Source organism: Perca fluviatilis, chromosome 17, assembly GCF_010015445.1.
Source record: "Perca fluviatilis chromosome 17, GENO_Pfluv_1.0, whole genome shotgun sequence".
In the NCBI taxonomy this organism is placed as follows: domain Eukaryota; kingdom Metazoa; phylum Chordata; class Actinopteri; order Perciformes; family Percidae; genus Perca; species Perca fluviatilis.
In genome coordinates, this window is record NC_053128.1 from 13,625,407 (window position 1) to 13,769,585 (window position 144,179).

At 39.9% G+C, this 144,179-nt stretch overlaps 1 protein-coding gene across 4 annotated transcripts; it reads right to left on the reverse strand.

Annotated features, from left to right (window-relative positions):
• Window positions 1-6,694: 6,694 nt before the first annotated feature.
• On the reverse strand, window positions 6,695-81,522 carry LOC120545595 (ephrin type-A receptor 5). 4 transcript variants are annotated; one of them, XM_039780095.1, is made up of 19 exons: window positions 81,231-81,518; window positions 74,731-74,795; window positions 64,265-64,985; window positions 45,237-45,392; window positions 44,708-45,046; window positions 36,317-36,441; window positions 34,500-34,589; window positions 33,675-33,744; window positions 33,431-33,533; window positions 30,236-30,303; window positions 28,739-28,864; window positions 27,465-27,650; window positions 26,842-26,903; window positions 22,380-22,447; window positions 22,142-22,283; window positions 20,732-20,881; window positions 15,476-15,669; window positions 12,502-12,666; window positions 6,695-12,089 (listed from the first exon to the last, which is right to left on the reverse strand). In XM_039780095.1, the coding sequence occupies exons 1-19, from the start codon at window positions 81,328-81,330 to the stop codon at window positions 11,978-11,980; spliced, it is 3,042 nt and encodes a 1,013-aa protein (XP_039636029.1). In that variant the 5' UTR covers window positions 81,331-81,518; the 3' UTR covers window positions 6,695-11,977. The 4 variants fall into 4 exon arrangements, with proteins under 4 accessions (XP_039636029.1, XP_039636030.1, XP_039636032.1 ...); XM_039780096.1 differs by lacking the exons at window positions 6,695-12,089; window positions 12,502-12,666; window positions 15,476-15,669; ... (8 more) ...; window positions 33,675-33,744; window positions 34,500-34,589 and adding an exon at window positions 34,832-34,930 and having other exon boundaries at window positions 81,231-81,521; XM_039780098.1 differs by lacking the exons at window positions 6,695-12,089; window positions 12,502-12,666; window positions 15,476-15,669; ... (11 more) ...; window positions 44,708-45,046; window positions 45,237-45,392 and adding an exon at window positions 46,257-46,463 and having other exon boundaries at window positions 81,231-81,522.
• Between the last annotated feature and the right edge of the window lie 62,657 nt (window positions 81,523-144,179).

The following is a 144,179-nucleotide window of genomic DNA, read 5'->3' on the forward strand; positions in this document are numbered from 1 at the left end:
AAAAATAAACCAGTAATCTCAAGATGAAAAAAAGATACATTATGACATATATAACTATTAGCTCATTTCCATCTGCAGACACTGATGTCACCTGAGTCAACATCAGCTGGGGCTAAGGACTACGAGTATGAAATTGGAAAGTGTGGAGTTAGAAAGCAGTGAGCTTACCGGACCAGCATAACACACCTGACTCTTCAACCAAATTGTCAGCGATTGTCATTCCTAAACTGTCCATAGTGAGTGAGTGACAATGTTATCAGAGCGCAATGCTAAGTGGATGGAATACTCAAAAGGGTAAATTCAGCCATACACATAATTTAGTTTTTATTTGCCCATGTTTTAAAATATTTTTCTTTGACAATTCTGCTGCCATCCCAAAAGAATGGAGATGAATTAATTTTCCTTTGTGCTGCTCAAAGCAATGCAAAAATTACATTTGAAAAACTCACCAGAGACAGTGTGCCCATCTCACAGGATAAGCCACATATTTTAATAGACCTATTTCTTCCCTAGAGAGTAATTGCTTACTTTTTCCTGTGCTACACGAGTGTCACACTACTCTTGGCAATTCATGTGCATTGGCTAGTGAACGTACCTCACAATTCAAATAAATTACATAGAGTTCCAAGGAGACAGCGTTGGATTGAGAGTTACTTCATTACACATATATGATGCATTACACATATGTGATACTGAGCAGGATACTCGCAAATGTGCAACAGACATACACGGAGGCCGACGAGAAAGAGAACACTCACACGCTCTAATATGCACGCGCGCGCACGCACACACACACACACACACACGCCGCACGCACACACACACACACACACACACACACACACACACACACACACACACACACACACACACACACACACACACACACACACCCTTTTTATTGAAATACAATATCCAGGTGATGCATTGCAGTCATTAGTTTGTCTATGCAGAGTACAGTGAATATTAAGATAAATGGGGTGTTTCTCTCAGACACCAAGACATTCTCGCAGCTATTAACTCCACTTTATACACATCTGAGGAAAACCACACATTTTCACGTTCATGTACTATAGAAAGTGTTGATCCTGCTTTTCGTAACATTACTTTATTGTAAAAGTTACAGAAATACTGCCTCACATTTTTGTGCTCTGCTGTAAGTCAAGACACTTTTAAAATGTGAGCCTTGTCGTCTTCCGTACCAACACTTTCTGGGATCAAAGGATTTGTTATTGACTGACGGAACCGATTGGATTTTAATGAGCGCAAATTAACATTCCACTGCATTGAACTCAACTGATCTAAACTAGAATGAATTGAACATATTTATGCAGATTTGAATCTCCCAAAATGCTAAAGATCAATTGATTTACTACGAAAAAAAGGGAAAAGTGAAAAATTAAAAATTTTAAAGTCACAAACCAAAAATGTGGTGACATGTTCAAACTGTGAGAAACATCTGGGAGTGCTCTCCCTCAGGGGGCTGTCACAGAGGGGTGCTGCTGCTTTGCATTACTGTATGCAACATCCTAAACCCAGCCAGAATAATGAGTAGGTGCACTGTGCAAGCACCACTGGGAGGGATAGCACAAGGTTAATAAACAAAGTTATGGGGCTCTGCATGTGAAAAGCAGGGGTGATGTAGTGAATCTGATGTAAAGAAGAGCCAATACATCTCGATTGAAGCCTCCGGCCCAGAAAAAAGCAGCATATTTGTAGGTGCTGAGTTTCAAACTTTGATCAGTAACTGCTACATGATTGAATTGAATCAGGCACCTTTATAACTGTCGGTACGCGATCTGTGCTGCCTGCACGATCCGATATGCGCATAGTGTTTCCCTACACTATTTGTATCACGCACGCGTTGAAACACCATTTGATGTTATTTACTATGCTGTCACGGCGGGTCCATTAGATAAAGATATTTAAATTAAGTACTTATCGTCACTGATCCAAAACCGCATATCGACGTCTGTGTACTACGCCTTGGCGACATTGTTATTTTTGTATGCATTGTGGGGATGTTGTAATTTTTATAAATGTAGTTTATGCTATGCATTACGAGGTGTTTATGTGGTTGCCAATGCAAAAAAATAAAGGAGTTGTTACATTGCACTGAATGCTTGCTCTTGGGGGAATTACTGGAATTGTTGGGTCTTTGCAAATTATAGAGTGTGGTCTAGACCTACTCTATCTGTAAAGTGTTTTGAGATAACTCTTGTTATGAGCTGATACTACAAATAAAATTGAATTGAAAAATTGAATTGAATTGAATTACATGTTACATGAACATACACCATTTTGGTTACATGTGGAATGAAGTCTGAGTCTTTCTGTCACTGCAAACGTTCAGTTTCCTCCACACTCCCCTTTGCGATTCATTGCTATATGGAACAGATTGTGCAGTGTCGTAAATCGTCATAAAACAGGATTATCATCTGCGCATGCGCGAACATCTTGCACATGCGCATGTCGGATCGTGCAGGCAGCACAGATCGCGTACCCACAATAACAACAAAACGTAAAGTGATGGTCTATTTGTAACATGCTATTCCCAACACTGCCCCACATACACACACCTTTTGGACTCGCGCACAGTGCAAAAGTACCCATGCATCGTCAGGCTGATCTTGGAGAATGTATGGCAAGCAGACGCTGTGGAGGATAATTTCCTTCCAGCTCTCAGTGGGTAATGTCAAAATAATTATCAGACGAGACAGCTCAGTGGGCAGGCAGCACCTCTTCATTATGGAGCAAGGTTGAGGGGGCTGGCAACCTCCAAATGTGGAAGTGCACACCATACATGCAAGGTTTTACAAAGACAATTTCAAATCCTTTTTACCTTCTTTCCTTAGTTTTTTTTTTTTTTTTTTTTTACCACTTTAGGATCAAGAAATAGAAAAATATGGTCTGACTACAAGATGACCAGAGTGTATTCATTTATTTAGACATATCTGCAATAATTATGACATATTCTTCTTCGCATCACAGCACATTCATTTTAATAACGTTATTGCGGATTATTTCATCACTTAACATGGAAATGAGTTTGTAAGCAGTCAAGAGAATTGTGAATGAAATCGTGTCAGACAAAGATGCTCGATTTCATGGAGAAAATAAGAACAAAGAGTGTGTGCCCGGCCAAGTCAGTTAAAACCTGTGTGTATGTGTATGTGCCAGAGTGACAGACCTCATTAGACCAGAGAAATAGCAACTGTATGTGTGTGTGCACACTGTGTGCAAGGTATTGCAGTTGTTATAAATGTATTACCCCCCCCGTGTCTCAGGTCAAATGCACTTTCATCTCACCTTGACGGACCTTCCAAACACACATGCATGGATGCACATACACAAACTTAAACACACACACAGAGCCATTGCGCCAAAGGGACTTCACATTAGGGACATTTCTGCTCATATGATTGACTGCATGAATAAAGGACCTTGGAAAAACATCTGGGCAAGTGACAAATACGTCCCTCTGGCTGCCATTGTATGAAGGAGACCGATACTGTGGAGAGAGAGAAAGAGAGAGAGAGAAAGAGAGAGAGAGAGAGAGAGACAGAGAGAGAGAGACAGAGAGAGAGAGAGAGAGAGAGAGAACACAAGACAGAGATCCAATGTGTGTGTCGAGTTATCTCCAGTGCTACACAAAGACCTGCCAGACTGCTAGTCCTGTCAAGGTTTTTTGTGTGAGTGCAGCATGTTTGTGTGTGTGTGTGTGTGTGTGTGTGTGTGTGTGTAAATGTGTGTCCTTGCCAGCCAATTGACATCACACAGCCCTCTCATGGCAGGCTTCTCGGATCAGTAGCAGAATGGATAAGGCTATTTACCAGCAGCTTATATGGTCTGGGTCAGACCTCCACTAACAGTTTAATGGGTGTTGAGGGTGGCTGCTACATGGAGGCGAGCAGCTTTATCTGGCCATGTGCACCTTGAGCTCGCATCTGCATCAGAAGTGATTTTAAACATTACATTTTGACAGCTAGGAGGCCAGGACCTGGACGTAAGAAAAACATGATTCTAGGAGAATACGAGGAACATGTTTTCTTATTCAATTTTATGAGTGGAAATTCAAATTTCTATCAATGACAATATCGACTCCTAAAACCTGCCCATACTAGAACTCCTCATAATGCTGACAGATGGCAAGTGGACTGTTACACACCTTATATGTATTTATAAGAAGATTTAAAAAAAAAAACAACAACATTGCACTTCACAGATATGTATAGCAAATGAGATTTTAATGCAAGGAACTTGCTCTAATGGGCCTTTTCACAGTAATCTACACAATAGGCAAGCATGCTCATACTAAAAGATGCACACACAGGCAGGTATTTCAACTCAGACGATCATTCCTTCCTGGAAAAAAAACAATATAAAGTGACCGTAACCCCACAAAGCTTCCCCTGCAAGTTTCAGCATTTTTTTTAAAAGCTAGGTCAAGTCTGCTTCAAAGCAGCACTGCCATTTCAAAATCTGCACCCACACCAGCTTTTGACTGCTAAGTACTTCCTTCACCCCTTTCCTGCAGGACTAATATGGTCATCTTTTTCTTTAGACAAAGAATTAGCATAAAATGTCACATTCCTTCCACCCAAATAAAACCTCCGATGCAGAAACAGGCACAAATGTAGATGCACATGAGTACAAACGTAAAGAAATGCAAATGCATGCGTATACCCATAGACATGCCTACGTTCTGATATACTTACACAAAAATCCATAGAGTCACAGACAGCCACACTATCACGCCTAAACTGACAGCTAAGGTTCTGCTGAAAGTCATTCATAATGATTAAAGAGACATATCTGCAATGATTTTCAAATGACCCTCGGGACGTCTCGACCACTGACACCTCTTCAATAGAAAATTACTTTATCGTGCCCTGGGATACTGACACAGTGACAATGTAATAGACAGCGAGACCGTAAAGACAGCAGCAGACTGAGGCAGAGATGTAAAGGTAAGCAGAAAGCCAGACAGGAAAACCTAATAGAGTCACAAACTGAATGTCATGCAGATAGAAAGATGTACAGGCATGTAGCAGTCGGGCAGACGGAGCCGGTGAAAACAGAGAGAGGCAGAGTAGCAGGCGGGTGGGTATGTGAAGACAAGCAAACATACAGTGAGAGGGACAGCCGGGCTGGCCCAAAGCGATACACCCTTCAATCCATCCAGGAACGATCCCAGTCAGCACCAGTGGGAATATGGCCCCATTGCAATCCCAACATACAGACACACACACACATACACACACACACACACACGCACACACACCCTGCAGCTCTTTTCTTCAAGCCACTGATACAAAGGTTTTGGTAATAGCCACGCTGATGGTGTGATGGTTAATTTCACCTTCATACACTTTATGGGTGTGTGAGTGTAATAATCACCTTGAGCCAGTGGATTCCTCCAGAGAATAGCTAGGCATGATTTGACATCTCTCACACACACACACACACACACACACACACACACACACAGCTGATATTTACATACAAACTACTGTAGCGCTCTAAGAACTGAGCGTCACCTTCACATGATTCAAGGTTAAGGGAAAAATCATGAAAGGACGTGTAAATTTGAGATTTTTTTTTTATGTATTCCAAAGGCGATTAAGCAAATCATTTTCTACTGTAAAACATGTCATACGGATTTAAATAAGAAATGCTCCATAATGACAATTCACCATATTCTGTGTATGATTTTGTATGTAAAATCAGATAGTCTTGTACAGCACGCTAATTTGTAGCTAGGCTTTCACCCTGGAGCGAACGCACAGAAACATGAGTTGCTGACATCAGCAGCTAATGCATCTGACAGACACATCATTGCCTTGCCTTGCATCATCAGGTTTTAAAACATCATACATTTTGCAGAAGCTCACAGCTCATAATCACTATAACCCGGTGATGAACTGTATTCTACTGGATTCTTTTGTCAGCCACGATGCACCATCGGCAATTACTGAATAGCTCAGCACAACACTTTCTTTACTGGGGCAATATTTGATTTGCTTTGTGGATCAAAAACTCTCTCTGTGTTCATTTATCCATCTGTCTCCATCAATCCCTCCCTCCCTTCTTCCTCCCCTCCCAGTCTCAATCTAGACAAAGAGAAAAACGGCTAACTAGCTCCCTTGTTTCCCTGACAATTTGGAATCTCAACCAATAAACCATGTCTAATTGCATTGCTGGGAAACATCTTTCAGCAATTAGATTGTTTGGCTAAAATAGCTCATTACATAGAAACCAACAAGGGATATAAACACAAAAACAGATCACAAATCCAAGCAAAGTACATTACAAAGTTTAAAGCCTGTAATTTGATATATTAATTGATGAAAATGAACAGCAATAATTGCAATTCACACAGTTGCATCCATAAAAAATGTAATTACTAATTAAAATCTGATATATAAATCGATCAGAATCCCTGCTAAAATTGGCAAGATGAATATATGTATTTATGACATTTTAAATTTAAGTGTCGGTCACAGTTCTTTGCATGTCAGTGAATTGGTTTGTTCACCTGGTATTAGTAGAACATGACTACACATTTTGACTGTTGGTCATTCTAAGCCCTGGTAGTACTGGTGCAATACACATACAGTAAAGCAATAAGTTATGAACCCCCTATGCATGTGTGTCATGCATTGGCATCAGACAATGACAGCTAACTCAGGAGTTGATTTTTAAATTTTATTACAAAAATATAGAATTTGATATCACACTACAAAAAACATCAACACAAACATAATACACGACAGTCTCAAAGACAAACCAATAGCACATCAATAGTATCTCTACTGTGCTTTCAAAAGAATCACAAAACAGTTATTCAGTTGTTTAAAACCTTATCTATGAGTTACTGATAACATGGTCGTTGTCTTTGACCTGATGGGAAAAACCTAATAACCGCACACCTGCTTTTGTATGTTAATACTTTGAGTGAAAGCTGCACATTTTTCCCAAAGACCACATGTCCATGACCCAATACCTATTTTCCACTTCCTGAGAAGTTAACTATACAGTTGTGAAGTGGGCTGGGCCATTGATAAAAGAAGTATTTTTCCCACGGCAAATTTGCATTTGAAGGTTTTACTTTTTGCACAACTCTCAATCTTACTTGACACACAAACAGCAGTGATTTCGATTTCATTATATCGGTTGTAAAGGTTTCAACTCACAACAGTTTTTTTCCCACAATGTGGTTTGTCAATGGCTTTAAGACACAAACACTATGCTTTTCATCATTTTAAGTGTCTTAAAACCAGTCAGATGTCAGTGCAACCGATTATGGTTGCTATATACCCACGCATTTGTGTATGCAAATATGATTTTTTGCTATTAATATCAGGTATTGCTTTTGTACATTTGCTAGAATTCAGTCAATCCTCCTTTCTAATGGTTTATGTAGCGATTTTTATTATGGAGCCAATTACATCAAACTCCAATATGTACAAATGCAAGAACTTGTTATGGAAATTAATGTGTATATTGATGTGAACAAATTACCCTGTTCTGAAAGTCAATTTCAAACAACAAAGTTGTTTATTCAAATGTTACATCAAACGTGTTACGTAACGTAATTTGACACAAAAAACTGGCTCCTGCATAACACTTCACTGCATGGTTGATGAAGCTCCAGCTGACAGTCATTGGAGAGTAACAACACATCAATAAATCTTTACAAGTCTCTGCTGGTTTGCTGTGCTTTGTTTCTTCCTACTTAATGAAAATTGTTTAACAAGAGCTGACCAGAATAAAATCATGCCATTGCAAAAGTGCTGATAATAAATCATTTGAATGAATAAAGACATTTTGCGCAGCAACACTATCAACTAAACTTTATATGTATTGTTATTTGCAATGACAACAAATCAATACATGTTTTCACACTTTTGTACTTTGCAGTGGTAATGCTAAAATGCCACAAACACTCAGACTAAATGTCTGGCTGAAGTTTGTTGACATCAAAGGCTAGTGCTATTGACGTTTGTACAAAGTCATATCATCTGCTCACTGTCCTTAAAGATTTCTGTCCCACCCTGTGCCTACGTTCTGAAGGTGTATCGTTGTGCCGTACACAAGAAAATGGTGCTCTACATCAATGATGCTTTCCATATATATAGCTTTGATTTGTTTTTAAAAATATTACCAATGCTTTGTGCTTAACTGTCAAATTTTACACTATGGGAAGCATTGAGAATATGGAGTGATATAATCAACACAGTCATTATAGTAATCTTATAGTAAATCATTAAGAAAAACTTTGACACTAAAAAGTCAGTTACCTATAAACATTTTTAGTCAAACAAAAAGGTCAACAGATTTCTCATAAAGTGCAAATTAAATTAGTTCCAACATACACATTGTCTGACATTCTTCTCATTGCCTGTAGATATTGTTGGCAAAAAGTAAATACATAGAAAGTTGGGGCACAATTGGGGCATAGCATTTTGGCGCGGGAGGAAATAATGGTGCTCGAAAGATGAGAGGCACTTATAAGGGTGTACTATTCACCAATTGTTCATGCCCCAGGCATATGTTTTAGGTTGAAAATTAAGTTGAAAAGTGTTGTTGTAAAGAGCCAATATCATGAAATTTGGGTGGGTTTAAAATGCTGGGACAATTTCATCAAAACGCCTGTGGTATTCATATGACTGAGGAGACCACCCAGCACAATTACTTTCACTGTACATGCCTTATATTGTCCAACATAAAATCTGCACCATATTATTGATGCATTCCCCCGCTACATTAAAGATCTGCATAGCCACAATAATCTACATTGGTTGCATTTTTGAAGACAAGAATAAGACCTGCTTGAATAAAAAAAGTACACTGTGGTTAAAAACCCCCACAAAAACCACATAACCGCAGATCAAATGTTGCTAAACCGCCCTTGTTCGCCACCATAATAACTACAATATATTAATACACAAGCTGGAGCCAAACCTCCAAAGTGATACATGGAGACCAAAGGGACTATGCAGATGTTTAACTTTCAAGCTAACTTTCACTCTGGTAGAACATTTCGACTTTTAAAAACACATAACCATGGAGAATGACAATTGTGACCATTGCCTACTCACATTCTTTTATGAAAAAGTCAAGACGTAGGATCTTGATCAGCAGATGGAAAAGCTAAACGTCCAAGTGTGGTGGCTTTCTTCTGCGAATGAGGCCTTTTACTTTGACTCCTCTTAAAATCAGAGGGAGGTTTGAGTGTTTAAAAGGGAAACATATCCTTTAAAAAAGTGAAATACCCCTTTAAAACCATACATTCTTCTTGTGTGCTTTTCTATGCCTTTCATACAGTCAAGTAATACCACTTCTTATAAAACTAGCTTTACAATCTAATTTTGTTTCCACTTTCCAGCACTAGCAGTACACTGTGTATAACCAAGAAAAATATGAGCATGTCATCTGCAAAGAAGATATATATTACTGTCAGAACTCAGTTCCTGCTTAGATGAACACAACGGTGAAAAGGGTCAATGTTTTAATAATAAAGTACTGAGTAGCAATGTATTACATACCATACCAAAGAGAACTAAAGCAAGGGCTTGATCATTGACATCATTGTATACCTTTAAACCATACCAGAAGAAGAACCAATCCCTGTGCACACTTTGGCTCTGGCTTTTAGAGACAACAGAGTATTTATTCCTGTCTCATTTATGGCCACTAAAAATATCTCTAAGTCTTGCTCCAAAATTTAAAATGAAACACAACAACAACATAACATAAATATTTGATAGTTCTGCATACCCTTTTGGGCACCCTTATATGGGGACAGATGTGCTGGTTGCTCCCACCTTACAGTGGCCCAGGTCTATGTAGCAGGAATGCTGATTTAGAATATCTGTCACTATTTACTAACGTGTACTACTCTGAGATGCTTGACCAATACCAACTTCAACGTCCACATGATGGAAGAATAAAGAACAATGCTCCCTGCTTTAAATTTATAATACATTATATACATGAAAGACATGTAGGCAGAGCTGCTCAGTAGTCAAAGAGAGAGTAATATGATGAGTCAAACCGTCTACGTAATTATCGCTCTTTTTTTTGAACATGTATAAATAAATAAATGATTATCAAGTTGATCAAAATTGCCTCCTTATTTTCTGCAGTCCTGTAAGAGTGAGGTTTATTGTGGTGTGGTAGAGATGTGGTGGAGAGAGACTCTACGGCATGGTGAACTGAACAGATTGTTGAAGGTTTTCTGCGGTACCTGAAGGTTGTTGGGTTCTAAGTGAAGGCTCCATGAAAATCGGAGTGCATTCTTGAGTGAAGGCTGCATTGGAATCCTAGTAGAGATTCCATTAGAATCTAAGAGAAGGTTCCATTGGAATATCATTTAACAGTCCCACTATAATCTGGGTGATCCTTTCCATCAAAATCTGACTGGCAGTTCCATTATTACATGATCAAATGTTCCATCAGTATTGACTGAACTTTCCATGAATTCCCATAAACAAAATGTTCCATTTGAATGTACGACGTAGACCCTGCATGAAGGTTCATCAGAATCTGAGTGAAGGATCCATTAGTGTCCGAGCAAAAGTTCCAGTAGAATATCAGTACCAGTTCTTCTAGACTCTGAGTGAAGCGGATTTGAAAGTGTGATGTTGCAAGAACTTTAACGAAGATTCCCCTGCATCGGAGTGAACGTTCCACTAAAACATGCATGGAGTGTCCAGTTACATGATGCAATTTTAATTCAGAATCTGCATGGTTCAGGAGTTGATAGCTGAATTAGCTCTATAGGAACCCATCAAGATCTTAGTGGAGATTCCTACTGATTTTCAAAGCAAAGACGATGGAAAGCCAGCTGAATATCATATACATCTGCAGATTCATTCAGAAGCTGGTTTTAGGGACCAGAATGGCCACATTCTATTTGACAGCATGTCCATATATAAACAAAACAGGTTGATGCTGCAACTGAGTGTTGGGTTTTGAGTAGTGCTATACATTCAGCCAGAAGAACAGTTATAGAATATCCCAATGCCTACAGCCTTGTATCTTTTCATATTTTTCTTTTGTAGTTCAACAAGATGGTTTCCCTTGTCACAGACTTTGTTGTATTTTAATAGTCAGCCTATTTAAACAATGTAGGTCGCATTAGGTACTCTTGTCTTGCATCACTTTGGAAGATAATGACGTGTATGATGCTGAATATGAGTCTGGGCCATCCATGAGTTGCACAGCTGGGTTACAACTGCAGTCCGGTCGCATGAAGACCTGCCTGAGACAGGTAAACTAAATCCAAAGCACATCAGCATGCCAAAGCTGAGACTGAAACTAATGAACATCATGCTCTTGGTCCATTATTACTTTTTTCCCCCGCCTGAGAATGATGTTCAATTCAATGACTCGTGATGGAACTGTACTTCCAGAGAAAATTGCCAGAGAGACTGTTCAGATCCATTGTGAGCGACCTGAGACAGGCTGAAAAAGTTTGAGCCTGCTGCATGAAACTCCCGTATTTGTGATACAGCCAAAAAGTGCTGGTTGCTCTCAGAGCCAGATCTGCGGTCTATGTTTCACGTTTGATCTGAGAGACTCCAAACAGTGCACAGAGATATCAGAATCTGCAAGATTCACACAAATGGAATAATTAGAATGAAAAATCTTCTGTTCAGTTTAGCTCGCCATCATCTTCCCTTCGTGTAGCACCACCCAGTTCAGTTCGGTTTGGTTTTAGTGCTGCAATGTCAAATATTCCCAATGACACCACAAGCAAACACCACACACACGAACCACAAAAATGTGGATCCTTCAGTCTAGATCCATAAAGACTGGGTGTCTTGTCCGTAAAAAGTGCTAAGCCGCTCTAGGTCCAACAGCAAATCGGAGTCTTTTTGTCACATACTAGGTCCATATATTGTGTATGTTTTCATATGTGTGTATTTGCGTGTGTGTGTGCGTGTGTGTGTGCGTGCCTGTACACGTTTCAGATATTTACAGTAGAGTTGGTGTTGTTCATATGCACTCTCATCTCTTGAATACTAGTGATTATCTTTTTTTGATGTCCGGCCAGGTTCACTCCGACTCTTCGCAAATCCCTGAAAAAGAGCACAGAAACAACAGGCCCTTATTTATCAAGTAGTCTGCTAACAAATAAAAATAAATATATGCAAGTGATAAAATGAAAAAAATTTGATAATAAAAGATGTGTTCAGTGTGCTGCATTGCACATTTGATTGGTGTCATTTTAATCTGGATCATGTAGTTATCTGGAGTCTGGATCATGTAGTCCACCCAAAGTTTTTCGTAAGGACCACATTCTAACACTAAGACATAGTCCCTATAGAAACTGAGAACTATGAGGTTTAGTAACTATTTTCAACTTAATTCATTTTAAATGTAATTTTGCAGAAAACTTCCACATATCTAAAAGCCTGAATAGTTAAACCCAAACTATCTGCACGTCTAGATTGTCCTTGTACTTGTATGTTTGTATGTGTGTGGCCTTACTCTGATGTCATCTGAGCCACTGTCTCCAGCGAAGAGTAACCTCCTTCCATGAAGAGCTCAGTGTAACGACCCATCTTGATGGAGTCGAGCCATTCCCCTATGGTCTGGCTCCGAGTGCTGCAGCTCCCTTCTACACTGGCATGCTCCACTAACAGGTTGGACACCCTGGTACATATGAAATGAAGATACAGTGTAAAAAAAAAAAAAAATAAATAAAAAGATTAAGAAAGTAATCAAATTAAAACACAAGTTCATGCATTTATTATTTCAGCCAGTACCCATTATCAGGATATAGTAGAAGTAGATTTAAGGACTATTTGCACCAGCCCTGTTTCACATCATTATAATGCATTTAAAAAGGTATAGTAAGCGATGTTACTCCACTTTTTATCTAATTCATTGAATATCTCCTACTCCTGGCGCTCTATTTTCTGTGTGCGCTGAAAAACAAATACAGTGTTAAATGGAAAACAAATAAAAAGGAGTGCACAAGCCACAAAAGACCGTTCCAGCCAATCTGCAACAGGCGGCGTCAGTATATGGTTGGGGGGGGGAGGGGGGTTGTATTTGTTTGGCAGTTGAGTTCAATTATCAACAATCTTTGCGCAGCATCACTTACTGCACCTTTAAGGAGTGGGATTCCCTGTCACAATCAACTACATTTTGAAGCCCAGTGCTGAGCTCAAAAGTCCTGACAGTGCGAGGCTTTGTTATGCTAGTTATGCACCATCACGCAAAGCTGGAAATGCCGTCCCCTCTAAACGCTTTGTCATTCAGCTCACTCTCCATGCTAACAGTGCTCTGCATGCTGTCAAACAGACATGTCCATGCAAGCTAACAATATTCTCCACGCTGGCGCTAGAACAGGAGTGGCATGTCACGAACGAGGACTGGCGTCCCTTAAATCTGGCTGTCATATGTTATTGCATGGGCGGTTAGATATGGCATTGATTTATTAACTGTGTTCCTGTGTGTTTTTGTAAATGTGTGTGTTAAGTGGAAAAGGAAAGATTTCATAACATTGAATTTTCTCTGCAAAGAAAACAAGGCAATGAGAGTGTCCAACTAAATGTCAGCTTCAGAGCACTTAAAAGCTGTTTCATTCCATTATACACTAATGCAGTGCTGATAATCAAAAGATACCCCACAAAATACAATTCCCACTAATGCGTAGTTTTAAGAAAATAGAGCCACTTTCATTTCTTTCTCTGTCCAAACAGTGACAAGTCTTTTAGATTGCAGAGATGTGTTTAAGCTGGTCAATTAAAACACTGCATTTTCCAAAGTAAAAAGTCTGTAAAAACCAACATATATCTCTCTTCTTGAAAAAATCAACACAAAATTATATTTAGTAGTCTTTTACTAGAAGTAGGTGTGATCATTAATTCTTACATCAAATACATTCAAATAAAAAAAAAAAAAATAAAAAAATATATATATATATATATATATATATATATATATATATATATATATATATCTCATTCATATATCCGTGTAATGATTGGTGTTTGGCTTTTTAAGCCCCCAACGTCGTCTTCCAGGCAGCGCTGCCTGGAAGGCACTAGAATTAGGCAATGGTTAGGGACTGTTCGTTATTTATTTAAGGGGCCACCGGAGGAGTTTTGGGACCTTTAGACAAAATAGACATGACCCTCCCCTTGCCAGTAATAATTTTTCTATGACCCTCCAAAATGATTTGAAAAAAAAGGCATGACCCTCCCCCAACAATTTATCGATACCTTCTGCACTGGTTTGCGCTTGGCAAAGATATAGAGTTTCCCATTGTTTTTTTACAGCAACGACATACATGACTAAACCTCTGCTTTCTCATCCGACGCATCCCACTCCTCTGTTATGGTGTGGTGGCCAGTTCAGTAAATTTACTCACTAACGTTGTTGTGGAAACACAATAAGCATGGAAACTAAATGCACACTTCCTGCATTACTGCATTACTTCAAATACTAAGTTACTCCTCTAGTAAACTAGTATTCACATGAAATAAAACAATAAAACATTGAGACCATTCAGCATAGGACACTGGCTAACATTCAACACACAAACTGGTTGCTATGGACTCGTCACTAGGCTTCCTCCACTTCGCCGTTTAAACAAAGTGGAATAAACGTAAGTCCAAATCTACACAAAACCCACAATCAATCAGTAAGCTGACATCAAATGTGGCATTTAGAAAACCTTTATTGCAACCTTGGCACGGTAAGATGTCCAGACTAATGCAACATTCATTTTCGTTTTTTACGTCCTGCTGCTCCCATCGTCAGCCAGATAATATGTTTTTTACTAAAGCAGTATATGAAATCTGATGTATTACCTACCACCATTTAGTTGTTTTGTGTTATTTAGCTAAGATATTTATAAAATATCTGGTCATGCCAGACGTAATCATTCCACTCATTTTTTAAACAACGCAATTATCTGTTTCAGCCACCAGGGGGGCAGTGCTCCCCCTGCCCCACAGCAAAATCATGGGTCAGACCCATCTGGTAGCGAAGGAGGGCAGAGACTGAGGGCTACATGGAAAAATATGCACCAAACAAACCACTTTGAAATTTGGCTGTTTCTATGAATACAAAAGTTCGGTAACCCCGGACTAAAAAATGTTGGATGACCCTCCCCTCAACAAAGAATAAAAAGACATGACCCTCCCCTATTTTCCTCCGGTGGTCCATTCCATAAATACCGAACGGTCCCTTAGGGTTAGGGTTAGGGTTAAGGTTAGGTGCCTTGAGTCGACGGTCGCAGTGCTGCCTTGAAGTCGACGCTGGGGGCTTAAAACACCATTGAGCGTAATGATTGGCAATCTACTGCTTAAATCCAAAAATATCAATTTTTGTGTTGGGCTTCAAAATTAAAATCAGTAAATTCTCAACATAGATTTTCTTTTAAATGAAACACTTAACATAACTTTGTGATGTTTTTGATTCGTTGTTGTTTTGCGGGGTGAATTCATACCTGTGTGAAGAGTTGATCAATTTTTTTAATGAGCTGGGATTGCGAATTAGTTTGTCTAGTAGACAGACAATCTCATCAAACTTGGGGCGGTTGCTGCGTTCTCGCTGCCAACAGTCCATCATTAGGTGGTACAGAGCCTCAGGGCAGTCCATAGGACCCGGCAACCTGTAGCTCTCCTCTACTGCTTTTATGACCTGCAGACAGACAGGGGGATGGACAAAGACAAACAGAAGTTAGGATTTTTAAAAAGTGGTACAATACATCAGGGCATTACACAGGATATGCAAACAAATGATTTTCCTTTCATTTAGACGTTGAGAGAAAAAGAGTGAGATGGAGTGAGAGAGTAACGCCCAGTTTACATGGCAGTACATAAGGTTTAGGGTTAGCAGATTGGAGACCAGCCAGAGCAGTGAAATCTCCTATGTTCAGTCTCAATCCTCCCCTACGAAAAGATGACTAGGTGTCAAATGTGTCTCACAGTCAGGTAAAACACACACTTAAAACATAAAACAAGATAAAATACATAAAACTTATACAAATACATGCAATAAGGAAAAATGCACAATAATAAGTCCATCATGTAAATGTGCCAGATGGAGTCAACATTGGCATTATGCCTTCTTTAATTGTTCTGTTGTTCTGTTGTACTCACTCACATTTAAATAGTCTCAAATTATTCCATAAATCTCATAATGTTTGCGTTTGAACGGGAAAGTCCAATATTGCAACATTCTAAAGAGCAGTTTTGGTACAGTTAGTTTTCACACGGCAAACTGTACATGAGTACACATGTACACTCCAGAGACCACCTTTTCAAGTGGACCCGGGGCACGCTGGTCAGTACACTGTGTTCACACTAATCACACAAACGATGTGGTTGTCGATGGTTAAAATAACATCATCATCATACAGAACTGTATTTTATGGAACACTGATCATCAATGGACTCATCCTGAGCATTGAATAGTTTGATGACATGAGAGGCAAAATCATTTCTCACCCTGTTAGACCTGTTAATCTGAAGTCGAGCAGTTACTGAATGTTGATTCATGTTTAAAATATCAGGATCAGTTTTTAAGTTTGTTCAAAAGAAAGGACGTCAAAGAAGAGGTGACAAAATTTGGTCCGCACAGCGAACAACACTGATCTTCTGTCTGTGCGTACTTAGCAATAAGAGAATATGATGATGCAACATGCACCACAAGATTGGGAATCTGTTCTATCACCTTTATAAGCTTAAAAGAGATAGACAGAACAACAGAAGAAGAGAAGAAAGAAAGAGGGATGGCAAATGTGAGAAATCCACTGCATACAGTAGACCAGAAGTCTAAAAAAATTACGCATTTCCAGGGATAGAGAGGACACAACTTGTTTGACGCCTGAACATGTAATAACTCTTTCACAGCAGGACCCCGACAAACTTCAGCTAAAGTTACTTCCAATTTGAAGTCTCTCAAGCAAAAAATCCTGAATCCTGATACTTTCTCCAGGCATGCTCCTGCTCTCTATCTGACCCTGCACTCAAACCTCCATGAAGTTAGCAAGCACAAACTAACCTGCTGCAAGGATCAACAAAGCAACACACCATAAGAGCATTATTTGTGTATTGGATACGCAGCACAGACCAGTTAATTATTTCCGCAAGTAACAAGATGCAGCACTGAATCTGAAATTTTTTTTGGGGGTGGGGGGATGAATAATAAATAAACCCCAGTTGTCTCCGTTAGACCCTGCAGTGGAAAGCAGAATGGAGTTCTCAGCCTAGTTCTGCCAGTGCAAGACACTGGAGGGAATTGATTTGTTGAGTTCATGACAGCCTTTGCTTGTGTCAGATTCACACAAAAGACAGACGTGACAGCACTCCAACTTCAACTTTCAACTTTATTTCAAACTATATATTTTTTTTTTTTTTGGGGGTACCAGTGGGCTAGAAGATCAACAATAGTCACTGGTGGCGGACTTTGACATTTCCAGGAGTACAAAGCACAGCATCAGTAACATCTAAAAAAAAAAAACGGCAGAATGAGGACGGAGCTAGAAATACCCACAATGAAGTGCAAAGTGACCAGACATGTTGAATACATGATCAACATCTCTTCCATCTTAACACAAATTGTACCCATCAGCAGCATAGACTTCATCATTATTATCATTATCATCATTATCATCATCACCATAATCACCACCATCATCACCGTCCACACCAACCACATCATATCGCTAAATAAACTACACACTTTGCCAAGTGAATTGGGGGGTTATTACCTCCTCCCACGGACCCTGCTTACAAGTGAAATGGCTGTGGGGATGAAGGACTGCTTGTACCAGTTACTCTTAATCACAGGGAATCTGAACCTAGAGCCAGAAGGCAGTAAAGGAGGAGATTGCTGTCAGACAGAATGGCTTCAGCCTTCCTCCCTACTTGTCTGTTGAACAAATCAGTTAGCATACTCTGCTGTCCCCACCCCCCAAGATCTTGCTGCTCACTTTCACTATCCTGGATAGTGCGTTTTTTGGCCTTGATGCTAAGGTTACCGTACCAACAGATTAAAGAAAAGGTTAAAACGGACTCAATTTAACATCTGTAAAATAGGATCATGAGGGTCTTGTCAACATGAAACTGAGATAACTTCCGGAGGCAGAACAAACGTTGCTGGCCCTTTTGTTTTTTTTTTGTTTTTTTTACATAGCATCTCAGTGCAACACACATGCATGCATGAAAGCGCTCGTACGCTCGCACCAAAGCGTACGAGAGAAGCGCGGCATTAAATCACTGCTGCGTGCTGAGGGAGAAGAACTACCGACTGGCAGGGAGGGAGGAAAGATCAGAGGAGGGAAAAATGAGAGACCGAAGTGGGCGAAAGAAAGAGAAGACGGACGAGAAAGGTAGGAAGAATACAGACAGAGGCCGCATTTTCGGGATACAAAAGGATAGGAACGGGAGAAAGGAGGAAAGGGGAAGAAACGGCAAACAGAAGGAGAGAGCTTAGAGAAAGAGAGTGTGAGAGAGCCTGTACTTTCTGGGGCAGATCAGAGAAAATCCAGCATAACGCTCTCAATTAAACATCAAACGCCTCTCCTCTCCTCTCCTCTCATCCTCCTCTTCTCTCTCCCCCTTCTCTGAGACAGACAGCCTAATAACCAAGAGGAGGAGGAAGAGGTCTGAAGCAGGGGGATGAAGAGGTTACTGGAGGGCTGCGCGTGTCCATGTTGCCCGTGTGTCTTTGGGCGGGAAGCAAAAGTCTGAAGCAAAAGCTACATTCTCACTCATCGGCATACGGCATTATGGCAGTTCTCCTCATTAAAATGCCCTCCGAGCTGCACTATAACGTAGGTGCGATATCCTGTCCTCTTTTCCATCACGCTCTCCTTCTGTTCGTCGCCGCTCTGATGAACAGACACAGTTGTCACAGATCGCCATAAAGTCTGAGACATACGGAGAACCCCTTTTTTCTTCTTCGGTCCCAGAATCTCCAAAGAAATTGTAAATTTTAATGTAAATTAAATGTAAAGCCCCGTCTAGTTGGAACACCTTGCCCGGCTCACTTAGATCGATTACATCATTTGGTTTCTTTAAGGCATCGGTCTTTAATTATCTACAATCAACCTGCTCTTTCTTCTAATTGGATAGGACACATGATTTTCTTTTTCTTTTCTTTTTCTTAGTTTCTTACTTTTCTCCTTAATGTGTTGGCATCTGTTTGTGCATATACTGTGAACAGCAGCGCAATTGGGATGTATGCAAACTTACTGTGTGTTTATTTGTATAGGTATTTGCTATTATTATTATTTTTTGCAGTTTTCATGGGGGGAGTCCGTTGGTGTTGGAGTAGTTAGGCTTGGGAGTGCTGTATATTTGTCCTAAGGACCCCCTCGAAAATGAGACGATACATCTCAAGGGGTTAATCCTTCTAATAAATACCCAAATAAAACATGCAGCTCATTTGGGTTGTTTTAAGCCAAATATTTCTAAAACTGCTGCATTATGTTTACAAGTGATCTAAAAAAAAAACAACCTTAAGCACTAATGTGAGATTATATAGACAGCCTAAGTGAGTGTACAGCCTGCTATTTTCCCTGCCATGTTTTTCTGCTTAGCTCTGCACCTCCATGCGTATTCACCTGTTTCACGCTTTTTGCTTACGCACACCTTTCTCTACGCCCCCGCAATGTCTCTCTGTGTGTTTCCATTAAATTCATTCATTTTCATTGTCCACACTTTGCAGTGATGGATTTATAATAATAGGTTACCCACAATGCACTCCCTATTTCAACCTTCATTCAGCCTGCTGACAGAAAACATGTATATTTCACCTACTTCTCCCTCGACGTCTGCATCGCTGTCTTTATTATACACCCAAGACAGAATTGTTTTACTTATTGGTAAATGTGAAACAAACACCAATATACCTGTAATTCAAAATATATCATGACTTGTGTTAACATATGAAGCCACCCCGGGGCTGAGAAACACTGAGGTTCAAAATTCATTCTCAACCTTGAAAACTGCAGCTGAGCGGCTGAAGACGGCAGTTTTTCTCAACTGCTGTTTCCGAGGTCTTTCAAGCAGAAGTTTGACAACTTCGGACGTATGCTTATTTGCTTTCTGGCAGAGAGTTAGATGAGAAGATCAATAGCAGTCTGTGAAATATAAAGCTATAGGAGACCGGGGGAAACCGCTAGCTTGGCTCTGTCAAATGGTAACAAATCGTCCCACCAACACCTCTAAAAGTCACTGATTAACATGGTATACCTCATTTGTTAAATGCCACTATTTCTTGGCTCTGGGCAGTTGCCAGGCAACCAGACTCCTGGATGTTTAATGGTTGCGGCCAATAAATAGTCTGGCACATAACTCCCCTACCCCTGTAAAACAGCACATTGTTGTTTAATTCCTACGGATTAAACGAATAAGATATATCGTGTTAATTAGTGAGAACTAAAAGAAAAGCTGGACATCCACAGTTTCATGATAACTGGGCAAACTCCACCTCCAGATGAAGATAATGTGATAGGATTGAAAGCTCCATAACAGTGTTTATATATGGGCCTTGTGGTGAGATTGTTTTCTCAGGTTGTCCTGGCTATTTAATGGCCGTTGTACAATCCGCCTTTCTTTCTTTGCATGCACAAATTAAAGGGTGAAAACATATTTCCACTCGGTGGTGGAAATGTGGAGTGATCGTTCAGTTCAAATTTAAACTGACAAACCACATACAGCATGCACACAAACGATCATCACATCAAACTCACGTCTTGATTGGACATCTCCCAGTATGGCCTCTCTCCGTATGACATCACTTCCCACATGACAATCCCGTAACTCCACACGTCGCTGGCTGAGGTGAACTTCCTGTATGCGATCGCCTCTGGAGCCGTCCAGCGGATAGGAATCTTCCCGCCCTGTGACAACATGCAAGAACATTCACCAGATAACGCAACCACCTTTGTTGGGTTCAAAGAAAACTAGGCCTCAAACATGTAACCTCAACCTTCCGTACGGCTGCAGTCATTCCAAGTTTTTACATTTTGTTACACGAAGACGGAAACTGAAGAACAGACCTTAATTGAGACACTTCTTCCCCATGTGGTCCAACCCACAATTACACTAATGAGTGCCAATTAAGGAGCACATTCATGATACCAAGTTTCACTTTCTTTAACATATTCCCAGTACTGACGGGGGGGCGACATTCCCACCGCCTGTTTTTCTCATCTTCATTATGGCGCTTTCATTGCAAAGATAGAAAAGTTCACAGGGTGACTGCTGAGTTCCAGAGGAAAATGTGTTTTTAGCTGATGAGTAGTCAAATTAGTTTGCTGCAGTATTGATGAACAACGGGATATCTTAGGGTCTGCCTGTTTGAAGAGTGTGAATGATGTTATTCTCACTGCTCTCTCATGGAGAGAGAGTATAAAAGCAAAAGCGAGAGAGAGCGAGAGAGAGAAAGATGTAGCCTGGCAGTGAGAGGTGAATGACAGCATATTTGGCGCTAAGGCAGCAAGACTCAGTGCTAATTGAGTGTTGCGGAGACCGAGCTGGGTACTAATTGGCCCTCCTCCTGCAGGAAGCAGCCAGTCTCTGGCTGACAGGATGCCACTCAGCCTGGGACACACAGCTCAATTTAAAACCTGCTGCTGCCTTCTCTGTGTGAGTGTGAGTGTGTGTGTGTGCGGTGTGTGTGTGTGTGTGTGTGTGTATTCAGTCTAAGCGAGACTCTGTCTAGGAGTTTTCAACTTAATCCAAAATTTGATATATCACAGTACACTGCGCACACACAGAAATACACACCGGATTAAATATAAATGTCCTAAAAGATACAACAGTGTGCCCTCTGATTTACCTCTTTCTCTCCCACACTAGGACGAAAACAATTAGATGATTAATCAATCAGCAGACAACTGACAACAATTGATTCATTAAGTTGTTTATTAAGCAAAACGACCAAACATTTGCTGTAAATGTGAGGATTTGCTACTTGTATCCGTTTTCGTATCATTGTAAATTGCCAAAAAAATACCTTTTTGGTTCTGGACTGTTGATCAGACATAACAAGCGTTTTGAAGATGTCACCGTGAGCACTGGGACATTGATTAACTGAAATGAATAATTGGTTGCAGCCCTATTACATTACATACATACACAAACAATCACAGTCTTACCCGAGTGGTGTACGCAGCCTCCGGGTCATCTTCCAGGACTCGGGACAGGCCGAAATCAGACACTTTACACACAAGGTTACCGTTGACCAGGATGTTACGAGCTGCCAGATCCCGGTGGACGTAGCCCATGTCGGACAGGTATCTGCATTTATCAGCACCAAGGAGAGGGGTAAACCTTACAACACTGTGCCCTGATGATGTGCTCAGTTACACATTGTGCCTTTGTGTTTATGCGTACCTCATGCCAGACGCAATGCCACGCAGCATACCAACCAGCTGGATGACCGTAAACTGACCATCGTTTTTCTGAAGAAAAGAAGAGAGAAACAGGACAAAAATAAATTGGGTATCCGATATCTTTAGTGAAACCACATACAGTCTATGAGAACAGTGGACAGATAGCATTCAGGGCAGAGCAGAAGACATCATATTACATGTCTATAATCCACATTATAGCAAATCCACTGAAAGGAAATCATTAATTAATTGCCCACCAGGAGCCCCCACTATGAATGTTGTTCACTTTCAATTATGTAGCATATGGTCGATGCCGTGCTTCTCCATAGTGTCTGCATTATTTTTGCACTAGTTCTGCAATGATAATGGAGTTCCTACATTTTTGACAATAGAAATTGTCTGGAAAATGTGCAGTGAAATAATGTTTTCCTGTAGTTTTTTCTGTGTGTAGCCTGCAAAACTGTGTCCAAATATAATACAGAAAGGCAAAAGTAAGAGGACATCTCTGCATTAAAAAATTATAGCTAAGCATTCTGTTAGAGGCCACTCATAGGGTTGCCTTCCAGCATGAAAGCCACACAGCCATTAACGCCACATAGCCAATTACTATAAGTTATAGTATAGTAACACACCTCTGCACATACAACTTTAACTCCCAGTTTGATGCCAGTGGAGGCTTTTGAGGGTAACCACTTTAACACTTAATCTCATTTACACTTCTCATTCCCGGAAATATAAATTACAAATTATCTGTCTCTAATGATTACAATTACATCTCATGGTAATGATGTAAGTGTTGGGCAAGTTACTTCCAAAATGTAATACATTATAGATTACTAGTTACTGTCATTTGAGAGTAATTGGTTATATTACAATATAACTGTCTCTGAATTGTAATGCTTTACACTACTTTTGCATTACTTTTGAGTTACTTTCCCCAAAATAACAGCGGAAGTTTGACTTGGCAGGTAGCTAGTTAATTTCACCACTGGATCAATAAAGTCTCCTCTTTATTCACTTGAATACATCATAGATTATTCATAATATTTTGTATAATTAATATGAATATGCAAAGTAACTAAAGCTATAAAAATAGAGAAGTAAATAGGCAAGTAGGAGAAAATAAAAATACTCAGTTAAAAGTACTGTGATATTACGTGTAGCAAGCCTAAACATTAATTCCCGACATGTTTCTATCTGTCAGCAGTTCGGTCACAATGCTGTCCGCGCTGACGTACCATTACCTGTTGGGACACAGATGTTGTCCCGTACCGTCTTTGGTTCTGGCTCTGACCCTGGGAACAGTGACGGGACAGCTGACTTCAACGCAGCGTAATAACTTCTGAAAATAATGTCCATCTCGCAAATGTATCCGTCTCTGCAGTCACTTCAACCACCCAATACAGCAACAGGAAATAATACTCACGGCTTTTCCTGTAAAGAAATGCTTCGCGTTGTTGGTGAATTCTTAAAAAAAACGAAACACTACTAAATTAATGATGCGTTGTAACTCGCGTTACTGAGATTGTAATGGGTATAATATTAGCTAAATTTAATTAGTAACGTGTTATATTACTGCGTTACAGCAAAAAGGAATACATTACTTTTAATTGCGTTACTCCCAACACTAGTAATGATTGCTCTCATTCTGCCCAGAGCTGGTTGCTGCCCTGCTGTCCAGAGCCACACCATGTGGTGTGAAATCGCTGCCTCTGGTACAGACACCAGCTGACCCGTGTCTCCCTCCTGCAGGTCACAGCCACTCTCTCGTTCCTCACTTCGAGCCCTGACTTGACTTTCTCTTGTGGGACCTTCAAATCTCCATACCCCAATGTTAATAATTAGGTCTTTTTTTTAATAACAAAAGGTAAAATGATGACGGGGAAAGAACGTTTTGCCAAGGACAGAATGTGCTTTCTCTCTACCACTGCATGCCGGTCAGGAGGTAGCTCCCTGAAAGAGCCGACAGACCTAAAAGACTACTCCACAGGTTTAACCTTGCACTCCTTTAGCTCCTTGTTGGAGTCACGATGGACCTTTTAGAAACATGATTAAAATCAATGCAGCAGAACCAGAGATATCTTCAATCTTTTTTTTTTTTATTTCACACATTATTCTTCCTTGTCAAAACCTGGCGCCTGCATTACCCACAATGCAACTCAGATCACACCGACAGTTTGCTTAGAGAGTCGGGTGTGAGATGCTAGTCGTGGCTAATGTAGCCTTGAGCCGCTAGCCTCAAACAGAGATCAGAAGTGGGCTTCAGAGGTCTTGTAAGCCCACTTCTTTATACTTCACACACCCAGATTTGTTTCATGAACAAACGTGTAGTACCCACCTCCAACCGATGCTGACTCAAGTGACAACAAGTTAACTTTTCCTGCTACAGATTTCCCACCGTGGTCAGAAAGCACAGGGGAGACACATTGCTTCTCTCACTATGCCTCTAGGGTCGCTACTCGCTCCGAAGCTAATCCAAGTCACTCGCCCACTCTCTCTACCACACACTTCACACACGTGCCGGTCCTGCTATTCTCTTAAAGAGTTCGACGCACTACCAACGCACAATTTTAAACATCAGGCCACTTACGTAGGCTACAGCAAAAGCTCGGCATGGAGCCTCCGCAGAACCATAAATCACGCTTTAGTTTTCACCCAATGACAGCTCTCTCTGACTGTTAGTTCAAGCATGCACTTCCTCCATTCCAAATGTAAAAGTTCTAACTTTCCCCTCATCAACAGCAGACTTGTGCCTCTCTTAGTCCTTCTCCGCTCTTGGATTTCAACAGTTTCCATCACTCCTACAACTACTTTCCCCATCCATTCGCAGCAGCAGAACATCCCACTTAAATGTGAAATAAGATGTTAAGCCAAAGATGTGAGTTATGAGCCTTGTACTGCATTGTCCATAGCTGTGACCCTTAATCCTGGAGCCAGTCCAGCCCCTGGTTTCTCTCATGGCTGTGTTACTTATACCGGCCTCAGTACAGCAGCCATCCATGTAATTACTTCACAGGGTTGTCTGTGCTGTTCCGCCTGCTGGTCTCCCAGCTCCTCTGCCTGCCTTTGCCATCCCGAATTACTCCCCAAGGCACACAGCGCAGCAGTTTGCACTGACCACAGCCCTGTAGCACATCATTACTCTGTCTTTTGTCTCACAGCACCATTCTATTCCACTATATGATATGACCGGTTGCTCCCTGTTCAGGGAATTCGCTTTGTTTTATGTAACGTTAGCACCGCTCCACATAGCGCTCTAGGATACTCCAGCAGTAGCTGTTGTTATAGCAACAAAAGACGCTCACGGTTGCTTTTCGAACCAAAATGCAAAGTGTAAACATAGCCTTAGGAGAACATCTTGTTCAGGTAAAGAGTATATTTCCAGTCTGCCTATCTAGCACACCTCCAAACACCACCACATTATTCTCATCATTCCCAAATTTCCATAATTGCGGTTCTGAAATATGCCTTTACCGTCATGCAATTGTACGACCTTATTTCTCTCACCTCTCCATTAGCCATCTGGTGCGGGAGTTTACTCCTTTTTTCATGCAGGATTTAGCCTTGTCCGCCAACTGAGCATCTTGCCATTGTAACCAGTGGGTAGACTTAAGTGCTCTGGAGAGGGATCACTTAATTCAGAGGTTTGCCAGCCTTCATTATAGTCCTCATTCTCCTCTCAGTCAAGTCCAAATTGTCTAGACAGTACAGACGTGATTCTAGCCCTGAGTGCTCAGATGTCTTTTTATTTATTTTTTCTGGCATAGTGATCTGTCTCACAGTCGGGGCAAGTAAACATTTCAAAAATTGTAGAGTAAGTTTTGAAATCTGCATCCTGTAGACTGTCTGGGCTCCTGTGATTATCCATCTTTACATTGTTCACATTCAGACATGTTGCACAACACCGGCAAGAATTGTTCACAAACAATTATAACTATCACATATTCTTCTTTAGTTCATTTCTGCTTGAATGCGTAGAATGATGAGGCATTAGATTGGAATAATGATAGCTTCGATGGACATATTCCCCCACAGTGGCGTATCTTCACCACAAATCGCTCTCATAAATGTATTTTCCTTTTTTAGAGGATTGAATGTTTTTCCACCCCTGTGGTAATTGTCCTCCCAATTTGGCCTATCAGCAAGGGGCTCTACAATCCTGCCCATTTGCCACTTACAGACCAACATTGATCTAAGTCTAAGAGCCAACCCCACTTCGTTTTCATACACCACAAACAATTCCTTTTGATTGATTCTTGAGAATTAATGGTGGTTTTCCTTACCCTCATCCTTTTCTTTCCCTACATTTTACTCTCCATCATCCTCTTTATCCACTGTCTACTACCTATAATTATCATCCTACTCTTTCGCATACTCTTCCTCCCCATCACCTTATAATCATTCACTTCCGTCTCCCTGTTTTCACCTCTGTTATGCATTCTTGTCCCCCTCTGTCCTCCTACCTTGAGGAACGTGTCCAGTGATCCATTCTCCATGTATTCAGTGATGATCATCACAGGCTTGCCTGAGAAGCACAATATGAGAACATACTTCACTACAAAAATAGTAATACATTTATGTGTATTTGTATTCTTTTCAGTGTATTTGTATTCTTTTCAGACTCTTCTGTAATTAATTATATTGGCTGAATAGCAGATTGGCAATATTGGAGCTTTCTGAAATATATTCAGTTTAATTTTGTTATCACTGTACGACTTGCTATAAGCCATAAACGGTATGTACGAGTCAGAAAAAGGTCAACTCAAAAGTGCAACTGAGCTTGATAAACCACAGTTGAAGCTGTCAAAACACATCTGAACCTGACTGATGAAGAACAGCTGAATCTGATGGATGCTGAAAAACCCTGTCAGCTTATAGACTGAAGAAACCAGAGCAGAGTCTGACAAGTTAAGCTTGAGATTCAGTCAACATCAACACAGTGCAACTGACATATGAGAAGTCCCAGTATTCGGCATTGTGACATATTTTTTTTTTTTTTTTTTTTTTAAACATGCAGGGTGAATCTTCCATGAAGCAAAACAAAGTGTGTAAAGTCTGACTAGAAACAGACGTGCTGATGACTCACTCTTGGTGACCACGCCCTCCAGACGGATGATGTTTGGGTGGTTAAACTGGCCCATGATCGACGCCTCCCACAGGAAGTCTCGTCTCTGCTGCTCCGTGTAGCCCGCTTTCAAGGTCTTTATGGCAACCTGGATCTCTCTTTTCCCAGGCAACCTCAACGGTCCGCTGCACACCTCGCCAAACTCCCCTGAGCCAAAGAGACAAAGCTTGGCCTCAACATTTCAGATCACCTTTATCACCACCTTTAAGTCTTTGATAGTGACATAGTAAATCAAATTATTCTCCTGACATTCCTTACAAATTTCAAGACACTACTACTACTACTTTTGGATGTAAAAGTATATAATAGTTGTGGAGAAAGAGAACACCTCTAAAGAAACGCCAAATTAGACGAATTTAGGAGTTCTTCACAGAACCCAAATAGAACAGCAAAAATAAAACCTACATAAGGAAACATTCAAAAACGGATTTTTCTTCTGTTATTTAACTCCTCTACCAATTGCAATGCATTTTCTTATGTTGTTTAGGATCAGTGTTGCAATGCAACCAAATGTTTGACCTATAAAAGCATCACTCAACTCACTTCACTATCACACCAGATAGGAACCTAAACAACCATGAGTGTTATACCTAAGGGCCTATTTCACTGTTGCACAGTTAGAAAGCCTGGGAAGCTCACAAATGTTACAAATCAACATGTTTGTCATCAGGACACAAACACCATTTATAGCAGCGAGAGCGTTTTTTTTTAGCATAGTGTTTGACTTAACTCACTGTGTGTAAACGTGCGTCTGTACAAGGATGTGCAATTATGAATGTGACCGGTTTATGCAGGTTGAAGAAAAAATGACGCCCTGTTGTAGAGGTAATGAGAAAATGGTTGAATTCTAAACATGACACAATTAGGCTAGACTCATTGCTGTTATTACTGTTCATTTAGTGTGTGTACCGGTATTGTTTGAAATTCAGCTGTTACAGGATGAGAGTATTTGTACCTGAGCATGCTTGACTGAACAGGTTCCCTTCAAAACAAACAATAATGTATTCTGTGATACATTATTCTGGAAAAATCAGCCCCAAACGGACGCTCAGAATATGAATCAGAGCATCTGTAAGACACACACACACACACACACACACACACACACACACACACACACACACACACACACACACACACACACACACACACACACACACACACACACACACACACACACACACACACACACACACACACACACACACACACACACACACACCGAGTTGACTCACCTGCTCCGATGATCCTCTCTATGGAGATGAACGAGACGTCGATCTCCTGAGCAAATTCATGCACCGCCTGGTTGGGATCTTCATAGGTGAGGGGGTCAATATAAGTGCGCACCCCAGGGAACTTTACTGCAGACACACATGCCATCATTACCATTTAGATGTAATTTACCATCATTAACATTTATTCAGGCTTGTATCCACTATACATACATGCATACATACATACATAGATACATAGATACATAGATAACAATGTAAATGTATTAGGCCGTTGCAGGAAATGTTGCAAATCCAGGAGCAGGAATTACTAGCAATTTTGATCAATGTCAAGTAGTGGCTTGATTTCAGTTTGTCATGTACATTTCCAGAAAATGTATTATATTATGACATGACTACATAAGATGTATAATGTTATAGTTTCTATTAAGGCTGGGCGATAGGGAGAATATCAGATATCACGATATTCTTGACCAAATACCTCGATATCGATATTGTGGTGATATTCTAGGGTTGACAATTGGTGCTTTAACAAAATATCTAATATATACTTAGATTTTAGATAAATAATCATCAGTAATGTGGACATAATGTCTAAGTGGGGAAAAGGCAAATAATAGAACAGCTACAACAGGTACATCACTTTACTGTAATGCATCCTTTAAAACCAGTAAAAGACAACACTTATGTCATATCACAATATTACGATATCCAAAATCTAAGACGATACCTAGTCTCATATCACAATATCGATATAATATCGATCTACTGCCCAGCCCTAGTTTCTATCCATATTTCATACCCTTTATCAATTTTATTTCTGCCTTTTTATATTGTTATGGTAGTGATTTAGAACATGCTCTGAACTCCTGAAGCCCTTATGCTTATTCTACCTTTTAAAAAAACATGACTTCAACTGAAGGTACAGTACTACCTACAAAACTGCATCTAGAGCAAAATAAAATGATTGATTCATTTAATTATCCCCAAAACAAGTCACTTTATGTGGGCATGATATGTAATTAACGTTCATTTTAAATATGAATCATATGACAGTGTACCACACATACTGGCACTGTGGGATTTTTTTCCTGATGTACGGTCATGGTCGGCTCTGAAGCCAGCAGATGGATGGCAGGATACAATGCCAGAAATGTTGCCAAATATATTAAGCTGTCACGGGCTATTAATCATAGCTTTTGTGTGTCCTGTGCCAACATGGCTGCCATAGATCTGGTCTGTTATTTAAAGAATAGCTCCTGGTACAAAACACTGTCAACTGCGCGCACACACACACACACACAGTGACGGACAAACTGATACAGACATGACCGCTGTTTGAACCCTCTACAGTACATGTAGTGGAACTGTACCACCCACACTCCACACACACACACACACACACACACACACACACACACACACACACACACACACACACACACACACACACACACACACACACACACACACAGAATTAGTTTGGATTTGTTAACTTACTGTGACCGTTGTGGAAGTGCATCTTCTCCTCTTCCGGGTCCTGCTTTGCTTTGCTGTAGCCACACCGCCTGAGGGAGGGGACACACAAACACATCGGAATAAATGCCATGTCACAGTATTGTTTTTGTGCACATGTAAAAGCATTGACTGGTGTTTTTTTTTTTTTTTTTTTTTTTCATGGCATCAGTGGCACATTTACAGGGGGGTAGACAAAACAATGGTAACACCTCATGGAAAAGGACTAATTATTTCAACTTACTCTGCTTAAAAAGGTCCGCAGTTCAGTTTCAGTCTTTTTTTTTTTAGCATCATGTAGCAATTACTGTATATAATTTTCTTACATACATTCCCAAATTCTAGTACAAGATAGCACAAAATACTGTACGCTCTTATGCATTTTATGTACTGTATATCTGAGCAAACCGTGTCATTACCACTCCGAGAGAACAAAGGGTAGCAAACAGAGATCCCAGTGAAGATATCACAAAATGGCCCAGCCACAGAGAAGCAAATCCTGGCCAACACACAGCATGACCACACTTGGATCTAAGTGCAACCTAAGCTTTTTATTTCCTCTGCTAAGTTACGATTCAAGGTTGCTGAACATGCTGAAAAATAGCAGCCTTTTAGACATTAGCAAAGGAGTGCAGTTTTCAAATACTATCATTTTCCAAGAAAGCCCTTGTCAACAGATCAACTCTGCCTTTTGGCAGAGGAGAGAGCAGTCTTGCGCTTTTTGTGTCTCGCCTGATGAATAGGCCAAAACCTGTATTTGTTTGTTTGATGTGTGTGTCTGTGTGCTCAAAGCTTCTGCATTTCAATATTTAGACAAGCAGCATCAGAGATAAACAGGAGGATTGCTTTTTAAACTTAATCCGACACGCAAACATACACACATGCAAACATATGACACTAACAGAACGGACACAGGGCGGCACTCAAAATGAGGTAAATGCATTGCTTTACTAGGCCTGTCGCAATATGCGATAAATCAATTAATCGCATGATAATAAAAATGAGCTGGATTATTTTTAAATGGAAATTATCGTGGCGGGAAAAATTTCCATTTTATTCATCGTTTTTGGTTGCGTTTGGTTTTTATTCCAGTGCATTTTTTTGTTAACAGAGACTGAGAGTCCATTTTATTTATTGTTTTTGGTTGTTTTGTTCATTTATTGTGGATATTTAAAATGTCTTCCAGTTCCAGTGTTAAATATTCTTTAGAAATAAAAGTTTATTGATCTTTGAAAAGGTGTACCTGCATTATTATGCCTTTATCATTATATTAGATGAAAATGGTCTCAGAACGACAATATTATCGTTTATCGCAATCATTTCTGGGACAATTTATCGTCCAGCAAAATTTGTTATCGTGACAGGCCTATGCTTTACGTTATTGCGTTTGTAAAAAACAAGAGTCAACCAAAATGTTTTAGATGCCACAGTTTTCCTTATTTTTCAGTTCTTGAAGACAAAAAGCCCAAGTGTACACACACACACACACACACACACACACACACACACACACACACACACACACACACACACACACACACACACACACACACACACACGGGTCATGTCCAAGTCTTTCCCATCAGGGCTCTCTTTAGCACAGCCAGGCTTGGCTGTAGGGGTTTGGTACGGGCAGCTGGATAGTGTGGGGGAGGGGATTCTGTGTTTATGTGTGTCTGTGTTTTGTCCATGTGTGTGTGCCTGAGGGTGTTGAGTTTGCCGGATCTGTTGAGTCAAGGGGTTTGAGCATGCCCGTGCCCCATTGGCTCTCCAACTTCCTACATGTGTGCGCCTGTGTGTGTGTGTGTGTGTGTGTGTGCGTGTGTGTTTACCCATGCGTACATGCACCCCCACATATGTGTGTGTGTCTACATACATGTGTGCTGTGTTCGGATGTCTATTCATGCGTGTAAAGTCTGGAGGGTCATGCAGGCGCAGGGGAAGGGGATGCAGTAGTTGGAGGGTGTTGTGGTGCTTGTGTTCCAAATCCATCTCTGGAAAATTTGGCATTCCTTCATCTCTCCTCCCCCACACAAAACCAGAGCGATCCTCATCCCTGATCGGCTAAACCAAAATCACCGCTGCTTCTTTCTGATTTGTTTTTTAATCCGTGAACCTTACCAGAGCCTCCGCTGATTCAAAAAAGTAGTAAGTAAATTACTAAATTATGGCCTTACAGTTAAAGGGACGGAGAGCTTAGTGAATGAATGAATGAACGAGCAGCAGAATGTGTGTATGGATGAAAAAAATGAATGAACAGATTCATAAGATCAATAATACAAAACGCATGTATGGAGAGATGGGCGGATGTACAGACCATCAGAACATGCATGTGAATCTGATTTCAGAGGCTGAGCTTTGTCAAACTGCCCTCAGCTTTGTTAATTATGGTTCAGGACAGGCATTTGGACATGCGTAGCTGGTAATTAACTTAATTAGATACATATCATAGAAAAATGTGGTTAAGAAAGTGCCAGAGTTCAATTGACTTTTGCAGATAAATAAAAGGGACTTTTAAGGACATGAGATCATGTGAGGATTCTCAACACGGTTTACTACTCTGGCCAGTGATTATGTGCTTTGCATGTGTTTGAAAGCTTCCATTGCTATATACAGAATTTGCATTCATGTATGTTGTCAGTGTGCATGTGTGAAAAAGATATCAGAAAATTGATTCTACCAATTCCAAGACAAGGTAGTATGAGAGCGGAGGCATGAAGATGCAACATTAATGCAGTGTGTCACGTATGGAGTGCTGAATGCGGATGTATAACAGGCAACAAAGTTGGGTCACCACCACACTTGAGGAGGCCTGTATGCATCAGCCCTAAAGCTATAACCTAAAAAGCAACCCCTTAATCCTGACCTATTACAAATCTCTAACCTCAAGCCATCTATCTAATCCCTTAATGCTGCTCTAACGCAGACGTATCTGGGTCACAAATGAGATTTGGTATTTGGTCATTTTTGTTAGTCAGCAATAGGTCAGAGGAGGACAAGAGGATGTCCTCTGACTAAGCTAACATACAGTATATCCACATATTCACACATGTACATTACTGCTGTGCTGTACAAAACATACAAACTGTGTTTAGAAAGTTTCACACTCTGACCAGCCTCTCTCATGTGTGTGGCCATTCAATATAAGTTAATGTGCTTCCACCTGCACACGCGTCTTACCGTCCGCTGAGCAGGAATCCAGCGACTACCGCCAGGAGGACCAGAGCCAACGTGATGGCCACCGCTACTATCGAAGCCTGAGCACGCTCGCTGGTCGCAGTTACTGCCAAAGAAAAAAGGTGGGATTAGACACAAATAGTACACACACAAAAGCACACCTGGCATCTGCTGTTGATGCAGCCTCCAAAAAGCAGGTGGGAGTCACGTACAACTTGTATGCTCACGCTCTCTCTCTTGTACTCACAGTAAGGGCTGGTCTGGAACTCAAAACGTCGGCTAAATGCGCCATAGCCTGCTGAGGTCCTGGCTCGCACCTGGAATGCAACATATCCAAATCTATCACATCTACAGTAAATATAACCACTGGTGGAATGTAACTAAGTACATTTACCCAAGTACTGTAAATAAGTACACATTTGAGGTACTTGTACTTTACTTGAGTCTTTTTCTTTTCATGCCGATTTCTACTTCTACTGCGTTACATTACACTTTACATTTTACTCCACTACATTCATCTGACAGCTTTATTTACTTTACAAATTAAGATTGTTGCACACAAAACACATGCAATTTATAAAGATACGAAGTTTTATTATAAATTTAACTACCCAACAATATATAGGCCTACAAGTGCAGCTGAATTGATTAGATGATTAAACACTTAGTTGATTGAAAGAACAGTTTGAATCGTTTCCAGTTTCTGAAATGTGAGGATTTCTCTGCATTGAGTACTTTTACTTTTAATACTTAAAGTACATTTGATGATACTTACATACTTCTACTTAAGTAACATTTTCAATGCAGGACTTTTACTTGTAACAGAGTATCTTTTACAGTGTGGTATTAATACTTGTACTCAAAAAAAAAAAAAAAAAAAAAAAAGATCTGAATATTTCTTCCACCACTGAATATACCACCATATTGTTTTTTATACATTCATTTGTGTTACATCTTTCTAATTGTTTATTCTCCTTTTTCTCATCTCAGACTACACTAAAGTGCTTTTTGTCGTCAAATTGTTTTATTATGACGGTCTTTAAATTATTTATTTTTTTGACCCATGTCTGACCTGGAAGATGTAGGCTGAAGAGGGCTTCAGTCCTTCCACCACCATCTCAGTCTCCTTGGACTTTATAATAGTGTAACTGGAGTCCTGCTCCTGTTGGAGAAAGGGGAAAGGGGATTATTGTAATTCATTCACTAGTCTTATATGTGTTTTTGTAGCTTTGATTATTTGCTGTTGCAGATTTTGCATTTGTGTCGTCTTGCCTGCTCATTTTTTTCCCAGCAACCTGTAGTGTGTGTGTGTGTGTGTGTGTGTGTGTTTAAGTGCGTGAGTTTAAGGATCAGTTTCTCAACTGTAACCACATCAGGTTTAAAACACAGCTAAATGCCCTCTCCATTAGCCAGAAGCCATTAGCTAACCACTGACCACAAACCCTGCTCTGCTCTCCTGTATACCTTTATTCTGACCTTCCCAGAAAAGACGACATCAGAGGACTAAAGAGAGAAAAGAGGAAGGGCACAGGAACAATGAGCTGAATAGAAGCATCAAATTGCTGTCTCTACCCAAGTCCAACTTAAAAAAAGGATGAAAGGCCACTTCAGTAAAAATAAAGCACAAGGCAAATCTCCATTGGAATTGGAAAAATTCTGAAATGCATGAAATATACATTTCATTTGGAAGTAAAATTTTAACCAGTAACCAACTTAATATACAACTAAGTATACCGATGTCATGTGGTACTGGCTTTAGCTCAACACATTGATGGTTGTATATAATTACATTCATTTGCATTTAGGTGAGCATAGCATTGACAAAATAAACACAAATTAAAAAGAGACTTGAGTCAATATGTGTTAAAGGACAATTCCGGCACAAAATGAGCCTAGGGGTTAGTAACATATGTGTACCGAGTCGAACTTTCTCTGGGATCTGTTTTCATGCTAGTCGAATGTGTCTCTAGCTTTAAACAAGCTCCGCAAACCGGTGGTTAGCTGCTAACGCTAGCTTTCGGGGCAGATGGTAAGTCGCTATTTTATACCACTAGGCTGAAAATAGCACCACACTTCAACGGTAGCATAATGAGGGTCCCTACATGTAAACCGAAGCATTGAGAACTTTGTACGTGTACAGACAGTTTATTAAAAAGATAGATTATAAAGACAGTAGCGTTCATGTTTACATGAGGGCGCCATCTTGGAAAACATGAGCAGTCGAATCACGAACGCTGTGTTTGAGCCATGTTATTTTTCTTTATAATCTATCTTTTTAATAAACTGTCTGTACACTTACAAAGTGCTCAATGCTTCAGTTTACATGTAGGGACTCTCATGCTACCGTTGAAGTGTGGTCCCAGAGAGCGTTCGACTCGGTACACATATGTTATTAACCCCTAGGTTCATTTTGCACCGGAATTGTCCTTTAACTTTAATGGATCTTATAATAAAATAATGAAACATTTTATAATGCAGCATTTGTTAAAAGCGATGTGGTAATTAACAGTAAAAGTAAATCAGTATTATTATAGCTAACCCTAACCCTAACATTATTTGTCAATATATGTGGTATACTTTACATAAAATAAACTTAAGCATAAGAGTGCATGCAAAATGCATTTCCCAGGGACAAGGAATGCAAATTAGCCTAAGGCTAGAAGTCCCATATACATTGCATCGGTTACACTTTAGATGTATCAATGCCAATATGTACTGTCCCTGACAAATAAACAGATAGAATAAAAATAAATAAATAAATCAATACCTCTGTGTAACATATGTACAATATGAGCTTTAAAAAGGTACTCAGAAACCACAGAGGCCAAAGGTCAGTGGACAGAGACACAGAGCTTTGTATAATAGAAGACAAACTTGGATTATTTTTACCTTTTCAAAATACTTGATCTCGTACTCCAGGATGATGCCGTTGGGACGATCAGGCTCTGCCCAAGAAAGGGCGATGTTGCTTTTGTCCGTATGGCCTTTTCTCACCACACTCACTGGGGACGGTGCTACACACACACACGCACACACACACACACACAATTTCATTTTTGCTTGACTAGTAAAATGCAGCAGTTTAATATGATCCAACACAGTGCATCGTTTTAATTCCAGTATTTAACATGACTGTCATAACATCCTAATAAACATGATGTTTAAACACAAGAGAAATTGTGCCAAAGTCATAAAATCGGTTGGTTAACATCCCTCTTTTGATGACACCTCATCCTTTGAGGTTTACATGCGCGGAGCTAATTGTATTGCTTGCTATAATTTGTTGTACATTATGAAATATTAAACTGAAGCTGAAACATCAAAGAACTTATTCACAAAAAAAAGACCACTTTAAACATGGTGGTGAAAAAAGGGAGTTTACTATATTAGAATTTACACTGTGACGTGATGTTACTTCTGTCATGCTGGGTGAAGAAAAACTAAATCTGCCATTTTTTACAACATATTTTCTCCAGAGTTTCTTCTTTGGAATTTAAGTTTGTTAGTTACCAATGTTCCTCTGAGGTTATTTGGCGCAGTCCATTGAGCTTTAACTCAACTACTGAGATTATTTCTGGTTCCAAAGCAGCTCTGCCTGCCTCTGCAATCTGGCAGCACCTGTGCCTAATTAAACTATCCCTTTATCTTGCTATTCAGTAGACACTGGCAGAGAAGCCCAAGAAGTCAACTATGACTCTACACATCTGGCACACGGCTTTTAGTCTACCAAGTGTGTCTGTCTGCAGATTTCAAAAGCAATATTTATCGCAGGAGAAACTTTCTTTAGCCTTTACAGTGTTTGTTTTTGGCTTTTGCAAAGTTTCCATTTCCATTATAAGATTTTGGGTAACTTATTCTGTAAGTTTTGAAGTCAAGTGAGCTCAGACGTGAGCGTTTGTCATCGAGCCATCCTGTTGTAACCTGAACTGTCTCTCAGAGGGACAGTTGGAGAGTCTCTGACACATAAAGAGCTTTTCACCAGGCAAAATGCTCCCTCAGGCAACATCCTGATTGTGTGTGTGTGTGTGTGTGTTAGCCTCCACTGCAAATGCTAAACAGTGTTTAGGTTTCAATAGCCTCAGCAGAACTCCACAGGGAATAAATCATCGCTACAAACACAGTAACTGTATCCTGAGTGAATGGTCGCACAGAAGTGTTATCTGCAACATCTTAAAAGCCTGAAACCAGAGACCGAATCTCTCTCTCTCTCTCACACACACACACACACACACACACACACACACACACACACACACACACACACACACACACACACACACACACACACACACACACACACACACACACACACACACACACACACACACACACACACACACACACACACACACGCTTAAATGGTATAAATGCTGGGATGCAATGATGAGAGAGAGGGCTTCTTTTCCCAGCAGCTTAACGGGTAACAATACACCAAAATCTAAGTTTAAATCCTCCAAAAATGGATGCAGTTAGCCATGCTATATTTAATCAAAATTTTGGAATAGAGGGTGTCATAGGGCCTACGGATTGTAAAGCCCTCTGGTATACAAATTTATGATTTGGGGTTATATAAATATACTTGATGTGACATTCCACATCTAAAATATGTATAACATTTAACTAGGGCCGCTGCAAATTATTATTTTTTACAATGAATTAACCTGTCAAATGCTATTCCCATTAAAATAGTGACAGAGCACCCAAACAAATTCTCGGAGCCTAAACTAATGTCTGATGCACAGTCTAAAACCCAAATGTGTTGAGTTTTTCTTTACATATAAAAGCAAACTAAATCAGCAAATCCTCATATTTGATAGCTAGAATATGGATTCAGAAATATGATTTGCAATTTAAACATAATTAATTTTATTAATTGTTGATTGTTTTTTTACAGACTACACACATCTAAATAAACACTTTTTAGACTTAGCTGACAACTCAACACCTAACTAAACAAACAAATTTTTAAATGAGGAAAAAAAAAAAAAATAAAAAAAAAAAAAAAAAAAAAAAAAAAAATAAAAAACTGAGAAATAAGAGAGAAAGGAAGGTGATGGAAGGTGGTGCTAAAGGAGGGGGAGGAGGAGGACGAGGAAGAAAAGCAAGAGGGTTGACAAAAATGGAAAGAAGTGAGAGATGAGACGTAGTGGTGAAGGTGTGTAGACAGGGTCCCAGCAACACTTTGAATTTAGCAACAGAGAAGACAGTGGAATCACACCTCCTAGTTTAAACACTTCCAGCGCGTGTTATATCTGCTAATGAGCACATACAGTACGCTAACGCAGAACACAAATTAACTCTAAACGTCCGTGAAGCCATTTTCTGTTTTGCCATCTATCTGAAGCTTCTATTTCATGCAGAGAAAAGTTAGAAAAGGCTGTGTTGAGCTATTCAGTGGATGAGTGCAGCCCTCCAGTGTGACAGCTCTGGCCTCAGATAAGAGCAAAGTTATCACAGTGCAGAACATAAGCCTCTCGGACCACTATCTGTCTCAAGCATCACCGAAATCAATACAGACCTTCAACTATCTGGTTTATTATCCTTTAACTACCCTCAGAGAATGACAGAAAGAGAGACCTAGAGACAGAATGAAAGAGAGATAGGAGACAGAGAGAGAGATATGGCTTTATTAGGCTTGTAAAGTACCAAGGCTGCTCTCATCTTTTTCTGTTTCCAACTTAACCACCTGCCTGCCTGCCTGCTCTATCTCATGCCTCTCTTATGTTTTTTTTATACATTTACAACAGTGTCATTTGGCAGCCCAGAACCGATCCGTCACGCAACACGTTGCATTCTTTTCAGTTGAAACTCACATTTTAGTCACTCGGGAATTCATTAAGCCGTAACAGGAAGAATTTCGGAAGTCCGGGGCGCCTTCTTTGCCGTGTCTTTAAGGCATTGACCATTAACTGTAATGTCTTTCCCCATCTCTCTACTGCCGTTGGACTAATAACGACATACAATGCATACACATATGTTTAAAATAATACTGAACAAATAAACTTAACCAGGTAGAAAGGCAATCTTATTATAAAGTAAAAGGTTACATTACTGTATGAAGTTGAATTTCATAAAAATCCATGGAACTACGTATGAACCACGTGCCCCCATGGACAGCTTCTTTCCTACTTTCTATCCCATATCTTCTCTGTTCTGATCTACCAAATGTCTCAACTGTCTTCTTAAACCTCTTCCAATGAAAATGACTTAACCCTTGTTTGGGAGAAAAAAAAACACCTAAAATGATATACCTATATTAAAGTGGCTGCAGCTCCTGAACCACACTGACTATATGCATACATCAGGTAAACTAGAAACCAGAAAAGAAACCTCCTACAGTTTCAGGTAAAAAGTACCAACACTTGAAGTTAGCACAAGATATAACAATTCTACAGACCTTCAAAAAGGACATTTGGACACTCCAAATATATACCGTTTTCTAAAGGTTATTCCTCTTCTATTCCAAGTTCAATTCATTTTAGTTTCAGTGCAAACACCCTGCAGTAGCTACCCCACTACTTTTATATATATGTCTAAAAACAAAAGTAAGACACATAGGCAAAGCACCAGGCTGTGCACTTATGTTTTACCACCCACACGGTAATGTATCACGATTCATTTGATTAATAGCCAACAACGGCAAAAAAACAATGTATGAGAGCATTTAGTGTGCAGTTACCACACTGTGCTCCCACACTGTGAACAACATGAAAAACAAATGGGCAGAAATAAAAGACATAATGGAGCTGCGCCACCACAGGAACTCATTTAATGCATATAGATAATCATCAAACTTATCGGCTAACAAAAGACTGCATTGTTTGGGAGTATTAACGATTAAACGGCCAATTAGATTAATTGTCACTCATTAAAAAGTCTCCTTTTGTAGAATGAACAGTTTATTCATTACTGCCACTCAAACCTTCGCAGATGTATTCACAAGACATGAAGAAATAGCTCAAAGATGCTTAGCAACGCCACTTGCAGCGACAGTTTTGTGGTCAGTTTGATCAATGCATTGCAAACTGTTACAGCCACTGCTTCGGCAACCAGGGCTTTGTGTTTTTTTTGTTTTTTTTTGTCCTTTTACATTTTTTGTTTCCCCCTCCTTTCATGTCCATGCGCACCTGGGATCATTCATCTCACCAGGCTCCTATTGAAAGTCCCCGTGCTTCCCACAGTCAGCGGCAGATTATTAACTGCCTTCACGGGGTAGAGAGTACCAGTCAGCCAGTTACACTCGTGCCTAACTATTAGTGCGTTTCTTCTTTGTGATGTCCTGAACCTACTGTGTTTTGTTTGTTTCATTCTTTTCAAGATCCCCGTGCTGCGAGTTTTTGTGCGGCCTGGAGTTTTTGATTTCTGGGACGGAGTTTCCCCTCAAGCCTGCCCGCCCCTGCTCTCAAGTCTGGCTACACCCTGCCGTGATCAGTCCACACCTCCTCTTGCCTTGAGTTTTGTGAACAAAAGTACAACCGAGCCTTGATTGCCTCGCCTGCTCTGTGTCCGCGCCTGGGTCCACATCATACAATAGGTAACAGCAAACTGTCAAGCTGCACCAGACCTCGGAGTGCTTTTTGAATGTTTGTACATGCAGTAAATGTCCACCCTCTTTTTGTTCCTTCTCCTCGTCACCCTGTCCCTCCTTTTATTTCCTTTTCTTCACTGCTTTTTGCAATCTCACCTTTTCGTTCCTGATCGCACCCTGCCCATCATTTCTCCTCCACTTCTACCTCCGTCCTGTTGTTCTGTCATTCCCCCCTGCCTTTCACCTCTCCTCCTCGCGAGTACCAACACTTTATTATTCAGCAGGGCTTCACAGGGACACTGTGAAATCACCTATTTCACGGATCCCTTATCGAGGGTGACACTTCCCACACATCAAATGGCAGATCCTCCGACTCTTTCTCTCTGTCTCTGTGTGTCTGTGTCGCCCCGGTCTCTCCTTTTTACCCTCACAAGTTGAAACACGGTCAAAGACAACACAGATGTTCACAATGCTGATTAAAGTCCTCATTGGGTAATTGCATCTGTGATACAGAGGCAAGGCAGGATGCTAAACTGTTTGTTACAATAGATGCTTCAGGCTTATTAACGTGATCGTTCTGACTACTTTGGGAAACCATTTTATACAAAGACCTCATGTGGTCCTAACCTAGCTGCAGCGATGTAGAAATGTGCTGACACCACGGTTGGTGAGGTTTAAGGTGCAGCAGAACTTCTGGCAACATCCGTCAATGAGATGAGATGAGATGAGATGAGATGAGAAAAGGACACATGGTCTTGATGTGGTATTAGGTGCACTGATGGGTCAGAGCATTGAACTGATAATAAATAGAAATAATGTGATTACATTAATTTAATATATAAAGTTTACAATCATATGTTAACTCTCTGTATCTTTTAGTGAGTAATACCACAGGAGGGAGATCTGCCGTCTTGCAGTTGTAATTCCTTAGCCTGGGTGACACCAGACCCTTCTCAGTTGTAACTGAGAGTGGGTCTGGGGAAGTTCCATTCACAGCTCATTTCCAAAGGGTCGTCACCAACGGACGCCGCTCAAATGCCTCTGGGAGCAATTGGATAGTCCTTCAACCAATCAGACCAACGATCCGGGTGACGTAGCAGCAACAGCGGAATCAACGAGTTGCTGCGCTTCGGTGGCCGTCAATTTGGAATGTAAACAAAAAGCTGCTTGCCGTCGCTGCGCTATCGTCAACGGTTGTGATTGGTGCCTCGATTTGGAAAAATTGGAAATGGGCTTGAATGGGCTCTTGGCCAGACTGACTTGCAGAGCAAATCTCAAATTTGCCGGAAGTTCGTCAGGGTTTTCCCAGGCTAGTAATTCCTATTTCTTACTGCATTTACTTGCCAAAATAGGATATGTAGAGTCAACTGTAAATGGTTAACCTCAACACTCTAAACATGTGCATGTGAGCACACGTGTTCACACGCTAAAAATTGCTATTGGTACATCTGTCAGTCAGCCAATGCTTCCAGTTTATCATCCTGTAAATGTTTCTCTATGTGTAGAAGCATTATTACCTCTACAAAGGAGGTTCGATTAGTTTGTTGGTTTGTTCGTCAGTCAGAAGATTTAAGGAAAACCTACAGGCCCGATTTTCATGAAACTTGGTGGAAGGGTGTAGCATGGGCCAAGGAGGAACCCCTTACATTTTTGCGCATTATTTTTCACTTTTGTTAACACTGCAATTAGGGCATGGCCATGCCAATATGAATCATACAATTTTTTATCAATTGCTAATATTTTCTCCAAAGAGAAATGTGTGTATGATTTTGAAATTAAGAATCCATTTCCCACTTTTTGTCAGCCCTTCGGAATCATCACACGGACAACGGCAGAGAGTTAAAATTAGTGAGGAAACTGTGAAGTTGTTTGCTGAGCATGCAGCTTGATAATTAATAATAATATAATATTGTCTGTCTTTATGAGTTGTTCTGAAATTCAGAAGAAATACCTTTGGGTTGGGGTTTTTGTGTGCACAGTCTGCAACTGTTTTATTTATTTATTTATATATATATATATATATATATATATATATATATATATATATATATATATATATATATATATATATATATATATATATATAAAAATGTGCTGCCTTATTGTTCTGATTAATGCACTAACCTGTATGAAAGGAGCTGCGTAAATGAAGTATCAGTTTACTGATTTGATTTATTGATCGCTGTACAAACTCAGAGCTGGTGACTTCTTTTAACATTTATTATATAAAAAAATTTAAGGGAGCATATTTATCTAATATACAAAATAAGAAATAAACGCCCTAGCGCAGCCTGTACCACATCCATGCCAAAGAGTAGCGCATTTTATCTGTCTGTGACTCTGCCAGCCACGTGTAATCTAATGTAATCCCTAATCTCCATTTGGTCCAGTGACTGGCTAACTTTAATCTAGCTACAACTCCAATAAACTGAATGTGTGTTCTGTAGTCTGGTGTAATCCACTCCGTCTGCTGACAGCCTCAATGACAACACAGCTAGAGGGCCGTCAGTACTCTTGACTGTCAGACAACCATCTGCCGCTCTCGCTCATTCTCTCCCTTACACACACACACACACACACACACACACACACACACACACACACACACATCCATCCTACCGTTACTACTACTTTCTATTATTACTGTACTTTACTGTCAATAAACCATTTGTTCAACAAACACACTCTTTGAAAAAAGGTTTTCCCTCTAGCCTTCCCTGATAGAAGCATTGGGAAGGAAAGCATTAATATCATATTTTTCTCATTTCATTATGCTGTGCGCTACCCATTTCATTACAAGCTAATAAAAAAAAACTACACAAGCATACCTCCCGTAAACATTAAAATGGGCTCCCAAAGCCCATATGAATTTTAATCTCCATTTAAAGGAAAGCCAGCAAAGCCTCCAATATTTACAGCTTTGGGGAGTAGTTGGACTCTTTTATTGTCTAATATTAGAGTGTTTTTTTTATGTTTGGCCACTGTTGGTTTAGTGCATGTCTCAAGCATACTTTATAGTCACAGAGATTTTCTAAGCTGCTCTGGCATCGCAGATAATAGAATATTCATAGCAGCTACAAGTGCAAAACATTATACCATCTAAGGTTTTCTTTCGCTCAGAGTTGACCAATAAGAGTACTTCCCAGCCTAAAAACAACATGTAAACTTGCCTTACATCCTCCTAATTCATCAAGTTTGATCGGCATGCAGAATAACACCTGCTTCCGCACAAAATCTACCCCACGCGCACACAGCCTTCAAATCAAGAGATTCATTAAGTCCCTGATTCCTGCAAATCCTGTTGATGAAATGTAGTGCCTAATTGAGGGATACCAAGCTGCTTTTTCAATGACAAATCTGGATGCAAATGCAAAAACATAAAGCTTTCCACTGTGCAATGTTCCCTCATTCACTGCAGGGATGGTGCATGAGAAAAAAAATGAATACAGCGACAGATTTGTTGGACAAATACTGTGATAATTTGATCATCTGGCGTCTTTGTTATCAAACCCAGATCCTCGCCAGGAATCCGACAAGCAGGTTGGTCTGTGCAAGTCTTAATAAGGACGTATAAAAATAAGCAGCTAATAAACCACAAAATGGTGATGATTTGTGTTGGAAAATTCAAAACAAGTTTGAATAGTAGGGGGAAAAACCAGGGCAGCTGTGGTGCTGATTGGCGAACTCATGGGGAGGCTGTGATTGGCAAAAAAGAAAGTATCGACTGTTGTGACAGATCTGGCGTGACATACCTGCCTGATTGGTTGTCACATTGAGTGACACATACTGCTTGGCGTGGTCCTTGGCCAGGTCTGACACCCCGTTGACAGCCTCCAGCAGGAAGCTGTAGTTGGTGTGCGACTGCAGGTCGGCCACCATGACCGAGGTGTTTGACAGTCCGACACGACGTGGCAAAAAACGTACGCTGGGGCCGCATTCTTCCAAGCCCCTTCCGTCTGGCAGGACCTGTCTGCACAGGATGTTGTAGCGCACGTCCTTCCTGCCACCCGTTTCCATGGGAACGGACCACTCCAGGAAGACGCTGGTCTCGTTGACATTGGAGATGGCGTTACGTGGAGCAGAAGGAGGGCCTGAACAAAAACAAATAGATCCAGTAATGTCATACAACAACATTAAAAAAAAAAAAAGTAAACCGTTGACTTTTAAAATGTGATCCATTTACAGCAACATGATATCCAAAAATACAAGTACAAACATTTTGAACATTAGAAGTATAATCAGAAGAAAGCATGTGCAAATATAAGTGTGTTCTATTCTCACGTGTGCAGGCCATATTGGGAGGGTCAGAGTCGATCTTATAGTATCCATCCTCACAACTGCAAGCAGTGGCTCCTGTCTGCCTGGCCACACTGTGGGGTGGACATTTACTGCAGGCCAAAGACTCCAGCAGCGAGCGGTAAAACCCCACTTTGCAGACTGAAAAGACAGGGAGGGGAGGGGGCGGAAGCCATGGGGTGTTTGGAGTTGGATAAAGAAGAGATGAGATGATAAGAGGAGACGTCCACATAGGAAAGGGAAAGGGGTCATGGGGAGAGAGGTTAAAAAAAAAAGTAGGAGAGAGGAAAAGCAGGACAGCATGGTTAGTTCCTTTGAGAAAAAAAAAAAAAAAAAAAAAGGAGGTCAGCATCAAAACGGTGGAACAATTTCCCTGGGTGGTTGCGGTTTGATTGGAGGTTCCTCATCAGAGATACGACTGTAGTTGCAGAGTTGAAATTAAAAAGAACACAGTTTTTGATGTCACATTTGTTTTTTTTCCCCTTTGTTCCTTTTAAGGTCTGATTTCTTCTTATTTCCCACGAGGGATTATTCAACCTGTGCAACTCTGCTCTCTTCTTCACGTTTTATTATCTTAACCAAAAAAAGATTTTTGATGATCAGTCTTCAATTTATTGACCATCTCAGAATTGCGTGCATCTGCCGCACAATATTGTACCCACCCAGCACCATATGGGGAAACATATACAAACAAATACAACAAGCACAGAAACAGACACACTCGCTCTTCTTCACACACAAACATACGCTCAGACAGTTGATCAAAGTGGGGCAGGTAGACAGCAGGGTGACACACTGAGAATGTTAACACCCAAGCATACATCATCAACCTCTGTTGCCGCGGCTGCGCCCCCAAGCCAACCAAACACTGACTTATCACTGCATCGTTTTCTTCCGGATTTTTGCTGTTCGTCCCAGACAGATACAAATAGACACATGCAATAGAGGATGAAATAATAATAAGATATTTGACTTTTGATAGTGAGAGTTCCATAGATCACGGTGTGTAGTCAATGACAAATTTCTGTTTTATTTATTGTTGAGGAGAGGAGAGCAGAGACAGAGACAGAGGAGTAAAAGGACAAAAGAGAGGAGATGTTTCCGTCCGACGATTTAAAGGTTAGGAGACGTTGTTTTCACACACCGTTTCTAAATGTGGTTGCTATAAAGACCATTCAGGCTGCAAGTGGGATTAACAACTACATAATTAAACTTCAGGTAAAAAGGACAGGAGGATAAAGAACAGGAGAGGAGAAAGTATGGAAAGGTAAAAAGGAAATAAGATGGCAAAAGGGAATGACGGGAATAGAGGAAAAGGAAGACGAAAGCCAAGTTTAAGAGGGGGAAAAAAAAAAAGAGGAGAGAGGATGAGACAAAGGAGGAGTTAAGGGCTGCGATTCCCCTTGAAGGAACCTTGGTCTATTGTCATGGAACATTAGGCCTGAAAAATTCCCCCTCTGCCCTGGATCGCTCTGTGTCTCACCTGTGACTCACCCACACACACATAACACACACAAACTTGTGCATGTGCCTGGCATGTAGCTCAAGATATTGCTTTTTAGGCATTCATGAAGCTGGCCTAGTTTTGAATGAGCAGATGACATAATTCATGCTCAACAGAGCACAGACAGTAATGTACGGTATGCCTTTAGGGGTTATTTCATTCAGATGTGAAAGGATGGTCTAAAGGCTTTAGTTTTGCTGCCATTACATGTGGGAATAAAAGGGATACATGCAGAAAAAAATGGATCCATACTTATTAAATATTATGTTTTGTATTGCAATTCCATTTACTTAATTTTACTCCATTTCATTATATGATAATGTATAACCTTATCACCTTCTACGTGTGTGTGTGTGTGTGTGTGTGTGAGAGAGGGAAAAGAGGGCTGCGGCATTCAGGGCAGTAGGACACACCTGATCCTTTGTCTGCTTTAGCCTGCAAACATTTATGGTTGCATACAGATTTATTGCCATAGTCTGGTGTCTAGCTCTCCTTGACTGTATCTGCCAAACCCCCCATGGCCAAATCAATAAAATATGGGTGGCAGCTCATTACACACACACACACACACACACACACACACACACACACACACACACACGTGTGAAAAGGAGAAGATAAAAAGCAGCATGATAAAAGTACTGACAAAATACCCCTTTGAACATATTAATAATTTCAGATAGTATGTTCAGATATTATGCCAGCTATTTTATGCATTTTTTGTGGTGCTTAGCTCTAGCCTCCTGGTGTGCCTGTGCTGCACTTCCCAAAAATCACCTGCCAATCAAACAGTGTGGGCAGTGGGGTACTATGGTGGCTACTTACTTGGATTTCCTGTTGATGAAGTTTTGAGTTGTTGTAGATCGTTTTGTCGGTTGCTGTGACAGAGTATAGTAAGTACTTAGTTTTTCTATTTATTCCACACATACCTGGAATATATATCAGACAATATTAACCATATCATCCTGGATTTGTCTTGAGAGACAAAGAGTTGCAAGACCCTTTGACTATGGAATTGAAGAAAAAATAAAACTGCCTTGGTTTGCTGAAAGATTTTACTGTAAAATAGATAAAAAGAGACAGCCAGCAGCAAGATAGATGTAGACATTTGCTGATAATGTAGTGTAATGTGGAGATTATATAATATGACATGTTTTGATTAAATTAAAATAATGGATTTATTTCCCCTGGAAGTTGCATATGATTATGAGAATGATATAAAAATTTGGAATTAAAATATGCAAATTAATGTGAAAAAAATACATGCCAATTAAAGTCAATTCCAGTTGACTAATACGCAACAACAGTTTAGATGTTAAGGTATTTATTATCATTAATTCTAGCTCATTTCCATTTAGGGTAAATAGATTATGCATGCTCTACAGGAACAGTGAACATTGAACATGGGTGGAAATTAACTTCTAGCTTGTGTTGCTAAACATGACATGATGGCATGACTGCAGATAGATATATAATGCTCCATTTTTGACTGTTTTCGCTTCATTATGTGTCTAAGGATTTATCACACGCAGCCGAAAGAGGGCATAAAGGTCAGGGCAGCCATCTGAAGGCTGAAACTGGGATAAAGTGATTAAAATGCCACAAAGGGAGAATAAGAACATGCATGTTCAGTGTGGAATGTGAGAGCAAACCACAGCTGAAGGGCAGCCTTAAAGTCCATGGTGTGGCTGTCAGGACAAGAGCGATCGACTAAATGCCACTTAAATGGCAACTGGATTACTGCATTGACTTAGCGATTGCAAAAGTACACAAAGTCTACTACCATGTTGAAATGAAGGCTGTTACTATCAATGACAGATCTACTGTATGTTCTCCAATGCACATACAGTCATTTGAAGAAATCATTTTTGACAGGAGATGTGTTACGCGTTATTTTATTTGATTTAACCTTTATTTATCCAGGTCAGTCGATTGAGAACAATTTCTCATTTGCAATGACGACCTGTCACAATAGCTGACACATTCACACAGTTACACATTCATACCTGGAAGCTACCCAGTACAACCACAGTCTGATCTGCTGTGCTCCATTGGAGCGGTTGGGGTTAATGACCTTGCTCAAGGGCACCTCAGTGGTGGTAATGATCACTTTCCCCAGCCTGATTTGATCCTACCTGTCTGTGGATTGACTGGTGACCTCCTGGTCCCAAGCTCGCTTCTTTAACCTTTAGACCACCAGTGCCCCTATTGATTTGGGTGATCCCATAACATTTCAACTATAGAGCCATCATCCTGTTTTAGGGCCCTATTTTAACGATCTAAGCGAACGGCGCGAAGCGCCTGGCGCAGGTGCGTTTAGGGCGTGTACGAATCCACTTTTGCTAGTTTAACAGCGGAAAAAAGGGGGGTTCAAAGGGGTTGTACTTAGTGTCTTAAATAATCATAGGTGTGTTTTGGGCATAACATACATTAAACCAATCAGATTGTCATCTCCCATTCCCTTTTAAAGCCAGGCGCTTTACTCTACCTTGGAGCATTGCTATTTTGATGGCGGATTTGCTAAGCAGGAAGGAGAGATTTTCAGGAGAAGAAACTGATCTGCTCGTGCGTGAGGTGAAAGCGCGCGAGCAGATCAAAATAATACTATTTCACATTGTAATTTTTATTTTTAATCTTTTGCATCTTTGTGTGCTGCTGCGTGCTCACGTGTAACAAGCATAGTGTGTGCACGCTGTGCACCAGTCTAGGCACATTTTACTAATGCGCTGTTAAAATAACAATGAAATGCTGCGTTATTGACTTTTAACCAGGTTTTTGTTGGTCAATGGCACGATCACTTTCAGCTGCTTCAAGATAGCAATATGCCAAGAATGCACGTGAACACACACGCGCACAGATGGGAGCAGGTGCATTTGCTATTTAAATGACTTGGGCGCTGGACGGTCTTAAACTAGCAAAGACACCGCGTCGGGCTTTGCCCTGCTCTGCGCCGGGTGCAGGATAGGGCCCTAAATGTTTTTGTCCCTGACCAATTACCTGCAAAGCTTATGCTTTTCCCATCAGCCTCAGCTGTAGTTTGTGCTTCATTATCAAATGTGTGTATGCTAACATGCTAAACCAAGACGTGAGCATGTTTAACATTACCTGCTAAAATCAGCATGCTAGGGTTTTCACTGTATGTTAGCATGGTTGTAGACTAGGTCACGTCCCCCCCCAAAAAAACAAAACATACTATATGGAGCAATTATGGTCAAGATGTCCAGAGTCTTAACCATACCACCGTAGGTCTACAATATAGCTTAATTTTCAAGCCCACACTTCATCAATCTTTCTTAATCAACTTTTCAGTGACTATTTTCTCCATTTAATTTAATCACCCCTTCATTATTCATCTTCGTTTGATGCCCAACAATAAAACGTCCCCAGATGCAAGGACAGGCAGGTGTTACATCTTTGGATCAGGTGCTTTACTTGTTAAAATGTCTTAAAGGGACACACCCACTCACACATACATCTTCATATCCGAGCACACACAGGCACGCACACACTGGCTGTGTTGAGATTAGTTATGGTCATGGCTGGCTGACTGAAATGGCTCATCCCTCATTGTTGATGCAATGTGAATAGACAGCGATGGTGGTATTAGTGTGTGTGTGTGTGTGTGTGTGTGTGTGTGTGTGTGTGTGTGTGTGTGTGTGTGTGTGTGTGTGTGTGTGTGTGTGTGTGTGTGTGTGTGTGTGTGTGTGTGTTGCCCTTGGGCAAGCTGTCTTTTTGATGCCACGCAGCTCTTAATGCAAAGCACAAAGGGTAATAGGTAATTAATATGCAACACACACTAATGTGCCTGTATGCATATGTGTGTGAGTGTGCGTTTGTGTGTGAGGTTAATACGTAATTAATATGCATCACACACTGGCATCCCAGGCAATTAAGGATCCAGTGGTGTCCGTTGATGCCTCTTAACGAGCGTCCTCTTTAATTGGAAACATTTCATTGTAAACATGTTGATTTATATGACTGGCTGTCGTTTGGTGGGATTAGAGGGAGTAAGCGATTAAGGCAGAGGGAGAGAGAGACATACTTGGGGGGGAGGGGGGGGGGGGTATAAACAGAAGTTAAAGTTAAGGGCCCCATACTGTGTATCAACAGAGCCATGGATTTAAATTCATTTATATGGGCGTAGACACAGCAAGGATTCAAATATGTATATAATGTATTAAAATACATTACTAAAACACAAATAATAAAAATCACAGGATCAAGGGTCAATATTTACAAACCTTTTGAAGACCTGAAGCGCCAGTTGGTTAGTTGGCCAAATTATGTGAAATGTGCTTTTAAGGTCCAATGTGTAGGAATTTCTCCCAGCGAGCGTTAGATCATATATCGCAATCAACTCTCTCGCCCCACGCAGTTCAAAGTGCGTATTAAAGCTACGGTAGCCTTCGCGCTTTTTTCAATATCCTTTTTCTTTTTCTGGGCGATGAAGAAGACTCCTGTTCCTGAAATTTGGAGTTTGAATACGTGTGGTCCTCCATGTTTCCTTTTTCAAACTTGCCGGGGCCAGGAAGCTACGATACCCATTAGCAGCATTGTATTAGCAGCACCTGTGAGTTTATCATGTGACAGCGAAAATGCGGAAAGGTGGAGCAGTATGTCCTGTATGTCCCTTACCAGCTAACGTATTTCAACATCTGCGTCTACAACAGTTCATGCAAAAGCAAATGTAAAATTTCAAGCCAATAAGAATACTTAGAATTGATGGTGGTGGTAATTATTCATGAAAAAGGACAAGTTTGTGAACGGGCAACACAGATTTTGATAATGAACAACTAAACACGTTACACACTGGACATTTAAGTCGTAGAAACTAAAAAAATGGTCTGCAGTGATGGTCAAGGAACCTTTCATATAGACAAAAGTAGCAAAACCAAGATGCATAAATACTGTTCAAACGCAAAATGCACTCAAAAGTACTCATTACGTATGCATTGTTATATAACAGTAGTGTATTATTAGTAAATTACTTACTGTATGCAAAATATGTAAGCAGCATTTTAATATTGAAGCTGGTTAAAGTGGAGCTAATTTTACTGTTAGGTAGTCCAATGCATCAGTCATATTATAAGCTTAGCATAGGTTGTGCTAGAAAAATCTGCAGAGTAAGTGCAGTTATACAGTAGTTGTCAAAAAAAATGGGAAGTAAAAAGTACAATATTCAGATTTGTTAGGGGATACTGTTCTTTATGAAAATGGAAAGGGAGGCAGTTACTATGTTTACCACTAATTTAATAACGTAAGGGAAAAAAAAAAAAGTATAAAGTAGCATAAAATGAATATGTGTATCGGCTGATTTATGTGTTAACATCATTACGGTGATTTGATGTAAAACTACCTGCTTCAAATGCAACCAATAACTGGACTCATTTCTAGTTTGAAATGTGTTAACCCCTGTTCCCCGCCCCCCTTAACACGCACTCCCAAAGTAAATGTAGGTGACAGGAGAAGAAGTTCTGGCTGGCTGGGAAATGTCAGCCAAATCGGCGGTAATAACATTTTATTAATCACATTGTATTCATTATATTTTTTTAAAGAGTTTATTTGCAAAACAACATCTAAAAAAAACACAGCAGTGTGTAAATTCTGCAATGTAATGCTAACCAACACAGATGGGACCACCTACATTTTTTATCTGCACTAAGTAAGGAAGCCTACAGAAAGGTTAGTGTAAGTGACGCTAGTGAAGCTAGCTAGCTAAAGTTATCAATCTGCCTCTGTACCAAAACGCTCCAGAAATCTCTTCACCCCTCACCCAAAGAGATTTAGCAAATATTAGCTATAGATATTAGCTAGTTGTGTATATAATGTAAGTTTCAGTGGTTTGGTCTGGTCTCGGTCTTGACTCAGTCTCACCCGGCCTTGGTCTTGGTCTTGTCGCGGTCTCAACCCCTCAAAGTCTTGGTCTTGTCTCGGTCTCGATACAGTCTGCTCTTGGTAGTGACTTGGTCTCGGTGTGGGTGGTCTTGACTACAACACTGTTAACTACACTACTATACTTAAACCACTGAATATCTAACAGAACTTTAAAGTCAGACCAAATGAGAACAAAAAGCCAAATGGCTCACATTATTTGCTGCACATAACATCCACTTATATTTCCATCTTTCCGGTCACTCTTCCAACTGTGCACACATTCAGCACGATTGACATGAAAGTAAACGTTGACAGCAGAAGCACAAAAAATGGTAAGGTTGAGTTTCAATACAAAGCCTACATTGTAAACAGATAGTATTGTGAACCAATAAACCAGGCAAGGAAACACAGTAAATATCCTCTTCCTGCATTTGTCCCACAGCGAGCTACTGGCCTCAAGGAACATAAACACAGCGTGTGTGTTCATGAATGATGCGGTCATACCTTCACGCATTATTGTTGAACTTCTGTGTTTGTGTGCCCGCCTCTGCATGTGTGCAATATGTGCATGGCCCGATGCATGCTCATATTTGTGTATAAATGTGTGTGAACACAAACAAAGCCAGATGATAATAACATAACAATATACAATCCAGTCAATGGGGTTTTCCTGTCTGCTGGGTGGCAGAGGAGGTCATTGTTCAGCACCTACTTATTCTCAGGCCACAAGCAAAAACCAAGAGGTCGAGCAGGTCACAACGGCTATCGAACATAAATCAATGTATTGCTCCAGTCAAAGTCTAGTGGGGGAGTTTAAACATTAGCAATACATCATAAGCTGAATCAAGTGTCAAGTTATGCTGAATAACAATGAAACCGGACTACATATTATTACCATTTCAGCATTTTCATTTACTTGATGAATGTACTCCACAGCAAAGGGCCAACAACTGCAAACACAAACTGCAAGCACTCGCAGATTAGGTGTACAAAGGTCACTACTCCTGAGACATGTGATGGAGGTGGGGGTCAGGTCAGACATATGCGAGAAATGCGTGTGCATGAAATTGGTTGTGAATGGAATGACATTTTTTTGTCGCGCTTAAATACAAGTACCTATGCAGAACATTTGTGTTTCGGGGTGCATATTTAATTTAATTAATTTTTAATGTTTATTGATCCCCAGTGTGGAAATTACAATTTACATGGTTTTCTTGGTTAGAAATCACTACACACAGGCCTGAAATACACACAGACATGCTCAGGACCTATTCATGCACAAATGGAGAGTGAGCCAGAGTGAGTGTGCTAGACCAGCACCCTGAGCGGTTGGGGGGGGTACGGTGCCTTGCTCAAGAGCACCTGGCAGTGCCCAGGAGGTGAACTGGCATCTCTCCAGCTACCAATCCACACTCTGTACTTTGGTCCGTACTGGGACTTGAACCAGCAACCCTCGGGTTCCCAACCCAAGTCCCTACGGACTGAGCTACTGCCACCCCTAATGTGGATATCTGCATATGTGGTGAGTGTATAAATCGTAGAAATGATCAGGTAATTTAGAGACATTTACAGACATTTTTGTATTATAATATTTTTTTTTTCTTTCCAGCATCTGAATTAGAAATGTACTGCCATGGATTCATGTTTGGATGTCTTTATGTTTCACAACATCAAAGTTGGAATTGGTAAATGTATAGGCGTTCACAAATTCGTACCGCTTTTTCCTAAAGTGAGGAGTGTGCCAGGGCTACAAAATGTATATACGATAAATGTATATATACGGGCAGTTTAGCTAAACTGCATATCTGCAGAATTAAATAAGTCATTCAAATACATAAAGTCTTCTGCATCTCAATCTAAGTGTGCATGTATTTCAACTTCACCATTATCTCTGCAAGGGAAACAAAGTCAACAATGTGTAACTGCTGTGAACTGTTTTGTAAACTATCATTTGGGAAACTCCTCGACTGACCTAAATGCATCAGGACTGTTCACAATTACCAGTCTAACCAGTCCAACAAGCCACCGCTGACTGGGACTCTAGAGACGACCAGGCTTTCATGGAAAGAAGCTGGCTGTGCTGAATGAAGCATTGTATTAATATTTCACGGACTGCAGGAATGTGTGTGTCTGGGTGTACACATATCTTTGCGAGGACATTGAGGCTGGCCCACATTTCTTCAAAGAGGTGTTTAAGGGACTTAGACTTGGTTTTAGGGGTATAGGGTTAACATTAGGTTTTGTTAAGGGCAAATGGAGTTAGTCACCTAGTTATGTTGGTTCTGGCTGGAGATAGGGGCTAGGCAATGTACTGTGGCAATTAGGGTCCTCACAAGTATATAAAAAAAACATGTGAATGTGTGTGCATGTTAGCAGGGGGAAGGGTAAAAGGGAGGAAGCACTTCTGGGAAAGTCAGTTTACCCAACAAGCACTCAGGAAGCACTTTAGTTGTCATGACAGCATCACCACGTTGAGATGATGGGGTGATGGAGAGGGGGCTGGAGAGGAAGATGGAGGAGAGAGAGAGAGAGCGATGCAGGAGGAGAGGACCGAGTGAGAGAGTGTTGTGAAAGAAGCCATGTAGCAGCTTCTAATTGAACAGGATCTAAAAACATGAATGGCGACTCTTTCTGCAATGAATCCAGTCAATTCATATTACAGGAGATGATGGAATCAAAAAAAAAAAAAAAAAAAAGACTTCCTGCCCCTTGTGGATGTATGTCATGTCATTCACCATGCTGTTCTGTTTCTTGAGCAACTCAGGGATGAGTAAGGCTTTCTGAATACTGATAACTCAGATGATAACATTTAAAAAAAAGGCACATGGCAAAAGAACCGGGAGCAAATACGTGACATGCGATTTCATTCAAGTTCAGATAGTTCTGATCAACAATTTGCATCTGCAAGTTTAGGCTGCACTCTTGCATCCATGGCAGTGGAGCTGACAAAAAAGAAACTGATTGGTTTTCTTTTGGGTTTGAATACATTTTACTGGAAGATGCCTTACTTTACGTACAACTGTGTCTTGTAAATCCTGTGTGAGATGGGCTAAATCTTTTGCATGATACGGAAATAAAAAATAATCAAATAAATTACTAACCAAATATTATGAATAAAGCAACCCGATGCATGGAGGTGTTGGAACTCAGATCCTTATCAGCACACATGGGTAATCATATTAAATGGCAGATGCCGCCGCGATCGTGTGTGTATCTCTGTGTTGTGCAAGCTACTGTAATACCCTTATCCCCATCAACCACAAGCCCACCAGCCGCTCGTTCGCTATCCCATAAGTCCCTCAAGGGAGAATGCAGAAAGCTTCCTCACATTACTACGCCAGTTTCTGATGGCAGCACCACCACCATGACCAGTTCGAGTTTGACATATGCTGCAGTGGAGTCTGACAGGCAGGCAAACACAGAGGAACATCAGAGGATCCCTGACACTGAAACAAAGTATTGTCGAGGGGAATCCAGCTCTTCCCTTGACACACTTACACGACACTCGCGGAACAAAATACTTTGTGGTTTTATGATTTCATCAGTGAGCGGCAGTTCATCATCCCGTACAGTGCTTTTAATTGATGATACTATCAGTCGTCCACATTTTCATTCGTATTCCTCGACTTCTGTCATCCTTTTCCTCTTCTCTGCCTACTCCTACCCTCCCCCAACTTCTCCTCCTCTCTCCCACCCCCCGACTTCGCTGCCCATCTCTTACCTCCAGGTCTTTTCTTCTGTCACTTGAATTCAGTGCAGCCTAAATCCAAACGTCACAAAGCTGTCAATCCCAGGACTCCTTTCAGCCTTTATTTCATCTTCCCAACATGACATTCAGCTCTCATTTCATCTTTCCAACATCCAATTTATATAATTTATTCCATTATTACAACATTGAATCCAGCCCTTATTCCATCATCCCAGTGTGTCACTTTGCTCTTTTACTATGATTACAACATTTCACTCAGCTCATATGCCATTATTCTTTCACTCAAGGAACCCTTATCTCAGCCAACACTCCCTTTAATCTGTCATTTGGAATTGTTTTATAATCTCTTATTTCATTACAGCAACATCCTTATTTACATCTGTATTCTACTGTACCATTGGTTTTAATGTTTTGTAGAGCTGCAAAGATTAATCATTTAATCGATTAGTTGTCAACTCTTAAATTCATCACCAACTATTTCGATGATCGATTAGTCGGTTTGAGTAATTTTTTAAGACAAAAGTCAAAATTATCTGATCCCAGCTTCGTAAATGTGAATATTTTCTAGTTTATTCTCTCCTCTGACAGTAAACTGAATATCTTTGAGTTGGGGACAGACGTGTATAAAGTACTAGAGACCCATACTTGAGTAAAAGTACAAGTGCTCTATCAAAAAAGTGACTTGAGTAGAAGTGCTCTTTAAGTAGCACTAAAGTATTCAACATTTTTGTACTTAAGTATTGCAAGTAGTTTATTTTAAAATGTACTACTCAAGTACTGAAAGTAAAAGTAAAAGTATTGTGTTATTTAGTTATTAAAGAAAGCAGTCAAAAGTTTGAATATCATATTGTTTATATTATGTCAAATGTTTAGCCAAGGCTGTAGCTAAAGGAATTAACAAATATTAAATATATTATATAAAAAATAACAAATATTAACAAATACTGAAATAAAATGTACAATTATCACACTGTGCAAGTAAAATGAACATCCTCTCCAGCACAGTAACAATTAAAGCTCCAAAAAACATATCCCACACACTAGCTAGTAACATGTGTGATGTAGCTACAGGAAAGTTAGCAAGCTAGCAAAATAAAGATAAACTAGCAGCTTCACATCACAGGGTCAAACAGTTAACATTCAGGACTCACTGCAGTCTGAAACAACTCAGGAATAGCTTAAACTGCAGCAACAATGGCTAAATATAAAGAGTACTAACTTACATTGTCTCTGACTTCTGAACGGGCAACTGTAATGAAAAGAAACACGATGCGATCTCGGGGATATCTTACGTAAATTACGTAATTAACTGTAACCTACACAGTCTCCGTAGCGTGAGGAATTCACACCAGTAACGAGTAACAATGCGGAACATAAAAAAAAAAGATCTATCGGAGTAAAAGTATTTCATTCATCGAAAATATGTACTCAAGTAAAAGTGGAAGTAGGAGAAAAAATGTATACTCCAGTAGAGTACAGAAACAGCCTTTTAGTACTTAAGTAGAGTAGTGAAGTAGATCTACTTCGTTACTATACAGCTCTGGTTGGGGACAAGACATTTGAGGACGTCATCTTGGGCTTTTGGGAAACACTGATCCACATTTTTCACCCTTTTCTGACATTTTATAGACCAAACAACTAATCGATTAATCGAGAAAAAAAAAATCAACAGATTAATCAACTATGAAAACAATCGTTAGTTGCAGCCCTAATGTTTTGTATATTTATGGTTTCAATGCAATTTCTTTGCACATCGCAACCATCATATCCTGGTTCTAGAAATCCAGAAATCTCTTACACTACTTCTGACCAACCTGACTTATATCGAGATGATTGATGAGAGTACCATGTAAACACCTTATCCAGGTTTCTGGTCAACGTGGGCCCTTGTGTTGGCACATCCTCAACTCAATTTGCCTAGTAGCTAAACAAATAATTATAAGAAATATGAATTAGTAAATGAAAAAAATACAATGATAAACTATAGATGCTGAAATTGCTAAAATAAATAATGAAATGTGTTTGTAGTATGGCATTGTTGTTCTCATCTTTCATTACTGATGATCAGATGGAGAAGCCAGACCCAGCAGAGGGTTTAGTGCAGCCTGGCAGCCAGACTACAAACTCAGTTCTTTCTTAACTGCTCAGAGAACCCAAAATGATAAAGAAATGACATACATTGGCTGAAAATAATGCACAGAATGTTATAGATAGCGAGGTTTCTTATGTTCCATGCAAAAGTCATATCCTGAATATGATCCAAACTATTCAGATCTTATTCCATGACCCCAACTTTCAATCCATACAGTACTCCAATGTTCCATTCAGCAATTATTCCCATACTTCTTCTAGTATTCATTCAGCCTAAAAATCACATCTGCGAGGCTGAACTCAATCTGTAATCCCCCCCCCCCTTCCTTCTCATCCATCTCCTGATCCATCTGCCCACTTCTATCCTCAGTTATCCTTCGTCTATTGCAATCACCACTGAAACAACACTCATCCATCTCTCTGTCTCTCTGCCCTCACACCCTGTGGTGACAAACCTTCCATTTATCTTGTGCCCCCTTGTTTTGCCATCACTTCTCCTCTCCGTAATCCTCCCATCCTCCATCTATCCATCCATCTACCCATGGATGCATTCCCCTCCTCCCCCATCCCCGCTCTTCACTCTCGCTGGGCTGACAGTGCTGCAGGCAATCACCAATTATCCCAGCTAAGTTGTGCCTACATCTTTACATCTCACGCAACCACATACAGTACAATATCTTTAGATGTCATCTGACACAATGTCATATATCTCCAGTATAACGAGATGGAATTTAAATATATTGACTTGCTATGCATCTTTCACTCTTGCTACACTGATATATACACAATATAAAAATGAAATACTATGGAAATATGTGATCATTTTAATCCTATGATGTCATATGAATAAAATAATAAACAAAGGCTGGACAATAGCAGCGCAAACAACACAAATCCAACAATGCATTCCTGTACAGATGTTACTGTACAGTGACAATGTTTTGTCCAGTGTTCTTCAGTATATCCGCACTGTGGAAACCCCTTTCTCTGTGCTGGTGTATTGTGGCTAGATTATGTCTATAAATACAGATGTACTTTTGAGAAAGATGTGTGTGTGTGTGTGTGTGTGTGTGTGTGTGTGTGTGTGTGTGTGTGTGTGTGTGTGTGTGTGTGTGTGTGTGTGTGTGTGTGTGTGTGTGTGAGAATCAGGGGGAGGGTAAACAAGACCGAATTGGATTGTTGATGGAGAAAGATGGACAGATCTTTAAAGGGGAGAAGGAGCGGGGAGCAAAATGAGAGGCACTGCCAAGAGTGTAAAAGACAGGAGAATGCTGATGTAGGTGGCAGCCATAAAGATGAAGAAAAAGGGAGGGAGGGAGGGAGGGAGGGAGGGAGGGACAGATAGGCACAGAAAGGTAAAGTGAGAGAAAGAAAGACAGAGGAAAATGGAATACAAAGTGAGAAAGATGGGGGGAAAGGAAAGTGAGGCATAGACAGAAAGCAAATGAGTGAGACAAAGAACTAGAGATGTGAGAATGAAAAAGAAAAGGAGCTGTCCGTAACGAGTTCTGTCCTACATTCACAAAGGCTGCGTTAAATCATGCTCGACTAGGCAGCGCACGCAGCTAATACAGCCGGATCCACACAGACTTACGCATTTTCTCTCCCATTGTACCTGCAACCCATTGATTCCCAGTCTACAGTAAGACAAACATGCTTAAAGCACTAACTGAAAAGGGGTATATAAAAAAATGTGCATGTCTTTTTAAAAGCACACTGACATTCACAGACAGGGCAAACTAGACTTAATAAACTGGAAACCAAACGCCCAGTGCAGGTTCTCAAATCCAGATCAGCATATGCACAGAACCCCCACATCTGAAAGGCAACCCAAAACCATCCCCCCCCAAAAATATAAAAACTGAATACATAACTCCTCACGACATGGGGTCCAGGCACTCTTCCAATGTCTCAAAAACAGAATTCAACACTTATTAATCCAGAGTGAGTAAAATGCACACAAAAAAGCGTTTGCTAGAGCAGTGAACACATATGATTACAAAGCTGAGAGAGAGGAAATCCTGCCATGTTTCTCTCTGTAGACACGTTCAAAGGCCGGCAGTCTCATCTGCATATGAAACTGTGAGAACAAAAAAAAAAAAATCATCTTGTAGCTTCATTAACTGCCAGGAGTGTGTTCTAATCTGACAGTTTACTGTTAAATTAAATTTACTGTACATATGGACCATGACACAAAATTATTCCTTTTTTTTATCAATTTCACTTTGAGCACCGCAGATGTTTTCATTCTTAAACATTTAAGCAATGGGAAAGAAATCTGCATATCACACAACTTCATCTTCATGGAATGCAAAACACTAATGAAAATGAAAATCAGTTAAACCTTCTGCAACTTTGTTCTGTTGCAACAGGACGGTGAAAACAGGCAATGCTGTCAGCTTCTTGCAATACATGGTGGCAGGGTCAGATTTGATCACAGTGTCATCAAAATAACACAACCCTTTGTGTATAGGGGTACAAAGGGAATGCCACCGTTTGGCTGTCTCTCTAAACCTCAGTCTACACCAGAAAAGACTTTCTTCGTTGCTGTCCACACTAGTCCCACAGACAAATCACTTCTCTGTTACATGTTTTTTTTTTTTTTTTTTTTTTTTTTTTATCTATGGAAAAGTTTCAAACTAAGTATACAGGTTTTTGGATCTAATCTAATAATATTATTAAGCAAAATCTGCCCTCTAGACAATTAAAAAGTGGAAGAATGGTTTCCTCCATGTTGCTTTTAATTGATGACATATATGGATATGCACAGTATGATACTGTCGATAATATATCCACATTTCTCAAGTGAAGACATACAAAATATATACTCTTGTAAACTATGCATTTCAATTTCTCTTTTCCTTCTGTAAACTAAGATTCTGTGCTTGATTTTCATAGTTTGTAGTGCTACTAAAACACATTTCTAAAACTGCAAACAGAGGTATTGCACATGCACCTGGAGCAATGCAGCTGATATACAATGAATAATGTATTGCCGTTGGCGCCATCAAAGTATGTTTCTTTTTACTTCAAAAGAATCCTAACAAGCCTAAGAGTCTCCAGCCATGCTTGCAGCTCTGTGAGGTTGTACATACAGACATGACTTAATGCTAATGTAGGCATGCTAAAGCTCACAATGGCAATAATACCATGCCAAAGTTTATCAGGTATAACGTTTGCCATGGTCTCCACTCTAGTTTAGCATATTAGCATGCTAATATTTGCTAATTAGGACTAAACCCAAAGTACAGATGAGGCTGATGGGATTGTCATATACTTTGCAGGTCATAAACTAAAGTATTGGACAAATATAATGATGGCACTTGATGAAATGTTAAAGTATCACCAAAGCTTTTACAATTCATCCTAAAGGGAGGCATGAATATCTGTATGCCAAAGTACATGATGTTCCATCCAGCAGTTATAGCTATAGAGACAGATATTTCAGGCTCTCCCCATGGTGGTGGTAGAGAAAAACTAGAGATCGACAACGCAATTGGGGAGTTTAATGTCTGTACAAAATCCATGCCAACCCATCTAAAAGTTGTTCAGATATTTCAGTCGGGACCAAGGCGGGGGGGTTGTTTCCGTCCAACCAATTGTGTGACAGTCAATCTGTCACTCGCCATCCCTAGAGCCAGGCTGCTAGCATGCTAAAGACGGGAGAAAACAAAACTGCAGTCTACAGTATTTTCTGTACCATAAGCATTAGCATGACAACAACTAAAGCAGATTGCCAATAATGCAGGAACATACAAGTCCAAGTGTCCAAAAAGTCACAAGATTGCATTATTTTTGGAATAAAACTACTGTACATGTTGTGTAATTCTGTTCACACAAATACATCACATTTGAGTACAGTATTCATGCCATGCACAATACATAACATCCTTAAAGATGTCCCTTCCCTAAACTGCACAAATTCAGTAGAGAGTTTATGAATACTCATGACTACAGCCGGTTGTTACGCAGCACTGATATACACAGTACTGAATGAGCTCTCATGTATTACTACTGAACGCCATAATGCTTTTTCTTTTTTTAGCCTCGTCAGCCACATAGAGTATCTGTAAAAGTCTGTGTGACTGTACAATTTGCGGCAGTGTGACTCCAGGCAGGCCAGTGGCACACTGACAGCCATTTCCTAATGATCTCCCCATAGAGACTCCATGTCTGACGAAGTTAAGCAAGAGACGGTGCACACTATATTACACAGCTGCTATCTTTTAACAATAGATTATAGTGAACTAAATGCCAAGAAGAGAGGTGCTGGTTCTAACAAGGCCACAATTTACTTCTGGAGGCATTGTGTGACGAATTCAATGGAAAATCGGATTTGTGAAGCACTACCTGAAACCACTGTTGCCATACACACCATTTTCTTACATTCAAACCGGTGTCGAATGTTGGGCTGGGCAATATATCGATATTATAATCGATATCGTGATATAACACCAGATATTGTCTTAGATTTCATCTTAGATTTTGGATACCGTTATATGGTAAGTGCTGTCTGCAAGGCTGCACTACAGTAAAGTGATGTAATTTTCTGAACTTACCAGACCTAGCTGTTGAATTATTTGCCGTTACCACTTAAGTCATTATATCCACATTATTTATCTTAAATCTAATTGTCAAATATTTAGTTAAATCACCAATTGCCAACCCTACAATATTGTCGCAATATTGACATTGAGGTATTTGGTCAATAACATTGTGATATCTGATTTCCTCCACATCGCACAGGCCAATGTATGCAATCATGAAGGCTCTGTACGGTACACATATACATTATTCCTGTGGTACAGTAACTGTACCACAGGAATAATGTATATGTGTATTAATACTGAGCCATGGCTAGTTGGACCAACATTTTTTTTTTTGTACCGCTGAAACTAAAGAGGACAAGGAATTGTTTTGTGCTATGGAGTAGGTTTATAGAATTCAGATTTATTACAGTGCACGTACAAACTCACTCACACACTTTCAAATTACAAAAGCAAAACATAAAGTGAACCTCTGCATGTACGGTTTAAGAGTGTGCCATTTGTAGTTGAGTATTTGAGACCAATCTTTTAGTTCATCGCTGGAGCCCGACAACTGATTGGTAGGGTGTTGGTTGAAGAGATGAAAACACTTGATAGCTACCAAATAATCACACATATCAATGTTCTGTACCACACAGCTTCATACCGCTGTGATATTTCGCCCCGCCACTCAGAGCTGCTCTTGGTTGCACAAGTAGATTTTGCCGTGCAAGTCTGAAAATTGAGTAATTTAAAAGACATCGCAGAGGAAGATTGGAGAGGAGTGAAGGAGAGAAAAATAGAGAGGCCCTGGGTGCCCGTGGTAATGGCAGTTAAGGTCGGCGGTGGGAATATTTGGGCTCGAGCCAGAGCAGAACCGAGGCTGTATGAGAGCAGCAAAGTGCTGCAGAGCTCTGGGGAATACTGTACACTAAGCTGGGGAGAAAACCAAACAGCAAGAAATACTCTTAGTGAAAGAATAAAAACAGATCTCACTCAAGCACACAATACTAAAAACAAACAAGTGCATGGGTATAAAAATAAACAGTCAGGACGAAGATTGCAACCCAAAGCTAACACACATGCATGTGCACCCACAAACCTTAAAAAAGACTGAACATGTAAACCCTGGAGGATGATTTAAAAAAAAAAGTAAAAAGCAGCAAATTCTCACATTGAAGAATTTTTGATAAATGACTTAAATGACTAACTGATTATCAAAATAATTGCTGACATATTATTAATGGATTCATTAATCAATCAACTAACCGTTTTAGCACGACTCCGCACACAAACTTCTCCCTCTTACCTTGACAGGACCCGTTGATTTCCTCAAATCCCGGCTGGCACACACACTTCCCGATCGGCACCAGCCATTCTCCCTCTGTGCTGCAATGCATCCTGGGAGGCTCATATAAAGGCAGGGAGTTATTGACGCAGTGGCCGACTACCTCCACCAGCTGCGAGGCCTCTGAGCCCGGGATGGTGTCGGGGAACTCGGCCAAGCTCTTCACCAGAAACGGGCAGCGTTTGTAGAAAACACGCACCGAGACTAAAGCAATACACGCTCCCAAATCCTGAAATGCCAGGTAGACACCCTTATGGGTCAAGGGACCTAGATCACGGACTTCGGTGTTGAGCTTCATCACGCGGTCCCCCAGGTCCAGCTCGGTGAAGCTCTCATCAGCTGCTATGGTGTCAATTTTGATGTATCTGCTCTCCTTCAACGCCCTGTCCTCTTCCTCAGTCATCCCCGTTCCATCTCTCATCTCTCCGTCCTCCATTTCCTCCTCGGCCCCGTCCGTTTCGTAGTAATACATGTTAAACGTCTCCTTGCAGGTCCCGACCCCACCGGGCAGGCTGTTGCAGTCTCTCAAGGTAAACTTGAGTTCAATGAAGACCCGCTGAGCGCCCTCAGTCAGGATCCAGTTGGTGTGGAGCCAGTTGTTCTGGTTCTGCTCCATCACCCGGCACACTTGGTAGGTGTGGATGGGAGCGTAGTCCTCGTCTACTTCCCCGATCTCCTCCCACTGAGGCAGAGAAAAGAGGGAGATTAATCAAGAGGGAGCACAAAAGAGGGGAATGATAAAACTATCACAATCACTTCCCTTCGATGACAAAAAGTAGAGCTGGGGATCAAACCTCATTACTTTTTTGGCTCGGACCGACAGTGGTGTAAGTATAAATACTTACAATAATAGATGCTAAGCTATCATGGAATTCCAACACTGTTGCCATCTACAAAAAAAAAAAAAAAGAGTCTGCAGCGACTGTGTTTCATGCAGAAGCTGAGACAGTTCAGAGTAGAAAGAGACATGATGGTCCTTTTCTATCGCTCTTTTGTTGAGAGTATTTTAACTTTCTGCTCCATTGCCTAGTATTTGTCTTTGTCAGTGACAAACAAAAGTAAATTACAAAGGATAGTTAACATGGCCAGCAAGGTTGCTGGACATCAGTTACATTCTCTGACCACGATCTGCGAATCCAGGGTAGTGAGGAAAGGACAAGCAATTTGCGGTGACGGGCTACATCCCCTATTCCAGGCGTATGAGGTGCTGCCGTCAGGCAGAAGATATAGGGTGCCGTCTTTACAAACCAACCGGGCTCGCAAATCATTTATTCCTACCAGCATTACACTACTGAATAAGTTAGGGAAAATAACTTGTTCCTTTGTGTGTGATAATACTGCATTTTTGTATAATATTAAAATGTCACGGATGATGTTGCACCTTACTATTGATAGCCCACTGGTGCTAATGATACTGCACTTTACCATTTTATAATGTAGAGATACTTGGTGTTGTGTATTGTTGTTGTGCGGGGGGGAGGGAGGGTTCAGTGGTCCTGTTGTTGTCAGTGGTCTGTCTGTCTGTCGAGCTGTATGGTGCAAGATGAATTTCCGAAAAGGATCAATAAATGTCTATCTAGAAATATGCAGCTCCTCTACTTAAGTAAAAAGTACCAATACGACAGCATTAAAGTACAAAAGTAGCTACTTGTACTTAAAATATCAAGAGTAAAAGTACCTACAGTAAATCATCCTCTCTGACTGACATATTTAAAATTTTTATATATTTACATTATGTGTGGCATTATTACTAAAACTTTGTAATACTGATACATCAATGCGTAAGCAGCATGTTATGGCATTTTTCCATTACATGGTACCTGCTCGACGCACTGTGCGTTCGTTTTCCACTGCAGATTTTAGTACCGCCTCAGCGTGGCGGGTCATCATAGCGGCGCCGCAGTAAACTGCCGTGACCTAACGCGACACACACACAGAACGTCGAAGGTGTGTTGTTGTTGCCACAGCCAGAAGACAAATTTTGTTTCAAATGAAGCTGGAGGCAGCAAAAAAAAAAAAAACACAGCTGGCTAAACTATTTAAAAATGGCAGGTTTGTTCAGGACACCCCCCTCTGTCGCTGTTGGCAGGTACCAAGTACTTTTTTCCGTAATGGAAAACCAAAAAAGGCGAGTAGAGTCGAGGCGAGTCAAGCAGGTACCATGTAATGGAAAAGCGCCATTACAGTGTTATACAGTAGCTGGTCAAGGTGGAGGTACCTATAACCAGGATGCAATCTGTTTTTGGATCATGCACAACAAAACAAGACAGCATTAAATCCCCTTTGCAATACCATGTGTATAGTGCCACTTGGCCAGGCATGCCAAACACTTAAATATGCACTTCAATATTCAACAGAAAACACAGTGCTCCAAGACGTAGAGCGGAGTTCACTTTTCGGCGAAAACTAAATACTTTCACCCAGGAAAATCTCGTTCCTTCCTCGGGAGTGTCTAAATCCAAAACCACGATCTTTTTCCTAAACTTAACTAGTCGTTTTGGTGCCTAAACCTTAACTGTCATCGCTGCATGACGCTCACTTTTTCAGGCTGAACTCTACTATCATGGCTCCTGAAAGAACAGTCATCTGGCAGTGCCTGTAGCCGGCTTACAGTCACCTATTTGCGGCTAAACAACTGTCGCTGGTACCCGGCATCCCGGAGCTCTGTAGCAGCTAAATACAACCAGCAATTGCTGCTCAGATTTTATCGTTCTATCGCACTATAGACTATTCACGTCACAGCGCTTTACTTAGTTTAAAATACTTCTATTTTAGGTATATAATATATGGTCTATTAGTAAAATCGCACCCTACTTATAACTACATTGTATACACTTAGTCTAACTGTGTGTCAATCACTCATCATCATCATTCTCCCTTGTGGGGGGAGGGGCTTAGAAGACCGTTTTGGGCTTTAGCGGAAAGGGGGGGGGAGGGGGGACTGAGAAGTTGTCGATGTTCACAATCCTACCTACAGCACCTTTAATGACGTAGCAAAGAAGAAAATCAGAAGTTCTGATACAGAAGTTTTATCTATATTTGGACGTTTTTTGCGAGTGTTGTGATATATTGCACACGTGTACCTCCCTGAGCCTTGAGCATTTATTTAAATGAAAAGGTTTGAGAAATTTAAAGGGGAAATGTCTTTTGGGTGGAACTACTAATACATCAGAGACATATGAAACGTGACAAGGGGCCCCAACTACACACTGCTTTTTTGTAAGGGGTCACAAGTCAAAATGGTTTGATCTTTAACTCTACCTTCTTATACATTTTGGTTATGTTAAATCCTAATCTGAAAAGGAACTGTCAGACAAATGTAGCGGAGTACAAAGTAGTATAATATTTTAAAACCTTTATTTGGGCAATTTCAGCTATTTGGACAAAGTTCTTACAGTTGTTTAAACAGCATTTGACATGCGAACTTTGGCTCCTTGTGTAAAAAGGTTTTTGTTGAAAACGAGCTTATATTCCTTCCCAATGTATGGGTTTAAAAAAAGTATCAGTGCCAAAACCCTGTTATCATCTGTGCATTCTCTATAGCTATACCCCTGTATGTAAGTGTGTCTGTATGCATCCATTCCTGCCTGTCTGTGTGCGTGCACGTATGTAAATGATTCCGTCTCATTTGCTTCATTGTGAGCGTCTGCATCCATGCCTGTGTGTCAGACAGCAGCATTAATTCCCTCTGCAGGTCTCCTGGGACGTGGCTATTATCTGCATCACTAGCACTCTCCCATGGCTAATACAGGCGCTTCATCATGTCACTGTAATATGGCCAGAGGGACCAGACTATGATCCGGTGTTATAGCTTAATAGCCCATATTAATCAATCCTCGCTGTAGCCGTTGTCTTCTCTCTTGCTTCTCTCTGTCGTGTTCTCCATCTGTCTCTTTTTTCCATTCCTCCCTGCTTTAGTCTGCCTCTTTTGTTTCGGAGTATCGTCATTCAGTTTCTGAAACATTTGTGAATAAATTAAGGCATCGTCAAAGTTACTAGACATTATGTGAAATGCACATGCCTTCGTGTTGATATGCTTATAGTGTGTGTGTTTGTGGTCTTGCGCTTCCATCTTTGAGAGGACCAGTTTGAGTTTTAGGCCGTGAGAGTGAGGCCATTTCTGGAAAGTACGGACATTTCAACCAATCGGAATTCTGCCATGGGCTGTTTGAGGGTTGACACTTAGTTTAAAGGCAGGGTTGGTATTGTCGAAAAGCTAGCAAGATTTCAAAGTAGCATGGCTCCGACCCAAACACAGAAGTGCTTGAGCACCGCTGCGCCGTTGCGTTGCTGCGCCGCTGTTTCAGAGCAGAGCGGAGAAAGGACCGCAACTTTACTTCATGTCTCATTCATCAGTAATAGTATCATACCAAATGTTTAAAACGAACATGACTACTGTTAGCAATGCGGCGACGATGCTCATTGAGCTCCGGCTTGTACACGGGAGGGGTAGAGTAGGCGCACAGGGCAAGGAGGCATTTCATTGGTTCTTTCCAGGCGGACCGCGAGGCAGTGATAGGTGGGCGTTTTTACAAGATTACAGAAGCTACAGATGGCGGATCTTTTTTCGCTCCTTTTTCAGAGCCCATTAGTTATGTATTGCTATAGGGGTGTAAAGACCGTTTCAAGCAATGTATAAAAAAACTGTATATTGGAAATAGCTACCAACCCTGCCGTTAAGAGTAAAGGCTAGACATAGTTTAGGTTAAGGTTACAATAAATGCATTATGTTAATGAGGGCCCTCACAAGTACACTGCAGATGCACAGATCTGCGTGTGCTTGTGTGTGACTGAGTGACTGTGTGTGACTATCTCTCCAAGACTCCAGCCCAGTCACTCCCAGTGCAGACATTAAGCCTCTTACTGGTTAGATCACACTGATCCACCAGCCTGCTCTGAGCTTTACACAGCTTAACAAACACACGCACGCATAAAGATCACTAGATGTGCTTTCATTCAATTTTCAATGGCATTTAATTGAACTTTTGAAATTTCGCATGAAATGTGACTTAGGTGAGATTCCATCAACTAGTTTGGATAGAATAAACTAGGATACAGCTTAGTTTTGTCAGAAGTTTCACACTTTTGCTTTAAACGCTGTCATGAAATGATATCTTAACTTTAGTGATGCATGTTCTGGTAAAGCAATGCTAGAAATGAGACATCTTAAGTATAAAACAAAGGGCTAGTATTCATGCAGAAAAAGACTGATTTGGTACAGTAGGCACCGGCAGAAGGAATGGATTGTGATGACTTTGAGCATGGTTTTCCAGGAAGGAGCTGCTTTACTAGAAGTTCAAGTGCTTATTCCATGGGATCTTTAAAACCATAGTACAGGGTATTAGGTGGGCAGGGGCCTCCGAGGTCAAACACAAAGCTCGTTGCAGAGGGCAACATACTAACACTGCGGGGTCAGGACCACCCATGCTAATATGAGGCACTGTAAAAACAAATGCATGCACTAATAGTGTATCCTTTTAAAACCCCATGACTGCTTGTAGGTTCATTTTAAATGTAGATCTAGGTCTGCTTTGCCTCTTTGCCTCTCAATGATTATAAGCAATTCACCATCCATTTGTTTTGAAAATGTGAAAAAGTTCCAAGAAAAAAGACATTTTTCCACTTACTCCTAGTGATGTCTAGTCATAAAGATACTTTTGGATTTACCCACTGAAGTCTCTTCCCTTAAAACAATATCCCATTTACTCAGAATAATGCACAGATAACTGTAAGCCGTTCCTATAAAAAAATGGTTGACAGCAAATAATGTGAATTCTCTAGCCTGACGTGGTCATACTCAGATTCTAGTCAGAATACTACGAACTTCCCGACCTCGAATTTTGTGGGCGGGGCTAAGTTCGTCTGGCATCCAGGCTATGAATTCTCATCAGTAAGCAGGACATTTTTTTTTTTTTTTTTTTTAAATAGGATCAATTCTGATGTATTTTTTCAAAGTTTTGAGCAACGTGAACTACATTCCATGTGCTTATATTATTTTAGGGTGGCAGCAGAAGTTGAATGAATGAATCCATTTCACACACCATAACTCACACGATTAACAACTAAAAAAAGGAATAGGCTGAAGCTCAAGGTTTTTTTTGCCTATCCTATACAATCCATAACTTAACCCAAAATATCAGCAATACAAAAGAAAGAAAAAAAGAAGACCATACTAAATTAGTTAGTTAATTATTTTACATTGTAAGGTTTAATTATTTTACATTTTAAGGAAACTCCGCAGAGACGACATTTTAACTCATCCCTAGGTCCATTCCATAATTTAACTCCCAGAACTGAAACACATCTGTATTTTACATTGGTTCCCACGTCACATGTTTCAAAGATACACAAAGCTCTTAAATTATCATTTCCTTCTCTTAATGGCATTGTTTTCAATACAATCAGTTTCAAAAAAGGTACATTTCTAAGAACCCTGACACCAAAGACCAAAACGGTCTGCATGGCTAGATACCATTAGCAGTAAGATCTGTTTGGTGTGATTTGAGCAAATATTTTTTTTTTGGTCCCAATGGTGGTAAATGGTCCTAATAATGTAGAGGTTCTTAATTTCAGTCCAATTCTGACCTTCTCATGCAGCCCTAGCCTCTTTCACCTCTGCATCGCCTCTTCTCCACTTCGCTCCCTGCACTGAACTGTCCCTATAGGCATCCTTCCAGCTCCTCATTAGTGTGTGTGTGTGTGTGTGTGTGTGTGTGTGTGTGTGTGTGTGTGTGTGTGTGTGTGTGTGTATTTGTTTAGTAGACAATAATATGTGTGGGTGTGTGTGTGTGTCACATCCGTCAGCAGACCCCCTGTGGCTGTGCTGAGTGCCCTCCAGGCTCTAAGTATATAAAGCTGTCTCCAACTTATTATTACCGCCCATTACTGCTGACTGTCATGGCACTGTGATAGAACTGTCCCTCTCACTCTTTATCCATACAAGAACCCCCACACACACCCTTTCTGCCTACATGTAATTCACGCCAACATCCCTATTCTTGTGTCACATTCCTCTGCCTTTTCATGTCATCCGTGTCTATCATCATTTTCCCTCTGTGTCCTCTATTCTTCCTTTAAATTATCCAATCTTAAGTCTAACCTAGAAACACTGTTCGACCGCCCCCGCTCCACCCCCTCCCCTTCTCCATCACCGCCCTCCACTTGCTGAGATGAACGTTTTTCACTAGTTTATGACATTTTATAGACTCGCAATTAAATATTCTCCTCATATCCTTCAGCACTATTGAAAAGCAAAAGCAGGCAAAGCTAAACCAAACTCAACCCTCTCTTGCAACTTTTAGTCAGACATATTCTCAGTCTGAATTCTGTATCAAGTCCCATTTTTACAGAATCACAGTGATGGGGAAATGGTGGGCTAGTTTTGGCTTGTTTCTCTTTGTGCAATGTTTTAAGGGTTTTCTACCGGCCTTTTCCTGTCACGAAGGCTCAGCGTGTGGTGTGTGTCAGCTAGCCATCGGCTTCAGTCTGCGTTTTCTTTTGATGAATCTTTTAACAGAAGAATTGAGGCGACGTCAGGCGACACAACGCGTTTCATAAGTCAACCTATTGTCAGTGCTAGGTTCTTTGAGGTGGGCTTGGTGTGTCAGGGTTTTTACAGGCCCAGTGGACATTGCCTACTAATGTTCGGATAAAGACGGAGCAAAATGGGAGGTAATTGAGACAGATGGACAGTAAAATGATCTATATTGTGGGCTCTATCCCTTTGATGGCATCTTCCTTCCTGACATGTATTGTTATATTCTTGATCCTTCAAGATGCTTAAAGCAGCAGCATCCACCTGATTGCATATGATCGGCAACCCTATTTAAGCACTCCTCCAACGCAATGGGAACGGGAAGTAATGGATGTTTTAGGTGACAAAGGGTTGACAGCCAAACAGTCCCAAATGGGCAAGGGAAGAAAATGTCTCCATGTTCCTTCTGTCCCCTTTTTTTCCCCAACACTACATTATTGTTATTGCAAAGGATGCAAACTATTAATTAAGCGCCTGAAATTCCAGTTATGACATTCTAAAATACCAACTCAGTCTCTTTGAACTATAGCTCAGCCTCAACTAACGTCCTTGAACTTTGGGGGTTGTTTTCTTTCCAATAATACCATTTTCTTCTCTGTACCAGCAAAATAACTGTATGTAAATAATGTCCATAATTCTATCACAATTAAGACAACAATAGAATAGAAGAGACAAAATAAAACCAATTCTGCTTTTTTAAATGCCACAAACTCTCTTCTCTTTTGTCTCTTTCTCCAATTAAAAAAAAAGAAAAAAAATTATCTTCCCCGCTGCCCATGAAGACTTGGATACATTTTCTTTGGTCTCCTTCTAGCTATGACTTCAAGACAGACTGCTTAGATTTAAAGAGGGCACTTCTTAAGGCCTTTTAATTTCAGTATATACTATATTGCGCTTGTGTATAAAGAAGGCTGTGTAAGAAGAAGAGAAGGACTCTGAACACAAACGTTCCAGGAGCTTGTCATAGATGAGGATAGAAGGGGTTTTCAGTGACAACTTAAGCTCTTAAACTAAATTATTTGTGTTTTACAATCTACAGTCGTCAAGTTCAAGCTACTATGTCAGTGTCATGCTGCTCATTGAAATGTGTCTTATCATTTCAAGGTCATCCATCACATTTCAAACACTTTTTAAATCGCTTATTTTACTCCCATCTCCTTTTTCGCTTAAACGCATGTTTCAAGAACTTTAAAAGCACACTGGAGCTTTGGGAGAGGAAAGCAGCAGAAAGAAGATGGTGAGATGAAAAAGACAAGCAGATGACAAGAATAAGAAGAGTGAAATGAATGTTCAGGGACAAGGATGGATGGGAGCTGTGCCAGAAAAAAAAACGTGAAGAATGAGAGGAGAGGAAATGATGGGAATGGATGGGCGGGGTGGAGGAGGAAAAAACAAGGGATGAAACAAACCATCTGGAACATGAGCCTAAAAAAAAAAAATAATGAAAAAAACAACTTCCATGCCTCCTCAACATCTTATTTCGCCACTGAAGACTGCTGCTGCCAAGTGTGAGTGTGTGCTTGTGTGCATGGAGTGGATGCTGCACATTGGGTTCTGTCGTATGCTCAACATGATAGGAATTATAATGGCCAACAAAGATAACGTCCAGTATTTAAAATGTCAAACAGGGAATAAATTATTTATTTGTCGGACACGCTTGTCATTTCAGTGTCAGACAAGTTTACCCGAAAAAATTGAATTTTAATCATTTTAAACTGTAGCCGAATAAAAACACAACAGCTAATAAGAAAGGATGTCATTAGGAGATCCTTACATCGCCTTATCACGTCTTTTCTTTCCTCTCCCTCCGTCCTCCCTGAATGCAATTTTTTATGCAGTTGCATTGTAGAAACCACGCGCCATAATCACATCTTCATTAATATGATTGCGCATACGGCAGCTTTTGTCAGCACTATCTCTCCCATCTACATACAGCCACAGAGTGGGCCGTGATTTGAATACCCAGAGCTGAGAAAACGCTATGGTCAGCACTACTGGTCCGGCGTGTATAGCTGCATATTTGCCAACAGGAGTTGTGACTATATGAGAGTTTTTTGTGGATTAAATGAATGCACAAATGAATTCCTGTTTGAACCGAGCACAGCACTTTCAATCCCCTCGAGTTTGCGGAATTATAATTTTCCAAGGAAAGGTGTGGCAGATTCGGCTGTCAACTACCTTCTCATGGGTCGAGGTAGTGTTGAAAGTCCAGAATACATTTAAACACCATTTATTTTTCATTAGAATACATTTTATAATACCACGAAATACCTATTTCCCAACTCTAGTAAGCCATTCTCTAATAAGCCTTCACCCTGGGAATACTTGGAAATGGAAACTCAATTGCTGGCATGAGAATAATATATTCCATGGTGACTTTCAATATCTTATTCATGAATTCAATTGACCCTGATAATGAAGTGAGAGTTCTTGGAAATGAAATGACCTGTAACCTTGATCAAACAAATGAAGAGCCTTTACTTCAGTGTAAAATAATAAAGTCACAGACAGGCGTCTTTGGTCAAGTTTGTTTTGTGGTCACATAATTGTGATGATTGCTGATGGGTAACAAAGTTTAATGAATCTTCCAAAACACTACAAAGAATTTGAACTACCAAACTTTGGTCTGTTTTCTTGTCATAAAGGGAATTAACTGTGTCAAATAAACATAAAAACAACACGTCTGTATAAACTCAACAAGAGCCTCCAAAAAGAAAACCAATAAAGAAACCATGACACTATCAACACTGGCCACTTCAATAGTAAGTAAAAAAACACAACAGCTGTAAAAAAAAAAAAAAAAAAATGTAGGCCTACTGTATTTCTTGAATTTGATTCATATTTCTGCAAAATTAACCACCAATTGAAACATCTTAGCAATGGTCATACTCACCCCATTCATAGGATAGGCCACCCATCCCAGGTCTCCCGCCACAGAGCGAGAATCCAGCAGGTTCACTGTTAAAGACACAGAAGGTCTTAAGTATAGACATACAACCAATCAAAACATAAAAAGGATAGAACTGAGAAACTGACTTCCTCTTCATGTAAACCAGGTCGGGTCCAGTCTTTTTCATCCACTAATGTGACCAATATAAAACCAACTACAATCATGATAGGTATTCAGCTAATGTAAGTCAAATTGTTCCAGGTGCATCACAAAAGATGATGGTGTGTAGATTCATAGGTGAGTTTGAGAATTGACACAATCTTAATTACAAACTGAGAATTATAAAAACAAAACCGAAAATTCCGACCTGTTGAGATACTCGCTCCAGATATGCACCTCTGTAGTTTTCATTTGTATAACGTGCTAAACGGTTTTTAAATGAAGTGTATGAAATGAATGACGTGTGAGAATTTCTTTTTTTTGTTGTACAAAGTCATTTAAATGCCACTTCATCATCGGTCAGAGTTGACATAACACTTGGCATGGCCTGGACGCCCTTGACCAAAAACCACCCAACTTTACACTCCAAGAGATCCTATTTTTCAACCTGGACCCTATTTTCCTATGTTTTTGTGTGAAAGTGACGGTTAGGAACAACAATCTTTGAAACTGGTCCATTATTAAGCGTGAACACTGTAACCGGCAGCCACAGACCGGGCTGCAATGTAACCCTATTGGGCAAATGTGCATCGTCAATTTGGTCCACTTTTTTTTGCCACTAAAAGGCTCAGATTATTATTCTAAGTGTCTGACAACATTATGGAAGGGAGCCCTACAGAGATAGGCCTTTTTAAAAACCTCTTTAAGACCTTTCTGTTTAAACCAGAAACAGCTCTGAGGTCGCACTGCTAAACCCACCAGACTCCATTTAAAAAAACAAACAATACTTTAGCGTGTATAGAGCCAACATATTTCCACATGTAAATCGATAAACAATGTATTTATTAAAACCAAAACTAGAGTTGCGATGGTTGGAAAAGTGGAAAGAAGACCCAAAACAGCTTTTCAAAGTTTTATTTTGTTTCTGTCGACTTGGAATGAAGTGTATTTTTCATAGCTAAAATTACGGTTTATTCACATGGAGTCTGGTGGCTTTAGCAAACGCATAAAAAAGGATCTTACTCTTTAACAGAAAGGTCGACCTCCTTAGAAATCCTTTCCATAGTGGTGTCAGACACTTAGAAGATTAGCCTGTCCATGGCAAAATAGCCAAGTGGGCGACTGCAGCAATCTCACCTAATACTGGAGCAATGTCAAAGATTGTTGTTCCCATCAGTCACTTAGACACAAAAACATAGGTACATAGAAAAAAAAAAGTAGTTACCCTTTAACAGTGCTCTCAGCTCAAACTGATCCATTAAAATCCTCCTTTCTCAGCCTTTCACTTGAAAGCTGTCAAGTGCAATAGCCTGACCACTGCACTCCTCAAAACATGTTTCCATATCCTCTTGTGCAGCACTGGTGCAGTGTCCAAATGCTTCTTCTACAACAAAGTCACAAAAGTTCTTGAACATGTCTTCAGGCTGTAGGCTTTTCTTTGTGGCTCTGTGTGTTACCACAGAATGAAGCCTGTTCAGCTGATTAGATTGCACCATAATGTTGATTAAGACCAAATGGCAATTGGTCTGAAGTGCGTAACCCTTCTGCAGTTACAAGAAGTGAATTTTCTTTCCAGTAGATCACATGAATGAACATATGGTATCATTCCCCAACCGGCACCGTCAGACACCGCCTACCAACAGCCTGGGTCTGTCCGAGGTTTCTTCCCAAGAGGGAGTTTTTCCTCGCCACTGTCGCACTGGTCGCACTGCTTGCTCTTGAGGGAATTACTGCAATTGTTGGGGCTTTGTAAATTATAGAGTGTGGTCTCGACCTACTCTATCTGTAAAGTGTCTCGAGATAACTCGTGTTATGATTTGATACTATAAATAAAATTGAATTAAAAATTTTTATCCCGTTTTAGGGTGTCTCTTGCAACATCTTCCAAACTCGTCCGATTTTGCCAGGATATGACATGTACTGTCATAAACACGACTCAAGTTTTGTCAGGCCGGAGTTCAGTTTTCTTTATCTTATCTGTGATACCGTTTGGCTTGTCCTGTGTCTGACACAGGGTGTACTCAAACAATACAAGAGAAAGTCCAACTGAACGCTTCATTGTAATGGTTGTAATGGGAGCAGATTAAGTGCTAGACATTTGAGCATATCACTAATAGAAGCTATGTTATCTGTTGCATACTAACTGGTCTTAAAAATCTCACTTTAAGACAGAATGCTTAACTGCTTGCAAATTTACTGTTTCAGTCCCTTTGATACATGCTTCAAATCACAACATAGCTTCACTTCAATTTCAAGTTCAAGGTTGGAAGTTTGAATTAATTAATTAAGGATTCAAGCTAGTCATTATAACCAGATCAGGTGCTGGAGAATCATTTTTCTGCAGTATAACCTGTTAAGGTTTGTCTACACCCACACCAGTGATCAGCAGTGGCATGCCATCACTTCTGGGTTCCTCTAATGGTATAACAAGTTGAGAGGCTGGGTTCATGCACTCCTTTCCACAAATAATGGGATAAAATGTGATCAAACTCACAAGAAAGGCACCCAACAATGAAAAATAGTCTGTATATGCAAATTCAAAACATTTGATACGCAACTATTTTCCCATGCATGTGATTTTTTTTCTATTGTTAATATATGCAAATTGCTAGTAGCCTACTGAGACGCCTAACTAATGCCCCATCCATGGCAACTGGTGGGGATTTACACACTACTGATGCAATTTTATTTTTGGTTATTGGATATGTCAATTATTTTCACACAGGAACTGACAAATTTCAATTGTGTGTGTGTGTGTGTGTGTGTGTGTGTGTGTGTGTGTGTGTGTGTGTGTGTGTGTGTGTGTGTGTGTGTGTGTGTGTGTGTGTGTGTGTGTACTCATTACAGAGGACACTGGACACCACATTATTAGTTGTTTTTCATCTCTCTTAACTCAGACGTTACACAGAATCACAGACCAACCAGGTTGGTAAAAACCAGCGAGTACCTTGCGGACTGCATTTATTTGTGTTACCTATTGCTGCCTTTTGGAGCCGCCAAAAAGATAAGTTTGCTAGTGTAACATTAACACAGAGCAAACACTAACACTGAATTTAAGAGATTAAATCAATCGTCCAAAGGTTTAATCTCATAAATATTATCCATATCTTAAGACAGCTGTTGGGTACAATATGTCCAGTCCTATGATAAGCCATGTAATAAAACAACTGATGCTCATAATAACGCTGCCCTTATGTCAACAAAAGAATAGACATCCGCAGTGAAAAGGTGGAGTAAGCAGAACAAAACATGAGGCGGAAGCTAGTTCACTATCTGAGACACACTCGCTCTGCAACCCCTCCCAACACACACACACACACACACACCCACACACTACACTACACTAGTCTCCGCTGCTCTGTGGAGAATAATAAAAGATGTCCTTAGGAGGCGATTAGACAACTAATTAGGCCATAAAGAAGAGATAAGTGATGCTGAACTAGATCATAAGGGATATGTTACCTCTTTCACTTGCTCGCTCTCTCTAAGGATCAAACCACCTAACAAGTTACAGCTCAGCCGTGACAATGATCTACAGAACTTATTATTAAAAGTCATCCCCACTGAACAAATGAAGTGATTTAAACTATTGTAGTGGCATCACTTCATGGATATACTCTAAATATTTTAAACATTTCAAAGAGCAAGTGGATTTTCAGCATGGGGAGTATTGAGAAGAAAAAAAAAAAAAAACATTCTCTTTGAAATGATAACTGAATATGTGATGTGAAAGTGGCAATGCTGCTTTTTATTTTTTATTGCGCACGTTTAGCACTCCAGCAGGTGATGGGTAAAGTACCACCTTGACGTCAGTGATCCCAAATAAAAAGTGTGTCCGTACAAAGTACAAAACTTGCAATTTCTTCAACACATTTGTATCTTTAGTCCTTTTTTTCCCCCCTGTCGGTGCCTCCTGATGTTTGGCTATGGCATTTACATGTTAGCTTGGATCGCTCTGGGCTTAATGGCCTGCCTTCTCTTTGACACGCAGACATGCACTTCTTTCAAGCCATTTACTGTAATTTACCCAAATCGACCATTCTCATTTGATCATCGCCATTACCAACTAAAAGCAAAGTGATGGGTTTTAAACTCCCTAAAGTGTAGGCTCACACACCCCTCATTAGTCTGACATTATTATTATTATTATTAATAACCAAACACAATGACACTCTCTAAAACAGATGTGAGGCATCTGGCTCTGTATCGAGATGTTCCCAGGAAATTGATCAGTTTAAATAAGGATGGATTAGCTTCGAGAGAGGGAATTAATCAAGGTGGCACAGTGTGCGCAGTGTGTCTCAGTATCAGTGATGAGTGGTGGAGCCCCACTGCAGGATAACTGGCATCACTGCTAAAGGATAATACTACAATTAAGGAGGCATCAGGACTTTTCTCTGTTCACTTGTTTCCCCTTCAATTCAACCTGCACTGTAGATGCAAATGAAAGGTAAACTTCCATTTAAAAAGCAGTTGGATGGGGTAAGACTGCTGTAACATGACACAATATGCAGCATTTAGCCTGTTCGCTCACATTAAGACAAACATTGAGATGGGTTGGTGGCCAAAGTCCCCAATGTATTACTTTTTCCAATTACAATGAGTTAGCCAATGCAAATGTGCCAAAGTCATCTAAAATTTGAGTTGAATGGCAGCCTCTGGCAAAAGCTCCTTCAGGGGTTAGGTGTTTAACAGTTTCATTGATGGGTTTTGTTAAGCTGAAGCTCATGTTTTTTTTTAGTCATATATATATATATATATATATATATATATATATATATATATATATATATATATATATAGAACAAGAAACCGATTTTTAACATTGTGCTGTTGAACAAAGGACAGGTGTGATAAACAAAGGCAGCAAAGGAAAAAATGTCTGACTAATTTTCAGATGATTCAGGATCTCTCTTTTTTTTTTTTTTTTTTTTTTTTTTTTTTTTTTTTTTTTTTTTTTTTTCTCTCTCTCTCTCTCTCTCTCTCTCTCTCTCTCTCCTGAATCTTGACTGGAGGTTTTGGTGCTACAGTACAGACAACAATCCTCATTGGATAGATTTCAAATACTCCTTTTAGGTGATTTTGGAGAACTTGTCACACTTGTATGCCAGTTTGCACCAGTATAGGATGTAGTGCAGTCATTTAATTCAAAGAACACTGACACAAAGAGGTAACCATACATTCTAGGTAAACTTTAACTGTTCTACACGTTGCTGAAAGGATTACCTGCAAAAAAACGCTCCAGGACCCCTGAGTTTCCCATGGTCACACTTTTGGAGCCACTTCTCTGAATCTAAACTTTGACCAAATAAATCTGCCATGTGAAGAATAAGCAGGTTGATGAATGTTCTTTCTTTCCCGGATAATGCTGTCTAATAGCCACAAACAATGGCATTCAGCTCGAGCTATTAAAATGCTGCTCAGTCTGCAGACAATAGCGTGGGAACAATATCTGACACACACTTTTCCCCTTTCTAATTTTAAGTCACATTGCAAATGTCCATATTTGATATTTAGTGGGGGAGGGGGGGGAAGGTGCATTAGTTCAGATGAGATGACAATTGATTAGTTTACAGTTTGCACTGAACTTACAGTATACAGAAAGTACTGCACCAAATAATGTGGTGGTGCCAAATGAAATTGTTAATATCAGACAGAGATCAAGAAAAAGCTACTATCTGAACTCACGGGCTGACATGTTAACAGGATTCAGAGGTTAAAAGGGTTCAATCCGCATCTTTACAAGGCAGAATGCCAGACTAGACTGGACCTAAAATGAAGAGAAATATCGCAGCAAAAACCCCAAAGTTCCCATTATTATAAGAGATTAAAAAAAACAGGTAAATTAAAACTGTGAAGCTTTATTTTTTTTTAATCTAAAACACCATGAAGTGCTTTAAGGTCAATGTCAACTCAACAGGACAATATAAGCGCCTTCCAAGCTGCGCAGGACGCTGTTTCAGATCTATACGGGGATTTTCGCAGCGCACTGTGCGTCTGTCTGGGCTGCAAAGTCCTCCAAGGACTGGTTATCTGGAGAGACACATGCTCTGATCAAAGGTCCTTTTTTTATCTCAGCTTTTACCGTTTCAGAATACACAGTCTTTGGAGTGGGGGCGCACAGCTGTCATTAACAACATATCTGCTCAAATACATTTCATAGGCGACATCCTTTATGGTCAAACAAGTCGGAACCGTGTAGCCAGGCTAAATGAGGGTCTGGACTGGGTCACCAGAGACAGACCTTTAACCGCTCAGACTTGTCAGTGCCAATTAAAGCCAAGTCGCGTAGGCTACCAAACAGCGGTGTCATTAACCTATATGTGTCTCTGTGCGTGCTTTACCTTCATTTGCGGGGATGCACCACGCTCCGAGCAATGCCAGACTCCAAACCCACGTCCATGCCACCAGCCGAATGCCACAACTCCACCAGCGAGAGTGCATGGCGCATCCAAAAAAAAAAAAAAAACACAACCGGTAACAGGGGGACAGGGAGATTTTTCCTAAACAACAGCAGTTTCGGTCAGCATGAAGCGGGATATCGTAAAGAAACCATCTGTATCGTTATGCGTCCGCTTGGAGAGAAGGGAGCTCATGTTATGCGGCGGGGAGAGGAAGCTAGTGCGGAGCTGTGTGCGCTCTGGGTTTGGGGAGGCGGGCAGCGCGCCGGGGGGCGGAGTGAAGCGCAAGTCTCTCCAATCACAGACACCTCCACAGGTGAACCCCACTGCTGTTCCAAGTGATAGTCGATTACTCCTCACACTCGTTACTACTTCCAAATGTAACGCCAATACTTTATGATGACTTTTAAGCTTCGCCTCTCGCGTTGCGTTTACGCATAAGTGAGACTATGTGACGAACAGAACGGGGTTGTTAAAACGTGTTACCATATGACCACACATTTAAAAAAAAATAAAACTGGGAATGCTGCTCTCTTCCACACGCCCCCAACATAAATTAGAGGGTGGGAATTGTGAATGTGAAGATAATTCAAACAATTAGGTTAAAAGCGATTAACCATGAACCTGTATAAAGCGACAACTACTGGTTTACTTTGGAGCCCAATGTTTAATCAATAATTGGAATGTCACTCAAAAAAAAAAAAGATTCCTCTCCTCCATCCCAGTAGTGTTATTGCTTGACTGTGAATGCAGAACTAATTCCCCAGTAGGGAGCAATATATTAGGGCCTGTATAGAATACACAAGGTATTGGAAATAATCATTTATAAAGCTGTGATTTGCCATTTGGCAGCAGTGAACTGTGATGTGGCCATGGAGCCCATACAGTACAACTAGTACCTAATAAATTAGAGAGGTACAGTATGAAAATGCATAATCAAAAGCATCAATTACCAGGCAGCATTGTTTTGTCTTCCTTTATGTTTTTTTTTTAACTGCTTGTTGTGGGCTTTATATAAACTGTAGGCTACCTCTGGAGGTCAGGTCAGCAAATTAAAACTGTATTACATCTCATGTAGAGAATTATTCTGCATTTTGTATGACACAATGCCATTTCAGTGATCATCCTCTGCTTGAAAGCTTGAGATGAAAAACTAAAACAAACAGTCTAGGCAGTGACAGTTAAACAGTAACAGTGTTCTCTTACATGTGCTCATAAAGGCCCCTTTAATGCTTTGTTGAAGTGTGTTAACCAATAAACCCCCAGCCCTAGCATGAACACCCTCCGCCAACTCTTCACACCATAACTGTGAATGACAATTTGTTCTTTGTCTGCTTTCTAGTTAAATATGTGTCAAAGTAAAACATTGTTGCAACATATTATTTCCTTTAGGGCTCAGTTAAAGCTGTACATGAGTGTTGTATCAACATGATTCCTCAAAGTGTGTTCATTAAATTTATATTTATGGGATCATAAAAGTGTAAATTATTTTTGATGATTCTGTAATGGCATCTTGGCTTTTGATCTCCATTTCTCTTCAATCTCCCTTTTCTTTCATTTCTCAACATCTAGCCGACTCTCTTTCACTTTCTCACTGTTATGACACACATTTAAGACAACGCAGACTGTGTTGTTGTCTCCTTTTTCTCTTTCTCTCCAAGCCTTTCCATCCGTCTCAGTCACTATTTGTCTTTCTCTCATTCCCTCAGTCTTTGCTGCCTGCCTCTCTATTTTTTCCTGCCTCTTGTTCTCTCTTCATGGTGCAATTAGGTTCTTTGATCACTGAGGGATTCTGGGTGATATTCTTGTGGCTTACCCTGCTGTCACCTCCCACGCTAATGGACACATATAGACACACACGTACAGGCATTGATTCCTTCCTCACTCACCCAAGCTAGAAACACACGTTCAGATCTTCAGTGACCCCACAGCCACCTTCCTTGTCAACTCTGATAGATGCACAAATTTCCGCCTCCTGTTTTTATCACAAATTTGAGCATCTTCAGATCTCAAATGTTGCCTCTTTAACAGTAAATGATAAAGATTGCTTGCCAAGCTGAGCTGTAACTGTAGGTGTAATGCCAGGGTGGTGATGGCGGTGGTGTATTGTAGACATGTAGGGGTCTGATCAGCACTGACAGCGGGTGTGGAGGTGGATCTGGGATGCCAAAAACGGTTGTCTCGTAGAGGTGTCGTCGGCTTAATTCTATAAAATGTCTGCGGAGGAAAGTGCAAAAAAAAAAAAATCCACCCCCAAACCACCCACTAACAGTCAGACATCATAGATGTACAGTGTCTTCTAATTTTGTAATATGGGGATGTACTTTTGTTGTTCTTTTGGGCGTTTAGAAATGTTAGATATTTTGAAAATGATATAGTGAAGTTTAATGGTATTAGGAGTGATTTTACTTTGAAGGGAGGTTGGAAAGAGAGAATTTAGAAAGATTATTTTTGGGCTTTTCCACCTTTACGTGATAGGACAGAGAGAGGGGGAAGACATGCAGGAAATCATCACAGGTTGGATTCGAACCCTGGTCCTCTGCGTCGAGGCTTAAACCTCTCAGTTTGTGTGCGCCTGCTCTATCCACTGAGCCAACCCAGCCACGAGTTTAGAAAGCCTTTATTGTCATTGTACAGTATACATACATTGGGAGCACTCCTGATCAGTGCAATAAAAAAATCAACTTAAGACAAAAACAACTTAAGCAAACAGACATCCACAGCCAGCAACACCATTTTTTTTGGCATTTTAGCCTTTAATAGACAGGACAGCTGTAGATATGAAAGGAGAGGGGGGGAAGACATGCTGGTGCCCGCTCTACCAGGTGAGCTACCCCAGGCGCCAAATCCAATGTAATTTTGCACTGGAATAAGAGTGTGTATTACACTAGAATAAATGTAAACAGGTATTGATGCAATTATTGCTCTAGATTAGAAGTAAGTAAAAGTACTAATAAATGTAACATTTCATCACTGATAGGAACTCACTAAGAAATAGACATTGCAGGATATGGGAATAGAATACATCAGAAAACCAAACAGCTACATATTATCTTCTCTGAATCCACTCACATAAAAAAAGACCGCAGGATAAGGGCATCCAATGACGATCCTATTGTTATTCTTTTTCATCAGAAACCCCATTCTTCACATTAATTTGCCACTACTTTGCATTAGTAAAACAGCTTTAGGGGCATATTGAATTCTGGGTACATTTTTTCACATCTGTCCATGCATCATATCATTCATACAGAACATACATCTGCAAACTGTCCTCTCCTAAATACTTATTATTGGTTGGTCCTACCATATCCATATGTGGAAACTAAAGTATGGCTATAGGCAACTAAAACCCCTTAGTAAAACCTGCAATAAATACAATAGTTTTGGCTGTGAACGCAACACTGACATACCTTTAAAGTTAATATGGTGACAAGTTGTACATTTAATATAGAAAAGTAACGCACACTTGAAAGTAAGAAAAAGGTGTTGCACACTCTGGCTCCATATGCATTTCTCTATTTATTCTAATGTATATACACATCGTGCAGATAGGGAGTAACAGAGCCAATATTCGTCCAATATTGACATTCCTTTTAGCTCTGGTTTTGTCTCTGCCAACTCAAAATATCTGGCTCTTTAGCTGCTAAATGCACAAAGCCAGTGATGGACTGGGATCAAAAAACGGCCTTGGCATTTGTAACACCCTGGCCCTATTTTCAAATCACACCAACCCCACCCAAACATTGATTAAAAAACCCACAAAAACAGACTGAATAGAATGCAGAAATTCAGAACACACACAGAAACGACACACGCCACTATCGCTACAGTCCGTGACGTATGCCAACAACAATTTAACATCTGAGGGTGCTAGGTGCTATGATACAATACACTCCACTAAAGGCACATTCGGCACAAATAAGGCTCGATGTTAAAGCACAGTACATAATACAACCTCTCCACCAAAACATGGTAAGATCAAAAAGCACAGCCACAGTGCATATCACAAAAGTTTCACCAAAATATTAAAAGAGCACTGGTGTATAGCCACATTATAATGGGGGGCGGGGATCAATGCGAGTGTCAATAACCAAGCTTGGAAATTAGTAACTCTGGCTTCCGAGTGCATCTTTCAACGCAGCTATATAAGCTATAATACTATATTTTGGCCTATCTAGAATATTGTTTGCTGCATGCATAAAACAACTTTAAGTAATAATAACAAAATTAACCTAGACCTAGTCATGCAACTAGGACTACAGCTGAAAATTAGCCGACTGGCTAACCCTGGCGCATTTACAGAAATGTTGATTAATGTGCATTGTCCTAATCAAATAAATCTGTAACCAAAGATATTAATGTTATTATCAGTAGCGACCCATAGAAGGCGGCCCTTCTGGCATTTGCCCGATGGCCAGTCTGTCTCTGCTCAAAGCCCACCAGCTGATTGCTTTGTCTGTCTTCTGTTTGGTGCCGGACAGGTAACATACAGTTTGTTATCAGTGCTTTGTTTGCTGCCTGCTGTGGTCAAAAACTATAACGAGTGAGCTGAAAGAGGCTACACTGCTCCATAGAGCAGTGTCTGGTGATACGTATCAGTCATCCAGGGTCATTTAATCCTTTTTTTTTTTAAATACAGAAACAAATTGTGAGGCTGGTGTGGAAGTTTGGAAGATACTAGATTATGCTCCCATTTACTACCCAGACCTCCAGGTTATTACTTCTGTGTCCAGAGAAGGTTTCTTTAATCAAATTAGCACTAAGCTTAGTGACATGACATCATGCACATTAGCAAATAGACAATACACACAGATAATGTGAAGTTAAATGCCCTTCGAGAGAAATGTGAACCATTTTCTTCCTTTGCTTTGGTGGTAAAAGGTTTCTGTTAGATTTTTTTTTTTCACTCCAGGACAAAGCACCAGCACCAGCATTTTCCCCAAACTAATGGTTTGGTGCAATCAGATGTGAAGGTACCTGGGGGGAAGAAAACCGTCAGCTGTGATTTTGTGTCTGCCTACTCATGACAGTAGGGGAGGAAATGGGAAAGCAAGGTCAGGCAGGGTCAGTGGAGCGCACACACACACACACACACACACACACACACACACACACACACACACACACACACACACACACACACACACACCGCAAACACCTCCCTCTCTCTCTCCGTCAGACAAATTTGTAGCAGGGAGTACCTTGTTTTTTGGCAGGAAGGCCACCTTTGTCTGTTGCAGATGTCGGAAGTCAAAACTGAATTACAGTAGTCCTCCAACTGAGAAGATCTCACTTCACACGCGCACACACACACACACACACACACACACACACTAGTACAGAAAAAGTAATACAGCTTTACCGTCATTTGCCAAAATAGCATGATTTGTTAGTACATACAGCATATTCTTCTGGCATTTACAAATATCTCAGCTTTTAAAGTGTCTTTCCATAACTTTTCCAATTTCTACATGGACCCACACGGATATTGTTATTTTCAAAATAGTACGAATTACAGTAAATAATAGTAAAAATCAGTGTTATTTTAGTTCATGGTCTTTTCCTAATCTCAGCAGATTTGGTCACTTTGTTTTTTTAGAAAAAGAATTAATTACGTTACTGACAGAAACACACACACAAACACACATGGCACCCCCATTCCCAAAATAATCAGCTTTGGGGCTTGACCAGCTGGCCTATGCTGCAAGGAACTCCGGATTTTCCAGAATGCCATGGCAATATGTTGTGAGACATTGCAACACATTAGGCCTCCTGAGCAATGTCTGCTTTATTTCACTAAGTCAGATGCCTTTAGTCATGTAATCAGTTTTTTTCTCTGGGGCCCTGGAACCATCGTGGGTTGAAACTGTTTAGCCAATCATGCCTTATTCTTCTCCATTGTTTCTTTATTTGGTGAATATGACAACTTATTTCATTCAGAGCTTAAATTCACAGTTAAATGAACTGGAAACAAGTTGAATCTAACGCTGCTTTATAATCCTTTGAGCCTGAATGAGTTATGTTGGAGGGCATCGCAGAGAAAATGTTTACCAACCTAATTTGAGGTATTCCAAAGACCTTTTCATTGGCAGACATTTTGGCATTTCATAGCAGGAAAAGCATGTGTCTAATTACTAACATGAATGGTGGCTGCATTCCATTTCCATCCCAATTCTAGGGCCCTGCTATTGTGCACGCCGGCATCACTGGCATGGCTTACTGGAGCACTTAAATGAAAAAGAGCCATCATTCACGTTGTAAGTTACACCTGTGCTTTTCAAGGCGAGTAAAGAAATACCTGCCGTGGAAAAGATGTAACGGCAGTGTTCACGGGTAGGAAGTAAGTAAGAGATCATCCGGATTGATGCACTGACAACCCCTGCTGTTTGGTCAGGTCGACAGTTCATTGAGGAGACAAGACGTGATGTAGGAGATAGTGTGTAGCTCGTTATCTGCTCAGATCTCATGGTGGAATTTCTCCCTGTCAATCATGACTGCAACAAGAATGAGCTGCTTTTCAGGATGTCACAGCAAGACCCTTAAGGCGCCACGCAACGTAAAAGACAGTTAGGTTTCACAGCAGTTACGTGACCAATGTGACCAGAGAACACCACAAGTGTACCCCCATGTAGGTAGAAATGGCGTACTTAAACAAGTTTGTCTTCCTTCCGTCATCTTGCTGCAGTAAAATAACCTGCACCTATAGTTTACTATCTGCTTGACTAGTTATCAACTCTCCAACAAAGTTCTGCATTTCAGATTTCCCGGCCTCTATCTGACCCCGAAACATGGAGCTCTTGTTTTGGGCTTATAAAGAAGGAAAGCACACAATAAAAATACACACTCACACTGACATGCACATACACAACCCCCCGGGCACCGTTAAGCCCTGCTAAGCAGCTCAGTGAGGCTGGCAGGCAGTGCTGCTGATATTCTCTCTCTATTTTGGCGGCTCCCCTCTGCATGCTGCTCCAAATGCTACAGCTCTCTTTTCACACATTGTATCTCCCAACTCAAGACCTACAGAATATATACTTTATACTAAAAATAATGTGCAGGGGCTGAGGGATAACATATTCTAAGTGAAATCCGTGGAGAGAAATAAGCGCCTGAGGGTCCAACAACAAAGTGATTCCTTTAATAGGCAACAAAAGAAATTGTTTTTTTTTTTTTACATTTAATGCAGTATTGCATTGCCAGACTTATCTGCACAGAGCTGGGGAGTAAGATCTGGCTACACCACACATACATTCTGTGATTGGAGAGAAAAATGGTCTGGGTTGATTGCATTACTTTAAACCAATCACCAATCATCTTGGGCGGCGCTAAGCTCCGGACGCAGCGACGGTGGCTATACAAAATAGCCTCGGTAAGGAACTTGTTTTGGTGGAACGATTGCACCATCAAAAGAAAACGCCACATGCAATATTAAATGAAGTAGTAGCTGGATACATGGTTAAACGTAATCTGCTCTTACCAGTGGGCTTGCTAGCTCGAAGTTTGTTGTTGTTTCCCGAAGCGAACAGAGTTTAAGAACGGCAACACAGAGAGCAGAAGGTGAGGGACGACCGTGCCAGATGTCAGGCAATTGTCCTGGTAATGTACTTCCACTGATCCAGACTACGTTTAATGCAATATATAGTGAATTTGAAAATATGTCAGTATGACAATTGTGAGGTTATACAGTGGATTATAACAAAACTTCTACCGAGTTCGATTTAAATCGATCAATCCCTCTACATAGCTAATGAACAAGTGAGATCCCTGTTTGAGATGCTTCTGACCCATAATGTTTACCATACAGAAATCCCTCAGTGTAAAAATGTCGATTTGTCAAGCATGCCTTTTGTGACATTTTGGGATGCATAAACATGGCTTTGGCTTACCCTCAGGTTCAGGCAATTCACAGGAGATAGCGTCTGTGCTTTGATTAGACAGAAATAAAACTTGGAGAAGAGATGAGGTTTGCTTCAAAATACAGACTACTCTGCAATCCAGGGCTTCCTTTTTGGAGTTATATAACACAACCCCCTCCTCCTTCCCTCCCCCCCCAACACTTTGGCATCTTTTTCTATCGATTGCCTCTATTTCCCAAGGCATGCCCCGCTCTCCCATCCTTTTTATCTGTTTCATCCTTTTTGTCTTCTCCAATCTACCCCCTCCTCTCCCCCCTGCTCCCCTCTCATCCACCAGCCTCCCCTCCCCACACACACACACACACACACACACACTTATCCCTATCTTTTCTGTCACTTTGCTTTTCTCTCCCTCAGCTTTTTCTCCAATAAGACACAGAGTACATTCTTGCCTTCTCTCTCTTGTCTATTTAGCTCCTATGCCAACCTTTCTCACCCCCCCACACCCTTCCTACTCCTCTTTATTCATATAAAATGATGTACCAATTATATAAATGTGATTAAGACAGTATCTACATAAGGTTTGATCACTAGGGTTTTACTTGGTTCAAAATTAGTGATTGTATTGCTCCAAGGATTTCATTGTACAGATGATACAGCACATAGTTGTGCAGAGATACCAAATTATAAAAAAAATATTACATTTATTTACTTAACTTGGAGGATATTCCCCACTATTTGAGCCTTGTGAGAATGTTTAGACCTCATAAGTATAGGAGAGCAAACATTCCACATACACACACACACACAAACACACACACACACACACACACACACACACACACACTCACATTTTTAAAGCCCTGTATTTCCTCTTCCTATTAACCTACAACGTTTACATCATGCTGGCCACAGACACACACACACACACACACACACACACACACACACACACACACACACACTCACATTTTTAAAGCCCTGTATTTCCTCTTCCTATTAACCTACAACGTTTGCATCATGCTGGCCGACGCACACACACACAACACACACACACACACACACACACACACACACACACACACACACACACACACACACACACACACACACACACACACACACACACACACACCCTGGGGGTCCAGGGCAATCAAATCAATTGTTTGTCAAGTTCAATGGTGTTAACAAAATGCTGGCATCTCTTTCTTTTCCCCGTTTTTGTCCATTTTGTAATCTGTCCATCTCAGTCTGCGGGCAAAAACAAACAAACAATACTTTCACTAAAATACAATCCACACCGTTTGGAAAATATAACAAACATATGTATGCTTCCTTAGCTCCAGGGTTTCCATATATGTGGTTTCAGGAGAGTGTGTGGATACCGTCCACTACAGTAGGTTTGCAATGTCGCTTCAGTTTTATGCTGCCAAACACATGGAACGCCTTAAATTCTCCCTGTAATACTCAGCTTCAGAAGGGTGAATGAGTATGTTAAAACACTTTACACTAGCTATCAACAGTAGACATCTTTTATGCAAACTATTGATTTAAAAAGATTTTCCTTACAAGCTAATTTGGCTTAGTAGCTTCCTTTATCATGCACCAAGAGGAATTCAGAGAAGAAAAAAAAAATCAATAGCATCAATGGAGTACACTGCAGATAATCTTAACCATAGAGATGTTTGTAGATAGCATTCATGGCCGGTACAGTACTGAAATAATAACAACATAAAAAAAAGCTAAGATTGCTAATGACAATGTTACCTTTTAGTATTTAAAGTATATTTTCCCTTTGCTCATAACTGACAATAACAGAGTAACTGCCTTTATTATTTAACCACAGAGCTGGTTCATTGACCAATCAAAAAGCCAATATTCTGATGATTTGTAATAAGCAAAATCAATACATTTCCTCCAGCAAGTGTCAGCCACATGTGGTATTTGTACACAAACCTTAAACACCGGCAGGATTTGCACGCATACTGTATCCGTATGTACCTCCTCCTTCCTCTTCCCTCTACTGATATATACATGTACCAATCCCCTGCCAACACATGCACATGCTGCTTAATTTGAATGTTCCATGTGAAAACGAATGGGTCCCTATAGAGCAATAACAGACTAGATGGTGTGCAGATTAAGACAGGAGGGAGAGTGTGGACAGAAATTCCCAAGGGTATCAACATATATCATAGTTGCCTTCCAGTCATGCACAAGGGCATATTCTAGTTTACACCAGTGCTTGTACTGTATGTGTGTGTTATTTTTTATTTATTTTTTTGCATATGTGCAAAAATGTAGTCTTAAGTTACGGTCAGGGGAGTTGATGGGAGGAGATGAACAGCTGTTATTGCTAGTTGAGCAAGATGTCACACATGCAAACAGCCCACATATTATTTTCTGTTTTTGCAATTCAGTAAACTTAGTTAACATTTATCACCCAACTCAAATTACTCCAAAAGTACCTTTCATCCTCACAACTTCTCCACAATCATTTTACAGACCCAATGTGTAAATGGACTGTATTTATATAGCGCTTTTCTAGTCTACTCAAAGAGCTTTCATACAGTACAGGAACCATTCACCATCCACACACATTCATACACTGTGGCCGAGGCTGCCGCACAAGGAGCCACCTGCTCATCAGATAAACATTTACACACATTAACACTCCGATGAGGCAGCATTGGGAGCAATTTGGGGTTCAACGTCTTGCCAAAGGACACTTCGACATGGGACTGCAGGGCCAGACATCGAACCACCAACCTTCGATTAGTAGGCGACCGCTCTACCACCTGAGACTCAGCCGCTATAGAGACATGGTATATTTCTATAATAATATACTAATGCTTGTGTTATAAAAACATTGCATACAATGCCTCAATTGCAAAAGACACAACTGCCTGTCATTGTGATTGCATTCAATTCATATGAAGATTATGAATTCAATGCGTTTTTCAAATGTTTTTTTTTTCAAATAATGTGGAGATTGTGTTCTTTTACCACAAAAAGATTATTGAGAAATAACTTAAATCTCAGCTAAGCTAAGCCATTGTTGAATAAAAAATGTTTGAATCCAGCCAAACAATAGATCACATATTGAAAAAAAAAAACATATGCTTTGCTACAATCTGATATGAGCCATTGAAACATTGTGCTTGTGTAGTCACTTCTTATATAACCTTGAGCACACTGAAAATAAGTAGTATGTTATTTAAAATTGAGCCATTTTAACTAAAAAATAAAAATATTTGGAGTAGAACCTTGATCTTCACATTGAAGGCAAAACTATGCCTTTACTCCGCATCAATCATTGTCAGAGGTGGAGTTTTTATTAGTCTTCACCATGTCATCCTTGTTTCTCATTGGTGGATGCACTTTAAATACATTTATCGCACTCGTCTGAAGACGTGGGGATAGATCCTTTGAGGCTATAGCACCCAGACTCTGGAATGCTCTACCAACCAGCATTAGGTTTGCTGAGAATGTGGACTGTTTTAAGGGACAAGTGAAGACTCACTTGTTCAGGCTAGCTTTTGGGTAGCCTATGTCTTTTATTTATTGATAATTGTATCTGTTGTATTTGTATTTTATTTTATTGACTATTTTTACCATGTTTTCATTGTCTATGCATATTGTAAAGCACTTTGTGACTTTGTCTGTGAAAAGCGCTGTATAAATAAAATGTACTTATTTACTTACTTCCATGTATTATTATGTGCATATCAAAACATTGAGCTTCTTTTAAAGACCATACTTATTTAAAGATGCAGTAGGTAAGACTTATAAAACTAACTTTCTGAAACTGACCCTATGTTCCAGTAGAACTACATGAATCAGGTAATTAAAAAAAATCTGGCTCCTCTGGCACCACCTACAGCCTGTAGTGTGATTTGCAAAAATCCAACACTCCCTGTTCAGATGCTCCAATCATGGCCAAGGGGGGTGTCTAACTGTGTGTCAATCACTGCTCATGCACACGCATTCATTCTCCCTTGTGGGGGGAGGGGCTTAGGAGACCGTTTGGGCTTCAGCAGAAGCGGAGGGAGGGACTGAGAAGTTGTCGATGTTCACATTTTCTGGCTAAGTCCTGGATCTTCACAATCCTACCTACAGCACCTTTAAATCTACAGCGAAGGGAGACAAAGTGCTGGGACCAGAAAGCTGGTGATGACGGAACATTTGTAGTCTGCAAAGGTTTGTGAGGTTTGAGCCAGGTGGCGGCATAATGGGCAGAAAATTGGGCTTGTTGGGCAGAGGGTCAACAAATCAAATCTTGAATTGTCTAGGACACACACCGTCTGGACAGGAAAAGTGAGTGAGACAGACCTTAGCTCTCTTAGAAATGAAACTCAGTGACCAGCTACTTGAATATATACTAACATTCAGTATTTGCTAAAATAAATGCAGGGTACAAAATAAATATTTGATTATGATGTATGAATAAATGATGTATAGATATATGTTGCACTAAAAATGATAATTTATTTATTTTCCAGGAATACAATGTAAATTAAGATAGCACATCACGTGTTTTTTTTAAAAACTTATACAAATATTAAGAAAAAACTAAGAAAATGCACGAGACTTCACACCAAGTCTTACTGAAAAACAAAATAATGAACCCATGAAATTTCTCTCAAAAGGCTAATTTGCCAAGCTAGGAGGACGTGCAGTACATGTCATGCAGACATCCTCCTGAGAACAACAGACTACAATTTGCCACAGTCAGGGATTTTACACTGGTCTATTTTCAGGATTGTCTGTCTTTTCCACATGTGACCCATCATTTTTGTACCTTGCCAGATCGATTCATCACGCCATTGTATTGCAACATTGTGCCAGTAATTATGGCCACTATAGCCAGGTCAGGGGCTATCTTTGTCCAGCAGATTCACTTCGTATATTGCTTTTGAAACATTTTCTTTCTTCTTTCACATAAAGCATAACTGAGCTTATTTGCCTTGCAGTCTTATTATTTTAATCTGCCTTGCATTGCCAGAAATAAGGACAAGGACATCCGGCTCAGCACTTCACCATTAAACTGCATTTGATTTGGCTAAGTAATGTGAAAATATCAAATCTGTTCTTGAACCAAAATAGAAAAAGTAGATGTATGCAAGCCAGTACATCACTGACCTTTTGAGCAGCATGATAAAAAGGTATGTGCTCTATCTTCGTAGCTGTGGAGGAAGCAGTTTAAAGGAGGACATATATAATGCTCTAGTGTCGCTGCCTGATGCCCGCTGACACAGATGGTTTTGTGAGTGTATGGTGCCTGCCAGGAGAGAGCTGTTACAGCTGGTAGACACTGCCGAGGCTCTCTAATAACAGCTTGTATATGGGCTCCCTGGATGTTCACAGCGCGTCACTGAAAAACTGTGCCTGTTGTGCTCAATAGGTCATTTATTACTGTCACATTTACATCTTTTGGCATTCAGCTGCTTTACATTGAGTTGAACAAGCTTTTACGGGTCACCTAAAGAAAATCCAGTTATTTTGAAGGTTAGAATTGGCCAGAGAAATCACTGAACAACACACTTAATAATTAAACATGTTAAGCTTACACTTCTCCAGCAGTCTCTTCTCAGTGGAAAACAATAAAATCCACAGTTTCCTATAATAATAATTACTGGTTTATTGGCAAAGCCAAGGATACCTGAAGGTTACTACGGTAATATGTTTCACATGTTGTCTATTTGCAATATGCCGTAACACATTACATTACCCATATTTTATTGTAATGCAGCTGCTTGAGATGCAAAACAAATTTTTACTTACAAAGCTGAGTGTTATGACGCTATCTGGTCTCATCAGGCCTCATCATTGAGCTGCCAGGGGAGCAGCGGCACAGCTGGCCACACTGCAGCGGTGCTGGGAGAACAGCTTGCATCCAGACATATAGGACAGCAATGAAAAGAGACATAAAAAGGCCGTATGGCTTTATGTTTCTTTCATGGGCTGGGAGACACTGTGGCCAAAAAATGCTGCAACCCCTGATTTCAATTAAAACCTTTATTTACCCAGCTGAGATTAACTGTTTTTTTTAGGGAGACCTGGTAAAGACAACAGCAGTTAAATAAAGCAAATAGCAACTTGACGGTTGGTAGTTACATAAGGAAAAATAAGTAATTAACACATGCCATTAATCTAAGGAAAAAATGGAGGGCAAAATAAAAAGGGGAGAAAAAAAACGAGACCTCATTGACCTACATCTACTTTCTGGTAAAGGTAGCTGAGACGTGTTTCTTACCCTTAAACTGTTGTGCATTGATGTAGTGCAGTGCAATTTGTAAAAAAATATACCTCTTAGATCCATTATTAACAGTATTAGACATGCACAGGGTATGATACATACAATATCATAGTTTAAAAGCTTTAATAGTCTGCATTCTTATCTTAGCTTACTCCAATCCCCTCGATGAAACCTGTGTAGGGATCTGCGCTTGCTATCTGAGTATAAAAGAGGTGGCTGATTGACTTGCCTTACAATTTGCCTTCCAATATTTTCTTAATAAATAAAAAAAAACATCAGAGAAACAAGCAGGACATAAACAGGGTGATTGTCACTGTGTGTGCATATTTGAATGTGTGGGGTGTGTGTCCTGAACAGGATAAGCGGTTTAAAAAATGGACGGATGGATGGACCCACCTATTCTGATTCAGGGTTCATGTTGAAATGGACTGGAGCGTATCCCAGCATACACTGGACAGATGACATAAAAACAGTCCGAGCATGTCGGACTCCATTATAGACCCTATGTAAACCAATGGAACATTTCATTTTGTACTAATTTCCCTAATTTTGACAGGAAGAGAAAAGAAGAGGATTAAATGCCTCATCAACTATTCACATACCAGCTTAGACCATCTGATGTTGCCTTGTGTAACAAACGGTTATCATAGAGCAAGTCATTTATGCAGACGCCAATCTTCTATGCTCTTCCTGTAGCACAGAAAGTTGTATGATCAATATTAGAAACCATGGAAAACAATGTTGCCAATAACTCATTATTATTGTCTAGATCAAAATTGGCTTGTTGTTGAAAGGTGATACAAACACATATGGAAGTGCCATATTTAGCCATGTTTTGGAAAAAATAAGCGTGTTCAGAACACATGGAACTGAGTGGATTATACTGCAGGAGTGGTTTGAGACATTTTTTATTCTTTTGTTTTGCTGTGAAACTGGCTCATCATAGATGTCCATTGCAACTGATACGAATAAAAGCTGACCACATTTGAAGCCTATAAGGCATATGTGTTAAACTCAAGGCCCGGGGACTAAATCGGGCCACTCGCAAATTTTTGATCTGGCACGCACATCAATTTAGGTTCACAAGAAATTTTGGCCCGACTAGTTGTGCACCACACCAAAAACGTCAGTCACACTGAAATTATGTGACACTCAAAGCTGAATTTGCCAGATTTGCCAACTTTGAGCTTCAGAAATTCCCACAGAACCAGAGAGTTTACATATTCAGTCTGTAAAACAGGTTGTTGTGAGTCAAATGTGTGGTAGCCTGCTTTTAAAAATGTAATCTTTGTTTTTCATGATTTGCTGAATTCTATTTTGGCTAAGAAACTTTTTTGCCGAAGTTTTTTTTTTTTAGGGTTTTATGTCGACCAAACTGAATGGGAGAAAGCTATATGAGACATGAGCCAAAGATATTTGACTTTTTTTTGGTTACATAAAATTATGTCAATAAACTATACATGTCTGGGTCTTATTGTGATTCTCATTTCCAGTGTGGCCCCTAGTAAAATTGAGTTTGACACCCCTGCATAAGGAATGAGAAGAAGGCAGTTAAGCCTAAATGGCCGATCTGCTTGCAGTCTGGCCCTAACATGATATGAGCTTCCTGGAATACTCTGGACTTTCCCCAGGCATTCTAAGAGCCTTTATTCTACTTTCTTTTTTATCACAGCCCAAACAACTCTTAAATCCTAATCAAGGATGGACATTAATCCATCCATTAATCTGATTAGAAATCATACAGAAAAGGTGCGCCATATTACTTCAGACCTTGTCTCATAAACATCATATTCAGACTTAGACCTCTGTTGTCTGTACATTGTGAACAGGAACTGTTGCCAAAGTAGGATGACTTGTCATGATGCAGATGTGCCAAAATGTAAATAAATAGGCTACATTAATTATCCAGACAGATAGAATGCATACACTGGTACATCCTACATTTTATTGAATTATAAAATAAAGCAGTACATGAGTGCAGTCTGTAACTGTAATCAAATAAATCACACTACATGCATTGTCCCTGTCTGTTTGCCCACCCTCTCTTTCTCTCCCCACACACACACACACACACACACACACACACACACACACACACACACACACACACACACACACACACACACACACACACACACACACACACACACACACACACACACACACCAGCAAACACGAGAAGAGGGAAATGAAAACTTCAAAGGAGTAAATGCAGGGAGAGATAGAACAAGACAGAGAAAACCCCCTCCTGTGATATAATTCCTCCATGGTGGTTGCCACATTTAGTTAGTTGTGCCACTATGACAGCTTTTTTAGGTGTTAGGTTCACTGTTTGTTTGTAGGTGTTTGTTTGTGTGTTTATGTTTCTATTTTAGTATATACTTGACTGTCAAAAATGTAAATGAAGTCTGTGCATGCCATCTTGGTGCATATACCTGTACCTGCATATGTGCATTAATGTTGGCGCCTGTGCCTGTGTACGTGGATACATATGTAACAGTGGGTATGTGTGTTTGCATCTGTCTGACAGTCACATGCTGTTTATCCTGGTGATGCAGCTCTCTCCAGTTGGGGGCGTGGAGACTTTTTTTTACCAGAGAATCACAGACGGGCCCTTTCCCTAACAATGCATATTCTCATCTCCATAATCCCTCCATTCCTAAAGGGGGGAGAGGCAGAGAGAGAGACAGCAAGAGAGAGAGAGAGAGAGAGAGAGAGAGAGGGAGATGAAAAGAGGAGAATGGAGAAGAGAGACAGAGTAAGAAGGGGAATGACTGACACTGTAAATGAGGGCTGTAGAAAGGAAGATGATGGGGATGAGATCATGAATGTGGATGAGATGGATTAGATAAAGCAACGGATTGAGATTAAGAGCCAAAAAGCAGCAATTTGGGGGGAAAAAAAGAAGAGGGGATACATTGGTAAAAAAAAATAGAAAAAAAAAAAAAAAAAAAAAAAAAAAAAAAAAAAAAAAAAAAAAAAAAAAAAAAATTTTAGAGAGTAGAAAAAGAGGAAGAAGTAGGGGAAATGGAGAACAGAAGAACACAAATCAGTGGGTTTGGTGACAGCTTTATTAACGCACACACACATACGCAAAAAAAACAAACAGTGCCAGACAGGGAATACTGGGGCACAGGAAGTGTGATGTCAGTTGACCCCGATATAAACAAAGAGCTACCAGAGTCAGACACACACAGACACAAATACAGTATGCACACACACACACACACACACACACACACACACACACACACACACACACACACACACACACACACACACACAGCCCCAGGGCATTTGGCAGAGCCCGTGCTTCAAATTGCAAACAGACTGATACAGGAAACAACTCATTACGTTTTGTGTGCTTAGACACACACATTAACACACACTCTGTGACACATGCACAGTGCATAGCGCACGTGCTTCACTGAGACGCACAGAAACACAGAAGAGGTATTTCTGACGACTGAGTCATCATTTGAAATCCTACATGAAGTTTTTTCCTGAGGGGGTGTCAACCTACTTCTACACAGGGATCAGGGAGACAAGAACTAGAAACAGAGAGGAAGAGACAACAAAGACAGAGATGAAGCAGATTATACAGCTAGTTTAAACTCCAACCTGTCTGATGAACTCTAAACCATCACAAAATAGCTGAAGGCATAAAGTGAGAGCGATGCAATTATTCATGGAAACTGTGCCTTGATATGGAAGGAAGTAATGGGATGTATTGTTTCTACAGTTGGATGGCTTCGAGAGAGATCGACAGAAAAGACCCCCTCCTGTGGTAATAATAATTTCTCCACGGTGGTTCCTGTGTTGTGTTTGTTTAAGAGTATTCTTATTTATTTTAGTGTATATTTCACTGTCATGGTTATATACAGTAAATCAAGTATGTGCATGCTGTCTTGGCGCATATACCTATACCTGCATGACCATGAATTTCAGTGTCTGGTGCTTTCTGTGTACATTAACAAATGTACAGCTGCATTACAGTGGGTATGTGTGTTTGCATGTTTCTGACAGCCACATGCACTTTATCCTGGTGATGCAGCTCATGCCGTCAGTTGAACAATTCACTCAAAGTTGTCGTTAATTGCCTAGATGGCAACCAGAATCTGCTTCCTAGTCCTTGGATTGATGTGAAGGAAATCAAACCCCAACACTGCCAAAACATTGTCATGTACACGTCTTTGCTGTGTATATGACACTTTGGTAAAAATAAAAAAAAATATAAAAAATATGTGAATCGAGTGTATTGTCTCGTATGCAGCTGTGATTGTCACCTTGTTTCCCTGCTACAATGAATCAGCAAACATATATGCACAGCATGCCTATTTGTATACAGGTCCGTCGTCAGCAATTATTGACAGGGGGACAACATTTTCCAAATTGGGCCTCTAATCCATACCCTCCAGCACGACGGACCTTTGCAATGCACCCCTCCCGGGCCTGGCAGTACGTGTGAGGTAACGAATTAAAGGCAAATCCAGATTTGGTCTATACATCTCATTTTAGAGTAATCATCAATCATCATCATACTGTACAGTGTGCACATTCCGCTACATATCCAAGATTATAATGTCTGTAGTGGTTCAATATCGCGTCCTCTTACTAAAACAGAACTTTCCTTTCCAAGTGTGAATGCACCAGCGCAACCGCAAATTTTTAAATTAAACAGATCAAGGTTTCTGGAATACCTTAAACTGAGTTATTACTCCTTGATTCTCTGCACACATGCAAAATACAAAAATGCAATCAAAAGGGTGGACAGCCCAATTTAAAAGAAGACCTCATCGAAACTCTCCATTAAGTGCCACTATTGATCTTTAGAGCGGCAGTGTCTCCTGCTATTGATTTTAAATGGCCGCGCGGGTAGCCAGAGGATCCTCTAAAGTTTCAGCTGAGTGCAAATCCAAGGGTTTTAAGTAAATGATGGAAGAAAGAGCACTTCTAAAATGACATAAGAGAAATCAAGTGAAGGTTGGAGTTTTACTTGCGACCTTAGGAGCCCTCTGTCCCTCTATCACCTCACCTTTCTAACAGTTCATGACCCACGATAACCCCATCTGCCTTTCTTACAGATGACATCCTGTAATGACTGACCTCCATAATTCCATAAATGACAGAAGGAAGCGGTGTGGTCCATAGTGCCTCAGAGCTTAACAGAGCAAAACAACGATTAGACAGAAAATCAGTCAGTTGTTTAAAAAATCTCCCACAAGGTGATTCAAATGTAAATGAGATGTTGACTTTATCAACAATAACATTAAATCCACTGTATATGCATGTGGACATCAGTATTTTACACAACACAGCATGCTTTTTAGTGATAAACATAAACCAAGTACTGGTTATTTTCTGTAAGTTTTTTAATTTTGTGATATTGTTCTAGTGTCAAGATACTGACAGGAAGGATGGTCGAATCACAATGTAATAGTAAGCCGACAACACACCAACACTGGCAGATACCCTCACTCACTTTAACTTTAATGTTATGCAAGATGGCCACATATTAAAATCTATATTATATATGTTTTTCCAATTCACCATGTGCTTCAAAGATGATTTAGGCATATAGATCACAGTGATTCTTCTTTGCCGTGCTCTAATGGCTTTAGCATTCAGAGAAACCATCAGACAGTCTGAGAACTGCGTACTTTGAGGACTAGTACATGTAACTCACACTGTAATATGAGAGACAAACACAGTGCTCTTTCCTTAATGCTTCACTGTGTCTCAGACATACATTATTATGAACAGCAATAGAGAAACAAATGTTGAAAAACTGGACTGAGGCAATATCTGCATATTACCACCGATTTGTGCGTATATGCATACATTCAAAACAGAACATACTGTATACAGGTACACAGACGCACAAACATTCACACAAATTAAAATGAAAAAGAGACAGAGAGAGAATAAAACTGAAATTTAAACCAGGAAGCTTTTGCAAACCACAGACATGTGCTCATGGGAATACAATGCCATTGACTTTTACTAAGCAAATCTGAGCTGAAGAACAAAAAATGAATGATGTAATGTATCTGAGGAAAAACTAAACCATGATGTAATGAATATACATTTAGCAAATGCTCACAGAAAGAAATGGAAGAAAAAAAAATCTAGCAATTATGTATATATTTAGTCCTTGTTTAATGACACTTTTAGGTTAGGTTAGGTTACTTTATTGGTACCCGTAGGTAAACTAGTTTTACAGTCTAAGAGGCAGGACATCCTTAAAACTTCGTAGACCACAACATAACATACAACACACAAAACATTAAAACATATAAAAACAGGTAGTAAAAGTTTTTTAAGTGCTACTGTCTTTTATTTCCCCTAAATGAATATGGCGAAAATACTACCACTACTACATTTGACTTGTGATTGTTTTTAACCCTACACAGAGAGGCCAATAGTCGGTCAAAAATAGCCTACAGTGCATGTTATATAATAATCTACATCTGCAGGATGTGATAAAAGAGTTGAGCTAATGGGGTTTCAAAATGTCACCTAATGTTGATTAAAGACAATTTTGATTTCAAGTAAAATAATGTTTGTAATGTTCATTGTTCCTCTACAACCGTGTGCATTTTGGGACAACAGTGTCCATCAATAAAATGTGTTTTTATGACTACACATTTGAGTACATTTTCACTTAATTTAGTCACTTTTCCAGTGTGGTTGTGGTAAGAATAGCATGCATTTTGAACACAGCGTTTGTGTTGCTCAACAACACCTCGGCCATGGGCCTGCCACAGTCTCTTCAACCTGTGTGCCCTCTTCAAGGTGGAGTGTCATATTTGAAAACAAGACATTTGAAAATGTCTCAATCGCAGTTTACAAAAAAGCTTTTTTTTAATGCACTTTCTCTTCCCAGCACACTGGCATGGCTATATGGAAGCAGGTGCCAAGATGCTTAGCCTTGTTCCAACTCTATTTGTGGTCACCTTGTCCTGCCCTACACTCGCACTTCTTCCAAGAGTGGTTGCTGTGCATGTGTATGTGTGTTTGTGTGTTTGTGTGTTTGGTTGTGTTTGTACCAGGGTTGTGTGTCATTGTCGCAATTCAGCATTCTATTTTTTATTGCCCTCAGCTCCCAAAGGAATACTGCCCCCCATACGCTAACACCCACCCATCCTCCCACCCCCACACACACACACGCATACAGACACAGACACAGACACACACATGCACACACAGAAATGCTCTATCTCAGTGAAAAAGTCATTGGAATTCAGACCATGCGCTGCACTTTGGGGTCGCGACTTTCTGCTGTGTACATGGCCCACAGCTATATACAGGTAGCAGATGAGAAAGTGCACACTCTCTGTGTGATCTCCCTCTCTCTCTTTTTCTGCCTATCTGTCTGTCTGTCCCTTTTCCTCCCTCTCTCTCTCTGTCAAACACACACACACACACACACACACACACACACACACACACACACACACACACACACACACACACACACACACACACACACACACACACAGCTGCTGAATGATGTTTGAATTCTGATCTTTTTGCTCCCAGCACCAGACCAAAGAGAAGCGGTCCAAACTTTTGTCTCCACGTTTCACGTCTCCATTCAAAGAAATACACCTGCCTCTATCCTCATTTACATCTTTTTCTTACTTTCTGTCTTTCTTTCATGGTTTGGCAGCATTAGTCACACGTGGTAACAGTGATGTAACTATTCCATACCAAACAGACATTTTTATATGAGTGTCGCAAGCAAATGTTTGGAGGAACAATTGCTTTGAGGAGAATTTGCCTTTAAAAGTCTGATCCCAAACGTCTAATTAAGAGTCACAATAGAGCTTTCATTGCTATTACATTTCTAGGTAAGACTTTAAACTGTAGGTAAGACTAGGTAAGACTTTATACTGTATATAATAAGAATATGTTTATGATTACGGATGGCTATTATAAATTTGCAACTGTTGACTATAATACCTTGTTAATGGTTTATAAATACTTTATAATGCATCTACAAACATGATCTATTTCTGCATCTTTGATCAGTGCACAAAACTCTCTGCCATAGATCACCAAAAAGTATTGAATAATAATAATAGCTATCCAAATAATGTTTAAGGATGTTTACAAAACAATGATTAACCATTAGCAAAAATATCTATCTACATGTATAAACTAAATATTTTATATTACAATAAACTAATGATAAAATAACACATAACATTTAGTCATGATTAGTATACATTATAAATCATAATGTTATTGTTTGTTAACAGTCAAATAACTAAAGCTTATTTAACTATAAATTTGTTGTTTATTAATGATGGTTATTGTAATGTGTTAACCATTTCTAAGATGGATTCCCCCTGCTGCTGCTATGCTGTAGATTCTATGGGGAAAAAAAATATGCAGGGAAGCCATTTGTCTCTCTACCAGGCAGCACAGTTAAGCTGGAACAAATGTATTCTCCTTCTGCTTTGGTAAAACAAAGGACCAATGATAAACTTCAGTCTTTAGCGCAGACTCCTCCCCCCACCGCCTAATAGAGATGTCTATCACATCGGCGAGACGCAACCCCCCCTACCTTGCTTTAAACTCTCTCTTTTCTCCCCATCTCTCTTCCTCTATCGCTTCTATTTTTTCCAGCGTTTCTCTGTCTCTCTTCTCCATCTCTCTCTCTCTTGTGCCTTTAATCTCCCAATTCCTCCCAAATCTTTAACTCTGAACTTGAAAAAAGACTCTGCAGCATGTTCCTCCTCATTCAATTGGATTTCTGTAAACCCAAATCCTGTTGCCTCTCTCCTCTTCTTTTCTCTCACCTCCTCATCCTGACACCGTCTCTGTTTTCATCCCTTTCGTCACCCTCTCTCTCACTCTGCCCTCTCATCCTTCCTCCTCCTCCTCTTCCCCTTCCCCCCCTCTCTGCTGTATCTCACTCTGTCCTAGTTTCCACAGCCTGCGTTATGAATTATGTGCAACTAGCTTGCCTCATGAAAGAATCATCTTGTCCGATGAATAATAGATGTTGAGGAGAATAGAAGTGTAGGTTACAAACTGTGTTTACCTTCACTGCCTCATCTACTGCCTTACTAATTTTATCATAGTTAAACAACTGGATGACTGACGCAATTATATCAAGCGTCACGCTAGTTTATAACAGGCAGCCAGTGTGGTCCCAAATCTGCCATAGATGGGAAGTACAAATGTACTGGGTCACTGCTTTAATGATTTCCATATACAACAGACTGATTGAGACTGATTTTATTAGGTTTCTACCCTGTTAAAACTGTCACCCGCAGTTTTGGAAAATCAGCTGTATTGACAGACAAACCTGTCCTCCCTCACTATATTGGCTACTACCATACTACATTTAATCACAGTTATCAAATAAAAAAAAGAAATCATATAGTCTTCCAGAATCACCAATAGACGATAAGTCAAAGTGTTCTAGATCACAAAGCCATGCTTTACGTTCTTTGCTGCTCGGTTCACCAGACTGAGCTGTTATCAGTGAAAGGACAGTACTCCAACTGCTTGCATTGTCCTCTGTAGTTGAAAGTTTTTAGTAAACTACTAAGTGGACATTCACACCAACAAAAGTGATCTGGCAAATTTTCTGCAGGGTGGTGCGGCGAGGGGGATTGTCAATAAAACAGCCCATTTGTGTAATTTGCCATCTTTAATCTCTATCGTCTACATAACTGCACAGAATACTGTACTCAACCTGCACTTAGGTATTTGATGCTTCTTTTGCACTGCTGGTTGGATGTCAACTGCATTTCATTGCCTCTGTACCTGTACTCTCTCTCTAATCTAATCTACCCCCCACCCCCAACAAAGCACAAGTAAAATTTATATTTCACAATTAAAGCTATAGTGTGTAGTTTCTGACACCCCATGAGGAATTCAAAGTGATGACAACAAAACTGTCGGCGCATCCACATGGTACAAGCCTTCCATGACCGTGCACCGTGAACGCAGCCTAAAGGTGCAGATGAGGCTCGGCAGGTAGAGCAGGTTGTGCAATAAACCCGGTTCCCTGCTACATGCCAAACTGTCCTTGAGCAAGACACTGAACCCCAAATCGTTCCCGATGAATGAGAGGTAAATTGTAAAGCACGCTGGATAAAGCGCTCTATGAATGCAGTCAATTTACTAAATGTGTCACTAAGTGTCTCGTTCTTCTCTAATGACCTGTCTATAGTTTGAGCAGTCGTCAATCTTTTGAGCAGTTATTCATGTCAGAAAAGTAAATGAGCAATGAAAAAGAAAGAAATTACAGAATTTGTTTTTCCTCCCCTTAACAAATTATTTTTGATTACACAATCAATGGCATTTTGTTTTTAACATCCAATGCCAACAGATTTTAAATTCTTGCAACGATAACAACATCATCCGCACATGGCAGGAGAAATATTGTTGTTATGGCAAAAAATCCATATCAAGGTAAAGCGATGTTAGGCAACTACAACACTTAAAGATACATAAAGGTAAAGGTTCAGGAAAGACTTTGATTATCGACGATTGATAAAAAGGTCTGTGACACAATAAAAACAAATGAAAGCCTAACTTATTTCATGCCCATCCACAGCCAAGACCTTTATTCATTCTGCCTCGCTACATCAAGGGCACACTATTGAATGCATTAACACTGAATTTCGGCAGTGTGTGCCATCGCCAATGCTATTTGTGATCTTTGCACTTTCATTATATTACTTGTCTGTTTTGTTATTGTGTGATAAAGTTTAAAACATATTCCTACAGAGTGCATTAGGCTCTTACAGTATTTCAGTTGATAGTGCATACCCAATAGCTTAAAAGAGTACTCCACCAATTAGGCATCACACCCCTGCAACATTGTAAGCCTCACAATAGACGGTTTAAAAAAATCTCTAAATCAATACAAGAGAACCAGATAATTCACATATTCATGTTCCTTGTCAAAACCTGGCACCCACATTAACCACATTGGAACTTGACCGCTCCCAGTTGGGTTAAAGATTGGAGTGTGCTAGCTAGCTAGCCTCAAGCAGAGATGAGGAGCTCACTTTTTTCATACTCCACACCCCCAGATTGTTTTCATTTTCATCCTTCAGCTCGGACCGACGCAAATGCACACACACACACACAGATAGCAGATTTTCTCGCACCTTTCTCTGGAGCCACAAAAGGCTTTGTACAACCTTTTTTTCACATATGCAGTTGTACTGCCCAACATCTGTTGACAGCTTTTGATGTGTAAAATCGGTGGAGTTCCCTTGCTCAGGCCTATTATCCATGACCCGATAGTTGTGAGGGCTGAAACGTTTCTGTACCTCTAGCCCAAAACATTGACAACAAAAGATGTGAACTGAGAAAAGACACAACTGGACGAGATGCCAGATTTAGTCAAAGATACACTTGTGCAGGTTTCAATTTCAGCAAAAAATGCATCATCCCAAAACTGATTCCTAACATAACACCACAGCTGTCAAATTTGGGCAAGTGAGGCAAATGTATGCTCAGCACACCTTAAGAGGTCTAGATTAGATAGCAAGCTAAGAGAAAAGATCATGTGTATTAGTCACAAACGTGTTAGCTGTTATCCAATGAGCACAGAGATATACTGACAAAATAAATACATTTGAGACAGAGAAATGGTGCATTTGCATATACAACTGGCATTACCCGTCACAGCACCTATCACATACTGTAATGATTCTCAACGATCCCTTGTATGGAGTGCACTTGTTATCAAGGTGAAAAGACGTGGTATTCAACATCATATACTGTTTTCTTTATGGCTCATCCAATGTAGGTCATGCTATCATGCATTTGTCATACAGAACCTGTTTAATATCCTCCATTGAACATCTCAATGATTCTTATATTTGTTCACACAAACAGGATGAGGCTGTTTTCGGAAGACAAATGTTTAAATGATGAAAGGAGAAAGAACGGTAGAAAGTTATGTGGTAATTATAGATCAAGAGGATGGTAATTCTACTGAGTCTCTATCCCTATAGGGGGGGGGGGGGGGGGGGAAAAAAAAAGAGAGAAAAAAAAAAAAAAAAAAAAAAAAAAAAAAAAAGAGAAAAAAAAAAAAAAAGGAGGGGGGGAGGGAAAAAAAAAAAAGGGAAAAAAAAAAGAGAGAGAGAAAAAAAAAAAAAAAAAAAAAAAAAAAAAAAAAAAAAAAATAATTCTGATGAGGAGGAAAGAAAGAGCAGGAGAAGAGGGGAAAGGTGCGTAGAAAGGGGAGAGAAGAGAGGAAGAGAAAGTGAGAGAAATGAGGAAAGGAAAGATGTGAGAGAGGGAAAAGAAGAACAGTTAAAAATTGAAATAGTAATTTAGTGATATCTTCTTCTAATACTGTTTTTTTAAGATGTTAAAACATTGGTCAGAATTAGCATTTATCAACTTTTAATTTCCTCCAATCGTGTACGGGGACGTAACAAAGCTGCTGGTGCGAAACAGCAGAGCTGCAGAGAAATTTATGCTTTATGTTTATAATAAATATAGATGATAAAAAACAGTATTGTTACCGTTCTGCGGGTGTTTCTAAATGGATGATTGCATTGTGCAAGTACCTCAAGTCAAATTATCTATTTATTACAGACCTTATCTAAGAACAGACAGCAGTTGCAAATTCTTACCTCCTGACCAGTATGCCATTATTGTTCCACGTTATAAATTCATAAAGAGCTTTATTGCTATCACCCAATGATATAGAGTAAAGATTACACCATAAATGCGTCACATCACAGTAGGGGCCTTGGGTCAAGCAGCTGGTAGCGTAATGATCATAGTGGAACGCTAACTAAGCAAGACTTACTGTTGAGCCCCACTTCATTAAGCATGACTTCATATAAGATCACTTTCACTAAACTAACATGTGGCTTCCCCTGTTGGACTAATGAAGTCAGTCTTGTGCAGTCAAATGATGTGCACGCGCCAGTGATTTAAAAGCAGACTGAGTAGAAAAAAAGCCCAGTTAAAATCATTAATGGCAAAAAGCACTACAAAAGAGCATGCTGTGTCCTTCATAGTCACGGAACCAGTGCTGATAATGCAGTTTTATAAAGATTACTAGTCTATTGAAGTTTGACAATGAGACCAAGTCAGGCTTACTCCGGTACAGCCTCTCTGCTCTCCCTATAGCACCCAATTCATCTCATTCATCGCATCACTGCATGTGATCAGGCCTCCTATAGCGCCCCTTCCCATCAATAAATTGGCCTTTCTTTTCATCTGGTTTGCTTGTCTCGTTGGCCAGTGGTTCCCAACCTTTTTGGTCTGAGGTACTGCCACAGCTATGTCAGATGAACTCATGTACCCCTTATTTGATTGGAAGGTTCCACTTCCGGGATTGCTCCGTTGCCGCCGGAAAATCCGTTGGATTTCACTCTTTTCGGCCGGATGTCTGTTATCTTCCGCTTTCTTTGTGTTGGGATTTTAAACTCCACTGGATTTATGAGGACTATCGTTAACTGCTCCCCAGATCCTGGCAGGGCAAATCGAGACAGCTAGCTAGACTATCTGTCCGATCTGAGTTTTCTGTTGCACGACCAACACAACTTTTGAATGAACACGTTCCACCAAAACAAGTTTCTTCCCGAGGCTATTTTGCAGAGGCAGCGTTGCTCTCTCGGTGCTAAGTCAAGACGATTGTGATTGGTTTAAAGAAATGCCAATAAAGCAGAATGTTGTATGGTTGTATGGATTAGCCAGACACTCCTCCGCAGCGCTGTGGAGGAAGGTCTGCCAAACGAGACTAGGGTTGGTTTGATCAGCAATCATACTACTAATAGTCGGTTGTTTCAACCGTATATCCATTACTTTTATGTAATCATTTGAATTGTTTATTCATTACTTCTAGCTTTTTATCTCTTGCATTCTTTCATTACTTTTTTTTTACACCTTGTGTGGTATCTTTAGGCTAACTAGTTTTCACTCTTACATAACTGCAACATGTAGAGTTGAGTTACTGCAGTTGAAGTAATTTTAATATGTGGATATATTCTTTTAATGAAATCATAATTTATATTTTGTCAAATTAGTTGAGGTACTCTACGATCTTTCCAAGTAGCCCCTGGCAACTCCAGAAGTACCTCGTGGGGTACGCGTACCCCTGGTTGGGAATCACTGTCGTAGGCAACACAGCCACCCTGACTGCACTTTCCACCAGAGAGCAGGAGCAGTCTCAGACCTTCCTCTACAGGGCCATCTGCTCAGCCTCAGCCTCAGTTTCTGCAATTAATGGAGTTTGCACCAAACATACCACAATAAATCGTGCAAATCTCATATTCACGTGTGTCAAAGTCTCTTCTGGTTGTTTCTCTAGTAGAGTTTTAAAATGGCGGAATCACACTTTCATGTCTTTGTAGAAGCCCCACTTGGTTTTTCCTAAACTGCATGTCTTGCAAAGATGAACGGGCAAGGTTCAAAACTTCTGGGCAAGGCTCTGAAAACTTCTGAAGTGCTGTCTTTTTGTCAAGGCCCTTTGAGGTGTGACATGGTGGCTATGACAGACTATGTGAGACAAAAGAACAAGCTTTCATGCCCAAATCTCTGCATTATTGACATAGGAATGCCGTTGGATCTGGCTCTTATCGATACAATATGTAGTCTGATCCTAGTGTGGCTGGGCAGTGGTATGGTCTAATTTAGCTAGGAGAATAACAGCAGCATGACTAATAATAATATATGCCACTTGACTGCTTATATATGATAGTATACAAATTGAAAATAAGCAGGTGGGATGTATTAATAACCCATCTATCTCTATGGTGGCTCAGAAGGGACATTTTCACTGCAGACTACACTAAAAAAAGGCATTTACAGATGTTATTTCAACATATTTGCATTCATTTTAACACTCTTCAAGTTCCTGGTTTACTCCACCTTATTGTGTCAGTATTTTTTCCTATCCAGAATGTCTAAAACCACCAACTATTCCAAAGCAGCGTGTGTTCTGACAAACATTTCCTTGTGTCTGGAAAGGAACGTGCAACTCTCCGAAAGCTTGTACAACTCACTATTTTAAGACAATGGTTCCAGATTGCCATATCCAATGGCTTCAGCTTTACCTGATTTTCGGTAACAGGAGGCTCAGACACCTGCTGGTGTCGACTGACTGACTGGTATTAGTTTGCCGTCCAACCCCAAAAACTCTGGGAGGGATACAAATCTTATGGTGGGCTTTATGACCACACTGAACTTGAGCTGTCCTTTATATAAGAAAAAGAAGAACAAAAGAAGAAAGAAAATAGAAGAAAGAAATAGCCAGGCAAAGAGAGAGCACACACGAAAGAGAGTGGGGTGTCCATCATGACGGGTTTAAACGAGACAGACAAGGGCAAGTCAGAATGGGAGACAGAAAGATAGTAAAAAAGAAAAATGGACAGTTAAGGTAAGAAAGAGGAATGGAGAGTGACCGAGGTAAGTGACAGTGAGACAGATGGAGAAAGCAGTAAGAGAGAATGTGTTGATACATCCACACTTTAAAGCTCCAACACCTCATTGATGTTTCTATCCCCCCAAGGATCGACATCACGACAAAGCTTTAAATCCTGCTCTTCTTCAAACTGAATATCAAAACTTTTTTTTAATATGGTTTTCAATATGAATATTAGATCAGATATATCCCATTCCGTCTTAGAGGCAACCAAAGGTACAGAAAGATGTGTGTCATTGTTTCATGCTAAACTTTAAGTTTCACTAATCTGATTTTTCTACACTTCAAAAAAGAGAATGTGTTCTCAAGTAGTGTTAATGTTGTCACCTATTTCTAATTTAGTCTTAGTCTTAGTCTTGTGCCAAATGTCCTTGTTAGTTTTAGTCATATTTAGTCATTCACATATTTTTTTTTGTTAGTCAAGTTTTAGTCATCTAAAATTCTCATCATTTTAATCTACTTTTAGTCAAAAGAAAACTTTTTTTTTTAATAACAAATTATTGCTGAGATTATTTCTGATAACCATTCCAACCAACCAGTTATAATGACACATTCAGATTTTTTGTCAATATCATTGTACGTAAAATATAATATATCGAGCCTCTTCCTTATTTCACCAGTAAATTCCTGTTAAATGACAAAAACAACCACTGGATGGGAAAAGGGTATTTTACAATAACTTTGAATGCAGCACGAGGCTGCCGAGGCGAGTTTGAAGTGAATGCAACATCTGTGTTGTTTTTTAGACAACGGCAGCAGCAGACTGTCGTACGTCCCGGTGTTGGAATCCTCTACAGTGAAATACAGACAAACTTTTACACTGTTTAGCTGTCAGCATTTTAACTGTGTTTACTCCAGCTGCTAGCTAACGGTAGGCTAACGTTATCTGCTGCCAAGTGAAGTGTTAACTAGCGTCACATGCAGCGATGTTTCGGTTGCCTCTAATGTCCGTTTAGGAGCATCAGAGAGAAGCGCAGGCATTTAAGTGGCACCGAAATGATGAGGCACTGAAATCAGCGTTGCTATTCGGTTGTAGACGACAATGAAGAGAGATTTTATCTAAGTTTTTATTTTATGCAAAACATTTTAGTCTTGTCTTTTTTCGTCAATAATAATGCATGTTAATTTAGTCTTTGTCAGCGTTTCTGGACATTGGCACTGTCTCGTCATCGTCTCATCTTAGTCATGGAAAAAAAGGATGTTGACGAACAAATTTAGTCTCGTCTCGTCTGACGGAATTAACACTATTCTCAAGTTTAAACAAAGGATACTCAGGTATATTTTTTTTAAAGTAGGCCTGTTGCATGTTAAGTTAAGAAGTAGTATACTAAAGTTTTGTTAAACTGGAAATATTTAAGTTGTATTTATGATATTAAGAGTACTCAGGCCAGCCAACAGGAATGGACAGAGGTTCAACATTTTCCAAATTGGACTCTTCATCCACACCCATTCTCACACCACCACCAACCAACCCAAACCTTAGCTCTAACACTGATTTGAATTGGGGGACTTTAGAGTTACTGCAGGGGGGCCACCAAATTATTGTTCATTTGTTTAAAGTTTTTTTCAAAAATTAAAATTATTAGCAATTATAAATCAACCTATTTGTGAAAAAGCCCCACTAATGATAGGCTTACTGGCCTATAGGTAAGGCAGTCACTTCGGTAGCCATCCACAGATACAGGATTTCTGAGGACTATGGTTAACTGCTCCTCAGATCTCTGCAGGGTAAATCCAGACAGCTAGCTAGACTATCTGTCCAATCTGAGTTTTCTCTCGCACAAAAACAACTTTTGAAAGCACACCTTCCACCAAAACAACTTCCTTTCCGAGGATATTTTACAGCGGCTCCGTGCAGAGCTTTGCGTCGCCCATGACAATTGTGATTGGTTTAAAGAAATGCCAGTAAACCAGAGCACGTTTTTCTCCCATCCTGAAATGCTGTGTGGACTAGCCAGACCCTCTTCCGCAGCGCTATGGAGGAAGGTCTGGCAATGCGAGACTAGCCTTGAAGTAACATAAATGGAGTCTATAACATCCATTTCCAAATCCATTGTTATAGACCTATCCAGAGACCCATCATATTTATGATAACAATTGATAAATAGTGTGATCATCTGTGTGAGAGCAGCTCAGAAAATCTGAATCCTTTCTATGGCTTCTCCTGTACTCATTAAAGAATTTTGACAATATAAACACTTTATTCCTCTTTTTGCAGTAATGCAATCAAATGCTGCCATAGTGCCTGAAAATTCAACTAAAAAGTGCCGAATGCCATGCATTGCAGTGCATTTGGTTTGCAAATATTTGCACATATATTTGCACTCAAGTTGAACCCTGACCTTAAGAAGCAAAAAAAATTAAGCATGGCATTTAATCATAACCTTTGTCTCTATGATGCAACTAAATAAATAAAGGTGTTAACTTATTTATATCGATCAAACACACTTGGTAATACCAGCAGCTGATTTACTTCACCTCTTCCCAACTTCTAACTCACTTCTCCACTTTGACTGGTCAGTGCATCACTTCTAATCCAAAGGCTTCATTAAATGATAAAGAATGGCTTTAATGAGCACTCATGTACATTCACAGAGAGCTGAGAAAGTAAAAAAAGAAAGGGTCACCTAAAGAAACAAGTGCAGTAGAAGACAAATGGGTAGAAAGGGAATGACGAGGAGAGTATAAAGAAGGGGTCAGAGGGAGCAAAAAGACGACAGCTGTTATGAGATCTTGAGACAGTAAACAGAAGCAAAATATGATGATATACAAGTCATATTACACTAATCAAAAATATATTTTCACCATTTATTAATGGTTATTTATTAATTAAACAGATGGCTTTTCATAATTTTAAGGACAGACATGTTCATGTTCAATATTTTACGAATGGTCAGAGAAGTGTCCCTGTACTCAAGAGCTCTGGTTTAATTTGTGTCTGAGCATCAAGCTTATAAAGGTCTGCCAACGTCAATCCACGCTTGATGTCCCCCCAGCCAGACCATGAAATACCCCAATAGTCTGGATCTAAAGTGATAACACACTCTATTAATATAAATCCAATTCTCTTTGTCAATACTAATTAGTAAAGTTTGACAAAAGTGTTACAGGGAACAGAGCTTCAAACTTGTATAAGGTAAAGCATTTCTGTGGTTCAAAGTGTCCTACGTTTGTTGAATTGGGTATGTTGCCAAATTATTTATATTATATATATATATATATATATATATATACACAGTATGTGTACCTGTATTTTATACTACTGCATACTCAAATGTCCTTTGACAGAACTAGCCCTCCAATGTGCATGAAAAACAGGTGTACACAGCTGTATTCAATAAAACTGAAACTCTGTTATGTGAGACAGATGTGAGATGGACGATGCTGACTGTGTACATTAACGGACAAAGTGGATTATGATCCAAAACCATCAAAGCAAGTGGGGCACACAAGAGGCAGGAGCAGGAGAAAAAAAAAACTGTGTGGAAAGCCAATGAGGGATCATGTCCAGGTCACTCCACTGGGAAGTCGTCAGGGCTTAGAGAAGGTGGGACTACAGGGGGTCACACGGTTGTGTACTTAGGCTAATAGTAGGTTCAACAGCCCAAACATGGAACCCACATGGGGAGCATTTGGTAAATTGAGAGGAAGTTGAACTTGGTGGCCCTTGAGTTGTTCTGGGAGTTGTGATATTATTGCCAAGAAACCTCTCTGGGCTCCTTAGATATTTATGAAGGACATCCGAGGCAGTTCCATTCCTGACAATAAACCAAATGAGTGACAACACCAAGGAGCTCAAGGCAAACACATCTGGTGACACTTGGAGATTAGTCTCTGTAGTCCAGTTCTGGCATAGATTGGTCCAAGGATCAGCTTTGGTTTGAAAATGGACATGACGTAATTGGGCATTTCAAGGGACAGCTGAAGGAGATGTTTAGGAACTTTGTAGCAAGGAAATGGACAGAAACAACAGTATCATCCGTCTAAAACATAAACATTATTAGAACATGAGATTAAACCAATGGTAAGTGTAGTTCACCAAATAAACAAAATAATGCTTTACACTTGCTTGAGCTCTGTCACTTCAGTCTTTGTACCAATGCTTTAAGCATGACCTCAAACCAAGCTTGGCAAAACAATTTTATTTCAAGGATTAGATTTTGTTGCGTGATCACTTCAGTTTTCAAACTGCCCAATTACAAGCCTTCAGTAGCAAGTCAGTAGCTGCAGTATATGTGTGCATGCACTGTGTTTGTGTGCATGCCGTGTGTGCCCTCTCATCGCTCTCAACCTCTGCCGTGCTAAGATGCCCACTTAAAGCCTTTCAGGCTGAAGGACTTTCACATGAAGTGTGATGCTGTCACTTGATGCACCAACAAACAAGCCTGCTGCACCAACAGTTCCCACGCGAACACAACACGCAACACATTCCCATGTGGGAACCACTCTCTCTTACACGTGTTATCTTCCTCAGTCTTCCTCTTTCCCTTTATTTGCTGGGGGTAGGAGTGATGTGGAGGTCTTGAAAGATCAGGCCAGGATATAAAAGGACAAACGGTGCTCATTAATAAAACATATCCCACAGTCAAATTAGATTCAGTGATGATGGGCAGGGAACACAAGGCTGCGCTTGATTCACTGGATGACAGAGTAGCTGGCCTGAGGTAACTCCCGTGGCCGCCATGTTTGCGTGCAAACTTCCACTTAGTGTTCATGTTCACAGCAGTGTAAACGCACAGGCTGAGGCAGGCCTCTGTGTGTGTGTTCATGTGTGGGTTAGTGCAAGTGTTTGTTAGGCTGTGTATGCCGCGGCTCATATTTTATTGACGTACACTCCTCGGAGGGCGGCTAAAGCTGGCACTGTGTGTGCCTTCAGAGAGCTGTGTGTTTTGGCTGAGGGGAACTGTAGCAATCACACGCAGATAAAAACATCACAATACAGAGAACAAGGATACCTCAACGCAGGAACAGAGGGGGGAAGAGGGCTTGGAAGAAATGGCGAGGGTGCATGCACACATAGACACCCTCTCACACACACACAAATGCCCGGATCTTCAAGTGTGTGTGTGGATGCACTATTTTACAGGGATGCTGGTATGGAAAGATCTATACAGTATAGACACACACATCCACAAAAAACACAAACAATCAGGGAAGCAAACACACATGTACCCATGGCGCAAGGCATCTTCCTTTTAAAAAGATGCAAGTACACGGACACTCAGTTTTAATTTATGAGCATGGACACAAACAACACACGAATGCAACACACTATATATGGATTGCCTGACTTAAATAAATCCTTTGGTTGCATGCATGGGAATTTAAATCATCCTCTCCTCTCCTCTCCTCTCCTCTCCTCTCCTCTCCTCTCCTCTCCTCTCCTCTCCTCTCACATCTGTGATGGCAGCTGGGTGCAGATTCTCTGCTGAAATAGCTGCCTGATATAATCACAGCTAATAGCATTATATTTCACACTATTTACATACTGGCGGAATAAATTATCCTCTCTCCAAACCCTTCTACACCTGTGCTCGCTACCTCTTTCTCTCTATACACCTCACATCTACTTCTGTCAATCCTACCTGCCCTCCTCCTTTATTTATCACCATTCCCCACAAACAATGAGGGAATATGAATTAATTAGATTACATCAGTCTATCCACTCATTAATGTTTGCTGTCTCCTCCTCATTTTTGACAAATGAACACACACACACACACACGTTGTGGATTTCTCTATATACGACTTACTCAACAAGTCAATCGCCTATACACACAGACACACACACACACACACACACGGAGCTGCCTCTCTCAGCAGATTTATAAAGCTGTCATCAGCAAGACACAACCTATAGGTAACCAGGGTTACGGGACAGGGGGTGTTTGTGCACTTTGTGTGTGTGTGTGTGTGTGTGTGTGTGTGTGTGTGTGTGTGTGTGTGTGTGTGTGTGTGTGTGTGTGTGTGTATGAAAGAAAGAAAGACAGAAAGTTTTTGATGCTCAAAAAGAACATCTAGAACTTTCAAAATCTTTGATGAATCAACACTTCTAATGGCTTCATAGTCAGTGTTGACACAGTTTTGATATATTATTTCTGCTTTCTTTGTGAATTTGTGATGCTGAATATTTAAACATTGAAGGGAGAGGTAATTCAAAGCAGTTTTGCAGCTTGGTTTTTGACAATCTATACCTTTAATAAGGCAGACACTTTGTGTGGATAGACAAAACAGTTACACACCCATTCTGTAAGTATGTGCATTATAACATCCTTAGCTAATTTTATCTCTCTCATTGTGGCACTTACACCTCTGTACAAGAAGTGATGGCACAGTATGTGATGGATAAAATGGAAATGTTACTTGTATATTTTATAATAAATTATATATAATATACAATATGCAAATGTCTATTTTGCTACTGTCCATCACAACATGTCAGCAAAATGAGAGGTTATTACCAGAGGTGGAAAGTAACTAAATACATTTACTCATGTTACTGTATTGAATAGTTTTGTTGTGTATTTTGTATTTTTCAAGTAGTTTTTAAAATCGGTATTTTAAAATGTACTTGATTACATTTTGAATGAAGGATTGTATTTCGCTACATTACAAATCCCATCCGTTACGGAGTAAAAAAAAAAAAAAAACGAAAAGAAGGAAGAAAAAAAAAAAATCGAGCCCAGAATGTCTACACCAGACCATAGACTGTAATGCACCCTGAATGCACCAGCATTCTTTATTTTGCGCGAACGTGTGCAGCTTCTTCTTCTTGCAATTAAAAAGAAGTAGAAGAATAGAAGAAGAACTGCAATGTGTCCCATGGATGTATTATTAAGAGAACGGTTGGACCTGGAATTGAGTGGGAGACGTTAGCATGGACGTAAATGAGCTGTTATCCCTCAAAAATGACTTGACTGATGCAGAGTGCGCACCGACATCTGAAGTTTTGCTAGTTATGCTGCAAAAGCAACAATGCATCCAGGGATACAGCAGTCAAGATCAGCTTTGTGACAAACCACAAAATCGCCAAAACAGTAAGCCATTTTCTGAAGGGGAGTTTATTAAATAGTGTAGGAATAGGTCTGTTTATATTAATATAATTAACAGTCTATGGGTCTAACCCATTTATGGAGTCAAAACATGTGATTTGGCCTTGGTTTGCATTATAACTGGTGTTAATGTTTGTGCATAAAAGAAGGATGGCCCTCAGAACTAACAATGTATGGTACTTTTACTTTCAATTGATTGATTGAAAACATTTTATTGGATGGTCCGAACTAAAATTGCACATTATACTTTTCTAAGGTCTTAAATAACATGTTTGACATGTGTTATGTTGTTATTACATGTTTATACATTTATATAGATGTTTACACTTTTGTATAGATTTTTCTTTAATTATAAACAAAATAGTTTTGGATTTATGACCCCTTGTCCTATTTTAATTTTTAACCCCTAACCCCCCCGTTTTAGTGTTTTTTTTTAAATGTAACTCAGTAACTTTTACTTAAAGTACATTTTAAATGAACTACTTATTACTTTTACTTGAATAATTTTTCAGATAGGTATTTTTACTTGTACTTATTTAATATTTAATCAAAGTATTGGTACTTTTACTTGAGTACAATATTTTAGTACTTTTTAAAGTAGTAAAGTAGTAAAGTAGTAAAGTCTGCAGTCTTAAAGTCTTAAATTTGCTTATTGTATGCTGTGTTTCTAGAGAAGTGCAGCAATTACAGTAACAGCAATAACATTCATTTGAATTAACAAAGTTCTTATTTAAACACAGTCTATGATTTTTGCCTGAACCTAACCAAGTCGTTCTTTGAGCCTAAACCTAACTAAACCTTGACAACAGAATTATTTTAAAACAGTGATTGAAAGTTTTGAAAGGCAAAATCAATGAATGGTCATTCTGCTGATAAGGGTGTCAGATCAGAAAACACTTCTATGTGTTATTCTAGAGGGTATGGACAAACAGTGTATTTTGTTGTTCCATTTGTTTGTAAGATACTGTAGCTTTGTCAAATCATGATTTTGTCAGTAGATGCACCATATTACATACTGTATGTACTTCCAACTTCATCATAAACACCTTGTTACTAAAGTGTGTGCCTTCGAAAGAGTCATTGATCAATGCAAAAGTGTTATAGAAGAATGTAATGGTGTGTCATCTGGAATGTTAGAGATGTAAGGACTCATTTGAGTGCACATTTGTTGTGCAATCGTCCTGCAGCTGCTGTCTGTAGAAACAGCACTAAAACAAGACTGTGTCATTAAGTAAAGAGATGGTGCAACTATGAACTGATTTACCAAGAACAAAAGTGACAAGATATTCCCATGTTCTTCTAAAAAGTCGCTGTAAAATGATTCTCATTTTCAGTGTTGGGAAGGATACTTTCAAAACGTATTTCGTTACAGAATACAGAATACATGCCCACAAATGTAATTTGTAACGTATTCCGTTACGTTACTCAATCTGAGTAACGTATTCTGAATACTTGGATTACTTCAGGATTACTTCCACATTGAATTGCGTTTTATAAGTGTAGGAATGCAGCTATCACATCCAGCTTACTAAACAGGCCTATAATGGTGTGTTCTTTTTATTCCAACTAGCTGAATGTGTACCTGAACAAGCAGATAGATTATTGTATTGGTAGTCCCGAACTGCATAGTACAAAAATCTAATTTTAGCTAACGTTAGCTAGCATGTCAAACGGGGCTAGTCAGTCTTTAAACGGCTCTGGAGCTAGTAAATCAGCACGTAGGAGAATGTAAAGTCGCACGTCAACGTTAAAATAGCAAGGTGACCAGTAAAACTACAGCAGACGACTACCCTTGGCTAATTAAAAAAATAGCTTACTTTAAGATGCTTCTTCAGGTTGGAGTTGGAGTAATTTGGACGCTGAAAGCAGGTTGGTTGCTGGCAAGCAGAGGCTGCACTGCACAGTTATATTTCATTCTCCCTGTTCGTTCTTTAATGTGAAATGCTGTTTGAATTTCCAAGATAGAAACTTATTCCTGTCCTGGCTCTGTCGTGCCGGTTCCGACTCCATTGTGACTGATCACGCAAATAGCTATTTTTTTCGATTTCATATCGGGGCTTCTGGAAAGTGCATAGAGTTGCCTTAATTTAGTCAGAGTGAATAAACTCGTGAAACAGAGAAGTATCGTCATGTAATCCATTGATTTCAACAATGTAACTGTATTCTAAATACCAACGATTTAAATTGTAACTGTAACGGAATACAGTTACTCATAATTTGTATTCTAAATACGTAACGCCGTTACATGTATTCCGTTACTCCCCAACACTGCTCATTTTCACCTGGGTGTTTGGCCATTTTCACACGGGAGACAGATGCGGAGTAGATTCATCATGAGAACCTCAACAATAGCAGCCATTGTAGCAAAGCAGCTAGAGCCCGCTCCGCTGTCAAATTATCTGCTACGATAAATAATATCTTCATTTATCATAATAATCGCCTTTTCCACCGGAGACAAACAGGGCAGCTGGTAGGCCAGACATGAGCCAGCCTGACCAATAGGAGATGTTTATACTGAAGAGACCAGAGAGCATCCCATCCTCAACTGTAATTATTCTCAATAGTAGTCTCATCTCTCAGCATGACCTGACCTCCATCCTGACACTGGGTGTGTGTCTGTGTGTGTGTGTGTGTCACTGTGTGTGATAGGGGGAGAAAGAGCATGCAACACTGGAGAGTTACTGCAAGAGATGGATTTGGAAGATGACATGAATGGATGAGGCATGAATGGGGGTCCAAGGGTGTGAGAGAGACATGACACCTCATTTTTCAGGTCTCGCTGTGAATGTGTGTGTGTGTGTGTGTGTGTGTGTGTGTGTGTGTGTGTGTGTGTGTGTGTGTGTGTGTGTGTGTGTGTGCTTATGTTAGGATACAGGGCAGGGGGTTTAGGGATGCCAGATGTCTCATGAATTCAACAGATACACAACAACAAGCACACCCACAAACCCCCTGGCCAACATGTTTGTTCACATACTGATCTTCTGCATCCAGAAGAGTCCAAAATGTTGTTGCATGGTTTGCATGACGCTCACAGCTGCTCAGTTTGGCATCATCCACCTTCCTGCCTATGGAAACATCTTAAAATACAAGTCTCATATGTGCAGTATATTGTATTGGTATGCAATTTGGAACTGCATGTCATCAACCGTATCTCTATTGATACCAAAATGGAGCATTGCATTTTTGGCTTGTTTACTATTAAGATTAGTATTAAAATGTGTTGTTTACTCAAATGTATTACACTTCTTGATAATAAAACCTGTTCTGCTCGCACAGACAGGTGTACAACCATCTGGGTTTGTCAAAAAATATAAGCTCTACATCAGTTACCAGGCACAGCTGCTCAGAATCTCAATAAGCTACCTCTAAGCTAAATCACTGGACAGGACAGAGGTTGGACATTTCAAGTGGGAATTTCGAGAATTTCGATCATGTTCCACATTTCCCTGCTCATTTACAGTATGGATTAGATCGAGGTTAGACTGCATTGCCGTTTTGCACTTATATGACAGCACAAGCAGTTGACTACAGATGCATGCTTAACAATTTGATTTGCATGGTGCTCCATCTGGCATGGAGTGTCATTAATGAAAAGACCTCAAGTTGCAGTGAGGATACAGACATTTGCTGGCAGTACCATATTCAATAACTGTTTCAAATCAAATCATGTAAAATAACTTCTTGAATTTAATGAGCATGTACATTTTTATACAAAAACAATACACACACACACACACACACACACACACATACACACACACACACACACTAGAAGAAAGCAAACATTTAGGGACCTACGAGGACCACAAGAGGTATTCAAACTAACGGAAAATCATAGAAAAATGGAAATCCCCAGTTCTCTTTTCCCTTCTTTATATACATGACAAAGAAGCTGGTCCTCAGACAGTCTGGGGTGTCTGGATCCATAGCAATACACTGGCCTAATCAATAATTGACTTTAGTTACACCACTTCCTGGCCTTTTTGACACCACTTGACCTTTTGCCTCAGCTTTGTTCTACTTTTAGAATATTATCGACAGATGACAGAGTGACAGGTGTGGTAAAGAAAGAAACTTTATTGAAAAAGTTATTTTACCATTGTCTATAACAGGGGTGTAAAACTCATTTTAGTTAATGGGCCATATACCCCTAATTTGATCTCAAGTGGGCCAGACCTGTAAACCACTCCTAGACCATCGTTCTAAACAGTGTTCGAACTATACCGTGGCCTTTGGGGGAGCCCACTTTTTTCCACGCGTGGCGCGCTTGCAACTTACAATGACTTACAGAGATACATAACAGCTACAAGTGTATGCACTATACAGGATTTACCCTATCATACTTTATCGACAGGAATAGATAGGGCAAACAGCCACCCACAAATATATAAACAATAAGAGCCCATGTCTTATTAAGACTAGCTCCCCCGTAGTTCGCACCCTGCCTCTCTCCTCCCATGATTTCAATCCACTTTGTGGGTCTGAAATCTGAAAAGGACAATTTTGACACGGAGACTGCTGTGTACTTCCTATTTCTTTCTGACAGTCAGCGACGGATTCTTTCAACCATGACAATGATGGTCGTACATTACCCACGTAGTTATAATTATAACCATGAGGTTATGTAATGAAGTAATAATCCTAACCCAGACCACAGTGTTCCCTAACCTTGTCCACTCCAGGTTATTATTTTATCCCAAACCATGATTTTTCCCTAATTCTACCAAGTTGTTTTTGTGCTTAAACCTTTCCAAACCTTTTCCATAGCAGTGTACAATCAATCAGATAACGGTTTCATTTTGGCAGCGGTAATTTGTATCGGTTTTGAAAGGTACAGAAGACTAACATCGTCCTGCTGTAACGTATGTCAGATGAGAATACACTTAATATGTGTCGTTCTGAAGGACAGTTACGAAACACACATGACACTGTCAGTGGCAGAGTGCAAGACATCTCCGCCTCAGTCCTTGGGGACTTGGTCTGTGGCCAGATCAAATCCCTGTATGGACTGAGTGTGGTGAATGGCATGTGTGTGCATAAAGAGGGGTTTACCAAAGATACATTTAAACTGCCAATTGCAGGTATTGTGTGGATTTACAAATATTTAAAAAAAAGCAATTTAGAAAAGATGCGTTTTGTTGTTTAGGACTTGTTAGCTTTCTCAATTGAGTGCACCTCCATCTCCAAGGGCTTATCATTGCTTCAGCTTGCCTTAAAAGGAATACTTCACCCATCTTTAACCTTTATGTGTTAGTCACTAAGGCATTACAGTAATGTGATTACTTTTTTCAGTAACCAGTCCAAGGGATTGCATCTTGAATCTCAATAATTACGTTACATTTACTAATCCTGGTAACGCTATTACTTAACAATTTTGCGAGATGGGCTTGTTTGCTGTCTTACCAGGAGTTAGATGTTCGGTGTCTGTATGTTCAGACAGACTGGTCTGGGATGTAATAGCTTGGCACAGGGGCTGGATGTGGCGAGAGGCAGACTCCCAGTAACTCCCAGTAAGCAGCTAACTACTAACTATAGCATTATCAATCATTATCAGTTAAAAATCTTTCAAAAGCTGCACAGTCACCACAATTTCCACCTCCAGAGTAGAAAAAACAACTAACTTGTGGTGATAATTAATATTACCAGGCTTGTCTTTAATTACTGAAAGTTACACTATAGGACTAGACTTGCATTGCCAGACCTTCCTCCACAGCGCTGCGAAGGAGGGTTTGGCTAGTCCACACAGCATTCCAGGATGGGAGAAAAACATGTTTTCGTTTATTGGCATTTCTTTAAACTAATCAAAATCTTCTTGGGCGGTGCTAAGTGCCAAGCGGAGCCACGGTGCCTCTGCAAAATACTCGGGAAGGAACTTGTTTGTTGTTGCTTTCAAAAGTTGTTTTAGTCATGCAACAGAAAACTCAGATTGGACAGATAGTCCAGTTAGCTGTCTGGATTTACCCTGCAGAGATCTGAGGAGCAGTTAAAATTTTTAAAAGAGAGTTTAAAATTACAACACAAAGAAAGTGGAAGGTAACAGGGACATCCGAAAATGGACATCCAAAAAGAGTGACATCAGAACGAGAGCAACCCGGGAAAAAAGCGGATATAGACTACACTAGGACTGATGCAATTTCCTGAGCACTTTGTCCTATGTTGTTAAAAAACATAGACACATTTAAACTGGTTGATATTAGTCGATGAATAGAATAAATTTGGCATTTCCTAAAGAAATAGGGAGGGTCTGATGATAAAATACACTCCACCTTCAACTCGGGTCCTGTGATCTGTTTCCAGTCGGGCAAACCAGAGCACCTATAAGCAGAGGTTGACCCAACTTCATCCATTATTAATTAGCCAGCAGCTCAATCAGTGTTAGATCGATTAAAGGTTCTGTTTTTGCAGTATAGCAGACAGACAGACAGACCGAGCTGGTAAATATACCCCAGAGAGGGATCAACAAAAGGGTCTGATGGATGGAAAAAGACAAGGTAGAAACAGACACCATAGAGGAAGGACATACATTTTGTTGGCATTTCAAATGGTTTGTACACTGTTGCCAAGAAACTCTTTGCTGTCATGAGTCACTAGGATAAATGTTTAAGTCCTTAAGCTTAACACATGCACACTTACACACAGATGCAAATGCATATGCTTGTGCCCACACATACTCACACATTCTTACTTTCAAGTGAGTCCTCCTGTGTGAAATAATTATTGAACTTAAACAAACTGTTTGCAGTGTGTAGTGTTTCATTGGCCTCCGCAGGATAATAAAAACAACAAATAGAAAGAAAATTTGTAACTTTTAAATCCACAAAAAAACAGAATGCATAATGTAATATATAGTAGGGTTTACATTCATTATTAGGCATTGTGATACTGTATATTATTTTTATTTTTATTTTACAGTGGAGATCTTAATTAAAGATAGATGAGGAGTGTTCAAAGACCTACACACACACACACACACACACACACACACACACACACACACACACACACACACACACACACACACACACACACACACTCCTGTCCCTTTATTCCTCTCCGAGTCACATCAGCTTGCCAGCTTTGTCTGCTACACATCTCAGCGTATGCCCTGCCATCTGGGAAGGTTTTCTCCTCCCTTTGTTTTATCCTTTTGTTCTCCCTCTCCCTGCCTCTCTATCTGCTTTTTGTTTCATCCCCTAACTTACTCTGTTTCTCTACCCTCCTTCCCTCATTTCCTGTCATCTGAGAGTGTGAACTGTAAATTTCCTCCACAGTGTGCTGGGTCTCAGGTGAGTGCTGTCTCCTTCTGTGGGCTTGGCAATTGCCTATGAGCTCCCCCTCTTCTTTTCTTTGTAAGGCCCTCCGCCTCTCCGCAGGAATATGTTAATTGCTTCTGGACACTGATCAGTGTTCATTAAAATAGGCCTGTATTTACCGTAGCAGATGCTCATTCACAGTGTAGCAGTTGATGCCGGCTTTCTTTTGCTCATTCTTTGTTTTTTTCCAAAGAACGCTAACTAGGGAAGGCTGAAGAGGCCACACGTGTAATTACTTCTCATGTATTGTTTGTTTTCCTGCAATTAAGTCACCAAATATGTGCTATCCTATCTATTCTATCTCACAGTTGATAAGGAAACTGTTTTGTTGCCTTTACAAGCTAATTGTGTTGTAATCTATGGAAAATAAACCTGTTATGTTTAGATTGTGGGATATCTTTTATTAGGGAACATGATGAAAAAGGTGTCATCTCTGGCCTTCTCTACATGAAAATACATGGCAACATCTTGTTATTATACAAAGAACGTAATAAAACCTGAACAGGCATTTTTAGTTGTGTTACTCAACACATACATTCACCTCAAATATGGATTATTATTACCGATAAAAAAATTTGACATTTTCTGCACTTATTTTTTTAAATGGATGACAAATGAATGGACTTCTGTGCTACTTTCCATAACATCAAATTAAGAGTGTGCATAATTGATGTTATGGTTCATCTCGGGCCTTTTGTCTAGGCACACAATGCCATCATCCCACTATGACCAGAGAGGCGTTTCCTAGACAACAACAAAGACTTGGATAATGATGACAGATGATGTCACATTTTGGTGTCGTTGTCAGGGTGATGAGTCAAACGTTCTAATAAGGGGCTACAGATCAAAATATTTTGGATGGCACCAACCATTGGGCGTAAATACTGGACTTGGAAAAAAAGAAGTATCGGATTAGAGAGTATAGATTCCCAAATACTGACACTGTAAGTACTGTAACATAGGTGTGACTTTTGTCGCTCTTGTTCATGATTCAAGACTCAATACTTTATTGCCACACAATTACGTTGCTAGGAATTTGGTGCAGTGTGCTCATTACACAAAAAAACAAAGCATTCATAGCAGGACAGTCCATACCTTTTAAAAAAAAAGTAAAGTGCCAGTTCTGAAGGGCACCCTATAAGTCAGTTCAGTCAAGAGTAATAAAGTGTCAGTGCATTGTATCCATAAAGTGCTGTTGTAGTGATGAGGAACTGTAGAGTAGCTGAACGGATGGTTAGCGCCTAACAAAGGTGAAGTTGGTCAGTCTGTCGGTTGTCATGGATTTTGCTCCTGGTATATTCATGATCCTCATATGTTGATTTCTAATGATCTGAGTGTACCTCTTGACATTTGAGCACTGTTGTCATTTTGTCACATTACATCCTACCGTGTGCTGCTGATTGTGTGTATGTATGTGTGTGTGTGTGTGTGTGTGTGTGTGTGTGTGTGTGTGTGTGTGTGTGTAGAAAGTGAACTGACACACTCATCACTCACTGTAAACCAAATCTACCTATGGGTATAAATGAAGTTACCTCAACCTTGACCTGGATTTCACCATTGGGTCACATGTTCCCTTGGACCAACACCTTGCTTCAAGACAAAGTGTCTTGAAAATAGGGCTGCAACTAATGATATATTCGAAAACCTGTTGATTTTTTTTTCGATGTGAGGTCAACGATTATTTTTGTCACGCCCTCGATCTCTGCTTTGGGCAGGGCTCCTCTGCATGTTTTTATTTTTATTTATTTATTTTATTTACCTTTATTTAACCAGGAAGAGACTCAATTAAAAATCTCTTTTTTCAAGAGTGTCCTGGCCAAGACAGGCAGCAGTACAATCACACATACATACAAACAAAATGCACAAAAAATATAAAACAACTGAAAGAGCAAATCCATCAAAGTCAACCACAATCCTAAACACATCAAGCAAAACATCTACAGCCAGATGTGGCTGCCTCAACATCCTCTTAAAAGCGACCAATGACTGAATGAATGTTTTACCTCACCTGCTCAAATCTGTACACCTCTGAATGTCACCTAGTTGTCCTGTCTCTGCCTTAACATAACTTGAGTTCTCATAGCAAATTAAAATAACCCATGAAACATATGAATATGAAACTTAAGCTTGAAAGCTTAATCAAATGTAGTGACATTGTGGTTACAAACAAAATCAAATAAATTAATTAAATAGTACACTAAAGTGCAAATGTAAAAGTAGCGCTCTAGAATCTCTGGTCCTTGGAATAGAACATCATTGGTCATTTCTATGACAATTTGTAAAACAACGTAGCTATCATTGAAGAAATGTAACAAAGTATTATTATTATTGTCAATTATACCATTTTTGCCTCAGCCCCATAGAGGGTCTCCCTCACTCCTGTTTTTTTTTTTAAACTGAAATAGCAATATCTATGTAATTAGACTTCCATGGAAAAGGGGTATCTAACTATCTAACAGCCAGTGTGGGAAATATTGAGTGATGCGGGAGCCAGAGACAGATGAGCTCACGACACTCAAACAAGCACTATTTGTTTTAATGAGGTAATATTTATATATTTAGCAGCCTATAAGGATTTTTTTTTCCAAAGAAGTGTCCTCCTCTCTTAACGTCTGTAATGTAACCCCTCTCTCTCTCGTGGCAAATGTCGCGGTTGATTTTCCGACGAGACCGAATACTACAGCACTGCCGAGGTCTATCAGAAGTGCAGGCAACCGGGATTAAGACCGTAAACAAAGAGAGGAGGGCTAAACTTAAGCTAAGGCTAACTCCTTATCGGCTATCACTTTGCAGCATTTTTCGCGCCAATGTACGGCCTTTAGCAAACAAAATGGATGATCCTCGGCTGCAGATCACCACTCGTAAATGTATTATGGACTGCAACATCATGATTTTCACGGAAACATGGTAACAACCGCTCTGTGCAACAGCATCCGCGAATGATGAGTGTGACGCTACGAAAGCATGACACACGAGTGTAGATGACGTTACCTACCCACGCAGTAACTTATCACTCACGGACCCTCTCCCTCTCACACACATTGGCCAACTCTGACAGACTCGCTCTCTCCTCCTTTTCAACATAAAATAAAAAAACTAAAAAAGTTGCGAGTTGTTTAAAAAATGACTTGCACCATCTAAAAAAATGGTCGCAGTCTGGAGCCTTGCCCCTTAAGAACATATCTGGAATGACACGTCGACAATGAAATTATGCGTCGACAAATTTTTATAATCAATGTCATCGATTATGTCGAATAATCGTTGCAGACCTACTTGAAAATGAATAGGCTGTGTATTATTTCCAATGATTTCACAACTTGGAATTTGTGTTTAACTGTTTGCTGTACATTAAAGCATTTAGGTCTGGCCTCCATGGCGCTTTCTTGTGCTTGTCTCTTAAAGAGGATGTGAAAAGCCAAAGGTGTGAGAGATACAGAAGGAGACGAAAATGAGTTATGATTTGGATGTCAAGAGGTGGAGCTCAGCTTTGGTGGGCCCCGGCCCTGTTTAACCCCGATGTACAACAGTTCCACTACAGTCAGTGTCATTCACTGTGTCACAAAATGGGCATGTATCATAATAAGGACACTGGCAATGTATCACATTCCATCAAAGAAGCGGAGAAAAGAAAAAGTCTGAAACTAAACTGAACTCCAGTGAATAAAACTTTGTTCATCTGCTGTTGATGATATTCTACAAAGATTTCTCCATTTCTGGGTCAACTCCATTAAGAGTTCAGACTGAAAATCTCATCAACTGATGATGAGACTATGGTTTGATTAGTGTATTCATGTCCAGGTAGAATATATTATATTGGAGTAGTATCTGGTTCTAAGTGACCCCAATAGTCATTAATGTCCTGGTACCCCAAGGGTTGGATTTCGCTTTCTGTGCCTCTCTTCCAATTCTTTCAACCACTGCACGATCCCCCACTCCCAATCACATTGTCCATCAGTAAAGGCATAATTATCTTCTAACCCCTCAGGATTGTCGGACAAATGAACAGGTAGGACATATCATATTCAAGGTATATTAATAGGTAGATAACAGGTTTTCTTCATTTATCATGCATTCGTCTCCAGAGCTCATATGTCTCAGTCCCATATCCCATGTCTCCAGGCTCATGATGAATGCCCTGTTTTTTTTTCTTCTCCTTATTCCGACATGGATTGTGAGATTATCAATGTTGTGGAGTAGAGAGACAGATGTGTCTAAATGTAAAGATTCCTATAATTCTCAATTTGCAACATGTCTGTTGGTCTAAAGCACTTAGTTAATTGACTAATAATCGTCCTGTTTATTCACACGTACACACACACACACACACACACACACACACGCACACACACACACACACACAGAGAAGGAAATACTGGCTCATATGTCATTTATCCAGATGGAGCGCTTCACTGGGCCTTTTAACTGACATTTGAAACCATAAACACATGGGCACCTTCACTCTTCACACACACACACGCACACACACACACACACACACACACAATGGCAATACACATTTGTAAAACCTAATGAGATTACACCCTGCACATTTATGTAGAGTTACGTTTTGCAGACAATTTTAGAAACCATAATGTGTTTGTAGATATTGTTGGAAACCATAATGTATTTTAATCTGCAATACAGTGTCAATGGGTTATGACGTGTTTGTAGAAAACACATAGAAATGCAGGTGTATGTGCTGCTTTTATGACATTTTGGTTAACATTATTGTAGCCATGCTTAGCCAGACCTTCGACTTGTTGTTACCACAAGGTCAATTTTCAATGGCCCCGACTGATTGGACCTCTACCCAGGTTGAAGTTGGCTGGAGTAGTGCTAGATATTTCACGAGGTGTCCAAGTTTATCGTGGGTGTATATGGCATTTAAGATGCAATCACTATGTTAACATCAATTCAAAATGACATGCACACATAGAAGAGCCATATTAGGGCGCCCAGATAGCTCAGTTGGTACAACGGGCGCCCATATATAGAGGTTTACTCCTCGATGCAGCGGGCCCGGGTTCGACTCCGACCTGCAACCCTTTGCTGCATGTCGTTCTCCCCTTTCATGTCTTCAGCTGTCCTATAAAAATAAAGGCTGAAACTGCCAAAAAAATAATCTCAAAAAAAGGAAGAGCCATATCAAGATGTCATTGAATTAATGATATCATTTCTTTGTCAGTATTCTTCCAGCTGGACAGATGCAGTAGCTTCTAGTGTATTGTTTGGATATTTTGGTAATAGACCTAACAGAGCAGGAGGTGGAACGATTGTCCAACAGCGACAACAATATCCTCTTCAATTATTATAAAAATGACTTTAGCTTTGACCATATGTTTTAGTCATAGAAAGTTCTTATGAGATTAAAATATAATTGAATCGTTTTATAACCACAATGAGACACCGTTTACCACAAGAACAGATCTCTTGAGAACAATAACACAGTGCTGATCATTGTCCATGACAGTTGTTCAGAAGATCAGCCACTGACCTGCTTTTAACCATAAAATACTAATTAGATTCATTAATTAGCCCAGTCCAGTGAGATTCATGGCAAAGAAATGGTCTGTCTAGATTGTTGGATACATGTGTCATATATGCCACATTTTTGTCCAATTAACATTACACTGATGTCATTTTCTTAAAGGCTAATTACTATGAGGCAGGATAGATAAGTCATATTGATGAAGAGTGTTGCACAATAAAATATAATACTTTCCATTTACAATTGGAGCTAATATGGCCAAATAGGGTGGCCAGCAATGGACATAGTTAACAGCAAACCTTTATTCATTCCCAGTAAAATGTGTACTTTTGACTAGTCCGGAGCTCCGGAGCTGTGCATTTAAATATAACCAGTGATGCTCGAAACCTCATTGATTTATGTATTCAATTACATTTCTCAAAATATATCTTGATATTGTAATTGATGTAATGCAGAGGCAATGATAGTCAATTACTGAGCAATTCCACAGCAGGAACATTGGTGGCTTGGGAAAACGGAGACTAGCACACTATATGGAAGTCTTTTTCTCTCTTTAAAATTATATATAGTTACACCATGTGTGGAGTGTCACCACGATTCATTACTTAAACTGACTTTTGAAACATACACCTTGGGCATCTGCTTGAGGAAGCAAAAGTAGGTGTCTGAGGGGAGGTAGGTCAATACAGTAAAGCACATGTAGCTGGCTCCCCCTTCTGGTAATAAAACCTGGTGTGACTGTGTTAATTATATTCCAGTGCCATAAAAAAAACATATTTAGTGGAGATCTTGATGTAGAGTCCCTTGTCTGATGTATTTCCTATAATATTGTCTTGCGCTACAGGAGCTGTAATGTAAGTTCAATAGCTTGTGTTGGTATACTATGTACTGGTATCTCTACAGTGACAGAGACAAATCTAGGTGAATTGTTTTAAAATGGAAAATTTGCAACTTTCATTCCAAAGACTAACAATTCATTTTATATTGATTGTATTTCCTTTATAATCATCCAGGGGTATATGAGTGATGCTATACTAGATGCTCTATCTTCAACAATGTACTACTTTAGGTTATATTTACCAAATGTTTGATCAAACCTATTTTTTAGGTGTCTTGTAAACTTGACACAACATATTATTGACAGCCAAGCTGTAGTGTGTCAAAGTGCATCAAAGCACTTAGGCATTGACAAATAAGATGCATGTGGTATTGTGATATAACACATAAGTATAACTAAAAACATTTTTTTTTTTTTTTTAAACGAGGCTGTACTTGATATTCAGAAAAAAAAGTGGTCTGGGATTGCCTCCACACGGCTCTCACAGACTGTCCCATGACAATACCGACCCTTTGTCATGGCCCTCGGCGTCTAATACCGCCACACAAGGCACTCACATGCACTCACATGCACTCACATGCACGTGCGGCAAAAACAGGGAAGATTACAGATTACAACACTATTCATTCTCTGCTCAGGACGCCATTACTCCACTATATTTTTTACATAACAAATATTAGTTTTCTGCTATATTAATGTTCTGAGTGTCTAGTACAGCCCCTTTAACTGTAAAAAAATCTGATAATCAGATCACAGTTTGTCCTTGGACTAATAGCACCTCATGGCACATTACCAACAGCTATTGATATACATTGCTTCCCTCTGTAGTGTAGCTGAAACGTGTTTCCTGTCACCTCCATGCTTGTGGTGTAAATATGTGGACTGTATTGTCCCCATACGGAGTATACAGTTTTTTCCTTTGTGAATTGTCTTTCCTTATTCAAGTCATCCACTCTAAAGAGCACACTCTATCATTTTCGTTTAAGTCTCCCTCTAAGCACTAGTCCTTAATTACACTGCTGCCTTCTCTGGTGAGTAACATTGATGTATTTTAAGTAGCCCTGCTGCCAAGCTTAGAAAGGTTTTACTAAATAAATTCAGTTCATGTCAAAGTAGTATGACACTAATTCATTTTTACCCAATTATGCACCAGTGAAAACTGGATTTATTTTAGCCTGCCTTGCTGTCACTGTAATGGATGCATTCTTTAAGGCATGTTTATTTATTTATACTTTATACTACATATCAGGGCTTCAGGGAACTTTTTACTTTTTACCGACAAGAACACTTCAATGTATATACACTATCTAACCAATATGTAGAAGACTAAATTAAGTCCCCAAAGAATATGATGTGAGAAATTGCAGCTCCTGCACATACAGTGCCAGAATTTTCCATAAGATCTATAGAGCCACTCGGACCCAGTTGGCTTGTCTTAAAGAAATTCTCTCTACTTTCTTTGTTCAAAGTTTATAATAAAACAATACAATCTTGACAAAACTGTTAAAATATTTAGGAGACTTTGAAAGAGCTTCATGTACCCCCATGCTGAGTTGTCAGGCTCCCAGGTAGGGCTACCCAAGACAATTTAGTCTGAGGCCGGGGGGCAGAAGTTAAAAGCAATTCCAGAACCCTTAATTTGCAGAATAGGTTAGACTGGGGATTTCTTGAGCCAAGTGTGGGAGGAAGGTTCGCCAGCAAACGCCATGTGATCGGGCCTATACTCATAGGGCCTGGTTGGGCTTCGCTTGAAGGGACAATATAGAGCTCAGCACTTACAATGTTAGATTTAAGGATTGGGTGCATTGCCAATTGAAAGCAGGGGCATTAGCATGCTGACTCTAGGCTATGAAAACTGGAGTTCAAAATTAAGCTGTTTAATATGAATCCCTGTAGTTTGACACTCTAACCTTTAGACAAGGTTCTGTCAACAGCTACAACTGATCAATAACCTTATATAGCTCTAGATAGCCATTTTAAGAATACTAAATCTAAAAGGACACCTTGTTACAATATAATTCCAGTTTAGTAAAACACACCAGCTATTTTGATGCACAAAGCACTGTAATTGCAGTAGCAGTTACATTGTCTACTGGCATGTGAGTCTTAGTGGATTAATGAATAGCAACACAGAACAAAGGTATCTTTTTTCTTACATCTCTTTTAAAATATGACAGCTCTGCATCTACCCATCATCCATCCACTGATTTTTTTATCCATCTGTTGTCATCCAAATAACGTATTTTAGGCCAAGGACCCTTTAACTGAAACAGAGACTGAGCAGGGACCCCCTACTACATATATTGTATAAACATTTGCGTATTAAATTGGGCCCACAATAACATGTAGGGCAGCCTAAAACATTTTTACATACCCTTTTAGTGCATAAACTATTATGAAACAAAAGGAAAAAATTCCCGCAGTTCGTAGTTGATGTTATCATCCAACGCACCTGCACAAGAGAATTTGTTTGGATGTGCGAGCTTTTCCTACAAAAAGTGCATAAGCTATTAAAATAATAATTTTTGCCATGATTTTATAATTTATTAATGTTAAACCTACATGTGGCACAGTGAATCCTTATTACCTGTATCTGTGGATGGCTACCTTAGTGACCTATAGGCCAGTATCAATAATGTTTTTGTTTTTTTCCACAAATAACCTGATTTATAATTGATAATAATATGTTGGATTCATGTTAAGACATTTTAACGTTCAAAAAATTTACAATAATTTGGCGTCCCCCCCTGCAGTAACTCTGAGGACCCCCTAAGGGTCCCGGACCCCCTTTTGAAGATCTCTGATTTAACCTATTACTCTGTTTCATCTAACCACCTTTTAAACACATCAGACACAATGCAACAGCTGTATTCACCACTAGATGTCAGACCCAGCCAGTCTATTAAGCTATGCAGGGCTGACCAAACATTGGCCTGGTTTCCATCGGGGACTTTAATGAGGACTAGCCCAGGCTGAGTCATTTTTTTCAAGACACCCTATTCCCTTCCAGAAATCAATCCACTGCCTTCATCCTATTTGGAATGTGTTTATCATGGTAACTGTGGTGGCCTGCATGGCCCAAAACACACATTTGGTTTTAATTGCACATCATGTGCAAAGGCAAATTATGCATTTGCATGCATTGAAGAGGGGAGCCCTGGTGGGATTAAATCTAGAGGGTTTCACATGTGGGAGATTATGTCGGTCAGTCATACAGTAGGCCTATAGCACGTGTGGACGTGTGGAGAACGGGAAAGCTGAGCTCAGTCACCAGGAGCACCACAAAGGAAGGAAGGAAGGAAAGAGAGAAACAAAAATGAAAGGAGAGATGATAAAAAAGGAGAGAGCGATACAAGATTTTTCTTGAAACAGCATACAAAAAAAAAAAAAACCTTCAGAACTATTTTGGAAACTAAACATCTGAGAACAAACATGAGTGATGATACTAGTTCATCAGGGGGAAATACCATGCTATTATAATAGAGCGTTCTTTGCAGGAATCACAATAAATGGTTTATGCTGTCATAGTTAATTTATATCCAGAATGATGTCAGTTATCCCCCACCCTATCTCTGCCACAAAGCAAGTTTGCCTGGTCCAAACAAGGAACTTTGATTCCAACTAAGGACTAGTGTGTAATATTATTACTACAGACAATGTTGGTGTTTTTTTTTAATGAATGGAGTCATTTCTTTTCAATTTGAAAGAGGGAAAATGTTGTAGACATTACAGCTGGTTCACCTTGTGTTAGGAAAATTATGATTTGCATTCTACTGTCTTCATTCATTTTAAAACTCTTTGCATATACATAAGATAACATGGAGTCATTGACTATCTTTGTCTGGGGCCCGAGGACAGAACATGCGTCCCTCTAACAAGATAAAGGGGACGCCATCGAGTCTGACCAGATAGAGGAGAGACGACATCTAATCTGACAAGATAGACAACTGACGACATCAAACTGTGTTATGATTGTATTTCACACATAAATAAGCTACTGTTTGAGGATTACGTTAGTCATTTTCTGTACTAATGCGGTGAGTGCTGTAAACTGACCCCACTTGCAAGTAAACAAACTTTGATATAATTTCCGTGGTTCCGTCTATCCTTTGATAATGTAAATTATTCTAAAACCTTGTTTAATGTCAGTATGCACAAACAATAAATCATTTTCTCTTAAAAAAAAAAACTTTTAAAACAGTTCAGTTCGACCTGCACAGAACACAAGGATTTGCATTGTGAAAGTCCATCCCGTCACTGGATGTTCCTGTTAGAGCTCTGCTTCAGTTATCGAGCTTAAATGGGACTTTTAAATTCAGGTCTTCTTGATACTGTTAGGAAGAGATGCTGCCAGCCATATCTAAAAGGTCCCACCAAATTTGCTTTGATAAGCCCTTTTTTTGGCTGCTCTGCTAAACCTAATGGAAAATGCTGGATCTATTGTTCATCAACTTTGCATGCATTTCCCTCTAATTCCGCATGACTTACAATAATATGTACAATTCTGAAACATTGGTATTTGGACCAGAATTACAAATACCATTTTTTGTGCATCATCCAAAGAATTGGAAGAGTTTAATCCATATTTTCTCCAGGGATGCAGCACTCCCTGGCTGACCCTGTGTTTCAACTAGAATCACACATTTACAAGCACTTTCTCAAATACCACAGCTACAAGCTCAAAAACATGTACACACACAGAGCTACCTCAGTGCAACGGTTTCTTCAGCGAGAAGTCAATTGCCATTCGCCACCATGCTAGGTCCATCAGTCACCAGCTGGTAAGTGCTGCAAAGTCAGTGTGACAACTGTTTACACAGATGGTAGCGAGCAAGTGTAGTACAACCCTTATGCTTTTTTTTAAAACAGAGTATTATTTATTTCTGCATTTCAAGTAATGAATCTCCAATATGGCATTCATCAGTTGAATTTTCAGCGTATTTAAACAGTGAGGCTTGAATCTGAACGTCTTACATGAAAAATGAAGGCACACCATTTGTTTTAATTCATCATTTGTTTTAATTGATGTCATCGATCAAAAGGTAAGAGAGGTTATCATTTTCTGTAAACTGTAGATATCTCATTTAGAAAAGAATATCTGTTTCCTTTTTAATCCCATGCTGTTTGGCTCTTCTTGACTTTCTGTCAGTCTCGGGTCTTACAGATCAAGGAGACATTATGTCCTGTGAAATTACTCATTTTGTCATGGAAAATCAATTAATCTCAAGCTGTGTGTTCTACATTTAATCAATCAAACCTGACACATTACAACACCAATCAGCATGTTTTAGAGCATTTCTACTCCGCTCTCTTGCATCACAAATTGGTGTTGTGTGTGCACTTCCTAAAGTCTCATTTATGCTCCCTTTACGAACAAAAATAGATTTCGTTTAAATCTATGTAACAGATACTTCCCAGATACTTCCATGCGTCCTTCCACTTGCATGTATGTTAAAGGGTAACTACTGTTTTTTTTCTCAACCTGGACCCTATATTCCTATGGTTTTGTGTGAAAGAAGGTGGGTCTTGTCCCACCCACACTTAACAATGGTTCCGATGCCCATGTGCACAAGCCTATTTTGAATTTGTCTGTCTGTTGTATCTTTTTTTATATTCACCGTGAGACATAAGAGAATATAAAACATTGAATATATAATATTAATATAAAACAGAATATAAAACATTGCATATGAAACATTGTGGTAAAAGCCACCAGCCTCACAGTGAAGCTGCATGGTTCACACACCTTTAAAGTGTGAAGAAAACTCAGGAGATTCCTGAATGTAGGCTTACCGCTTACGAAGCAAGCTAATAGGACACAACATGTACCGTATAGCATTCATACTCCTGTCCTCTACATTTATCCTTACTGTAATGTAATTACTGAATTTCACATTTTAAAAAGTAATCACGACTGTAATGAGTTATTGTCCAGCACTGTTTACACTATACATTACATTTTTTAGATGTGATTTTCACAATTTGTATTTCATTTATTTCTAAAATGCAATTTTCAACTAGTTTTAATTATTTAAAAAAACTGATCAATTCACACATTCACGTAACAAAACATACCACAAAACATTTGTCATAGCCTACTCGTTACACAGGCATTGTGTTCACAAATCCAAACGCATGCCTACACAAGAAAACATATATCCCAGTAAGATTTCAAACACATCATACAGGTGTATCGTCTCTTCAGGCTTGCAGAAGGTAACAGAGACTGAGATGTTATCCCCTGTGACAACTAACAAAACCCTGAATTCAACATGTTTAATTTGAGTTTGATCAGTGACTCAGAAGAACCGTTGGCTTACCACACACCACCAAGGAACTGCACGTGCTCAAACGAGCAACACAGAGAAGAATAACCAAGCTTGACTTCCACTATTATTGTCAAACTCAGTGGATAAAAAAATAAATAAATAAAATCAACAGTATCCCAAACTGTGAATCAAAGCGTTCCTGAGACAAAGTCAACTTCATCAGCATGTACCACACACGCAGCATTGTTCAGGGGGCAGACAGCGAGGGAAGGAGAGCTGAACTAAGTGTTACAAAGAGCTGTGATGAATATTTACAGTGTGTAACAGAGGGCAACAGATGCAGAGGGAAGTAGACAGAAGAGCTGAAAAGGCTCATGCTCCTTGCACACACACACACACACACCACACACACACACACACACACACACTCCGCAAATACAAATACTTGGATGCATTCACAGAGTTTTTATTGACTCCTACTAATCATATTTCTGTTGACATATTAATATTTAAATAGCGCTATGTTCCTGTCTCAACACTTACTGAGCTTCTCCACATGAAAAAATGTCAGCTGAGATTTCAATAGGTCACATTTGAGAACATTGAAAACGCAGCACAAGTGTCTAACTGATGTGATGGCACCTCCTGTGGTGAGGATTAACTCCAACCCAGTGGAATATGAAACGTGTGTGTGTGTGTGTGTGTGTGTGTGTGTGTGTGTGTGTGTGTGTGCGTGTGTGAGAGAGAGATAGTTTATTATTCCTTCAAAAGACTGTGTGTGCACATATTTATGTGTGTTTGCCCAGTTAAATGACCATACCTTAGTGTGTATGTGTCTGTGTGCATCTCGGTTAATGAGTATTCATGATGTGTTCATGTGTGTGCATGTATACATTTGTGTTTTAGTCAGCTTGATTATGTCTTTATGTATGTTTTTTACTGTCTGTGCATATCACTGAAAGCATCATACATGTGTGTGGTAACACATATTGTGTTGCAAGGGTTTGAACATTTGAACAGACGGAAATCTTTTCCAGTTTACTTTCCTGCTGGCCAGTGGCCGCTTGCTTATTTTTGCTGCTCTCTCTCTCTCTTCACTTACCACCCCCTTCTCAATGTCTAATTGTTTCTATTTCATTATTTTTACATGATCTCTTTGCTCCTTGTTTGTTGTTTTCTCAATATTGAAATGCAGTGAGCTGAATGCTATGTCCTGGTATCTGAATAGATTTACATGTGTGTTCACCGAAGGTATGATTAAATGCTTGACAACAAAAATCCTGACTCAAGGTCCACCTTTTAGCATTTGTTTTTTTTTCCCATCATCAGCAGACACAGTTTGCTTAATTAAATGTCACGGACATGCAGTAGCTCAGTTGTCATCACCAGACCAAACAACAACTGAGCTATCTCCATGGCATCTGAATACATTTTTCACACTCAGGTTCATTAAAGGTAATTCATTTGTCGATATGTTTGTGTCTGTCCTGCACCCTTCCTATACGGTACCAATGACGTGTTCAACACTCATGTCCCGGAATAAGGGCACACCCGGTTGCATCAGGCAGAGTGCCAAATAAATGGATGAGCCTTGTCTACATTACACCAGGCTGCAACACGTACACCGTGCCTTGTTTTCAGAGGCATATTCTGGATTTAAGTCTCACTCTCTCTCAATTAAAAGAGAAAGAAAAAAAAAAGATTGAGTTTCAAAATGTCTCACAAAAATTGTAAAAGTTCCAGCCTGTGTTAATACATACAAACCAAACATTGGGAAGCATCTCACGTCTGTTAGATTTTAGCATGCATCTTGTGCAGCTTTGCCAACAGCAATATGATAATCATTGTCATTCCTCACGCCCATTGAAGTGAAAGTATTTAAATGAGCCACTTAAGTAATACAAACACATAAATGAGACTATTTGAAATTGTTGGACAGACACAAGCGGTTTTTGAAATGTTGACATTTCTCTGTACCAGCAGCAGTGTGCAGGGGCTCAGGTGTTTCAATCTGTCTCCAGGCTATTGGATCATGTTTCACAGGGACAGCTGTGTTTCCCCCAATATGTGGCAGGCAGTATAGTACATGAGAGAGTGATGTTTAAAAAAATAATAATTGTCTGTTCAGGACACAATGGCTTGAAATGTTTGTTTCATGTCAGAAATTCTACTGCTGACTATTATTCCTGACTTTCCAGTCAGCTTTTCAGGTCAGCAGTAGAAGATTTTGACAATAAGTAAGTGAAATGCACAACACACACTTTATGTTTAGCGTATCTATCATAACCTATTTGTAGTATTTCCTCCCCGTAAGTGTGTTTACCTGCACTTTTTTATCATTTGATTAGAGAACCACAATAAAAACTAATTAAGTCATTTCATTTAAACTTTCATTTATTTACCCATCTGTCACAAACAATGCAAATTATTCAACATTAATAAAAATGTAAATTTCCCTGAGTTAGTGAAGATTGACTCGTTTTCATTTGTAGTCCTTTGTCAGAATGTTAAAATGGCGCCTGCTGCATAGATGAGGCATCTGGCATTTTAATTAGTTGGACATATTACTTACACAAAACCAAAGCTATTGCTCTTACACATTTCAAAAGGAAAGGTGAGGTGAATTTCTAACAAATCCTCACACAGAATTGACTAATAATAATAATAAAAAGTTTTTTTTTAGTGCAACAAGCAATATCTTCTTTACGAAAACAACTCAAATCAAATTTTTTTTAAATGAAATGTAAGCTACCACACATCATTTAAGACATTAACTCAGTTACCAGTACTTAACACCTCACCTGTCTCTTTGTTTCTCTGTATCATTGTCTGTGTTTTTCCCTCCTACTTCTTCTCTCAAAATTCTTCTGCATCTCATTCCTATTTTGTGTTACTCTTCTTTTTTTGTACCTTTTGTTTGTGTCTCCGTCATATTCATTCTGTCTCTGATGATTTTCCTCATTCTCATTCTTTGTGACTCTCTGTCTCTGTGCTTCAGTGACTTTCTGAAGTTGTTTGTGATGAGAGATGTTTCATCCATCCCCCTCGCCTCACCATGTTCTCTCAATTTTTTTTATTATTTTTTTTTTTTATTACAGAATACATCTGATGTGCTGTCACAATAAATCTCCCTGATGACCCTTAAGATTTGTTCACACCGACATTGAACAGCTTTTGAACTCTTGAACGTTTCCTCCTTTTCATCAGTTTGTTTGACCAACTGAGAATAACTGAACTGTGATGGGACCAGAGAACACTGAAAATGGTTTGAAAATGTCACGAGAGACATGCCATAACAACATCAAAGTGCGCCGTTAAAAAATGAGAACATAATGTGAGTTAGCTATAGGAAGCCACTCCAAAACACATCTATGGAGTTTTTCAAACGGGGGCAAGGAAGGATTGAATAATTTTAATTAAGGATTTTGCACGAGCCATGCAGTAAAACTCAATTAAGTCACATATTTGAACAAGATTAGATGGAAAAGCCTCATAATTAGAACCAACAATGCCAGACGGAGACACTGAGTTGTACGGGGAAAGTGTTTGTAATTATATGTTTATAATTTAATTTTGTATTACTTTGTTGTTCAAGGGCAAACAATTTTGAGCCTTACAATTAAGGGCATGTTTACACCAGATGTAGAGCAAGTACTTCAGATGAACTAGAGAGTATTTCATCATGTAACAGCACCACCATGCCAAAACAAAGTGTGTGTCCATCTTCTAAAAAAGGTGCGGTTCAAAGAAACTCTGGTGCGTTTTGTCTGTTTAGTTCGGTTTGTGTGGGCCGGTGTGAAAGCTGTCAATCAAATGCATAATGGTGCAGACCAAACAATCGAGATTGAGGAGAACTGAAAAGGGGGGCCTTTCAAACTAAATCTGGTGCGGTTCGTTTGTGGCATAAAAACAAAACGGACCAACCATAGGATTTGAACAGTATGTGATTTCAGGATAAATTCAAAAGCTGAGTTTATTTGGTGACCAACAATGTTGCCTATGCCCGTCATCATCTATATGAGAGCCTTTTTTTCCCAATCAATAAAAAAATGAAAAGGAACTAAAACAGAGGTCTGTTGTGGTTGTGTCCTACTCTGTGTAATTTGGCAGATCCTTATTTAGAATAATGGAAGTGAAACATAATTTCACTTTAGAAGACGTCTCTCTTTTGTCCTGTTCCACCCCTCTGTCATTGGCTATTGATGACTTATTTATTACATATGAGAAGTAGTATAATGCTCTTAATCTCTTTTTCTTTGTGAGCTATTTGTGACACCAGAGAAGTTAAAAACGACAGATGTAAAAGCGGCCCACTTACACTTAGAGGAGGACAGATGTCATACTTGTAAAACCCAGCCACGGCAAACATTTAGAAAAGATGAGTTGAAATAGCTCAAAAACAATACTGTTGAGAAAAAAAAAAAAAGTAGACTATCATTACTGATCATTGGAACTATGTCCTATAAACAAGTTACTTGTGATTCAATGTGACTTTTATTTGAAATGCCTGGTGAATTCATAATTTGGCAGTCTGACCCTTAATTGATAAAATCTCTAAAAACCCTCTGTATGGGATTCACGCTCACAGCCTTTCAAATGAGACTTTGATGAGTCGTGTGTCTCCACACTGACATACTGATTGTGAATGCTGAGAGTCAAATGACTAAACGCGTGAATCTCTTAGTGTAGGCTATTTGTGCTTGCATCGCCAAATACGCACATCTAAACATGCTGACATGAAAGGTTGCTCGCTTGCTGTCGATTTCATTAAGCTGTGTGTGTGTGTGTGTGTGTGTGTGTGTGTGTGTGTGTGTGTGTGTGTGTGTGTGTGTGTAAAACTAATCATTTTACAGTATTCAACCAGCCTGAACACCAACCCATCAACTCCATCTATCCATTCATCTCCCATAAGGGACAATTATGTCCACTTTGCTGTAAGTGTTGCTGCATTCTTATGCAGCATACAGCACATGCATCGGAGAGTGTTTTGCGTTACTGTGTATGTGTTTGTATGTATCTATCTATATACATGATGACCTTTTATATATCTGTGTGAGTTTGTTTGTGGTCATGTAAAATGTGTGTGTGTGTGCGTGTTGGTGCCCTGCTATCTAAATCATTCTTCATTCTGGCGCTATGCACACCAGTCCACCTGTCAATCCAGAGATGAGGTTCTCTTTCTCCCATGAGGCAATTATCTACAGTCTGGTTCATGTGTTTATTATCTGAATGTGTGTGCATGCATGTGTTTAAGACACACAGACAGAGAGAGAGAGAGAGAGAGAGAGAGAGAGAGAGAGAGAGAGAGAGAAATTGCCACAGTAGAAAATGGAAAATGAGGATTTTCTCCTGGCTTTTATTTCCTCTGGGATCGCTCCCCCACTTCTCCTGATCTGTTTCCCCATTACGTCCCAACCTTTCCCCCCTTATCTTACTCTCATACCCCTATCTTCTAACCTAACATTCTTCCTTTCTCCAATCCTCCTTTCTGAGGCCTTTTCTCTCCACTGCCCCCCTCTCCTGTTTTCCTCTCTTTCTTGTCTCCCCCGACACCATAACCTTCCTCCTTCCCTCTTCTTCCCACATCCAATCACCCTTTCTCTTCCACCTCCTCTCTGAATCTGCTCTGTTCACCCATCCCTCCCTTCATCTCGCCATCTCTCGCCTCCCATCTCTTCCTTCTTGCCTTAAGGATATAGACATAATCTGGGCAGAAGGAATCTGGGGTTCAGAGCAGCAGACAGGTGAGACTTTAGACTTTGAAACACTCTGGTAGAACATTGACATCTGCTTGTTCCTGCACAGCTGCCAGATTACACTCATCTCCCTCAATGGATTACAGTATTTTCCTTAACTCCCTTTACCCTCACAACTAATTCCTTCCATGCTGTTTTTATTCCTCTCCACACTCAATGTCAATGATTTGTCATTTGTAAATCATTTTAAGCAGAAGCATGTGTGCACACGCACACACACACACACACACATACACACACACACTTTAAACATCCTCACACATATCACATACTTAAGTAGGTAGGATTGTGAAGATCCAGGACTTAGCAAATAAATTGGAAAATCGACAACTTCTCAGTCCCTCCCCCCTTTCCGCTAAAGGCCAAAACGGTCTCCTAAGCCCCTCCCTCCACAAGGGAGAATGAATGCGTGTGCATGAGCAGTGATTGACACGCAGTTAGACACCCCCCCCTGGCCCTGATTGGTGCATCTGAACAGGGAGCGGTGGATTTTTGCAAATCACACTACAGGCTGTAGGTGGTGCCAGAGGAGCTGGATTTTTTTTTGTATTAGCTGCTTCATATAGTTCTTCTTTAAGCAGATTGCTGTTTAGGATATTGTGGATTCCCTGAGAGAACCATTTCCAGTATTGTATCA

What these genes read in the sequence shown, in the direction of transcription:
- LOC120545595 (XM_039780095.1), bottom strand. Translation starts at nt 81,330, where the DNA reads ATGCACTCTCGCTGGTGGAGTTGTGGCATTCGGCTGGTGGCATGGACG. An exon ending in GGAGGGCGTGGTCACCAAGA is followed by an intron (nt 26,904 to 27,464) that starts GTGAGTCATCAG and finishes TGTGCTTCTCAG; the next exon opens with GCAAGCCTGTGATGATCATC. An exon ending in GTGGCTCAGATGACATCAGA is followed by an intron (nt 12,090 to 12,501) that starts GTAAGGCCACAC and finishes GCTCTTTTTCAG; the next exon opens with GGATTTGCGAAGAGTCGGAG.